The following is a 127,684-nucleotide window of genomic DNA, read 5'->3' as shown; positions in this document are numbered from 1 at the left end:
TATTCCTATTCGATTTTACGTATTTATTCTTGTTGCTAGTTGGTGTAATGTACAATCTCATATATCAATAAAACATCAATATTAGGAGAAGCCTAATAAGAGATTAGAATCAAGAATTGGATTTCATACGCTTGACCGATTTTATGTGCAGCTACATAGTAGTGTTATTTGAATACAAACCAAAGCTGAACATAATTAATATATGATGATTTAATTTATATAAATCGGGCTCACCCATTTTAATTCATTATTTATGTATCAATATATATGTAATTATTATACATAATAAAAAGTACAAATCTAATTTATAGTCTTACAAGCAAATGGGTAGGGGCCCTTGTTCCCAAAACATGAATTAACTGTCGAGGGGTTATTGTCTTGATGAGTCATGAGACCACATCTTTGATGACATTATTATAAAACACATTATTTTTTTAAAAAATTATATACATCGATCATTATTAAATTTGCAAATTGAAAATTTTGCGAGCACAAATTAATTGGTGCTCCGTTTCCCCTTCAAATAAGTTTAACTAATTTTTTTCCGTTTAAAACTTTTTGTGAGCAACACCATGCTCATAAATATAAGTAGCACATTTTTCCGTCATATACAACGAATTTACTAGCACTATGATACTAAGAGGCTTCTTGGTATGATGGAATGAAATGGTGGAATGGAATGTGATTCCTACTTCCATTCTATTCATTTGTTTGGTGTGATGGAATGAACGAGTGAATGGATAAAAATGCAAAGGAAATCCAAGGAAATTGACATTTCATTCCTATCTTCATTCCATTCCACCATCATACCAAGCATGCCAAAAGTTTAAGGAGCACAAACTATACACATATATATTAAGCACCATTTTCTGGATATAAAAAGGTGATCATACGAGTTCCGTTTCTTGGATCCATCGTTGGGATAGATTACTGTGAGCATGGTCGGGGACACGCCAAACAAGCCCCATTCAAGTAATTTTTTTTTCTTTTATATTGGTACTATGTTAATTCGTGGATATGTGCTACTGCGTGCCCTACTTATAATGATGGAACTACAAACGTTATAATTGCACATAAAAGACACATATACATCCAAGATAAATTATTGAACAGTTGATATTTCCTGAGCTCAAAAAGATTTTGAAATCATTGCGCAACACAAAATAATTGTCGACACTAGGAACAAATATACTGCATTTTTTGTAACATCGCATTTCTTAATTTTTGCATACATACAACATTTTTCCAAAATTAGGCATCGAAAAATCTAGGTGACACGATTGATATGATGTGGTAACACATGTAAACATAGAAAAATTACTAGTGGTATATACTTTCTCCATTGGTAGCTCCTATTTTCCTTTTTGTCTTTAATTCCATCACTAAATATTCTATTCTATTTTTATTATTTTTAATAAATAGGTTACAAATGAAAAATAATTTTTTATAATTATTCTATAATTTCAAAAGTAGGAAAAAATACCTTGATACTCAACATTGTTATAAAAAATAATATTCTTCCTAGATTTAGCTTAGAAATTGGTTAGAACTATCCACTATTAGACTATTTCACATGGGGCAATTTCATCGATTACCGATCATACTATTGTTCCAAAAATACATATAAAATCATCGATTCATTATACATAAATAATGCCATGATTTATGCATGCTATTAATTTTTTAAAAGAGTAAAAAATGACTCAAATTTTACTGCATCAATTTTATTATTAAAAAAAATGAAATAAGCTTATATAAAGCCGCGATGCACGGTCCACCACCTGCAATATATGTCGGGGGAAGGTACAGCAGCGCAAGCACCAGTGTACAACCCTTCAATGCATGCTGCGTTTGTCAGATCGTGGGACTTATAAAAGATTTTCAATTTTATTTTTTTATTCTCAAAATATGGGCGACACGGTCACATGCGATTTCAACGCGTTTTCGGGTTTAATAATCATAAATTTTTACGCTTCCTTTGGTTACACGCTTTTGTTTTATTTTATGGTATTTTAATAGTTTTATTGTTTCGGTGTTTTTGCTTTATTGGAATAGTGTTTTTACCTCAATTTTTACCTCACATGAAATAAATAATGCGATGACTTTCAAACATAGCCCCACGCGCAATATTTATTGAGATGACTTCACACTAGTGTCATTATTTATATTTGCAATTTAAGGAATTTTATAATTTCAGAAAATTATAGATCTAAAGCTAAAATAAACTAATACCCCCTCTGCCTCACTTAAAATGAAACATTTGAAAATCGATACGAGATTTTATGTAGGGTTGTTTTGTGAGTTAATGAAGAGAGATGAAAAGACAAAGATATAGTTATTTTCATTTAAGAAAACGTTTCATTATTAATGTGACAATTAAAAACGAAACATTTCATTTTCAATGGAACATAGGGAGTATGTTTGAGTTTTAGATCTATTATTCAGAATGAGTTTATTAATCATGTTAATTAGTATCGTTTTTTAAATAACTTCTTCATATTCATATTCATAAAAAGAGTATGAATATATTATTCAATTATTTCATTGAATAATTATTCAATTTTCGAAAATTAAAGTGATAAATATGAGAGCATAATGATGTGGAAAAAGGCCTGGTTAGTAACGTGTCACATAAATTGTTCATTGTTTTTGGGGTTGACACACATCAATTCCGTCTAGAATGTCAACATGAAAAGTAGTAGTCGTAATTCATTATCATAATTCATAGTCTCTCACACATATATATGGTATACTTTTATTGGGTATTTAATTTTCTATTTTCAATTACTTGTAGACGTAGATTTTAGACACAGGTCTTTGTCTGGAATCCAGATGACGATTGTCGATTCACGGTGTTGGAAGTTTCATGGTAATATCCACCAATAAAATAATAATATATGTAAAATTAAGGATTGCGACATAAATAAGTTTTGATAGCAATAACAAGGATTGTGGCACTGGCAATTGGATGATAAACACAACTCAACTAATCAAATCTTTAGTTTCGATGAATAGATCGATAGTGGATTTAAGTTAAATATGCGTGATAATTTTACTTTAATTAGATAGTAAGTACTGAGTATTTTAGGGAAATATATTCCAATAATATTATGGAAATTGTAAAAAATTGAATTTTTTCCACGAACTTTGATCAATTTGACAAATAATATCACAAACTTTACCCAGTCACAAGTTAATAAATTTTGGCTATATTAATGGATTTAAGATCAATTTTGAAAGGTGTGCTTAAAAAAAGCTATCAAAGATTGAAAAACTTGAAGCTCTCGAAATTATTGTCGAGAAATTATGGAAACAAATCTGCATCATGATATTATTTGCCGAAATTTTTTCGCCAGTGAAAAATAACAAACTCAGATAAAATTCACAATATTTTCTATCAACTTGAAAGTTTGTGATAAAAACTTAACTTTTTGAAAGTTCCATGATATTAGAGGTTATATCCCTGTATTTTATCATCTTCTGTGACTATTTTCATCTTTACAATATGAAAATGGATACTTGATTTCATGTATTGAGTCTATTCGATTTAGAAATTATTATACTATTCTACGCCATTATATATCGGTTTTTCATAGGTCTTATTATTAACTTCGATGAATACTTATCAAAGTAGCATAATTAATACTTACTACTTACACAAATTAGAAATTGAATCGTTATCGTTGAAGTATTTTTCTACCTAACCAACTCAAGTTTGAGCTGACCTAATCCACTTTTATGATATTTTAAGGCATTTTGGATTAATTAAATTGAACTTTATAAATTCAAACAACTTAATGCAGATAATCTCAATTCTCAATGTCAGTCACTTTGACTTATTATGCATGGTCATATTGTACGTACAAACATATACATATAACATATTAAACACATAGCGTTATGTATACCTTATATAATCTCACACGCATATACATAAGTAAATGAGATTCTAGTTTCTTAAAAAATTTATTAAAAAATTGTATAACAAGTTGACTGTGATCTAACTTACGAGTTAAGTTTGTGTTTCTCCTAAACGACAAAATGCATTTAAATTAAATAAAATCCTCTTGTAACAAGAGGGGGCAGTATTCATCTACTATTATTGTCTATATTTTGAACAATAATTAAGATTACAATTTATTTAATACATTCAGTTTTTATTAAGTACTATTTTAAAGCATTCGCAACGTAACCTCGATACATTCATTTTCGTTATCACAGAACATGCAAAACTGTTTATTGGGAAGCCATCATATAAATAGAGCAACAGTTTAATTACTTATGAAAAATAGTCTTATTTTTTAATTCTGCTTTGTCCACTAAAATATGTCCTGTATATCTATTTATGAATATTTTACTATTTTTTTCTCTCTCTTATTTTATCGATTTTTTACCCTCTCAACTATTTATCAGTTGCTTATTAAAATTCACGTCATCTACAAAATTACACTCTTTTTTAGATTGGAGAATATATTTTATTGAAATAAAATTGTGGGTAACTTTATATTTTATTTTTGAATTCTCATTTTATCTACTTCTATGCTTAGGCATGTGAAATTCCATAAACAAATTAATTGCACCGACGTCGAAATATATTAAATAGTTTAATAGAATGAGCAAATTCCAATCTTCTTGTTGTGTATGTGCACACACAATTATTTTTGTATTTAACAAAACATACATCAGCCATAAGAATTTTTAAATGTTATTGGTTTGGTTAAGAGGTTTGAATACAAAAGACCACGATTAACCGAACATACCCAAAACTTATTTTTAAAAGTGTAATTACTAAACTCCTTAAGTAGAGTTGATGAACTTATGTGAATTTGTTTTCACTTAGTTTTAAGATTATACTCATGTTGTTTTAGATAACAAGGAGAATGCCATTTGAGATCATTATTTTTGGAAATTGCAATTTTCCATTATTTTATGTTGGAATGATGTTTGTATTTTTCTAACCGTACTCACTCCTATTAAAAATGAATGGCACAAATTTATTACACAGATTAATTTATTCATATATACACCACAAATTAATGCTGATGATTAAATTAATGTATAGGAAGGATATTTAGGTTTAAAGCTATGAGTAGAGTGGTCCATTTGATCTTCTTTGTATGGCTAATATTTGTGTAAGAAAAAAGACCATACACATGATGTTAATTAATAACTCTCACATGGGTCAATTTATCTCCATCTAAACTTTTATTTTTAATTTTCATCCCAAATTGGGGAATCATCCCTAACTTTTATATGATTTTGATTACTCTCAAGATTAATTGCGTTATTTCATCTGCATGCTAACTAAATAAGTAACATTTCTGTCACAAATGTCATAGCCAACCATTTATGTTGAAAATCGAATTACTTAATAGTATGTTTTTATTAGCTTCTAAAAATTCACCTGATAAAATTATTGCAATGATAATAATATTAATCTTTATCTAGTAAAAAAAAAATATTTAAAATCGTGATCACGCTTGCTAATAATATGTAATATCATTTAATTCAATACACAAAGTCACGACAACTCTAAAACATGACTTACTCTCATGACTTGGGATTCTGTAATAATACAAAGTATTAGTACAAGAAAGAAATAAAAAGTTCCTCTGTCTGGTAAGGAATATTGCAGGTGTATAAATAATTTTTTCTCGAATTTACATTATATACGCTAGAGCCTGACACAATTTTATTGACTTTTGGTGCACCATACAATTTGTTTTCATATATCTATACAACATCAATTTCTAAACATTTTGCAGGTCATTATTTTAATTTTTAAATCCTACTTGACTTGGTCGTGTTTTAAATTTTGTATTATATTATGCAAATTGAAACAAGAATTCATGGATACAAATCATTATATAATTCAACTGACTAAAATTTTGTCAAATACTACTATATCATGCAAATTGAAAAAAGAATTCATGGATAAACGACTAATGTTTTTGTCAAACAAAATATGCACGCTTTAGTTAATATTCTTAGTTTTATCTAATTAAAGAGTTGTATTGCAAATTATTCCTACATCGGATTGTCATATACGTGAATGTCAATCGACAGTAGTAGCGACTAGCGAATTCATTAGCACAATTCGATCAATACACTAAAAGCAATAAATACTATTTATGTCAAAAATCAATTACGAATCTAGATCTATATATTCTTATCTCTAGTTTTCACTTCGTATCATTAGATGATAATAATAACGATCTAACACTACTTGAGATAACCCATGTTCTCATAGAAATATCAAGAATTTTATATGTTTTATTGATATTAAATGTAATATTATTGTAAGATATTGCAAAAAAAAAGTCATATACATAATTTTTAAAATGGGGTGTATCTGATAAAAAGGACTCCATTTCCACTTTATATATGCAGAGTGAATCAGTGAATCTTTTTAAACAAAAAGTTGTCGTCCGAATATAATAAAAGAATATATCAGGGAATCAAGAGAATTATAATAAACTAAAAAATAAATATAAAAAATCAAAGAGGTTGACATTTACTCGTCTAGAAGTTTGAACACTCACCGATGATTGCGGCCATATATTATCCCTCAAAATATTTTTAACTTTTTTTCAATTTTACAGGTTAAGAAAAGAAAATTATTAAATCTGTCAGAACATGATAAAAAGGTCAAAGTCAGCAGCTGTTTCTGTCCTAATTAAATATATATAACTACATAATTCAAAACAATAATAATACTAATAAATAATTCAAAAAATATTTGATCTTGTAAGGGTTTACGCGTCAAAGACATTTGACGACAAATGAAGTCCAGACAAAATCAGCCTTGTTTTGTGTGCTTCTCACTTATATATGCTTATTCTTTGTGTAAAAAATAAAAAATCCAACTAAGCTTTTTTTTTTGTAAAAGAGTATTTCGAGTGACAGCTATTTTCACCCATCACTTTCCTAGCACTAATTAAAAAGATGATTTTTCCTTCTTATTTGCAGGCGATTTAAAATTCACCAAATTTGTGTTTAGATGATTGCATATAATTTGATTAATATTCGAAATTTGACTTCCTTGACCGTGCGAATTAAAACTTATAGTCTTGAAAATACTTCTTTAACATAAATATGCCAATTAGTTTTATTCCATCTACCACAAAATAGTACTCAATGGCCAAAATATAAAGTTCATAAAATAAATTATACTAGTACTTATATAAATTTTAACTTTTAGAGGATTTATTTACAAATTATAAGAATGGGCCAAACAAATTATACTACTACTAGTTTTGAAGAAAATTCAACCAACCCATTGATTTAAAGGCCCAGGACGGATAAGAAGAAGAAGAAAATGCTAATTTGGGCTTTCTGTTGGGCTTCTAATAGTAATCATATGCGATTATAAAGGAATGAACTTTACCTAAAAAAGTAAAAAGGCTTTATAGAAATAATACTGGGCTGTCTTGTAGGCTTTGGGTAGGAATATAAATTACTTTTATGTTTATTAAGATAAGGATGATAATCAGACCAATTAGTTTGGAGTCCAAGCCTATACGGTGTGGTAAATGAGAAACCATTATTAATTTTGTTTAAAATAAATTCAAAAAAATAGCCGATATTACCCGAGCCGCTCAGTGATTCGACCTAAGACTCGTTGGTCAAATTTACATTCGATATATTTGACTTCAAGAATACCAACTTCGTTATGGATATATAGTTATTGTTTTGAGTTATACATATATTTTTCTTGTTCACATAGCCCAAAAATTTGAATGAATGATATAGTTTGCTAGTTAGGATGATGCTAGGACTACGTTAAGAGTAACTTTCAATTCGTCTACATAAAAACAAGCCAAAATGATTAAGTCTAGGCTATATATCACTTCCAAATTATAATGGCGACCATTTCGATTAGATTGTTATGCTAACACATTCAAACAAAATTTTGACCTAATTCACTAGGCGATAAATTGAAGAGAGACATAGAAAAAGGGATCTATACAGGAGTATCAAATTATTAATCATGATCTTTGAACATGCTAATACGATACGATATGGCATATATAGAAACGAGTCAGAAAAATTGAGGTTGTAACAGCATACTTACAAGTTAACTACAAAGTTCTCATTGTTGCTATAAAAAATACTGTATCAAAATAAAAGCAGGCATGTCAATCAGGCTAACCTATTTATTTTGGTTGGTCAGTTCATTTGGTTTCCGACTATTTTCTGTTCAAGTTGTTCGAGTTTGGCCCTAATCCTAACTCATTCAATTCGAGCTAGCCCGTTGAACGATAATGTTTACGAAAACAAATTAAAGGTACATAAGTTTTTCATAATTATTTTCTTGTAACAAGGTTAGTTATTGTTTCTCAAATTCAAACATTTAATTTTTATTAGATAAAAATAAATATGATTTCAACATTAATATTCCAAATAATTAATAAATTAAGTAATATGAAGTATTTCGTTGGTGTCATTCAACATAAATAATAATCAGGCGACAGAGAAAATTATACTAACTTATTTTTCAAGTATGAAAATCTTATTCTCAAACACTCCCTCCGTCCCGCTCTAAGTAGAATATTTCTTATTCGTCACAAAATTTAATGTAATGTTCTATTGTGACTTAAGTGAAGAGAGATCAAAGTGATTGAGAGAAATTTAAAAAGTAGAGAGAGTGATGTTTTGATTTTAAGAAATGTGTCATTTAGAGTGTGATATCTTAAAAAATAAAATGTGTCGCTCAAAATGAGACGAAGGGAGTAAAAAAAATCTCTTAGACGAGCCAAGCCACTCGATTTCAGGCTACTTTTGGCTTGAACAAATCGAGCTTATTTATTTTGAGCTTGAAAATTTTGGCCCTAGTCCACATTTTTCCTTGTGTTATTCGGATCGACCCATTTTGGTTTTTCTTTTGGACATCCTTTAGATTTGATATTAATTAGTTATGGTGTAATTATAAAATTGGAGCTATCCGAATGAGAGCAATATTCGCACATGAATATATCTATATTCGTCGAGTGAAATCTAAGTATTAATTATGATTCAATTAGGTGAACTTAGAGAGATAAGTATTATTTTGTCTTATTAATGTCCATAATAAAAATCAGGATTTATTATTAGTAGTTTAAATGTTAAGTAATGTCATTGACATATGTTTCTTGTCTAAATTTTGTAGCATGGTATGATTGTGTAGCAACTAGCAAGGCGATTCAAAATTTCCAATAAATTTCGAAATAATATATTTGGGGGTCGAGGGAATGACAATGATGAAAAGCTAACCCATGTTTGCATTTATTTGGGACAATATGATAAATGCAGGATACTTTTGCTCACTGTGTAAGTTATCACATGCAATTTGGTGCTACATCAAAGTCTCATGTAGTTAATAATTAAATAAAACACAATAAAATCATGCTTTGCACGAAAACAAACTAAGTACCACTTTTATCATTACCATAATCACTATGAAACTATCTTAAAATTGTACTGTAAGGATTTATTACTAAATATTATCTTGTGCATGAAGTTAGAAAGTCGTTCTCATTTTTATAGTAATTGTCATTTAAATCATAAACTTTGATTAACAAGAACATAATTATAAAATTATAATTTTACAGTTGTTTTTTTAACCATTTTATAATGGTCAAAATTAAAATTAATATACCAAAATAATAATGATATAATAATATAATCAAGTCATTAGAATATATAGCTTATGAAATATGGATATGTACGTAGGGGTGCGTTAAAATGACAATACCTCTTAAAGTAACATCATACCATCATTTCTAGCTAATCATTTGTACACGTGGACGAATAATCAGCTGTCATGTTGCAATCATAAAAAATGCTTAAGGGTAAATTTTCTCGGCCAACAATATCTAATACACTAGACAACAATATTCAATACACTAGACAACAATTTACAGTAAATTTTTCTCGGCCAATAATATCCAATACATCAGACAACAATCTACAGATTACTATCTAACGTTTATACTATTGTTGTTTAGTGTTTATAATATTGCTGGATATGTGATGTCACAATATTACTTTAAGAGATGTTGTCTTTTTAATACCGTATATTATTGCATCACAAAATTATAAGTACTATATTTCAATAGCATCGAGTGTACTACTGACATATTAATTGTGTTATGTTAATGTAGATATGTATAATTGCATCACATTCAATTTTTAAATGGAAATGCCATTGCTTAATGTGGATTTTTTATGCTTTTGTAACATTTAAACACATGGTTGCCACTAAATCTTGATAGTGAGTGGAGCCCATAGTCCTGCCTTTATGATTAATTTTTTCTATTTTTATAGTTTCTGCTCACTGGATTTTAATCACTTTCTTGAAACTGTCAAACTTAATATTTCACCCAATTTTTTATTGATTTTGGGACCCAATTTTGGGCTGACCCATGTGCCTTGGTACCTTCTTGTCGATCTAAAACCTCTATTTAGGGTTTCCATTTAGATACTATTATATGAAATTTAATTCATAAGTCATAATTATGCAGATAATATCATGTCAAGTGGAGGTAAGGACAGGGTTAGTGATTATGTCTATCTTAACTTTTGTGATTAAGAAGTTTTATTTGTTCTATTATTGACAAGCCATAGGGCATGCTACAATTAATATGATATAACTATATAATAATGAAGGATTACTTTAATATTCAGATTTACATATGAATGTTGAATAATCATTGTGTTATACTATGATTATGCATCTCTAGCTAAATAGTTATGTAAAGACAACAAATTCTATTTTTAGTGCAGATATATTTATGGGTATGTGAACACATTATTTTGAGAATATTTCACTATTATGTCCTGTCATGTTTTATGGAAAATTTCCAAAGTTTTTGGGAGGTAAAATAATGTGATTTTTTTGTTGAAGATGATGTGAGTTAATTATGCATAAAACAAGGAATTATATTAAAATATATCTTATGATTCTCGTGATACATGTATTTTTATGCACCTAATTATAAATCCTATAGCTTTATTTTCAACTCTTACAACAATTTTCTTATTGCAGCATGTGCAAGCAATTAAATGTTTAGACAGGTGCAACATGTGTCACAGCAATGCCCTAACCACTACCATTGGGCATTGAGCACAAATAACAATATTGTTAACTACAACAAATAATATTGTTATTCAAAATTATTTTTAATAAGATTAACGACTCTGTTATCTCTTACCCTACTACCTATTCGCGAGCTACTATAGATCAAGAACTTATATTACTAATAGTGTTATTCAAAACTAATTATAAGTAAAATATTTTAAATAATAATTAATCAACATTTGATATTTAAATAATTATAAATCATAATTATGAAATAAATTCCCTCGTAATGAATTTTTAAATAAAACTTTGTCAGTAAAAACAATACCCCATCTACTCATCGAAGTAGAATGAACCCCAAGTTAAAGTAAATTCATATATGTGAAGTAGAATGAACCCCGAAGTTAAAGTAAATTCAAATATGTGTGAGGTTTCGTCGATGAACATCTGAATTCAAATTCGTATAATATTGTCGGTTTTGACCTAGATTTATATGGTTTTATTTTTTGGAACACTTCCCAAAAGATTTTATATTAATGGAGTTGGGGTAACCCTTATCTGTCCTCAACTTTTTATTTATTTTCTGATATGCGATATAATTTACACTTTCAACAAATCTCCCCTCAAACCAAGAGCACATAGATCACAAGTTATCATATCTCTTGATCATGTCACACAGGAACAGTGAAGAACGTGAAAAACAATCGACCGAAGCTCGAGCCACACATGCTCGTTCCAAGCTCTGATACCATTATAATGGTTCGTCGATGCACATCTGAACTTGATATTGTACACTTTAGCTAAATTTTCACAGTTTTATTCTTGAGATATCTTCCAAGATGCCTCATATTAGTGGAGTTAGAGTAACCCTTACATGTATAACAACTATTATTTGTAACTTTTTTTTACTTATTCTTTGATTTGGGATGTGTAATATGAAAAAAAAATAATTGGAGAACACCAAAAGTGAGACAAAATATCTGTACTGAGATGAAGACTCATCGGATTTTGGTTTATTATTTTAGTTTTTCTATTCCTTTCTCTTTGTCACATTATTTTGTCATTGTAATAAGATTTTATGAACTTGTAGTTACTCTCTTCCTTTTGGGCATTTTATATTATATTTTCTCTTTTTCATATATATAAAACAAAAATGAAAAGGTAGAAGATTTAGTGTTGCACATGGGTGGATGGAGGCAACATGTGCTTTTGTGGATGAAGAAGGTAGCAACATGTGCTTTTAAATCCCTTTCTCTCTCTCCACCGCTCATTTGTCACAATATCAAATATATTTCCATTTTATGGTCCTGTTTTCAATCATCACTTTCCAAAGTAAAATATAAAAAAAAAAGTGTACAAATACCTAAATCTAATCTAGTGATCGATGAAATCCACATTAAATGAATCAATCTCCTTTGTAGTCTTTTTCGTACAAAGACGTTTACATTACCCACATTAACGATTCATCATGTCATACAACATAAATATGCCTTTCACAAATTAATGACAAACATGTAAATGTCAATGAAAATCACTAGGTTTGAATTAAACCACCATTGTCAAACACCTTGTTTTATGAAAGCTATCACAAAAATAATTGCAAAAGAAAATTCACGTGTGTCATTTTCAGAACTTCATATGTCAATAATAAAGGGCATGGCACAAAACAGATTTCTTAACTGACTCTACCTCTCTTCATTACCAAAAGGCCCCTACACATTATTACACTATCTCAAAAACACATGCATACCCACATTTTTGTGCCCCATTTCCATCATTATACAATAATATTATCCATGTAAATTCTGAGTTTTAATTTTGTGTTTTTTAGAGTTAATATGAATCATTTAACTTGTGATTAAGAGAGACTTCAGGTTTTGGAGCAAAGATTGTTACAAGGCTTGTGTTGTTGCTCTTGTTGTTTCTTTGGTTCTTTGGATGTTGTACGTTTAGCCTGTCTGCTGGTATTTGATTGAGGTGTCGTTGTACTCTTCTGTTTTTGGTTTTTGCGTTTTGGCATTTGACTGCTTGACTTGAACCTTTGCTTGCTGCTGGCCGGCTCGAGCCTTTCTCGATTTATCCAAAAAAATTTGGGATTAAGAGAGTGTGTGACTAATTAAATTCAATTTTAGAGAGTTCATTAGATGTTTCATGAAATTTTAAAGTAATTGGATATTTTAGGGAGGAAGCTAAAATAAAATAAAGTAACTGGATATTAGAAGGAGATAGCTAAAAGAAAATAAATTTGGAAGATTATATAAAGGCAGTGTAATATTATAAAAAAGGGTAAATTGTTAAACAAATTATGAAATAATGATTTATTTTTTAATGATCACGTCCTTCCATTTTCTGGCAAATTGAACATTGATATGGAAGTTAGTTTAAAATATGTGGACAAAATGATACTAATATGTAATGAGTTCGAACTAATATTTTGTCCATATACTTTAAATTAGCTACCAAATTATTATATACTACATAATTTGCCAAAATATAGAAGAATTTGATAATTGAGAAATTTTCCTTTTAATTACTACTACTATTATTCATATTTTTTTAGACGTCATGTTAAATAAACTGGTAAAGACTCGAAACATAAAAGTTGAGGCCATGTGAATAAAGAAGATTAACGTGATTCCTTCCACCTAATCCACATTAGGCCATCCTACTTATCCCCATTTAAAATAATTCTATTATTAACATTATCATTATCTTACTCTATTATAGACACAATGCTTATCCACGTATTCCAAAGTTTATCCAAACCAAAACAAAATTCAGAGAAATATAATTCACATTAGGAATTCAGGATATTCATAAGATGGAAGAATATCCGACTAGTCAGAAAATCAGAAAATAAAAATTAAAAAAATTAAAAAGAAAAAATAAACATTTTAGCTGAGTTGCGCCGAGCTGCTTGAAGACGAGCCTGAACCGGTTAGGAGCTCGGCTAATGCACTCATGGCTCGCACCTACAAAAATACCAGAGCCACAATTAATTAATTAATTAATTAATTCCACAAATTACTCTTTCAATACAAATCACAATTTATCTGCTAAATTATGCAATAGTATAACGCCATAAATTAGCAAACAACATCACATTTCATAGTTTACTTTGATCACGCATCAAAATATAGCGGGTTTTGATCTAAGCAAAACTAAATTTAAATACAGAAACGCAGAACAATATTATACGTAGGGCGTGTATACCTGCATTTGGAGAGCGGCAATATAATCCGTCGTCTCCTCCAAAACCACCGGAAACGGTTGTTTCCGGCAGCCGGGAATTAACCGGCTCAGCACCCGCGCCTTCCGCTGAAACGCCGGAAAACACTTAGATTTAAGCCTGAAGACGCCGACCTTGGACTTCCTCCGCGGCTGATAGCCGGCGGCGGCGATCACCGTCATCACCTTGCGCTGGCGCTTGGCGATGTTGTTCTTCTTCATGAACTTGAGCTTGAGCCGGCTCGTCAGGATCGCGCGGCTCCACCGGGTGCGCCCCCGCGCCGTGGCGGCCAGGACGCCGTACGCGGCGTCGCGCACGCGGCGCGGAGCCGATGATGAAGGCTCGGAGCCGGATGAGCCGAGCCGGACCTGCTGCAGCGCGTGGAGCAGCTTGGAGGAGTAGATTTGCTGCTGAGCGTCGGATTGCCATTGGATTTTGGGGGTTTCGGGTTGGATTTGGGGATTGTGGTGGATTTTCTTCTTCTTCTTTCTTCTGGTTGATGATCTGTCGGGATTTGCAGCTGGATTTGATGATGACATGATCGATGCCATCATTTTTTACCAACTTTTTACAGTTCGATTTGTGATTCGAGAATTTGAGCTGCAGATTCAATTAGGAATTTATTAGAGTTGGAACAAATTCCAAGTAGATTCAGAAAAGTGTGATGATTGAAGTAAATGATCACTACAAAATCAACAAAATCAATAATCACGAATTAACGAATTACAATACGAAACAGAGCAAACAACAAATCACATAGAAACATCTACTATAAAATTACCAGAACGCAGAAAAACGGAATTAACGCCGAGCAGATTCAAATGCGGAGCGATGAATGAGCGAAACGAAATCAATAAAGGAATATCCACAAATCACGATGTCGAAAAGAGTAACAAATCGCAGAAAATCATCTAAAAACTAGAACGAGAAAACGGAATCAATGCCGAGCAGATTCTAAAACGAAACGATGATTGAACTAAACAATGGTGACACAGAAACAAAATCAATAAACGCGAATTCACAAATTACATATACGAAACAGAGTAACAAATCAACAAAACAAAACAGAATGAAAAAAGGACCTAATTCCGAGAAACATGCCGATTTCTCCTCCAATTAGCGAAAATAATGCAAACATAAAAACATAATCGAATCGATCATCACCTGAAGAAATTGAGAAGCGATTTCTCCGATTACGTTTCCGACTGATTCAGCTGCGGAGATGAATGAAATCTGGAAGATATATGTGAATCTATACAATACAACAAATGAAAATGGAGTTATTGGTAGTGATGTGGGGGAGATATGGTGGGATAGTGGGAGTAAAGGAGGCTTTAACGGGGAAACCGGAAAATGATTCAGCAAAATGCCATGTTCATCTCCTTTATAGACTTTGCACTGCTTTTTCTGGATTATATAATATATAATTTTTATTTTTATTTACGTATTTTCAGTAAAATACTTCTTTTATTGATTATGCGTACTTCTATTAAACACTTGCATTTTGTTTTAGTTTGCATATTTTGAGTGAAATATATCACTAGCTCGTATGGAGCTTTATATACTTATTTGAATCTCAACTATGTGTGTAAAATTAACGTTAAGGTGTTTGCTTAATTTTTTAATTAGATAAAATTGGGTTTTATATATTTGATCTGGTATATAGGGTTCGATACTTAACCTCTGGACGATATCACGTCGGATTTATTATGAATTATGAATTTTCACTTTCTCCTTATAATAAAATTAATACTGAGTGATCTCAATTTTTTTTAAAACAAGTTAATATTGAGCAATCGAACATAAGAAGACTAGATGATCATCCCAACCAAGTCTATTTCCGGGCCTTATGATCATCAAGTTAACCTTACCAATCATTTTATTGAATTTATAATAGCTAAAAATTTGAATATTGAAATATTCTCATAGGATTACAAACCTTATAGCATAGCAAGATATGTATGTTACAACTTGCATATAATATAACCAAAAATTATTTGGCTTTTTAGCCCTAAAATGTTACAAATACTATATTAACCTTATATAAAACCACAATTGTTGGGGATTTAAGGCCAAAAATGTTACAAATATATCAACCTTACAAATAACCAATATGCACTGGGCTTCTTAGCCCAAAGAATAATGTTGCTTATCTTAATAGTGTTTCTTTTTTAAAGAAGGATGATTTTTTTCAATCTCTGCAAATTGAAATCCTACCAACGCTAAATATTCTAAAAAATCACGACTTATAGCCTCGTAGCCTGATCAGCCCGATTAGCTATGTGGGCGGGCTTTTTAGGCCCATTTGTCTATATAGTTTGTGTCTTAGTTTTGGCCCATTTATTAATACTACTATAAGTTTTTGTAGATAATAATTTCCAAGTTCATTAATTTAAAGCCAGTGCTCCACTTAAATGATGTTGTCATATAGTGGCATTACTAGTAACATTGGCTGCCACTATAAATATCACAAAATAGTAACTAAAATTTCGCCTATTTATAACCTCACCTCAATAATATTTTCTATAACACACTAAAAAATATATTCCCTCTCTTACTTTTTTAAGATATTGCTTCTTATCATGAAGAAAAACGTCCCCGTCGTCATGATCCTCGTCTTTTCCTTGATCCTCGCAGCTATGCAAGATCAAGCGAAATCCGATGATACCATTAAGAATCGTCGGTTATTAGGTGACGTGGGTGGGCGTTACTCGACTGATTTTCGTCGAAATATGGTCGAGGCTAACAATGCCACGGGAGACGAGGAAGACTCCGCGCCAGAGAATAACACTCATCGATTGTTTTCAAACCAGAAGCCTCCGAGTAATCGTTAGGGTTCATCTATTAACCCTAGCTAATGTCGAAAATTTAAGGAATATATTTATAATGAAGTTTGTGGTATGTATGAATGTCTAAGTTAGGCATCATGCAGTGTGCTTGCTTGTAACAAATTAATGTGTGGAACCAATTAGAGTTCGGTTTGTTCCAAATGTTTTGGTATTTTGAATAGTTGATCTATGTAATTATAAGCTGTGTGTTTAACACAGTTTAAATGTGTACACTTTTATTAAAATTATTGTTGATCCCAGCTTATTTTATTTATGACCCTTGTCATAATTCCGTTTAATTCAATATATTCATTATAGTTGTGGCTTTATCAATCTATTCCATTACAAATCCTCAGGTGTGGGAAAAACTAAGTACCTATCCAAAAACTAAGTATTCTATTACCCAAAAAGCTTTCATATTTTAATGTTTAATAATCAATTAGACATATCTTTCACTTATAAATTTGTTTTAACATTTTTTTATATCTATATATATATATTATTTAATGACACGAAGATGATAGTTGAAATTATTGTGGTATTAATATATACGATAGACATGATTGATAGCATATAATTTATGGAATCATATTGTATAACAGAATCTCTATGATCTAAAATTGATTTTCAAGTTCATGTGTATTTTATTTTATTTCACATGCTACTAAATTTTATGAGAGATTTAAGAAAAATGATTAAATTCGGTGACTTTTTCAAAATTTGGAATTAAATTTATTGATCTTTCAAATTATGGGATCCAGATATACGAATGTTTCAGAATAAGAATTTTTTGTTTTTTTCTCTTTCTTTTTCTTATTATTTTATTTTTTCTGTACGAGAAGTAAAAGAAATGGATTTGAACTGTACGTGGATAATTTGGTCAATTCATAAATATTGTGAGGAAAATAATAAGTAAAAGAAGAGAGAAAAAGAAAAAGCAAAAATCTCCTATTCTATAAAATTTGCATGGCCCAATCTCATATTCTAAAAAGTCTAAAAAATTTAATTCCAAAATTTCAAAAAATCAGCAAATTTGATCATTATTCTTAAATCTCTCAAATTTGTATGGCTCTAAATGGAGCTGACTTCCGTTAAGTTGACGAAATGCATTTCATTACAGCCATGAAATCGGATACTATTAAAATACTTCTTGTCCCATATGGACAAAATAACGATCCCGATTTCTTTAGATAAGTAAATAATTTTTGCCCATTAGAGCATCTATGATCATTTAATATAAATATAGTATCAAATAATAAATTTACTCTAATTATTAGACTAAATTCAAATTTAAAAGAATGTTCTCTATCTAATTACTACTCTATTTCTTTTATTTATAAAATTTTAAAAAATAATTTGAATTTGTTTTAGCGTAAACCCAAAAGTTGATATATTTTATTCAAAAATGGATTTAAATTTAATGTAAATGCTTGGAGACGTTGTTACAAGGCATTCTAAGTAGGTGAATGACTCAATTCTACTATGATATCAGAGCGACTGTATGTCGATGATGAGTTTCTTTGTTGCAACTTGTAAGCGTGAAAGTTTGATGGCCATTCTGATTCATAAATGTACATGGACTAATTGAAAACTCCCTGTTCCACGTTGACAAAATGGTGATCACGACTCCTTTTATAAATAAATAGATAATCCTCCTCTCTTAAAAGATCTTTTAACTGGATAATCCTCTTCTTCCCAATAATTTTACTGAACTTGAAAAAAATCTGCCATTAATCACTCTAAATTAAGAGCCTTTTATCCCTATACGTCATCCTTTGAGTGCTCCACCACAAAATGTACCATTTCCAGCAGTGCTTTCGATAAGACCAATGTAGCCATTATAGGCACATTAACTTTTGAGTGCTCCAATATCAATATAATTAATTAATAAGAAACTATTTATATTATTACAACAATATGCAGAAAATATAAACTCATTTTGCAATTCTTAGACACCTTTTCGTTGCCTAGGATTTGCTTTGGAAGCTCATCATCAAGATCTCATACTAATTTTGCTATTTTATTGGATTTGAGTTTTTATCACTTTGATGAGGTGGTCTCACACGAGATTAATATTGTCGATATATCTCACGTTGTTATATACTCCTACAACTTGTTTAAACACTCAAAAAAAGTGCTAAAACACTAAAAAAGGTGTTAAAACATATCCAAAATTTGACATGATTAAGAGCAAGAAAGTGAATTACCCTCACTAATTTACTATTTACTCACACATTTAAATGGCGCATTTGTTTTAATTTAGTGCTCCACTTCTCTTCTTCCATACTAGTGGCAACCTACTATAAATATATAACTGTATCCACTTCTCTTATTCTATCAAAAATCACAACTGGTCTGAAATTAAGTAAAATATTCCAAATCAACGAAAATGAAAATCTTGGGTTTTATAATAGTGGGGTTTTTGCTTATGGTAGGAGAATTCCAAGTTGATGCAAGAATACTTAATGGTGAAGGTGTTGAGGGAAGAATCCTGGTTGATGAAGCTTCTGAAGCAGAAGATGGCACCGGATCTGGAACAGAATCGCACCGTCTCTTCCCGGAAGAAGGCCGACCGCGAAATGTTGACTCTCCTCGCCACCGTCGTTAGAGAAAGAGTCTTTCTTCCAAAAATATGTGAATGTCTCTTTAATTTCTCATAATTGTTGTTATGTTTATATATAACATGAGTGTTTGTTCTTTGTTTGATGAAGAGATTAACTGAATCTCTCTTTTGTCATAATTGTTAAGTCTTATATTGTGAAAATATCAAAATTTGTAATATGTCTTTCTTTGTATCTTAATGTTAGTTTCTTAGTACAAGATGGTTGTGTTGTGTTAACCTCTTTAGGTTAAGTATCACTAAAATCGGCTAATTACGGTTTGTCATATAAAGTCTAAATTTAAATGACAAATGTAATAAAACGTTGGAAGAAGCCGAAAGAGAAATAATACTCCCTCTGGATCCTAAAATAGAAACTTTTGAAGCGGTATAAATTTTAAATTCAAAATTAGTAAAGTTGGACAAAGATAGAAAGAAAAATGGAAAATGAGTCTCCGTCTCACTAGAAAAAAAAAGAACTTTTCCAAAATGAAAAGTTTCTACTTTTAAATGAAAATTTAAAATATAATAGTCAAATTAAAATACAGATAAAAATTAATAACACAAAGTCGATCCTGTTGAGTTGCATGTCTTGTTGGAACTAATCATTCAAAATCAAAGCTTGTCCTTTTTCGTCAAAGATGGCGATGGCCTCCGAATGAAACTTGTTCAACCCAATTTCCTTCTGACCAGTCCTTGAAAGAAATCGAAACTGTTACAAAGTAAGAGCATCACCACACATGGATACAAAAAAAAGACATAAATGCATACGACGAAATAAGTAATGTGAGGGGAAGTAGTGGCATTGTTCTTCTTCTCTTTCCATTTGTGTGTAAAGTTTATGAAGAGAGCACAGTGTTTGTTAGGTAGCGAGGCGAAAGGTGCTTGTTCCTGATGGAGATTAGATCCATAGAAACATAAGTTGGCAGTCTAGTTGTGATATCTGATAGTAGTAGTAACGCTGGAATCCCAAAGGAATCAATCTAGTATCTTTCTCAACTTCTTCTTCTATCCTTTCTTAGGTATGTGAAGAATATTTGCCATTTGGCATTAAGACGAATGCAACAGAAATGCTAGCTACAAACGACCAAGCACAGGTACATCTTCTAAATCATTTAAATCAAAAAACAGGACAAGCAGGAAACATCAAATCAATGATCTAACTTGATCAAACTTACAAACAAGTTCAGGGTAATTTTAGAAAAAATAAAAATAAAAAAGAGAATATCACACACTTCTTACCAACCTGAAAGCTGAAATCAACTGCATTATATTTCACTGAAATTGGAAGGCTAACAACGAGCATGGCTTGCTAAGCATAAAAAATAACTACTCCTACTCACTAGTCTATTTAGACCAGTACAGTAATTTCAATTATTCAGAGGTTTTGAACAAAAAAAAAGTACTATTTAAATTCTCTAGCTACATAAAACATATTGATTTCAATTTCAATAATATTCCTATTTTAGGAAACTATATTTGTATAAATAAGCAGACTATTTCATGCTTCTGTAGTCATACTAATAAAGATTAGAAATAGCAGGATCTATGTGTACCTATTTCCATCTGGATGAAGCTCACATATCTGACCATCATCAGTGGCAGCCAATAAATATCCAGAACGTGTCAAGCCCTGAGAAGCACAATTGGACAATAATAACAGTTAGGTCACTGTTATTGTAACTTCACTTATTTTACATCTACTTTACACGTTAATACTAGATAGGCAGATATTTTTTGTAAACAAAAATAATAGGTTTCCCATATCTGTGCAGCTTCAGCAATCAAATGAAAGTAATAGTAAACACAAAAGGTTTAAGAAAAGCAAAGAGCTATTGTTAATGGATGCAAGCTAGGATTTCTTAAAATGTGCATTCTATCTTCCTTCAGAAAAGAGCTCTCAATAATGACAATTCAGAGGGGTGGCACTGTTAGGTTGTTAGTTCACTATATTATCTCTGTGAAATTATTCTCACATTAAAGCTGTTCAAGTGTAAATTCGTTGCCGAATTGTACTGAACAACCAAGTTGATTTTTCAAAGAAACTGACATTTACCTTATATTGTTTCATGTAAAGTTAGAGATCATTAAACAAACTTTTCTCAATGAGATTGTAAGAGGACAAAAGCAAACTAGATGCTCAGGTGAATTGAAGAGTTTTTCAAATAAAATCTAAGGATAAATTGGATAATCTTGTGCTTATGTTTCAATAATATTCACCTGGATTGTGACAACATTTTCAGAAACTTGGTCTTCGCTCTCATTCTTTTCCTGTACAACAACTCGCTGTCCCCTGCATGCAAGTTACATAATAAGAAGCAAGAAAACCACCACATCTATTAAATCATTGTTAATAAATATTCAGGCCATATCTTTACAAGATTGGAACCTTTATACTCGTATATCTCTTCTTACGAATCAAAACCTAGGCATAAACTTAGATGAAAACATCAGATATTTTCCTGGTATTTCCTTTTACGTAGGTCATCAATAAGCATGTTATACAACTTCCATAAAACAATTGGAAAGTATCTATATATGCACATTGATGGCAGTCAATCTCTAGTCACAATTATCAAACCTTGTTCAGGGAATATAAGGAAATTTGAAAAATAACATATAAACATAAAAATACGATGACTTTATATTTTTCAAATTTACTGATAATATTATCAACATAATCGCACAATAGACAAACCCAAACATATTTTCGTAAACTAGATACAAAAGGTTACATGTTATTTCTTTCTCAGCTATAATCGATATGGCTTGCGCCAGGAATCACCACTTTATAGTCTTACCTGTGAAGCCATGTTTTGTAGTAGAGGTTCTCCAGTGCTTGAAAGTCTACATGACAAAAATAACCATATAATGTTCATTATGTGTCTAGATAAGTTGAATTGATAAGCAGGTGTGAAAGTGAAAAATTAACCCAAATGGAATTAAAGAGTGTCATACTACCATACTTGAAAATTAAATTCTAAACATCAAGCATAATGAAATTCACAAGACCTACTCTTGTGAATTTGGTTGTTCAATGGCACAAAATACATTGTCATTGTTGCCTTTAATTCATTTATTGAACTGAAAACCAAAAACCATGCAGAGAGATTTGAACAAAGAGATGATTCTGATACCCAAATATTTTTTATGTCGAAACCAAACTCTAGATATAAAAGAATATGCACCTCAAATGTGTAATTCACATAGCACTTTACAGCCACGCAAGATAAAGAAAAAACCTTAATAAACTAGCAGAGAGTTAGAAGAAAAATCGATCACCTTGGCTGAGGAATATATCATGAAAGACCTCGAATTTATTAAAGAAAGCTGATATGATATCTTCACGTTGTAATTGATTCGCAGCATATCCCAACCTCTGCAGAGCAGCATTCAAGCATGTTGTTGGTTTTTGATTATCAAGCTGATATGTTTTTGTAACTAACATTAAACTAGAGACTTTTGTGCTAGAGCTGAACTGCTGAAGTACTTGCATAGTAACTGCAATAAGAAACTATTATAACAAACTAAGTTTGCAACATAACGCGACATCTTAAATTTGAATTAGAAGAAAGGATAATCCACCTAAACCTAATTTGGATCTTGATTGGAGCATGCATGAAAATAGTATTTTGATCATCCACTTAGCCTGAAATTCTAATGAACGACTAATTTCAGGCTACTCCTCAAAGATATCATCGTTACTGGTTGCCACCAGTTGATATGCAAAATCTTTATAGGCCTCACTTATTCAATTTGCGAAGCATGATATATGATTCGCGTATCTTTATTACCGATGTCAAATTGTCTATATCTATACAGGGTTAAAAGTTGAGCACTGTTTCACATAGCTTGGGAAGCTAAATAGTTTTATCATGTAACTAACAGCACATTTCATAACCATGCAAACGATGATCTATCATACTTGCTTTTGGCAAATGGACACAAGCGAACTTAGAAAAAGCACTTACATTTCTTCGACAGACATCATTAACTGCTTCAGTCATAGCCAAAGAAACCACATACTGCACAAGTGGTACCACTCTCCCATCCTCCATCTGTATTGTGAATGAAAAGAGAAGGCATCCCTTTGGTGATTCCCACACATTCTTCGACCGGCCTTGAAACCCGAGCCAGATGCAATCAACAATTACACATAACATGAACAGATAGATGCATTCCAACGCACAATGTGATCAATACCTCTGCCCTTAAGCTGCACGTCAGTAACACACATAGAGCCAATAGGCAGTTCACCAAAATTACTGCCCAAAAATACGTCAAAACAAAACATCACAATTAGGTCGTCATATCACAATTCACAAACACTGATCGAGAAAGATAATTGAGCTATACTCGTTGATAGGCAGAGATTCCGAGGTTTTGCAGAGAGAAAAACGGGGGAGGTTTTATTAGAGAGAGAAGCGAGAGGAGCTGGTTACAAAGAGCATGGTAGTGAAGGCGGAGAAAACAATTTTCAGCTTTAAACATTCAAAAGGCGGGTCGGGCCTAGTTAAGCTCGGCCCAATTAATAACGGCCCGGCCCGTGGACCCGAGAAAAATAGAAACTCAAAGCATCTCTGGTGACGGACTTCCCACTAGGACTTCCCACAAAAACTTCCAGCCACATTACTAGGACTTCTCCTGCACTAGGACTTCCACTATGACTTCCCGCAATAAAATTAAATTCACAATTATTCAATTTACGGAATTAAAATTTCGACAACAATACGGGAAAATTCGAATACTTCATTAAAAAAAATTACATAATACTTAAAAAACATAATTAAGATAAAAATTACATAATCATAAAAAGTCGAGAAATACAACCCTCGGCTCTCACTCCCCCTCGTCCTCGTCCCCGTCGCCCGTGCCGCTGCCGCCTCCGACGTCCCCGCCCCCAATTTCGACGCAATAATCATCAATGGGTGGCATTCCTAATTCGCGCCGACATACATCGATCACATCCTTGCACATCCTTTTGTACACAGGATCGTGCGTGCTATACCACTCATGCATGCTCTGACTCAGGGTCTTCGTTAGCTGCGCGCGGGCGAGACGGCCGTAATCATCTGGGGATTCAGGGGCCTCCGATTCGACCTCGAAGGACCCACTGCGGCTGCCGCTTCCCCTCGCCATCCGCCGATGGATCGGCCGAGGTACCGCCGCCTGCCGCCGCCTCCTCCTCCTCTGCCGTAGCAATCGATCAATCGCCTCTTCCACAGCGACATCCAATTCATTCTCACTATCACTATCACTATCACTAGCACCTCCGCCACTACCACCCGCACGACTACTAGCCATTCTAGATATACCTGAAAATAGAGTTTAGAGAGAGAAACTTGTCAACACAGTGGTGTGTATGAAATGAAGTTCAACGAACCGTATTTACAGACGTATTTATAGAGTTTAAAAAATAAATAAATAAATAAATTTTAAGTCGGACGTCCGACCCAGGCCACAATGGCGGACGTCCGCCCGCCCGCCCGTTGCGCGGATATCCGAGGATGTCTGACGTCCTCACGGGACGTCCGTATCCGAGGCGATGTGTTCCAATGGCGGACGTCCCGGTCGCCCGTCGCGGAAGTCCGACGTCCGCCGTTGGAGATGCTCTAAATACCCTTTCCCTCTGCAACTTTACACAGTAGCGAAATTCGAGTTTCTGCGTCAGTGGAAGAACCTCAACCAAGCCCAATGACGGACTACATAATATCTTTTGAATTATTTATAATGCGATTTTAGAAATGCTACTTCATAGTATAATTAAAATAGAAAAAAATGATTTTACTTGCTCTTAAATCATGATTAATTACATTAAGATTGATATCTCAATTCGAAAATATAAAGTTCCTTAAATTGCAAATATAAAAACAACCATACTGGAAAACCCATCCCAAAATCGTCATTTTTTTGAGTTTTTGAACACATCTTTGCAGTAGTACTGTAGCACGACGCAAAACTCATCCGAAATTGCAATTGAGCCCTTCCTTTTTGATGGTATTCGAAGAAGACAGAGATGAGAGATGCACAGAAATGGAAAAATGGAAAAGAAGAATTAGATGAAGAAACGACTTACCTGATTATGGAGAGCTGTAGATGGTTGAAGAACTTGTGAAGAAAATTTGGAGATACAGCAGCCACAGAGGGAAAATTACACAGAAAGGGGAAAATTTGGGGATAAAAAAAAGGGGAAGAATGGGCTAATTAATTACATATATGAGATGGGCTAATTAATTATTATGTGTATAATGATATTAGACGGTTTTATCAATATTTAGATCAAAAGGATAATTTATGGAGTATTATTTTATTTTATATAAATTATTAGTATTAATTATTTATTTGTGTTTTAGCTAATTTTTCTGTGTTATCCTATGTTTTATATAATTATATGATGTCTTTGAATGTAGTGTTGAATGTTACTCCTATTATAGTATGTTTGATGTAGTATAATTTCAAGGTGACTTATATTTTATTGAATGCATAATATATTTAATATATATATACATTATAAATAATTGTATCAAATTATTTAATTGTATTTGAAAAATTATTGACAAAGTGTCATGGGGTGAAGCTATAATTTAAATAAATATATAGTTAAAATTGAAAAAGTAAAAAAGTAGAGTGAACTACATAAATAGTATCTGATCTTTCACTTTCGCACGTAAATGGTACCTGATCTTTATTTTATATCGCTTTTGGTACCTATAAATCACATTTTTGGTACCTGATGCAATTTTCTTCCCAAAATGCCCTTGAAACAAATACATTTTCTCATTCATGCCATAAAGGATATTTTAGATATACATAAAATAGTACTAAAAGTGATATTTTAATATCTTCTCTCATTCTCCTCACTCTTTATACTATTATTATTAATCAATATCAATATTATTATTTTGATGTTATAAATTAATAATTAATTTATTTTTAATATCATTCAAATATAATTAATTATAATTATAGTTATAATTATATTTAATTTTTATAAAAATATTATTGTTATAATAGTAAAAATTAGTAGTAATTAATAAATTATAGTATAATTATATAATTATGAATCATAAAATATTATGTAATAATAATTGTGAATTGTATTCATAATGATATAAAGAGTTGAATATTTTTTAGTTAGGTGTTTCAATCTTAAAATGAGTATAAAGTAATTTAATAAAAAATATTCAATTGATTTAATTATTTTAAATAATTAATTTAATTAGACATTTTGTTCTTGATTTATATTATGAATGCAATTGATGTATGTATAAAAAACTAAAAGGAAAGAAGATAAAAGAAAAAAGAAAGAAGAAGAAATATAAACTAAGGAGAAAAAAAGAAAGATAAATTACTATAAAAAGAAGAAAATGAAGAAAAAAGAATGAAGAAGAAACTAAAAAAGAAATAAGAAAGTTAGAAAAAATAATCACATATTTGATACTATTTAATTGAAATTTACAAAAATATCATCCATAACAAAAAAAATCTCATGTTTGGTACCTATGGTTATTTTTGTCACAGGGTACCAAAAACGATATAAAGTATATCAGATACCATTTATGTGCAAAATTGAAAGATCAGGTACCATTTATGTAGTTCACTCAAAAAAGTAAGTGCATATGTGTAAATAGTTGGAGTAGAATTACTTTTTGATGTGATTTGGGTTTGGGTTTGGTTAGGGATGTCAATCGGGCCAGCCCACCGGGTTTCGGGTCAATTCTATTCGGGTTGCGGGTCAATCGATTGCGGGCTAATCGGTCTGTGATTTTTTCGGGTTATAAAATATCAACCCTAACCCTAAAAAGCTCGGGGTTCGGGCTAGCCCAGCGGGCTAATCGGGTTGCTACCGATAAAATTAACATGCGTTCAATCCAATAAATAATGATAAAAATTAGTTATATTTATAAAATGTAAAATATTTAATTATGATAAATTTGACATATATGCTTAAACTCAAACATAAACATGATCAAATACTAATATTTGAGATTTATGCAAAATAAAACATAAACATCAAGAAATTTTAAAGCATGTTTTAGAAATTTAAATACTCCCTCCGTCCCAAGATAAGTGACTTAAGTGACTTGTATTCCTTTTTGGGTGTCTCACTATAAGTGACCTATTTCCATTTTTAGCAAAAAGTCACCTCTCTTACTTTATTCTCCACCTACTTTATTCTCCCTTCTCTCCTCTATTTTTCCCTCTCTCATACTTTACTCTCTCCACTTTAACTTATTTAAATAGCATTCCTTAAATCTCGTGCCCAAAAGAAGTAGGTCACTTATCTTGGGACGGAGAGAGTATATTTTTTAGTGAATTTAAAGTTTCTAATTAATATATCTATTATTATGTTAATAAAAACTTAATATAAATTTAATATATAATTTATATATTTATTATATAAAATTGAAAGTTATTCTTTTAGTAATCTATATTATAAAATAGCCAATGAAGTGTCGAATTAGAGTCAAACAAATAGAACGATAGAAATTTTATCGGATTTTCGGGCTAGTCTATCGGGTTTTTGGGTCTGGCCCTAACGGATTGCGGGCTAATCGGACTATAATTTTATAAGGCTAGAAATTTCAGCCCTAATCCTATAAATTTGGCGGGCTATTCAGGCGGTCCACGTATTGCGGGCTATATTGACATGTGACCAAGATTTTGCCAAATAAAAATATAAAATAGAAAATCTTTTATAAATCCCACTATCTGACAAACGCAGCATGCATTGAAGGGTTGTACACTGATGCAGGCACTAGTGTACCTTCCCCCGACATATATTGCAGGTGGTGGCCCGTCCATCACTAAGATTTATATATTGAAATTTATATTGTTTCAAAAGCTGTTACTTTAATGGACTTAAAACTCATGTTGATTAAAAAAAATTTATATTTAAAGGACGGAGGATGTAAGTTTTTAACGAGGATAAGCTCAAATTATAAGGTGGTGTTGATCATAAGATTCTCTCATAAATCTTTTCTTCACCTGGTTATTCTTAATATTTCCCCATATGATTCTACTAGTAGGGACTATATAAAGTTATTTTAAAACAAAATATGAACTTCGATCCCATTTTTTTAGTTTGAATTTAAAATATTACTACAAAATATAATTTAGCTTTATTTTTTACTCCCTCCGTCCCAACTAAGTTGAGACATAACTTTTGGGCACGGAGATTATGAAATTATATTGAAAAGTAGGAGAGAGGAGTAAAGTAGATGATGGAATAAAGTAAGAGTGATTAGATGTTTTGTTTTTTGTCAAAAGGGGAAATGACTCAATTAAATTGGAATATACCAAAAAGAAATGCAACTCAACTTAGTTGGGACGGCGGAAGTATTTAATATGGTCATCATAAGATTCTAACTCATCATTCTTTTCATAACCTGCTTATACTTTATATTTCCCCAGGTGTTTCTACTATAAAATATACTCCCTATAAAGTTATTTTGTTATAATCTGAACTTCGATCGATCCCATTTTTTAGTTTGAATAAAAAATGGAGTATAATAATATGATATGTATTTATATTTTTTTAATAGCCCCTCATAATTATTAGGTATCTTAAAGAGAGGTTTTTGTTGGTCATTTAAGATTTTAAAATACTTTTAAGAATATTTGTGGACGACAGATAATTAATTAATTTTGGTGCTTGTTTCATAAAACCCATCAACTTAGGTTGATTGAAAATTTTAACTTAAACTACTGGGTGAACAACGGATATAATATAAGCTCTATTTATTTTTAATAAATTCGATCTAAAAAATTACTACCAAGAAATCAAAGTCGTGCTACAATATAGAAACAACCCAAATATATACAGCATGCTCATAAATATAAAAAACAACACATATGAAAGAAGCAAATTACTAAATATTCAGAAATGAAAAAAGTTATAAACACAAAGCATGTATTTCATATCTCCTTTTATAGATTAACATCCAATAAAAAACCGTTCAAACCAAATTAAACAACACTACAAACCTTTTGAATTTGTAAACTCATCACCTACCAATTCACATAAGTTTTTCATTTACCTCACAACCAACAACTCTCAAGCCATGCACACATACTTGCACTCAACTTTTTTACATACATTATGTATAAAGTACTTAAACACACACTCATAGTGAAATATACCATATTACATAATAAAAATTCGACTTCAACGTCCTGATCCATCGTTATTGATATTCACTTTCACTTCAGAGTCCGAGTTTTGTAGAGCTTGATGGGGTTTCCCATCGGCCATGCAATGGTAACAAGGAGTTGGTCCTCCGGGTGTATATCGATCTGCTACGTCGCTCATTAATTTACGGTTCTTGCTTATGACTTTTGCATTGACTTCGTTAGTCAATCCAACAATCAAAAGAGAAGCCACAAACAAAATAGCACAAATTTTCTTCATCATCATTTTTGTAAATAATCACCTGAAAATAATTGCTGCAATTGTTAGGCAACATTAGAAAAAAAATTGTATAGAAATGTTTACTAATTTCATATCAAAATGTAGTAAAATATAAAAAATTCTAGAAGACTATATATGAACTCTACCAACCTCAAGTTTCTTTAGGTTTGCTATATATGTTGCATCCTAGGTGGGCAGTTTATATAGGGGGAAAAGGTGTTAGAAATAATAAATTAACACTCAACTAAATTATTAAGAAATAGACTCGTAAAGACTAAGAACTTAAATTAAGGAATCTTCTTTGTAGTTTCAGCCACAACAATATGTAATGGAAGCCACTCCTTTTTGTTTGATAAATAGTTAATTAATTAGAAATTGAAATATATTCTCCACTAATTCTCTTTGGACGATTTATTAACGTTAATTGCTAGTTGTTACAATTAATTAATGTTGTTTCTTTTTCGGAAAGTAGAGTGGAGAGCGCAGAATGGTTAAAGTTATGTTGTGACAAAGAATTTAAGAAGAGATAATGATTTTTTAGTTGCTAAGTGGACCAATAAAAACTAATGTTTCTCAAAAATGTGACATGATACCTGTCCAATATTAAAGTTTGGTAAAGATACAACACAATCAATTTGAACTCACTTTCTATTTTATGGGATTTAAAAAATCAATTTAATTAGTGGAAAGTATGGGAGATGCTAAAGTATTGGAGTTTGGTTCAAATTTCACTTGTATGTGATGGTAGAAGTGTCAATGTGTCATTCCTATATGGCATGTGATAATTTTCTTGAAATGTAATGAGCATTATAGAGGCCAAATTTGAACGGTCCATTTCATATCACAGCATTATGAAATTACATGTGAAGCTCATGGATTGTAAATAGTAATAAAATTATTGATTTGGATGGTTGTTTGGAAGTGGAATTGGTAATCCAACTATGCATACACAGCACCACTATGTGTGGATCATAAGTCTGGTTGGTTTATTTATGAATTAGTAATGATTTCTCATTTATCTCTATGGAGACTTGAATCTCATCCTATTTAGTAGAAGAGAATCGTTTTACCAGCTAATTTGTAGTATTTCAACGTCTATATATAATATAAAATGAGGTTGTCTGAGCTTGAAATTCAAAAACTCTAATTTTTGCCAAGCAAGTAACACATCTCAGTCGAGTATTGTGTACCAAATGGAATTGCAACGATCGACACCGGTCATGTGGTTTTGTACTGGATTGGAATCAACACCGACATTCGACCGCGTCATTCGCACTAGCCATGTGGTTTAGAATCCACCTGCCGCAATGCGCTTCACATGCAAATTGTGTTAATTGGCCTATTTCTTGCTCAAAACTTAGTCATTTCCTCCATTTTTCTTCAGGCCATTGCTAAATGGTTTACATTAGTAAAGTAACACCAAAATTAGTAAATAAAACACTTAAAAAGTGTATCAAATCGAAGGAAAAATGTACTACAATTTGATTCATATCACAACATCATCTCAAAATTAACTATAGGATCTTATCTGTCTAAATACAAAAACACCCAAGATTAAGTATAGGATCTTATCTGCCTAATAAAAAAAACACATTTATAAGTCTCACTCGTATTTAATTTATAAATTCAAACATTAGACTAGTACAGTAGTACGCAAGTGTGCAAGGCCTTTAAGCTTTAACCATGTTTGCCTAGTAGCTCACTACGTGTCATAATGCATAATATAGTAATTATAAATATGTATCTTTGACAGAATATTCTCTCTCCAATGGATGTACAGCAAAAAGTGTAATATCAGTGCTAATATTATAAAAACGGTAGAGATTAGATAGGAATTGCCCGAAATTTAATATCAACAAACACCATTAAAGAAGAATCTGAGAGATCTCTAAAACAAGTCATATTATTCAAAGTAAATACTACTCCACTTATTATTGTTCTTCTTCTTCCTTTTTAATGGGATTTGTATTTGATTACTGAATTCTACATTAGTTGTCAATGCATGATGGAGAGTCAATGTGACAAAATTATTGGAATTCCAGTATAGAATTATGGCTGCTAGCTAGATATTTGGCTTCAAAAGTGTTATTCTAAATTAAAAGGTGTAAATTTCTCTTAAGATTATAATCACTTCATAATCATTGTCTTAAAATAATTTTTAATTAGTTTGAATTGAATATGTTTTAGTTTAATTTTATGTACTCCTAATTAATTAACATATGATTAATTATTTTTAATTTTGTTCTTGCTCATATGTTTGGACCAACTCAATTTGACCCTCCCAATCCTGGAAGCCCATCTAATTGCCTCTACATGCCGTTGTCGCTCCACGGCACACGGGATCGTGATTCTCATCCGTTGATTATTAGTGAGGCATTTACCAAGGAGTCACTTTTACTTATCATATCTCACTTATTCTGTATATCCATTCACATATGCTCTCACATGTTTTGTCCTATGCTCTCATGATGACTTCGATTTCTTAGCTCGATTCGTAAGTCCTGTGCGAATTTCAAGTTATCCTGGCACGGAACTATTTTAGACCGTTTTCGGCGTCGCCGAAGTTTGCTGTTGGAGCTACATCACCTTTTCTCTAAAATTTTCTCTAGCACTCTCTTTATTCTATATGTGAGATCGGCTTAATCTTAGGGTAGGTTCGGTAGTACACAATTGGTTTTTTGCTAAATAAATTTGACATAATAGATTGTGGTTGGCCTCACCAAGCTGAAATAATTTAACATCATTTGTTGTACCTCAATTGGGCTAACTAAATTGATGTGACGCCTATGATTGACTTCGGTTGCCATTACGGTTAGACAATAATATCCCTGTTTTTTCAGTAAAATTTCCAACATATTGGGGAAATGAAATTTTGGTAATCTCACCAACATATCTTGATGAACTGTAGCGGACCATAAATGCTATATCACGTTGGTCGCAATAATAATAACATGCCAAAGTCAAAGACAATAGTGCCGGTCGGCGGATATATCGAGGGCCATGTAGAATATTATATGGAACACCAAACCGTCAGATTTTCCATGATTTCTCCCCATTTATTGCCATTTAACGAACATCGAACGATATAATCTCCTTTATACTCTAAGTGAGCATTGAACGGATAATCTCCTAGCAAAGTACACTCCTTGAATTTTTCTTGTAAGTGTCAACGGAAATCTTAGGTCTTATTTGTTAGAGTTGGAGGAGATTTCAATGTTCTCATGTGGAATCAAAATTTTCTCATTGTTTTGTGAGAGTTTTCTTTTGTGGTTCTATTCATGAGCTGTGAAATTGATTATTTCACATCTTGTAAATTTAAAGAAGTTTTGATAAAGGGAACCAAGTGCATTTGATTTTACCTGATTTTACCTTACCAACTAGAGCATGTAATCATTTTTATAAATTGATCAAAATGAAAAAAATTTCATAAGAATATATTTTTAAAATAAGTACTCGTATTAAATTAAAAATACTAAATTTAATCATTAGACACGAGAGATGTTCATCAAATCATTAGCACATTTGATTTTCCGATTTTATTAGGGTAATTTATTATTGTCGATTCAATTAAAAATATTTGATGCGCAGAATCACATAAGGGGGATCTTCACCGCGAATCCCTGGTAGGATGGAACTCAATCCAACGGTTGCTGATCATCACAACTTTGGCGCCATTTCTATTCCCTTTCCCCGCTTTTCACCTTTCACTCCAACATAATTTAGAAAAGAAAGTAGAAAAGAATATACAATTTGTTTTGTTGGAGGAAGAGGAGATTTTATTCCATGGATTCAGGTGCAGGAGAAAGCTCTGCTGCCGACGACTACGAGTCGTTGATGTCGACCACCGACGCCGAGCTGCTGAAGAGCGCGTGGCGGAACGAGAAAGCGGCGCCGGAGATTCTCAATTACGCCGCTGATTTGGTGCAGAGGTCGCGCCAGCAGATCCAATTAATGGTGAGCGATAACTCTTCAATAATTCCAGACGCAATTGCCGATTTTGAAAGCTTTTTGTAGCTTAATTTCATTGGTAATAGGTAGAAATACTTTTGTTGTGGTTAATTTTCAATGGATTTGTGATTTTAATTTGGGCGCTAGGGTTGAAGGTTTTGTTAACTGAAATTAGTGGAGTTTTTGTACCTGTATTTTGCTCTTTCGTCTACTAATCGGTTTGCGGTCATGATTTTGTGTGATTCTGACTGTTTCAGTTGAATTCCTTTTCGAAAGATTATATTTTTGGATGAAAATAAACGCTATTTTTATTACGAAAGTATCAATTTAGTTTGCTAATTGATTGTGTTCAGTGTAAATTTGGGGCTTTTTTGCTTGATATATGCTATAAAATGGAATTGTTAAAATCAACACTGTGCACACCTGAAATTCTATTGAATAGAAAAACTGTGTTTGTAGTGCTTGATGAAAACTGTATATGTAGATTGAACTTTTTCTCGCAGACTCGCAGATGACAAGTTGATAACTCAAAATCTTTTCCTTGCTAAACATCTAATGTGTTGGACATTTGTGGGAATGATTTCCAAACTTGATTTCCTGCATGATGTTAACCATTTGTTTGAATGAGCTAATATTGCATTTTGAAATCAATAAATGATAGTACTATGTTTTGTGTGCATCTGAATCCTACTTTGGATATGAGATATGGAATGAATCAATTTCAACTTAATACTAATATCATTAATCAGCTTGCATTTAGTGATAAACTTGCTTTGCCAAAGAATATAACCATTGGTTGAGAGAACATCACTGAATCTTGAAATTTGAAATGCAGTGGTGTGTGGTTGATGTGCAAATCACTCATATTTTGGATATGAGATATGTATTGAATCAATTTCTACTTACCTATCTGCCTGCTTGCAATTGAGTGATAAACTTGAAATTTCTTGCAAATATAACCATCGGTTTGAAAGAACGGTCATTGAATCTTGAAATTTGAAATGCAATTATGTATGATTTTATACAATAATTCATAATTTTGATATGATCGATTTCTGCTTGATACCAAAGCCATTCTGCTAGCATAGAGTGGTAAACCTGCTTTTCTTGCAAATATAACCATTTGTTTGAGAGGACGGTTGTTGAATCTTGAAACACTGATTTATGGTTGCTTTTAAAATCATTCATATTCTGGTTATGAGATGTGGAATGAAACAATTTCTACTTTATATATCATGCTGCTTGCCTTGAGTAATCAGCTTTCTTTTCATGCAAGCATAACCATTGGTTTGAGAGAAAAGTTGTTAAATCTTTGAAATGAAATTGTTTGAGTAAATGATTCATATTTTGGATACGAGATATTGAAGTAATCTGTTTCTACTTAAATTTGTGGGTTGTTGGGGAATATCCACCCATCTTCTGTGGCTGTTGGTTTGCACTGATGAACTTTCGGCCTATACTTCACATTTTTTTCAGGAAGAAATGGTGGACGATTACATCAACGATGGTGTTGATCCACTAACAGTATCTCTTTACCAGATTGACTTGGACAGGACCATGTTCTTGTTGAGATCTTATCTCCGCACTCGTCTTCAAAAGGTGATACTTTGGCCACGCCTTAGTTACTGTTCAGAAGAATGTGGTTCATCTATCACTCGACAAGCAATGACATGCTTCTCGACTAACATTGTTGTTCCCTTGATGCAGATTGAAAAATACGTCTTCCATATACAGAAAACTGCAGAAGAATGGAATAGGCTTTCAAAGCAGGAACAGAAGTTTGCTTCAAGGTGACTTGTTTCCCTCTAGTGATGAGTCTTGCTCGTAGAATTCTCTGTTTCTAACGTTTAAGTGCAGGTTTGCTGGAGACATAAAGAATCATCTGGATCAGTCTGTGCTCTCTAGATTGCCAGATCAATACCAGTCCCATTTGAGGCAATCTGCAGCAAGTGAAGAAGACGACATGGGTGAGCATGGTTTATATGTTACTCTACTCTTCTCTTTTTCAACTCATTTGATTTTTCCTTATCGTGCACTTCTTTTCATTTCTTCATTCTGTCTTCTTATGGACTATAGCCTATAGGGTTATCATTAACTTATGACTTGAACACGTTTACACAAAAATATCATAATGAGAATAAAGGGGTAATTGTGCCTAAGCCTAACTACACAAACTTTCACCAATATTTGATTTTGCACATGAACTAAAAGCCCCTCCTCTGTTTACATGAACTTTGAATTGTTCTTATTTTCTCATACGGTTGTCAAAAGTTCGTGTATCTATGCACCCCCCAAGAAACTGTCATTTCAATAACTTTTCTGAAAAATAACACCGGTTCGGATAAAGACTCTGGCACTGGATTTCTGACTAGGCAGGCCAGAGTTTTTGCAAAATGCTCCAAAAGGTTGGAACTATAAGTTGATTTATCCCTCTTGCAGCACACTTCTTTTCATTTCATTTCATGATCTTCTCTCCTTATAGAATAACTCTACTACCATATGAAGTGATATGAAATTCTGAACACCCCTTTTCCACCTTCATGCTATGTTAGTTCCAGAGCCGCAGCTGGATTCCTATGTCGTCTGCAGAAGCAAGAAATACTTGGGAGCCTATCAGCTCGGCGACAGGTAATATACCAACTACAGTTTTTGTACTCAATTATTCCTTTTTGTAACTATGCTCCTTACATTTCTATGATCCACAAACATGACAGTGGAGAGGAGCTTATTAACATTGAAGCAGACGATTTGTATGCTTTGCCATACAAGTCTATAAAGCCTCTCATCGAGAGTGGCCAAGTCGATCTCGTTTAACCACCCGACCGCAGCTGCTGCCGCCCCCATGTGTGATAGTGAAGGAGGATGTTAAATTGCAAGGACAAGAACAATGCATCCAGCTCTTGTACAATGGCATTTGTTTGTCGTTGCACCTGTGTTTTTGTCTTTGTGATCGGCTGTAAGGTATGCAATACATGAATTATATACGGTTCAAGATTCGGGCACGTGTTATTTAGTTGGATTAAATCTGAAGTAAGTTTGTTTTATTGGATGGTGGCCTCTGAAATCTGAATGGCTCCAATCTAGTTTATATTTATAAATATAGTTTAATGTGAGTCACAAAATCAAAATAAGTGAACTAAAAGAGCCACTCTTAACAGTTTACATTTATTATTACTTATAATAATTCACAATCACGGATATTTTAACTTTTAAGTGAGTCATGAATTTATCTTGTTTTGCCTAATGAGTAATAAATTGATGTTATTTTTTTACAATTCATGACCAAAATTATCCATAAACGTGAATTAATAGTACTCCCTCCGATCCTAAAAATAGAAACTTATGAAATGACATGAGTTTTAATGCAAAATTAGATAAGAGAGATTAAAAGAAAAGTGCGGTAGTGAAAAATGAGTCATATCTCATTAGAGAGAGAAAAAAAATTCTTAAATATAAATTAAAAAGGGTATAGTTCCTATTTTAAGGGACAAGTGGAGTATTATTTTGTATACAATTCACAAATGCGAAGTTTCTTAGAGCATCCACAATAGATGCCCGATCGGCTGAGATTGGGCTCGGGCATGATCGGGCATCCATTGCAAGTCAAGGGCATGCCCGAGGATGACTGAGAGTTCGGGCTCCCATTGCAAGCCGATGACCGAGCCCGAGCCTGATCATTTTCCGTTTTTTATTTTTATTTTTAAATTATTTAAACCCTAATTATACCACTATAAATATTCCAATTTTCTTCACTTTTCACACACCAAACCTTTCACTTTCTCTTTTCTATTCTCTCAATATCTACACTTTTAACAATGGATCCGAGTCAATTCCCAAACCCCCATAATGTCGACGAAGATATGCCCATGTTTTAGTTTTAATGTAGTTTTTTTTTTAACTAAGTATGATGTAGTTTCACTTTTAAATTAAGTAATGTAGTTTTTTTTCATTTGTGGTGTTTAATATAATATATTTTAGTATTTTAGTTTAATTAAAAATAAAATTAAAAAACAATGATTTAAAATTGAAATGAAAAGTGGATAAGAGATAGGGCATCCACTAGAGTCCACCATTATAGAAAGGTAGATTATGCTGATGTGGGTCTTACTAGGTCCACTAGGGCATCCATTGTGAATGTTCTTAGTCCTATATTAATTTTATCAACAATTCACAATAGTGAAACTTTTACACTTTTAGTCATGAACTACGTTAATTAACGTCAAAATTGTCCACTTTAGAATTGATTTAGTCGACTGTGATTTCGAAAGTATCTTTTTTTTGGTTGAGGAATATCGACATATACCACGCACGCAATAATTTGCACAAAATCTTATGTTAAGTTTTGGAGGTTAATGAGCCTTTTATTTAACAGACTTTAAGTTTTGGGTGCATGTATATTGTCTTTGTTTTCTTTATTTATTTAGAGAATTTGTGAATTGATTTTGTCAAAATTTTGTAGGTATAGTTTTTAATGACCTATGAGCCATGCAAAAGGCCATAAAGCAAACATAGGGCAATTGATCTCTTACTCCGAATGTTCCAGAATCTTCCAAACACATATATGTGGCTCCTCCAACGCCTCAAAACAAAACGAGCATCTAGCAACCGCCCGTGACGAACCATCGAGGAATTCGAGGAATTCACAATTGATCAATTATTTTTTTCGTATAATGAATTTGTATCTCTCATCATAACCTTTAATAGTATAATTTTTTAGACAAATCACGTGTATATAACATCGAAAAGGATAGGAATAATAGGAATTCAATAAACTATAGTATATGATGAATTGAAATATTTATTTTCAATTTTTCATCCTAACGCAATTGGATTTTGAACCAAATAACGAATCCATATTCAATTAATATTGTGAAATATTCTTATCATCATTTCACGTACATCGAATTAAACAAAAAATCAACAAAAATAAAATGCTACACAATATTTTCTCATTAAAATCACGTATAATTAAAAATTTCCCTCCACAAACCCAACACACCTTAAATTAATTTAAAAAAAAAAAAAAAGTTACACTTTTCATTTTCAATTTTTCATCACAATCCAAAAAAAAAGGAAATTTTCAAACCGCGAGAATTTTAAGCAAACCCTCAAACGTAACGCCGCCGCTCTCATCTCCGCCGCCCAGCCGAATCATGGCCCGCACATCCTCATCCCGGGCCTCCAGCCCGGCCCATTCCAAATACACCTTCAAATCCTCCATCCCCACCTTCCCGTCCCCATCCTTGTCCATCACCCGAAACGCCTCTTCCATGGCCGAATTGGCTCCGCCTCTCCTCTTCCCGCCGCCCAAAACCCGCCGGAATTCGTCGTATTCGACGAATCCGTCGCGATTGGAGTCCGCGGCGGAGATCATCGACCCGATCACGTCGTCGTCGGAGCCGGAGATCCCGCCGTAGAAGGCGCGGAGGTCGGCGTGGCTGATGCGCCCGTCGCCGTCGGCGTCGAGGACGTCGAACGCCGAACGGAGATTCGATTTCTCGACGCTTCTGGAAAGCTCGCTTCCCGTTGGGCACATTTTGATTTATTGAATTTTATATTTTTTTTAAGAAAAAAACGAGAAGCGAAGGAAGCTTTTGAGAGAAGAAGGTGTAGTTTGTGAGGAAGGAGGGTTTGGCATTGAATCTCTATTTATAGAGGGAAAAGTGTACTTGGTTTGTGGGCTCCATTGATCAAAATTCTACCATACTCTTTTTTGTTTTTTCAATCAAACTACAATATGTTTACTTGGAAATATATGTGAGGTTGTAGTATTAAGGAGAGTATTAATGAAATTTATGATTTGATTGACTTAGTTTCCTAAATAGAGTATGAAAATTGAATGCATGTACATTTCCTTTTATAATAAATTGATACTAGTGTACATCGTAGCATCATTTTTCAATGCGATAAAATATTAGGGGTCTGTTTTGCTTTCATATCGGCCGCACACATCTAAATCATGATAATCTCATGTTATTTCTACATGGTAAGGAATGGAATGTTGATCCTTTTACGGTTATATTTTTAAAAATTACTAATAAATAAATGTTTTGAACTATCATAATTTCGTCGTTTTTATAAAAATTACTAAATTTTAGTAATTTATTTTGTCAAATGTCACACACCTTAATTTCTCCCGTGCATGAAAGGATTTCTGTTATCGGAAATCGGCTTCTGAAGACATGATTTTAAGAATTTAAATAGTTTAGATAATTACTTGTATGATTGTCTCAAATCAAATAATAATACTCCCTCCGTCCACAAACAATAGAACTATTGTTGTTCGCCACGGATTTTAATGTAGAATTGGTAAAAGTAAGAGAGATGAGGAGAAACAGTAGGTAAAGTAAGAGAGATAGGGAGAAAAAGTGAGTAAAGTATGAAAGAAGGAAGAAAAAATGGAATAAGTATGAGAGATAAACTTTTCATTTTTAGAAAGTGATCTATCTTTTTATGACGGTCCTAAAATAGCAAAAATGATCTATTTTTGGACGGAGGGAGTACTATATATACTAACAAAATTTGGAAGGTCCAAATGTTTGGGCAGCAAGTTTCGTCATTTTATAACATAGTCGCATGTGGAAAAGAAATCTTTGGTAGGCGTCGCATGACGTGTGCGCTGACGCCATATTTAACCTCCAAAATATTGATCACCACTTAATTTTATTTGTCTTTATTGGATCATTGGATGTATATGTACACCATTTCAAATGCAAATTTTGATACAATCTTTTTTTTTCTTTTTTTTAGTAATATTCTTAAAAAAAATAGTACTACTCCATTCCTCTACTCTTTTGCTCTTTGTTATCTTCCATGTCCCCCTTGATTTCCCATTGTTATAAAATTAGTCTGTACTCCTTTGAAAGTGAATCATCTATATTTATAAAAATGAGACATGATTAATATCAAGTTCACAAATAAAGAAAACAAAGATTCTAACAATCCTACGCACATATGAGTTGGAATAATCATGAAAATTTCCACATGTAAGCTAAAGAAATGTATCATCAACTCGTGTTTACTTTGCTACTAGTCACTAGATACAGAATTGGTTCAATAATTGATCTTTTCAATAATCATATAAATGGAAAAGATTATTTAAATTTGTATAAAGAAGACATAATCATTACTAAATCAATATAGAATAAGAATCAAAGGTCCCAACTTCCACTAGTTTGCTATATAATATAGGATTCATGATTCATTAATTTTTTCTATCTGTTTTTAGTTAAATGAGAGTATAATTTAAGAAATGAAAATTCTATTAAATGCCCAGAGATTTAAAAAAAAACACATGATAGGACAGTTTCATTAATTGATAAGTAGTATTTGACAAAGTGGAGAAATATCGAAAATTCCACAATTGATTTGACGTCACGCGACTTTGTTTTAATCACCCCGTTGATTAGGAGCATCATTTACTACTTTGCTAAGACTTATCTTTCTATTGTTTTAACTTTTTATAAAACGACATGCCAAAACTCTCAATGAATGGTGGAAAATTCCGAATGTGGACATAAAGGTGTTGGAGAACATTTACTTTCAAAATTCTATTTTATTGGTCTAGAATTTATCCTCGAAATCAAATAAACATCGAAATTACGCAAATACTATACATGCTATCAATTATATTTTGAATTATTTAAAACAAATATGCAAACCATAAACTATAATGAAAAAATGATGTGACTCAACGTCATTTGCACAAGATAAAATTCCCCCTCGGTCCATAGGAAAATGTATATATTTTTTCTATTTTGGGATGTCCGCGATTTAAAGTCTCATTTTTTTATTTTATTATAAAATTAATATCATATAAATGAGGTCCACTTTTTACTAACTCATTTTTATAATTTTTCTTAAAAATATCAAACAATTTCTTAAAATTCATATTGAGAGAAGAGTATTTATGGCGACGAAGGAAGTACCTAAGTTTAGATCCAAAACCGATTGGATAACTAATTAATTTCAATTATGATATTTCTGCATTTTTTATATTGATATCATTGGTAATAAGGAGGGGAGATGGGACTAGACCACAAAATCGGTGCTATCCGGCTGGTGCGTTGCAGGGGTCTCGGTCGGGGTTCAAGCCGCCGCAACATTCCCATAGCGTCCATTTAAGGGTCCATGTGCGTTGTAGCTCGTTGGACTCTACCACAAGGTGAGATGATGTGGTGAATTGAAAGTGATAGTGAGATATCGTACAATTTTTATATCTTAAATCTTATTTATTGGAATAAACTATGCAATTCATTTCCAATTTCATTCAAAAACATATTCTCAACTTTATTCTTCCAATCTCTCAAATGGATTTCAACAGTCTTGATTTCCGTCAGCGAAAATCGAAGTATAATTTAAATTTTGAATCGTTTAGATAAATAATTATAGATTCCTTCTCAAAACAAATAATTGTACAAATCTCAAAATTTGGGAGGTCCAAGACCAAATGTTTGGGCAGCAAATTTTGTCATTTTATAAAAAATAAATCTTTGGTAGGGGATGAATGACGTCTGTGCTGACGCCTCAAGTCAATCAAAATATGCAAAGTTACTCGTGACCATAATTCAATTTGTCCTTTTATTTCACTACTCTTTCGTGACCATAATTCAATTTGTCCTTTTATTTCACTACTCTTTCGTGAATGAACCAATTTTCCATCAAAATGGAAAATTTGGCACAATCTTCTTCTTTATGGAGTACTCCACTAGTCTATTTTCGAAACATCTTTTAATTAAACACTTTCAAATTAAATTAAATTTATTAATAAAATGCTATGGTTTCACCTTTTGTTTTATATGTTTTATTTTTAAAACATTATTTATTCATTAAATACTTGAAACTGATTATTTTAATATCGGAATAAGAAAATAAAGGAATATAAAGAAAAAATACTTATTTTAATAAAACACGTAGTTTTCGATATTGTTAAAAGATGATATTTTGTGCATGAATAAGACCATTAAGGAAAATTTAAAATTTTGCTATTTAAAATTTTAATTTTAAAGTCCATGAAATAGACTAGAATTCGATCAAAATTCATGATTTAATAGATATTAACTCTATTTAATTATGATAAGATTATCTTAAGCTGAACTCACAGCACAGCGTACGATAGTTAGAAGTTTTTTTTTTTTTTTTGAATTCACATCACTCATGTTGAATTGTTTCTTAATTATGCTTTGTAATTTGTAAAAAAAAAAAATTCTGTGATGGTCCTATAATATTTCAATTCGTTGTTCTTCATTGGAAGTTTTTAGATTCGTACCTAAAATGTTGTCCACAAAACATGATTTTTAGCAACACTGTAATTTCCTAACTCTTTCAAATAAAACAAGTCCAAAAAAATATTTCAAATAAAAAAGGGGAAAATAAATAAAGAAAAAGAAGATCTAGATAGCAAAACCGAAACTCCTCTACAAATTAGTCTAATTGAGTTATCCTAGAAATAAAGGGTTGAAAATTACAAGCTGCATAAACAAATCAGGGAACAAATTAAAATAAATAAAATCAGCTACACTTTTACAAATGAATAATTTGAGCTTCTAATTGATATGGTATGTGTAGTAATACATCGTTACGTATAAGTTAATTTTGTTGTTATTAACTCATATAAAATAAATTCAACGTGAAAACCTCTGTTCTTTAAATTTGATTGTATTCCTATCCGTAGTTTTTCGTGTATATTTTACTTTTAAATTATTTTAAAAATCGTACTACTTCTTAAATTTATCTTACCACTGTTTTAATAAGTTCAATCAAGTCGGTTTTAATTTATTTTTTTCTTGAGTCGTTTTTAAGTGTTTCATATTTTTACCTTAATATCCTTGATTTTAGTAGATATATTTCACATAGATTAATTATTATTATTATTACTCCAATTATTTGATTATAGCTAATAAGATGCATTCAAAACTCAAATAAGTTGAATTAATATATTGCGCGCATGCTCATCAATGAGAGGCGGCGGACTTTGGCGGAGAAGCGGTGGTCCAAAGGGTTGGGATGAGTAGTGGGGATGGCGCCGCCCTCCCTCCCAGGGGCGGATTTACGTGGAACAAAAGAGGGGCAATTGCCCCACCTCATGTTTTTCATCCCGAGTATTTATATATCTATTTCTAATTAATTTTAATCTTCTACTAAATGCCCCTTCTTAAAATTTTAAAATTCCTTCTTACGCAAATTTACCCCTTTCCTACAAATATCTATGATACAGTTACGGAGAAGGAAGGTGAGGCGGAGCTAGTGGCAGAAGAGATACCAACGGAGAAGACTCAAGATGAGCAGCAGAATGAACGACGAGCAGCAAGGCGCGGGAGAACGGTGGAAAGGAAGGAAAGGCCGCGGAGGTAGCAGAGAACTCCAGCGCGTTATAGAGACTTCTCTCATTAGTTAGTTAATTAAATATTTGTTACTTTGAATTATTATTTCTTTTCTTTAGTATTATTTTTTGTTTTGAACTTATTATTGGGTCGAGCATATTATAAGCTCCATTGCGGGTTTTCTTTGTTGGTTCTTTCCCGAAATGCACAAGAGAGTCGAACCAACCCTAGGGTCCTTAGCACTATAAATAGGGGTTCTTTATTCATTAATAATATCAAGAAATTTACCCCAAGTTTATCTTTCGTTTATTTTCGTTATTTGCTCTCCAAACCCTTGCTAGGGTTTCTGCCGTAGTTGCTCGACGGAAATCTCTTCCGCGAACGGACCTAAATCCTACCGATACGAGTTATATCGTATCATTTGGTGCTTTCTGTTGAACTCATGACGTCCAGCAGCATCAGTACGAGCGTGGTATCTATGGGGTCGTTTGGCATGTCCTCCGGCGCGACTACCTCCGAGGCGAACTCGAACACGTCGTTGACAACTTTGACATCACAGGTAGAACGCCTGACCACGGTGGTTGGCCTGTTGGAATCGCGGCTGGTCGCGGATCGCGAGCACAAAGTTCAACTAACGTCATCACGACCACCCCCAGCACCACCATTTTTTGGCGTATTCCCATCAGCAACAACAATCCCTCCAATCCAACCGACGGTGCTGCCAACAACGTGTTAGAGTTTGTATACTAGAAATCATGTTTCGAGTGATTGAATGTATAAGTTAACTTAACAAAGTCTAAGTCTTTGTTTTAGTAGACCGATTGTGGGGGTCGTCCACTTTAAGGTAACACGGTCAGTTCTAAACAAAGAAAAAGATGAATTTCACAACCTAGATGGAATTTGACTATCCATCGAGAAAGGTTGCAATGTCAGTCCGCATATTTCTAAGCCTTACTGAAATAAGATGACATTGGTGTGGTATAACACTGAACGGATGTAACAGCAAGACTTGTCCTTGGGCTATCTACTGAAAGGCGAGGTCTTGATAAATATTTGTTTCTTAATCAATGTAGGTTAGCATTGAGCATACGGTATTGATTATGCACTACTTTGACTTATCAAATGGTGCGGGTTTTTCGTAACCCAATTATCCTGATATATTGGGTAGTGGTGATCAATATCTAGCGGTGCTAGGATTGCTATTATATTGAATCGTGCGCGAGCTGAGTCTCGTTTGATAATGTCCTCAAGAGGAGCGCGAAACAAGGTTTTATTATTTGGAACCTAGCTAGTTGGAGTTTGATTACTCTATGAATAATAAATAAGCGTTTCATGCTAAGTTCACTCTTGGAATTAATAAGAAGTTAATTAATTAAGTCAATAGCAGACATTAATTAATTAATGGACATTTTAATCTTAAGCGCGGGAAATGAAAGTTAAACGGAAACCCGGATTACTTGTAATTTCGGATTTGGATGGGGAGAGTTCAATATTACTTCTGTAGTGGCTGCTCGTAATATTCCAATTATAACTTATATTAAATTGTGGGTTCAATTTAATTAGTAAAAAGTAAATTGAATGAGCTCATATCCAAAACCTTCCATAGATCTCTGTCTAGGCCCAAAATGAACTTAATATAAATAGGAGAATAAAGGAGACAGAAAGAGACAATTTCATTATTTTTGTAATTTTCGAAAATTTCAGCCTCCCCAGCTGTAGGAATTTTTGAATTCCACTCCTGTTCCCAAAAGGATTTCTTCTGTCTTCTTTATTTATGTCCTAGTATTTTAGTAAGATCAGCCCACACTGATATTGGAATACAGTTCGGGAACCAGAGAAAAGATTTGTGGTCTAGTATTCAAAGCATCACGAAGATCAGCCCATACTGATATTGGAATACAGTTCGGGAACCAGAGAGAAGATTTGTGGTTTAGTATTCAAAGCATCACGTGGAAAAGGAGCTAGCCATCTTCAATTCTTTGGAGAATTAATTAGGTATTTTTCTGCTCCGTAGAAAAGCATGTTTTAGGTTTCAAAATTCTTAAAGCATGATTAATTCAAGTTATGAGCATGATACATGTGATAATTACGCGAATAGATTTTGTCTAAATAATTTGCTAAATAGATCTAATTATTACTACCTCCGTCCCCCAAAATTTGCTACACTTTGACTCGACACGGGTTTTAAGAAATGTAATGGAAAGTGAGTTGAAAAAGTTGGTGGGATGTGGGTCCTACTTTTAAAGTATTAGTTTTATAATAAAATGTGAGTAGGAATGAGTTAGTGGAATATGAGGTCCACTACCAAAAATGGTAAAAGTGAAGTGTATATGAGTTAGTGGAATATGGGGTCCACTACAAAAAATGGTAAAAGTGAAGTGTATCAAATTTTCAGGGACGGACCGAAATAGTAATATGTATCAAATTTTCAGGGACAGAGGTAGTATGTGATTTTTTGGTGTGATTAATGATTGTAAAATTATGATAATCAAGTTCAACACCGCTTCTACTGCCAGTTCCATCAATTGGTATCAGAGCCAGTCTTTGGCTCTGATTATTTGGATTTAGATTTCGCGAAATTCATGTATGCATGTCTTATTTGATTACGAAGCATGTTCTTGTGTTTTTGTTTTTATCTTATGCATGAAGAACTCAAGAACGTTCGAATCATAGAACTTGAATTATTCGAACGCACGAGATGTGCGATTCATCGGCACTTGCGCCGAGACGAATCGCACTATATGCGATCGGAGTAGGGTAGTTGAATTGAGTGGGAGCCGAGGGTCGTCGGAGATGGGGCGACGCGCCGGCAAGCAAGGGCTCGCACGCGCCGCCGGCCAAACCCGACAAACCCTAGGCGGCGCCAAATTGCATTCGACGATTGCCGACGTCTGAGTGGGAGTCGACGGGCAGCGATCGCGCGACAACGCGCTGACGAGCGTGGGCTCGTGCGCGCCACCGGTTGAGACCGCACACCCAGGTCGGAACCTGCTACGTCACGTGGAGGAGACAGGCGCGGTGGGTCGTCCGAGAGCTGCCGAGGTGCCGGTTCTTCGCCGGAAACCCTAACCCTAGCCCTAGAAACACTAAACCCTAGTCGCTCAGCCCTTGCGGCGCACAACCGAGAGCAGCCACGCCGAGACCGGCGGCTGCTGGTTCGTGCGAGGCCGCCGGGCAGTGGGAGTTCGCCGGAAAGGTGCGGCTCCGGCCGCGTTTCTGGTTGATGTGCGACGGAGGGTGAGTCTTGGCGGTTATACGCCGGGAAGAAGGGAGGAGGAAGCATCGCGCCTTCGGGCGCGGCCTGCCGGCGGCGGTCGGGCGGCGAATTCGCCGCCCCGACGAGCGTCTCCGGGATGAATCTTCAAATCTTCGTTGTGTTGATTCGTGCAAACCTCGAATCGCAAGATAGAGACGAAAGATTATTTTAATGATTATTTAATTTATAAATTAATAGATATCATTAAAAATAATATTATTTAATGAAACAAAATATTTTGGGAAGATTTCCCTAGATTTTAGGAATATTTGGATTATTTTCTATATCTATGAATATTTTATATCCTAGATGATATAGATAAGAATAATTTAATAGTTTCCTAAATATAATATATCTAGAATCTATAATAAGATAGATATATGTAAGATTACATTAAATAATATAATTTAATTTTCTTCCTAATCTTGAACTTGGAAATTATATGAATTTAATTTTTCATGTCTAATTAAGATTATAAATAATGTACTTTATTTTAGATATATCTTATAGTATGACATGAATAAGAATTAGATTCTAGAATAAATAAATTCCTAAACTAAGATACTAAAGATAATAAAATATTTAATTATTCAGTCAATTAAATACCAACAGAATTTAATTAGTCTTAGTCTGCCTTAAGGCTAAAGGATAATTAATGAAAAATCATAACTCAAATATCTAAGCGATAATTATGAACTAAAAGTTTATATATGGTCTCCATCGATTGGACTGCCAAATTTTGTGAAGCTGATTTTCTAATATTATCGCCACCTACAAAGTAGGGACAATAATCCTACGAAAACAGTAAGTTCATAAGGGCGGACTTCTCACATAATAAATAGAATGAACTAGAAAGTGGTTCCCAATATTATTGCCACCTGCAAAGTGGGGACAATAATCCTAAGGAACTGCGAGTTTCAGGGTTCAATCAGAATTTATGAGATAGCTTGGTTTTGTTATCAGCACATGAACATTGTTATGGGAGTGTGTTGTAGAAATAAAATACTGTAATGCTAAATCTGATGGTCGTGCTTAGGCAGCATTAGGCGTGTTGACCTCCAAAGGAGGAAGATATTGATGCGTCGGTGTTGTGACCAGTAAAATTGTCAAAATTTTAATGCGTATTAACCTTCAAAAGAGGATACAATTTATTAATTTTGCTGTTGTAAGATTGTGAAAAGTTTTATGGTTAATCTACTCAATTTCCTTACATAAGTTTATGACAAATAGTAAATTCTTCTGTTTGCAGTGCAATAAAATCCGTCAAAATGTCTTTTAATCCTCTTTATGCCATTCTCAAAGAAAACAAACTCGAGGGCCAAAATTACATCGAATGGAAACATAACTTGGATATCGTTCTCACAGCCGAAGAGTACAAGTTTGTGCTCACTACTCCGCGCCCAGCTGTGCCGGCAGCTAATGCCGCGCAAGCATTGCGAGATGCGCATAGACGGTGGCATAATGCGAATGAGATGGCTAAGTGCTATATGTTGGCTTCTATGTCATCAGTACTCAAGCATCAGCATTCTGCCATGGAAACTGCCGCCGAGATCATGACGAATCTCGCAAATCTTTTTGGTACTCAGAATTGAACGGCTAAGTCTCAAGCCTTTCGAAGTATCATGACGAAGTCTATGAAGGAAGGCTCGTCTGTGAGGCAACACGTCCTCGAGATGATGAGCCACCTCAACCAAATTGAGGTTTTGGGAGGGACGATCGATCCCGAGTCCCAGGTAACAATAATCCTTCAAAGTCTTCCCCCTAGCTTCCAACAGTTCAAGCTCAATTTCGAGATGAACAAGCGGAATTACACCTTGGCAGAGCTGCTGACTGAACTTCAGTCGGCGGAGGACCTTATGGTTCAAGCTAAGGTAGCTATGTTGAGTTTGGCGCCTAATTCCTCTGGCTCTAAGCCTAGAAGAGGAAAGAAAAAGGCACCGAACCCAGTGACAGCTAAGAATGCTAAGGGAAAGAAGAAACAGCGGGGTGACAAGAAGCCTACTGGAAAGTGCTTCAAATGTGGAGAGCAAGGTCATTGGAAGCCAGATTGTCCTAAGAAGGGCAAGGCTACAGGTATGCACCATGCTCTAGTTGTCGAGTCATGTTTGGCCTTGACATCTACTCATACTTGGGTTATTGATACTGGAGCAACTGATCATATATGTTTTGATCTTAACTTAATGCAGGTGACAAGACGGTTACATGATCGTGAGATCGAAGTCCAGCTGGGCGACGCTACTAAAGTGGCGGCCGTTGCAGTGGGAGATGTTTATTTGCATTTTTCTAGTGATAGATTTTTTATTTTGAAGAATGTTTTGTTGATATCTTCGTTTAGAAGAAATTTAATTTCAGTTTCTAAATTGTCTTTTGATGGATATTCGATTTCTTTTAATGACAATTGCGTTATTAAGAAAGATGGTTCTTATATCTGCCGTGGTATCATGGAAAACAATCTGTACACAATCACTTCTACACAATTTAATCAACGTAAATCAGAACTCAATGCTACATCAAAAATTTCTAAGAAAAGAAAAGAACCTTCAAGTTCAATGAATGATACGTACTTATGGCACCTTAGACTTGGTCATGCCAACGAAAGAAGAATTCATGCGATGGTTGATCAAGATCTTCTCAATGGTCTTGAGAAGGAACCATTTTCAAAGTGTGAATCCTATCCCGAAGGCAAGATGACTAAGAGACCTTTTAGGTCAAAGGGGAATAGGGCCAAGGAAGTACTTGAGCTCATTCATACTGATGTGTGTGGACCAATGTCAACCGAGGCAAGGGGCAGCTATCGATACTTCGTCACCTTTATAGATGACTTCTCGAAAGTTGGATACGTCTATTTGATGCGCTACAAGTCTGAAACTTTTGACAAGTTCAAGGAGTTTAAGGCTAAAGTAGAGACGCGTCATGGTAAGACTATCAAATGCCTGCGATCTGATCGCGGAGGCAAATACCTAAGTGCCGAGTTTTTGGACTACTTATCAGTAGCGGGAATTCAATCCCAAACGACTGCGCCGAGCACACCCCAGCAGAATGGCGTAGCTGAAAGAAGGAATAGGACCTTATTAAATATGGTCCGGTCGATGATGAGTTATGCACGGTTACCTATTTCGTTTTGGGGGCATGCATTGCTTTCGGCAACCTATCTCTTAGACCACTTACCTTCTAAATCAGTTCCTACTACCCCATATGAGTTGTGGAATGGGCGGAAGCCCAATCTGGAACATCTCAGAGTGTGGGGGTGTCCGGCCCATGTATTGGAAAATGATCCAACTAAGCTGGAATCTAGGACGGATGTATGTGTGTTTATAGGATACTCTAGAGGAACGAAACCTTATGAATTCTATAGTCTCAGAGATCAGAAAGTGATTGTGAGAACTCATGCCACATTCTTAGAGGAAGACTATGTAATGAATCATAAGCCCAGCAGTGAGATAGCTATTGAAGAGCTAACTCAAGTCACAACTTCCATTAACCAAGAACAATTACCTAGTGTAACAACAAATCCAGAAACTTCAACTAATATACCAGATATTGTAGTGCCGCGCCGCAGTGGGAGGGTCTCTCATGAGCCCGATAGATACATTGGTTTGGGTGAGTGCATAGATCACTCCTCGGACAGCAATGTACTTGATTCATGGAATTTTGCAGAGGCGCAAGTAGATGTCGATCATTGTGAATAGGTGAAAGCAATGGATTCAGAACTACAATCAATGGTAGACAAAGACGTCTATGATTTGTCTGTCCTACCCGAAGGCTATACTGCCATTGGGAGCAAGTGGATATACAAACGTAAACGTGGACCCGATGGACGAGTTAACGTCTTCAAGGCAAGACTAGTGGCTAAGGGGTATACCCAAAAAGAAGGCATCGATTACGATGAGACCTTCTCCCCAGTGGCCATGCTCAAATCGATCCGTATACTTTTGTCTATAGCAGCCTACATGGATTGGGAAGTATGGCAGATGGACGTTAAGACTGCGTTTTTAAACGGGAGTCTTGAGGAGACCATGTACATGGAACAACCCGAAGGCTATGTGGTAAAGGGCAAGGAACACATGGTTTGGAAGTTTAAGAAGGCCATTTATGTTCTCAAGCAAGCATCTAGATCATGGAACCAGTGTTTCGATCAAACAGTTCAAAAGTTTGGATTCAAAAAATGCCCTAACGAAAGCTGTGTGTATAAGAAGGTTGAAAAATGAAATGTTGTGTTCTTAGTTTTATATGTAGATGACATTCTTCTAATTGGAAACAATAAAAAGATGTTGTCAATAGTGCGAACTTGGTTGTCCAGCCAGTTCGAGATGAAAGATATGGGTGATGCGGGACACATTCTCGGTATCAAGGTTCTTAGGAACCGTGCTAAGAGAATGTTGTGCTTATCCCAAGAATCTTACATCGATACAGTACTTAGACGCTTTAGCATGCAAGATGCCAAGAAAGGTTTTCTACCTTTTAGACATGGCATCCATTTATCTTAAGAGATGTGTCCTAAGACAACATCTGAGATAGCAGAGATGAGAAGAATACCATATGCCTCGGCAGTTGGTAGTCTCATGTATGCTATGCTTTGTACTAGACCCGATATCTGCTTTGCTGTTGGCATGGTAGCAAGATATCAATCAAATCCCGGCCAAGGACATTGGACTGCCGTAAAGAACATACTCAAGTACCTTAATCGGACTAAGGACTATGTTTTAGTTTACAATGCAGCCGAGCTCTGTCCTTTAGGATATACAGATTCAGATTTTCAAGCTGATGTAGATTCGAGAAAATCAACTTCCGGAGATGTGTTTACCTTAGGAGGTGAAGCTGTAATTTGGAAGAGTGTAAAACAGAAATGCATTGCAGACTCTACCATGGAAGCCGAGTATGTGGCCGCTTCGGAGGCTGCAAAAGAGGCTGCATGGCTTAAGAACTTCCTTCTGGACTTAGGTGTGGTTGCGAATATGCCCAAGAGCATCACCATTTATTGTGATAATTCTGGTGCTGTGGCAAATTCGAGGGAACCAGGGGCTCATAAGGCGAGCAAGCACATAGAGAGGAAGTATCATATCGTTCGAGATATAGTGCAGAGAGTAGACATAAAAGTGGTCAAGATTGAGTCAGAAAACAACCTGGCAGATCCTTTCACGAAGGCATTACCGGTAAAGCCGTTTGAAAGCCATGTTGAAAGAATGGGAGTTCGACTAATTCAAGACCTCAATCCGCTTTCAGTATAAGTAGGAGAATTTGACGTTAGCACATTTTGTATACTCGAAAGTGTTTTGAGTATAAGTGGGAGATTGTTAGAGTTTGTATACTAGAAATCACGTTTCGAGTGATTGAATACTGTAAAACTCTTATTTTATTTTCCAATGAATAAAACAGATTATTTTTGTCATAATGTTGTTATGTTTTACATTTAATGGATGTTAATACATGTTTAAATGTATAAATTAACTTAACAAAGTCTAAGTCTTTGTTTTAGTAGACCGGTTGTGGGGGTCGTCCACTTTAAGGTAACACGGTCAGTTCTAAACAAAGAAAAAGATGAATTTCACAACCTAGATGGAATTTGACTATCCATCGAGAAAGGTTGCAATGTCAGTCCCCATATTTCTAAGCCTTACTGAAATAAGATGACATTGGTGTGGTATAACACTGAACGGATGTAACAGCAAGACTTTTCCTTGGGCTATCTACTGAAAGGCGAGGTCTTGATAAATATTTGTTTCTTAATCAATGTATGTTAGCATTGAGCATACGGTATTGATTATGCACTACTTTGACTTATCAAATGGTGCGGGTTTTTCGTAACCCAATTATCCTGATATATTGGGTAGTGGTGATCAATATCTAGCGGTGCTAGGATTGCTATTATATTGAATCGTGCGCGAGCTGAGTCTCGTTTGATAATGTCCTCAAGAGGAGCGCGAAACAAGGTTTTATTATTTGGAACCTAGCTAGTTGGAGTTTGATTACTCTATGAATAATAAATAAGCGTTTCATGCTAAGTCCACTCTTGGAATTCATAAGAAGTTAATTAATTAAGTCAATAGCAGACATTAATTAATTAATGGACATTTTAATCTTAAGCGCGGGAAATGAAAGTTAAACGGAAACCCGGATTACTTGTAATTTCGGATTTGGATGGGGAGAGTTCAATATTACTTCTGTAGTGGCTGCTCGTAATATTCCAATTATAACTTATATTAAATTGTGGGTTCAATTTAATTAGTAAAAAGTAAATTGGATGAGCTTATATCCAAAACCTTCCATAGATCTCTGTCTGGGCCCAAAAGGAACTTAATATAAATAGGAGAATAAAGGAGATAGAAAGAGACAATTCATTATTTTTGTAACTTTCGAAAATTTCAGCCTCCCCAGCTGTAGGAATTTTTGAATTCCACTCCTGTTCCCAAAAGGATTTCTTCTGTCTTCTTTATTTAAGTCCTAGTATTTTAGTAAGATCAGTCCACACTGATATTGGAATACAGTTCGGGAACCAGAGAGAAGATTTGTGGTCTAGTATTCAAAGCATCACGTGGAGAAGGAGCTAGCCATCTTCAATTCTTTGGAGAATTAATTAGGCATTTTTCTGCTCCGTAGAAAAGCATGTTTTAGGTTTCAATATTCTTAAAGCATGATACATGTGATAATTACGCGAATAGATTTTGTCTAAATAATCTGCTAAATAGGTCTGATTATTATGTGATTTATTGGTGTGATTAATGATTGTAAAATTATGATAATAAAGTTCAACACCGCTTCCGCTGCCGGTTCCATCACAACGTCGCTCGTCCCGCCATTTGTACCCCCCGCTACATCCCAATATCTCGCAGGGTTTTCCAACACCAACACGCGGATCCCACACTCCATACTCACTACTCCACCGTTGATTCCAGTGACGAGTGTGATCCCCGGACAGTCGGTTCAACAGCAGTATCGGCCTCCAGTCTCTCGGCCGCAGATGGCTACTCCGGGTTCAGTGTGGGGGCCACCGCCGCAACGCACACAACACGCACCTTGCTACAATGATCACCAACATTCACGATCCCGATTGGATCCTCCCCGGTTCGATGGATCAGACGCGAACAACTAGATTCGTAGCATCCAATATTATTTTGACCATGTGGGTACCCCAGATGCTCAACGGCTCCACTATGTGATACCGCTATTTGATTCCCTGGTGGCGGATTGGATTTGGAACTATTGCTCGAGCCACGAGTTTGTGACTTGGTTCGAATTTCTAGATGATGTGCGACGATGATTCGATCCAACTTGTTACCAAAGTCACATCGGCCTTATGTCAAATTTGAAGCAGACCGGAGCCAATGCCGATTATCAGACCGCGTTTGAAACTTTGCAGAACAAGGTCGTCGGCGTGCCCGATCGTATACTACTGGAACTGTACATCGCCGGTCTGCGGCAGCCCTTGCAAGGTGAGGTTCAGTTACACCAGCCTGCTTCCCTGGCTTCGGCATTTGCGCTAGCAAAGCACCTAACGGCTTGTCGCCCGGAGCAGTTTGAACCACCGCCGCCTCAACCGCGCCGTCAATGGATCCATCGCGAGGGTAGGACAGGTGGCACCACAGTCACGACAACAGCACCGACTGCATCATCAGCTCAAGCAGGAGGGCGGACAGGGGAGGCGGCGTCCAGAGCCAATGATGTATCTAAGCTCCCTATTGTTCGGATTTCAGCAGCTGACAAGGCAGACCGGACACGGCGTGGGGTGTGCTGGTATTGTGAAGAGAAATGGAGCCCTACCATGTTTGCAAACGCCGGTTTTTAGCTTACATGGGAGGAGACGATGATGCTGACGAAGAGGTGGGGGTGGTGAACTATTCAGAGAAGACCTTAGACGCCGAGGAAATCATTGGTGATGACTTGTCACATATACGAGCAATGGGAGGACAACCGCGAGCGAAGGCGATGACTCTGGAGGGATCGATTGCCTCATCCCCTGTCATGGTCTTGGTGGATACGGGTAGCACACACGATTTCCTTCACCCGCGAGTGGCGGAACGTTTGCACTTGGCCCTTACCAAAATTAAGCCATTCAGAGTTTATGTTGGGAACGGAGAATCCATTCTGTGCTCACATGTCAGCAAGGCGACGGAGCTGATTTTACAGGGCAAGCAGTTCTTCATTGACCTACACATTTTGCCGGTTCATGGTTTTGATGTCGTTCTTGGTATGGAATGGCTGAAATCTTTGGGTAGAGTCACTCACGACTATGTTCACAAATCAATGGAGTTTATTAAGGACGATCATCGGGTAATCTTGAAGGGCATTCAGCGGCAGCCCAAACAGGTTTCGGCCAACACAATGGCGGCGCTGCTGACCCACAGTACTGATCTGGAATTTTACGAATTGGTAGCTCTAGATAGGTCGGCTGAACAGGCGCAAGTCTCCGAGGAGGTGTTATTTCCGGATAATGTCCCACCGGAGATTAATAAGGTGTTGCAGGATAATTGTGAAGTGTTTCGTCTGCCAGTGGGTTTACCGCCAGAGCGCAAGTTCGACCATAGAATTCACTTGGTCCCTGGTTCAAAACCGGTTAATGTTAGGCCGTACTGTTACCCATATTTCCAGAAAAATGAAATTGAGAAACAGGTACGCGACATGCTTGAACATGGTGTGATTCAGAGGAGCCATAGTCCTTTCTCTTCGCCGGTCCTCTTGGTTCGCAAGAAAGATGGGTCTTTCCGCTTCTTCATCGACTATAGAGCATTAAATAAAGCGACGGTCCCAGACCAATTCGCGATACCTACAGCCGACGAGCTATTTGACGAGCTGGGTTCGGCTAAACTTTTCACTAAGTTGGATCTGCGATCAGGTTATCATCAGATTAGGATGCAGCAGGAAGTTATTTTCAAGACAGCCTTCCGTACCCACAAGGGCCATTACGAGTTCTTGGTGGTGCCGTTTGGGCTAACTAATGCCCCTTCCACCTTCCAAGCAGCAATGAACCATATTTTTCAGCCCCTCTTGCGAAAGGCTGTGATTGTGTTCTTCGACGACATCTTAGTGTATAGCCCGACACTAGAGTCTCATGCAGATCATTTACAGGCAGTGCTGCAGATTTTGGCAGACAACCAATTCTTTGTGAAGATTTCTAAGTGCTCATTTTGTTGTACGATGGTCGAATACTTGGGGCATCTAATTGTGGATGGTCAGTTGAAGGCGGACCCGGCAAAAATCGAGGCGATGGTGGCTTGGCTGATTCCAAAAAATCCTAAACAATTGAGGGGGTTTCTCGGTCTGACAGGATATTACCGCCGATTTATTGCTCATTATGCACAGATTGCAACCCCTTTAACTGACTTGCTTAAAAAGGACTCGTTCAACTGGTCTTTGGAAGCAGAGAGAAGCTTTGTGAATCTAAAGACGACCATGACTAAGGCGCCGGTTTTACGTCTCCCGGATTTTACCCAGACTTTCTATCTCGAGACAGACGCGTCAGATTTTGGGATTGGAGCAGTTTAATTGCAGAATGGACAACCGTTGGCCTTCTTTAGTAAGAAATTAGGCCCCCGACGGAGGAGCGCTTCTACATATCATAAGGAGCTTTACGCCATTGTTGAGGCAGTGCAGAAATGGCGTCAGTATCTGTTAGGGAGGGAGTTTGTGATACGAAGCGATCAAAAAAGCTTAAAGGAGTTGCTACAACAAATTATCCAAACACCGGAGCAGCAACTTTATGTCCGCAAATTAATGGGATATAAGTTCTCCATTGAGTATAAGACCGGGGCATCAAATAAGGCAGCGGATGCATTATCGCGTCGAGACGAGGACGTGACGCCGGAGGCCGAGCTTTTGGTGGCAATGGCGCACCCTATTCCGAATATAATTGCCTTATTGAAGCAGGAGACGGAGTCGGCAGCAGATCTGGTCAATATTCGGCGTCAGATCGGGGCGGGGTCAGCACCGCGTAACTTGTCCTTTATGGATGGACTGGTTTACTATGGCAGACGGATTTATGTCAGCAGCAAATCACAGTTTAAGGAGGCTCTGTTGTTTGAATATCACGATACACCCCAAGCAGGTCACCCGGGCTTCGAGCGCACACTGCGGAGGTTGGCGGCTGCCTTCTTCTGGCCGGCCATGAGCAGCGATGTCAAGAGATATGTGGCTGCTTGTGTTGAATGTCAGACGACAAAATATTCGACGCAGAAACCTGCAGGGTTGTTACAACCATTGCCGATTCGAACTCAGGTGTGGGAAGATGTTTCAATGGACTTTGTTACAAGTTTGCCATTGTCTAAAGGATTTACTACGATTATGGTGGTGGTGGACCGCCTATCGGAATATGCTCACTTCGTGGCTTTGCCGGCCCGCTTTGACGCCTTAAGGGTGGCAAGAGCATTTATTGACAACGTGGTAAAACACCATGGTTTCCCAAAGACTCTCGTTTTGGATCGGGATCCGCTGTTCTTGAGTGATGTGTGGAGCACGTTGCTCACTCTCAGTGGCACGAAGCTGCATTTTTCCACGGCATATCATCCGCAATCCGATGGTCAGACGGAGGTTCGGAATAGGGGACTGAAGCAATACTTGAGAGTCTTTGCTGCCGATAGGCCAACTAAGTGGGCCAATTTTCTACCGTGGGCAGAACTTGCATTGAATTGCTTTCACAACTCGGCACTGGGTACATTGCCGTTTCGGGCTTTATATGGGCGTCACCCCCCAGACCTGGTCGCAGCTCAGCCATCGGCATCAACTCCACCGTCGGTTGCAGAGTTAATTGTGCAGCTGGGAGCTCTGTTAGTTGATCTCCGTAAGCATTTGGAGAAAGGGCAACAGCGGATGACGGAGGTCGCGAATCGTCAACGCAGAGACGTGTCGTTTGAGGTAGGAGACAAGGTTTTGCTGAAACTTCAGCAGTATCGCCAACACTCGGTTGCCAAACCGCTCTCGGCTAAGTTGGCAAGGCGTTATTATGGGCCGTTTGAGATAACGGAGAAGATCGGGCAGGTTGCGTACAGGTTGAAACTACCGGAGGGTACACAGATACACGACATGTTCCACGTCAGCCTCCTCAAACCATTTATTGAGGGATCTCAGGGATCGGGTGTGATTGAACTACCTTCGGAGTTTGTGGGTTCGAGACCGGTGATACAGCCTGTTCGTATTTGGGAACGCAGAGTGGTGATGAGGAATGGAGAACCTGTGGAGCAGGCTTTGGGGCAATGGCCGGTGGAAGGTGAGGAGGTGAGCACATGGGAGCCTCTTGAGATGATTAAACGGCGGTTTCCTTCCCTCCTTGAGGACAAGGAGCTACTTAACCGGAGGGGAGTTGATACAGTTACGGAGAAGGAAGGTGAGGCGGAGCTAGTGGCAGAAGAGATACCAATGGAGAAGGCTCAAGATGAGCAGCAAAATGAACGACGAGCAGCAAGGCGCGGGAGAACGGTGGAAAGGAAGGAAAGGCCGCGGAGGCAGCAGAGAACTCCAGCGCGTTATAGAAACTTCGTCTCTCATTAGTTAGTTAATTAAATATTTGTTACTTTGAATTATTATTTGTTTTCTTTAGTATTATTTTTTGTTTTGAACTTATTATTGGGTCGAGCATATTATAAGCTCTATTGCGGGTTTTCTTTGTTGGTTCTTTCCCGGAATGCATAAGAGAGTCGAACCAACCCTAGGGTCCTTAGCACTATAAATAGGGGTTCTTTATTCATTAATAATATCAAGAAATTTACCCCAAGTTTATCTTTCGTTTATTTTCGTTATTTGCTCTCCAAACCCTTGCTAGGGTTTCTGCCGTGGTTGCTCGACGGAAATCTCTTCCGCGAACGGACCTAAATCCTACTGATACGAGTTACTCCCTCCGTCCAGCAATAGTAGTCCCATTTCTCCAAGGCACGGGTTTTAAGAAAGTTTTGGAGTGTATAATAAATGATGTGTGATAGTGGAATTTGGGACCCAACTCAATTGTGTTAAACATTTTTGCTTCATCTTGCATTCAAGATTGAAAAAGAAGCTGCCAAATTTTTTTTTCTGCATTGCATACCATTTCAATGAACCCAACGCATAATGAAATTTTTAATTTCAAGCTGCCAATATATTCATGGACATAAATTAAAAACTGAATTTAAAAAAACCCTCAAGTTAAACAAAATGTCTTCCATTACTAGCAAAATGAGTGAAAATCTGCTCCAAATCTGAACCAAAATTTCAAATCAACCACCATCCATGGCATAGCTTTCAGATCTGGAATTTTCCATCCGAAATCTGAATCTTAACCATAGAAGGGGGTTAGGGTTTTAGAGTGTACTGGGGAAGAGGAGGAGGCGGCGGCGGCGGCGACGATTGGGAGGAGGAGGAGTAGGCGGCGGCGACGATTGGGAGGAGGAGGAGGAGGAGGCGGTGGCGATGGTGGCGATTGGGATGAGGAGGCGGCGGCGATTGGGAGGAGGAGGAGGGCGGTGATTGGGATAGTGAGACGAGAGTGAGAGAGAATGAGGGAGAGAATGAGGGTGAGAGAGTGAAATTATAGTTGGGTGGGGGGTGTTTTTTTATGGCAATTGTGTAAATTAGTGAGAAGGGGGAGGGTAATTAAATTGTCCAAATATAGTAAGTAGAACCGAGACTCCTATTCTCGGACGTCCCAAAACGGAAAAACGGGACTTCTATTGCTGGACAGAGGGAGTATATCGTATCAATCTAGCTCTGCCTCTAGTCCCTCCCATTATTTCTTGTGCTTCATTTTCTTTTTCTACTCACCTAGCTTAAAAAAATTTGTGATATTTGCTTTGGATTGTAACGTGGAATTTAGATTTCGAATTTATGATTATGTTAAGAAAAAAACCTGAATTAATGTATTGGACGAAATTCAAAGCCCAACTATATTCCAACATCGCGAAGCCCAACTATATTCCTACAGCGAAGCCCAGTTTCAAAACCCTAATTTCCCAAAATCCCTCTATTTAAATCACAAAAAACCTCTTCCTCATCATTATCTCATCTTCCTCGCTACGAATTTCCCCAAATTCAGCTAATTATCCCAGCCCCGATATTCAAATTCTGTGATTTCCTTTCATTTTGTTATACATCAGCTATTTTCTCTCTTCGATTCCAATCCAGCAGTGTTTTATGATTTACTCATTTTTGCCTCTAAGTGGAAATTCGTTTAGTATTTCTCTGTAATGTATAGGTACAGTTTATTGTATCTATACGGGTGATGAGGCAAGGACAACTAGCGCAGTGAGTTGTTGAGTCGCTTCGCCTTTGTTCAACCCCAGGCGCAGTGAATAAAACCCTGCTAAATCTTTTTTCCTATTCGGTTCTTTTTTCTCTCTCGAATTAAAATCGTTAGTTTTGATGGATTCTATTTTGCGGTAATTGATAATTATTGGAGCTAATTATTTTTGAGATCCGATGATGGCATGTATCTTTGAGACCTGATTGTCAATTTGATGACAACCATAAGCATTTTCGCTGAGGATTTCATCCAAATTTCGAATTTTATGTTTCATATTAGAACTTTTTTTTCATCATGTTGTGATTTTTGAGAGTAATTAAGTTTGAAATGATGATCGCACTGGGCTCTGAGCAGTAAAACTGCTATATTGATGGACAATGCAGCCTAGAAAGCTATATCTGATCTTTATCATCTTCAATTGTTAAATCAAATCGATTTTTATTTCTCCCTACATACTGTATTTCATCTCATGAGTGTGTAATTTCGTAAAGGGAAACCCAGTTAGTACTTAGTGTAATACTTCGATTTAACTATTTATACCTAATAAATTGTAATTGACTCCTACCGTTCATCTAATAACCTTAGATTATCAGTCTACAATGTGGCAAGTTTTGTACTTGAAACTGAATTTCACTATACTTCTGTGTTCTCCCACAATGAATATACCTAATCTTGTTACGCAATAAAATCGGGTCACTTGATCCAAAAATTTGATTAGACCTACCTTAAGACAATATAATACTCGTACTTCTCAAAAATTAAATAATTTAGTTGTCAACTGATTATACTCCTATATCAAATAGATAGAAATAAAGAATGAATGGACTATTCTTATTGCAGAATCCTCTCAATTTTTTTTTTTAAAAAGAAAGTGAGTTGCTCATAGAGCATCCACAGTGGTATGGATGTCTGTGGCCTTTTCAATGATGCCTTTTGTCATGTCATAAGGACCTTCCATTCTACTACTATCTCATAATAACATTTCATTGCACAGTGATGGACATCTCCTAAGGATATCTACAATAATAAAAATTCACAAATATGCAATTTATGGGATTCTAAATTCACAAATATGCAATTTATCGTATTAAATTTTGACATGAATATGGTGAAAATGCAAGGTTTTATTTTTTAAAAAAAGCGTACGTATTTAAATTTTAAAAAGTACTTAGTTCACAAAAACAAAACATCTCAAACCAAAAAATAATTCAAACATCTCGCTGTATGATATTTTTTTTGTTTTAGGTCTTCATTTTCGACGATAATACATGCATTAGAGCTTTTATAAAAAATAAAAAAAATTGGGATGTCTGTCGGGACATTGCAATGGCAGACGTTACGACAGACGTCCCCGGAATGCTGCAGAACTCAGGTGTCCGCAACGCTCGTCCGCTTCCGCCCCTCGTTGCCTAATGGTGGACGTCCTGAGTAGACATACGGCATGCCGATCGGACGTTCGTCGAGAAATCGGCCACTGTGGATGCTCTTATAGAAAGTCATAAAAACTTTTTTTAGAAAATTGATAATTGATAGATGCCTGTCTCGCGACCCCCAACGTAATTGAACCTCTTCTGTGCTGCTGGGACATAAACATAAGCAATGTGCTCTTAGACTATATTCGTTTTACACCAAAACTCAAAATGGAGTTGACAATTTACTCTCGTGTATGCCAAACTTAAAATGGAGTGAAATGAGACAAATTATATAGGACAAACTGAAATGGAAAAATGAGATAAATTATCTGGCACAATGGGAGTAACTCTTTAGAGCATTTCCAACCATTTACACTAAACCCAAATCCATATTAGTGTAAACATCACATCAAATATGATTTACTCCAACCATTTACACTAAACTCAAACTTAAAGAAATATTCTCTCTATTATGCTTTTTTTACTCACAAAATTTAAAAAAAAGTTGGATTTGAATTTAGTGTAAACCTAAAGAAAAGTATTTTTTTCTCAAACACCAAAAATAGGATTGATTTTTGAGTACTATTGAAATTAAATACCTATCCCATTTTGAGTTTAAATTTAGTTATAAATAGTTGGAGATATGTTAGTCTAGTTACTTAATTCGATTATTGAGCTTAAATTTAGTTATAAATAGTTGGAGATATGTTAGTCTAGTTACTTAATTCGATTATTGAGCTGATTTAATTATACAAAATTACAAACACTGGTGTTAGTTGTTACACAAAATAGTTCCTGCCGTAACTTTTAATTATGCCCAGCTATATAAACCTAGGTTGAATATTACCGACCAATCTTGATATCAGAGTCCCACATTTTGAGCAATTTCATAGATTAGAGGGAAATAGGCACATCCAGTTGATATCAGACGCCCACGTAAAATTTTCAAATTCTAAACCGTCTAAATTTATACCGATTTTACAAAATCTATGCTTCCCCATTAACATGAAAAACCAAATCAGCGAACTGGGGATGCGAAGAAAATTACTGCAAAATAAACAAAAAAGCCAGCTAAAAGAATTCCTGCATAGATATAGTTTTGGGAGTAATGCGTTGGTAACTTGTATTCGATGCTGCAACACTTCATCTTCTCCCTCTCGCTAGACAATACATGATCCACGTACCTGCAAATTTACACGAATCTCAAGTCAACACAAGATGAAGCGCGTATGTCTCTAAGGTTTTCCTACAAGTGAGCGTTCGGTTATTGCTGGTACTGAACAGAATCACCCTAAGAAACCAAACCAAAATAACTGAAATATTTACACTAAAACAGAGCTTAACATAAAATCGAAAAAAACCAAAATCCAGAAAAATTCGAATAGCTGATTTTTTAAAACCACAAAAACCCGAAATAACATATACTAGTATATAAATATTTAAACCGAACAGAATCTAAAACCAAATTGAACACTTACTGCTGTGTGAACATTGAGCTCTGCAGTATCTCTGAGCTGTTCATGTTTGCATCTTGCAACCGATGATCGTATAGCAAAGAGGAAAGGTCTACAAGCTGCTCCTCTAGGCTCTGAAGATAAGAGAACGTTAGGAAAATGTGTGGTGTTTGTGATGTCGTGGTATTAGTACCGGAAGTGAAGGATGCTTACGTCGAGGTATTTCTCTAGGCGTTCAACTAGCTCATGTGGGAATGGCTCTGGTAGGTTGGTTTTCTTCTTGTAGAACTTCTCCAGCCAAAGATCAGTGCTCGACTTGTTCTTTTTACCCTTCACGGCTTCTCCCAGGGGAGTCTTCAGGTGTTCTGCAGCGAAGGCTTGAACAGCCTGCAAGGGAAATTGAGTACGTGTGTGAATAAAAAGAGGGAAAGGTTCAGAAGTTAGAGGAAGTTAGTTAGTTACCTCTGATGTTTCTCTTATACGGTGAAGGGCAGCATCGACACGAGCATACACCGCGTTCCTCTTGCAGAATTTAAGCAGCAATAGAAGTTTCAGAACTTTGCAGGATGTAAATTTCTAAAATAGTGAGAAAAAAGGTGGGTTACCAGTGCTACATCACGTAGTAACTGACTGAGCTGAGAAGTGTTCGAAAACGGTCCGAATGGATGACAACCAGCTGTCACAAGCCAATTCACGACAGGGCGGCTGTGTATGTGAGAAGCTTTTTCATATGGTGCACTCAATCCACCTACAACGGAGGCCAGTCCGGCCAAAATATGTCGCTGAACTTGTGATGGTACGGCATGCCTTCTCTGTAGCTCAGAAACGTAGCTGCGCAACCAATAAAGGAGAATGGACATTAAAATATGTTAGAATCTTCTGTTCAATGTGTAAGCTTCCATACATTCTTGTTTGTTAAGAACCATTAACCTCAACATGTATAATCATTAGTCAATTTTAAACTGATATTGAACAGCTACGATAAACTATAAACGACAATTGAAGAATACATCAGTAGAACTCCAACATGGCAATGGAACACCTACCTCAGAGGTATCTTATCCGTTTGATGCTCAAGCACAATTACTACGTCGTTGCTTGTCCATACAAGACTTTCGTCTTCCATCATAAGGTTATCATCAACATCAGCCAGTGATAGGACAAAGCTTCAATACCAAATATCACAAGTCATTTTGTGGTACTACGAATGTATTATTGGAAAGGAAACGTTCTTAACAGATAGAAGAATTTTTATTAGTAGCATCAAACTCAGTCCTTCAGAAGCTCCCGCTTCTACCTAGATAACTATCAGCTATTTTTTTTTTTGCAACTTACATTCATGAAATTAGTGAAGGATTGATTTTGCTTACACTGGAACAACTCTAGTTCCGTAGGTTCGGAATAAGTCCCCAGGTTTTCTCTTTTCTGATCTCTTTCTCTTATCCTTTTGACGTTTCGAACCATAAGTGGCCCAGAGAGGTTTGTGCTTTATGATGGAATCATCAGTTCCGTCAGTATCATCCATCCAGGTCTGAAAAGAAACTAACATACAGGATGAGCATTTGGAGAAGTGTATTAAGAACATTACCACAAACAGTATCCAAATGATGTTTTCAAAAATTAATGGCTAATAACTACCTGACGAAGAAAATATTTACTGGAAAGGGATGGGTCAGACACATCAAGTAAACCTGCTGCAAGCACATCTGCAGATCGTTCCATCTCCTGCAATCAGGATGATATTCAGATAGATGAAGGTCAGACATAGTTAAAAGTAATGATAGATTAGTTTATCAATAAATATTCAGGCAAAAAGGAGTAAAAATGTGGCCACTCGTTAGTGGATTAAAATGGGAAGCAGATCCACAGTCAAAATATCCTTTTTGCAATAATATGGAGTAGATCTTAAGCGATCAATGCTTTATTTAATTGATCTTGCCCAAGGAACATACCTCCTTAAGAATAGCTCCATCCAAATATGTCCTCGTATGAACATGAAAGCGACCATCTGTTTTGGTTTCTTGAAGGGAATGACCTCTCATTGCTTTCGAGACAGCAATAGCCAACTTTTCATGACGATGTAGTGCATGTGTGCCCCCAACAATTACAACGTCCTGCCCTTGGTGAACCATCTTCTTAACCTTGAATACAGTGAAATAATGAGGAAGTTAAAAGTTAGGTGGTTGCAATTCTATATATTCCAACTTCTGACACGAAATATTACAAAAATTCAATCATACAGAGTTTTGCTTGACCTACAGAATTTTTATTTATTTAGGGAACCACTAGAGCTACACTGGAACCAAGGAACTCTCACCTCGGCTTCAATTGCTTCAACATCTACACTGTAATTGTGGCCTTTCGCCATGATATTATACCTATTATGATTCTGAAGGACAATAATAGGTACAAGTAACCTCGTGGTCATATCAACAATTTCATACCTGGTCCAAGTAAGATAAAATTAGACAAGATACACAAGTTAAACCATCCAAACCAGAGAAAGAAAAAGCAACATTTACAGTTAATGAAGCTGACTGCAGAATAAACAAGATGTAACAACAAATGTCAGAAAGCGGGAGATTGTGAGAAAACATATGTTTATCCTAATTGAGGCAAATAATAATAGGAAAACAAAAGCATGGAGGAAAATCCGGACTTCTTGTGTAGCATTCAACATGTTGAAGAGTCACAGGATACTAATTTGAAGTGGGAACGAGTAATGAATAATATACAACAGTTTCTTGTCGAGCTGGAGTAACTTAAATATGACAATAAATTAGGTCACTTTATTAGCATGACTCTTCCTCAAAAAGGTCAAATATAACAAATTATATTTCAGTGCAAACGAAATCAATTGAAAGAAACTTTTGCTGATCAATAACATATACATATAACCCTGGACTCTGATGAAGAGGGGACAAATATAACAGACTATATCTTAGTGAAAATGAAATCAATTGAAAGAAACTTTTGCGGATCAATAACATATACATATAACCCTGGACTCTTATAAAGAGGGCATAAGTAGCATACCTAACATCAGGCGCTATAACATGCTCCACTATGGTTGCAATTACAGAAGCTAACTTGCCGACGAAGATATCATGGGAAGACTCACCACTAGCACTAGGACTAGGAAACAACACATTCTGTAGTCGAGGAAGTGTCCTAGAATTGACAGTTCCTTCTTCGGTTTCAATTTTTCCAAATGTACAAGGTCCAGCAGAGAGGTCAACCACAACATATCTGCAATTTTTTTGTGATCCAGGAACATCAGGAATTCCAGAAGGACAAACAAGAAAAAAGAAAAAAGTATAGTCTTGAGAAAACACAAGTCGATACTTGTCAAACAGAACTAACACTGAACATAACCTGAACTCATTCTACAAGATGGACTACACACAGACTAGCTTTAACTACATAGCATTAATATACCTGCCAGATCCAAGCCAAATCTGAGATGCACCTCCTCCATTGTACCGATAGCGATATATGTAACCCCCTTCTTGGTTCTTCAACTCTTCTTCATTCAGAGGTGGGATTTTGCCATACATCAAACTATCAAGATCAAGCTTACTGTTTCTAGGATCTATCCGTACCTGCAAGGACGTGATAGAAAAAATGGTATCCAGTAGATTATACATAGAGTTGTATACTACAAGCATTTACTTTTGTTGTATAGGATTCCCAGAAGTACAAGTAAAGAAGCAGTTGCGATGAGTAAATTCTGGGTTTTGACATTGCAAGATCTATCAAGATTGTGTAATTCACCTTGTCAAAGTTAACCACAAAGATAGCAGTGGGCCTAGGTCTGTCCGTTTCTTCAACAGGGAATCCCCCATTTTCTAAGTCAAACAGGTAGGAATAAAGTTTCTCGAATTCTGGTTCCACAGCTGTTGCTTCAACCTCAAAGAGAGGAACTTCTCTTCCAAAATCTACCTGTTCGCTAAAAGGAAGCAAATTTTCATATAAACCCAGGAAATAAGTAAATAACACAGCCTGGCGAAAGTGAAAGTATGCATATGGTGTCACCTCTCTTGCAGTGCCAGCTGGAGTCATGGCACCTTTAACTGCTTCTTCCAATGCTATCAGTTCTGGCTGTCCAACCTGCAGCAAGAAGTGAGAAAGAATCGCTGCCAAAATTTCCAAAAGGAAGAAGTATAGCACCATGTCAACCCTAAGATAAATATGTCAACATGGATGTGCTATTCATGAAATAAAACAGAACTACAGAAGCTATGCGCATAACAAAAAAAAAAAGTAGACATCTTGATTTACTAGATAAAACCGACATTTTGATTTTCCTGGTCCTCTCTTAGAAATAATAACATAATGGCACCAGTACAGAGAATAAAACATCAGGTAATGTGATATATTTCATCAAGAACGTTAAAGCACTTACAGGGAATGCATTAAACACTACATGGTGCTCAATATCAAGCGGCTGGCCAGTCTCTAAGCACGATGGTCTGTGAGATGGAAAGGCAACCCTCAGAAACTCCTCCAACTTCTGAGAATCTACGGTATATCTGTACCCTCCATTGGCATTGAATCCAATAAGGACGACATTTACTTCAAGAGGTACTTGAAAAGGGACCTGTTATAAAGCACCAAATGCAAGAGAACATAAACCCCACAGTTTACTGTATAATGCCCACAAATGGAAGATTCAATTTATTAGAGGGGCTAGATTCAATAACAAAGCCAATTGATCACAACAAATAAATTTCATATTTTAGGTTCAGCATGAAAAAAACACATCAGTTTTTTCTCAAATTTTTTCCCTAATGAAGCTACAAATTTTGGACTATTCGACAAGCGAACTTCCTCTTTAATAGTGGATCTCGAAAAAAAAACTATTTTAATATCCCCATGACATCTAATGTCAAAACAAACAACATTCACCAGCTTCCAAATAGAATTAACAAATGAAAAAACCATTCTGAACTATAAAGGTAAAGAATCATAATCGACCTTCATGATAGGGGAAGCCTAGACCACTCAAAGAAAACAAAGTTGGTCGAGATTGCCAATTCCATTCACAATTTAAATTTTAAACACTTGCATAACTTGTATTCTTAAACACACAAATGCAAACACAAGACACACACGCATATATCACTTTCCCAACTGAACAATTAGCAATGATTCAGCAACAAACAAGCATAACGCGAAATGAAAAAGTGATTAGAGAAACACTAAGCCAACCAAAGATAAAATTTCAGCTAAGCCAAAACCAAAGAGACACAAATAATTTTAACAAAATCATCAAAGCTGACTGAAATTAGATGAATTAGGAATTTCGCGAAGAAAAGCAATGAAACCGCGCTCAAATTGACACACAACTTCAACAAACACACACTACCAAATGATCACTACAATTATCACTTCAATCACACACACAGTTTAAAATAGCAGAATTAATTCTATCCACACACAAGTGAGGTGCGATTCGTACCTCGGCGCGAGAGTGGAGCATCTGCCGAACATCAGATCGCACGGAATCCTTGACATCCTGAAATGCGCCATGGTGCCACGTCGGATGCCCTGGGTCTCTACGATACGCCTGCGGCGCAGATTCGACGCAAATCAAGCTCAACAAAATCCCCAAAACATAGTAGGAGATTTTCATCCCCTTCATGCTTCAACCGGAAAACTGCAACGAAGGGGATCCCGAAGAAAATCACAGATTTTTCACTTGGACAAGCCGATTCCCATTTTGACTGTGAACTCAGCTGAAATTCCAATTGCGTTTTTTCTTATTTGGGCCTTATTCCACTCATTAGCAGGCCGGGCCCAACTAGTATAGGGCTTCTTGTAAACTATTCGTCTCGCCTAATGGGCCGGGCCCATCTGTAATACATTAATAAAATGGACATTCAAAACTCAAAAGAGTGTCAAATCGCAGTTGTTGGAAAAAAAATGCTACTAATATTATAATTTATATGTATATGGTCAGAATTCAATCTTCTATTTGTGGGCATTCTACAGTAAACTGTGGGGTTTATGTTTTTGATTGCTTCTATAGTCACATATTGTTGAAATGTATATAAATTTGACTTATGATACGCACTTTTTAATTAATATTTCATTTTTAACTTATCTTTAGAATGGTGAGGTTGGTGGTCGGCCAACTCTATATAGAATTAGGGTGTTACATGTGCTGAAGTTTATAAGTGTAAGATTTTTTTATTTATTATTTCTCAAGTTCGTATATTGATGTATATGTATTATAAAAATGTGTAGAAATTATTTTTCAAGGTATAAATGGACCTTTATGTATATAATTACCTTTAAACACTTACTAGTAAGATTGCAAATATGTATCATTAATGACTCTCATTCGAAGTTGTGTTATTAAGTTGATGTCACACCTAAATATGGGTATTTAGTCCCATTTTGTTTCGATGTTGATAAAGTTTGTCATGCTATAGATATTAGTTTCAAGTTTGTTGGCATATTGTGTTATATTTATGGTTATTAGTTTGTCGGCATAGTTTGTAATACAATATATGGTTAATATTCCCTCCGTCCCAGAAAGATTGTCCCAATTTATTTTTTGCACTCATTTTGCAAAAATAATAATAAATAGTTAAAGTAGAGAGAAAATAAAGTAAAAGGGAGAATAATGTAGAGAATAGTCTTACTTACATTATTCTTTCTCTTATTTACTCTCTTTCAACTTTACCTATTTATTATTATTTTTATAAAACGAGTGTAAAAAATGAACTGGGACAATCTTTCTGGGACGGAGGGAGTATATGCAAGTCAAGATATTAATTAGATGTATATATAAATTTATAAATAGATAAAAACTTATTATGTCCCACTGTTATTTAGTCGTAGGACGGTAGGAGTATATCTTTAATATAGTTGAATTAAAAAAATTATTTACTTAATATTTCTTATTTTTCTGTTTCTCATACTTTAGTTATATTATCTCTCCACTTATTTAAAAAACCATATTTATTTTTTCTTAGTTGTACTTTATCTTCTTTAATTTTATATTCTTTCTTCACTTATTTCACTAAATATCATTTTTTTCAAAATTATATATCCAATAAAAAAACGCCACAATCATAATGAATTCTCTAATTTTATAATCTTTCTACTTATTTCAATATCATTTTTTTTTTTCAAAATTATATATCCAGTGAAAAAACGCCTCAATCATAATGAAATGGAAAGAGTATAACATTTACGATAGTGATTGTTAATGACTCAAATATTTTAGTTTGAAATAAATAATATAAGAATTATACGTATATGAACGCGTAGAGTTCTTCCAAAAACATTTAAGAGGGAGCAGGCTTGGCTAGTATCCACGTAAGTGACACATGGAAAATTAATTTTATATACGACATAATGGGTTGTGAGGCCCGATCACAGAAGTTCCTAGAAATCTGTAGATATCACTATTGATCAACTACAAAATTAAAATAAAATAAAACACAACAAAAGTAAAATTGCTTTCTTAACTAACACTTTAATCCAGAATTTGCTTTTGCTCCATGTCTAGAAGTGTAGAAAATGGGACAAAAATATATAAGTTAATAGCAGTAGGTAAGAATTAATTAACAGCAATTGTACCGAATTAATAGATTTATTTTCCAGGATATAAAATAAATTTATTGCACACCAACAAGTCAATTATACCACTTTGACATCTGCTATTCCATTTTTTTTTGGTAAATTTTAATTCTTGTGTGTTAAAATTTTTAAATCTTGTCATACATTGGGTTGGTGATAATCCTACCTACTCTATGTAAGTATGGATAACCCTCTCTCTTATAAGGCTTTTTAAGGGGTGAGTGATCCATTTATAATATGGTATCAGAGCGGGGCCCAAGTCAATGATGGATTTTATCTCTTTATCTCTTCTTTTGCCTACCTACGTGATGGAAGTCCGATGTATCATTCCGGCCCACACGTGAGGGGGCGTATTAAAATTCTTAAATCTTGTCCCGCATCGGCTTGGTGATGATCCTAGCTCCTATATATAAGTATGGATAACCCTCTTCTAATAAGGCCTTTTAAGGGACGAGTGTCTCATTTCTAATATTGTGTTTTAGTTTTATCTTGTTATCGTTAACTAGGGCTACTAATTTGATTATCATGGTTGATTGATTGATAAATCGAGTGTAGTATAATTTTGTTAAAAATCGAAATACTAGTAACAAATCTAGTACTCCCTCCGTCCCATTGAAGATGACCCACTTTCCTTTTTAGTTTGTCCCAACCAAGATGATCCATTACCAAAAATGGAATCCCCTTTATCTCTACTTTATCTCTCTCTCTTACTTTACTCTCTCCACTTAACACACAAAATAAAGTTGCATAAAATCTCGTGCCGCCCAAGAAAGGGGTCATCTTCCTTGGGACGGAGGGAGTAGTATTAAAATAGTACTCCCTCCGTCCCAGAGTATTAGACTCGCTTCTTTTGGGCACATGATTTTAGGAGGTGATGTTTAGTGGTGTAAATGAAGTTGGTAATAAAGTAGATTAGGTGATGTGATGTATTTTTATTTTTAAATTTAAAATAAATGGAACACAACTTTCAGATCTTTTAATTTCAGCTGACCGCTCTTGAACTTCTTTACGGCAGGGGTGGTGGCGTCGGCAACCGGAGCTTTCCTCTTTCCTTGCACCACGATGAGTGATTTTCCTCCGTCACTGCCACTGCCAGCAGACCACGACGGCGAGCGAGTAAGGGGGCGTCGGGGGTTAACCCACCCATCATCGCTTGGATTAGGCTCACATATTTCGTCGTTGGAAGCCATGGATGCGTGAGTTTGACAAAAAATGTTAGATCTAGGGTTTTTTTTGGAAGAGGCGTGGAGAGAGAATGAGGGATTGAATCTGGAAGAGAGAGAAGACAAAAAATGAAATGATGTTGGTGGGTTACTAATTGTAATAAGGGCGTTACTTAAATTCTTTAATTTTTACCATAAATAGAAAGTGGTCAAGTATGTTGGGACACCCCAAAATGGTATATGAGTCTAATATCCTGAGTCTGCAGGAAATTACGTGCATAACTGAATTTGTGGCTAACTGGTCTATTTTCGAATTAAAACATGAAAACTTCAGCTTTTAATATAATAATCCTGGGACCATACTGCATTAAATTAATTTGTAATCATATTATTTAATTATTACATATATCAAATTTTCCCGGAATTCAGACCGACCAAATGCAAATGCACAAAGGGCAAATCAGTCAGTTTAATTTATTTAGTCAAAAGCGATATAACTAACCACAACGGCTACACCGCGTTGCGCTTTTCTACGCCGACCAAACTATCCTCTAGCCCAATCGGTGAGTGCCACGTGTAGATAAAGATGGCCCCACGTAGAATATACCACTGGAATCATAACTGATTTTTGAGGTGTCGAATATTTATTTTGGATACTCAAAATGCTTATGATCTTTAAATCCCAAAAGTGATATCATATGGATCGAATTTAGAGAAAAATCTCTTTCACTTTAATAACTACTGTCCTAGGAATAGGATGACACACATTCTTTTTCTTGTCAAAATTTCATTTGCCAAAATTCGAGTGGCCTTAACGAAATGTTTACAAATTTAAAATATAGATAAATAAATTGCATGATATCTTCTATTTCCTCCGTTTTCTAATAATAGAAATTCTTTTCTTTTGATCCGTTTACTTAGAATATAAACTTTCTATTTGAGACTACTGACTATGAATCACACAATCCATTAATACTAATTCCATTAGGAATATTTTTTTCTTCCTCTCTAATTTATTTATTTTTTCTCTACATCTCTTTTAGTTTAATAATTTGACAATAAATTTATATAGTTTCCAGCGTTCCTCTTTTTTTGGAAATGGATAGAGTATATAAAAGATGTTAGTTATTTGAGGTATTATTGAAAGATCACATATTAGAATGCTTATGTCAGCCCAAAAAATTTGGAATGACAAATCTATGTTTCATGCTTTCATAAGCAAAGATTCGAACACTACTAATCTCTTGAATTGAGTACCGCTTACAACCAGGTTAATAATACTACTCCCTCCGTCCCAAGGAAGATGACCCATTCCTTAGGCGACACGGGATTTTATATACTTTTACTTTGTGTGTTAGGTGGAGAGTATAAAGTAAGAGAAAAAGAATAAAACAGAGATAAATGAGTTTCCATTTTTAGTAATGAGTCATCTTGAATGAGATAAACTAAAAAAGAAAGTGAGTATCTTCGGTGGGAGAGTCCATGGAACGAGGGAGTACTACTTAAAAAAAAAAATCAAACACTCCATTCGTTCTAGAGTTCCTTTTTGTCATTTTAGTTTGTCTCACAACGAGATTCCCCTTTTATTTTTCCTATAAATAAAAGTAGATCATATATTTCAGTCATATTTTATTATAAAACTAATACTACTACTAATTTATTCCACCATTTTGTCACATTTCATAAAATTCTCACTGAGATAATTATGAACTCCTATTTCAAAACATAGTGAACATATTATTAATCTATATTTTGGAGATATGATTGTACATCTTGTTCTCGTGTATATGCGCCATTGCTAATTATAACATGGCTTGCTAGACCATGGGTGAACATCACTTTTCGACACTAAAACCGGCCATTGTCTGTTACAATTCATTCCCATATGAACTGATGCTTTGATGCAGAATGCAGAAATCAATGTTACTCAAAATCAAACATATACTTAATTAGTAGGAGTAGTAATAGATTCCACAATCCATACTAAAACAGTAAAACTTCACCAGCCCAAACAAGTGCCAAGCAACAAAGTATATTCATTTTTATAAAAAACAATCCTACTACGCAGCTTCATGGAAGCATCAAACATAGTTATTTGGATTGATAATAAAGAAACTCATAAAATTAACATCAGCACCTTAATTTCAATATTAATTAAATCCGATAATAGATAGGCCCACGTCACTGTCTTTTATCATCACTAACTTAATCGTAGTTAATCAAACACTCTAGACTCACCCAATTTTGCCTATAAATAACCCAACAAAGCAACCTCTTCTCTCCATCAACTTCAACAACATTTCATCAAATCATTCAACTCTCTACGCACAATCAAAGCTCATTAGCAACTTTCCAATCTTTCTCAACCTTTTTTTTCCAAATTATAGCTCAATCATGTCACCACCTAACATGATTCTTGAAAAAATTTCAAGCTATTTCCGAAAAGGAAAACCTGAACCATGCAGATTCTCCCTGTCTCCAGACAGGGCAATCTCAGTAGATGGAGTTCCACTCCTCTCTGAAGTCCCACAAAACATAACTCTTTCGAGTTTCTCTTCAGTTTATCGCTATCCCAACTTCATTGATTCTCCCCCTCCAGAAAACATCCTTAAATCAGTCGAATCCAACGTTGAAAATGGCGCCTTCATAGGCCTCTCTGTCGAGGAGCCCCTCGACAGAGTCCTCTGCTCCATCGGCAAATTCAAGAACCGGAAATTCCTAAGCATTTTCCGGTTCAAGACATGGTGGTCCACCATGTGGACCGGTTCGAGCTCTTCGGAGCTTCAAATGGAGACGCAGCTCGTTATCTTACAAGTCGAGGAACTCAACTCCTATGTGTTGATCCTCCCTCTTATCGAGGGAGGATTCCGGTCGGCCATCCATCCTGGGACGGATGGCCAGACCGTCCTCTGCGTGGAGAGCGGGTCCACGCAGGTGAAGGCAAAAGCTTTCGCCTCGTGCGCCTACCTCCACGTTGGGGACAACCCGTACGACCTCATGAGGGAGGCGATGACCGCGGTTCGGGTCCACTTAGGTACGTTTAGGTTGTTGGAGGAGAAAGAATTGCCTAAGATCGTAGATTGTTTCGGGTGGTGCACGTGGGACGCGTTCTACCTGACCGTGGAGCCGGTCGGGGTGTGGAACGGGGTCAAGAGCCTCGCAGAGAATGGGGTCCCTGCGAGGTTCTTGATCATCGATGACGGATGGCAGAGCATCAACATGGATCACGAGGATCCCCTGCACGACTCCAAGGACCTAACGGGCCTTGGGTCGCAGATGCTTTGCAGACTTTATCGTTTTAAAGAAAACGATAAGTTTGCAAAGTATTGGACAGGGGCGCTGACAGGTCCCAACGCGCCCCTGTTCAACCAGGAGGAGCATGACCGGATGTTTAAAGAGATGGTCGAGCTGGCCGAGAAGAAAAAGGCCCTTGAGGAGGCAGGGGAGGATGGTTCTGGCCTCCCAGAGGCCAGAATCATCGAGTATCTAGAGGCGCCCGATGGAGTCGAATCGGGTGGTTTGAAGGCTTTGATAGGGGATTTGAGAAGGGAGTTTCCTAATTTGGATGATGTTTATGTGTGGCATGCTCTTTGTGGGGCCTGGGGTGGGGTTAGGCCTGGGACCACTCATTTAAATAGCAAGGTGACATCAGCAAAGGCGGGTCCAGGGCTGGCGAAGACCATGTTTGACCTGGCTGTTGTGATGATCGAGAAGGGCGGGATTGGGCTCGTTGACCCAAACAAGGCGGATGACTTTTACGAAGCGATGCACTCGTACCTGGCCGATGCTGGAGTTACCGGTGTGAAAGTCGACGTGATTCATGTAAGTGCCGATGTTTTTCTTTTATATATGTACAAAATCATGCTTATTTAGGGCCGTAAACGAGTCAAGCTGTGTCTAGCGATAGACTCGTTTATGGCCCTAGCAATTGTGCAAGCTTTATTTTAGAGATTCTACTTAATTTTGCATCACAAAATTGAGATGGTGAAGTATTACTATGATTTACCATAATTTAGATTGCATCACTAGAATATTTCAAATATTTAGGATCATTTAGTATTATCACCACCATCATCATCGATATATATTACTAATAGGGGCATAAAAAGTCTATAAGCCAGCAGTGTGTTACAGTTTAAAGAGATCTCAGCAGCCTACAATTGTGAAGTGCAGAGTAAAACTATCTGGTAAGCGTGATAGCATATATATTTAATTATAATAATTTTGTATCTCTGTATGATCACAAATATTCATTTGATTTTTTGCTATTATTGGCACCAAAACTGAAATTTTCTTTTGTATTTTGGAACAAATTTTTATTGCCTTCCACCATACTTTCAAAGACAGAATCTCATGTTTACTACTCTCTCTATCACACTAATATTGTCAATGGGGAATTTTTCATGTAAGAATCAATTTTAGAAAGAAGTTCTCCTCCAAGAATACATATTTCCCAAGTTAAACTTTATTTCATAGATGTTAGTTGACAATATTTTTCTCACTAAATCCTATATTTTGAATCATATTTCCGTCTCGTATTTCATTTCATTAACACAAGTAACATCCACGTTCATGACATCGGTTTCGATTCTTTTCTAAAATTTTGTGTTTGTTATTAGACGTTGGAGTATGTGAGTGAAGACCATGGTGGAAGAGTGAAGCTAGCCAAGGCATACTATGATGGCCTAACCAAATCTCTAAGAAAAAATTTCAATGGGACAGGCCTAATTGCTAGCATGGAGCAATGCAACGACTTCTTTTTCTTGGCCACAAACCAAATATCCATGGCTCGAGTTGGTAAATATCTTGTTTTTAAACACAGAGTAGATGGTGGTTCAATATTGAGCTAACCGGCTTGACTATACAGGCGATGACTTTTGGTTCGAGGACCCTAATGGCGACCCGATGGGAGTGTATTGGCTTCAAGGTGTCCATATGGTACATTGTAGTTACAACAGCTTGTGGCAAGGTCAGTTTGTTCGACCCGATTGGGATATGTTCCAATCAGATCATATTTGTGCAGAGTTCCATGCGGCCTCCCGTGCAATCTGTGGGGGGCCGGTCTATGTCAGTGATAAAGTCGGCCACCATGACTTGGATCTCCTAAGGAAGTTAGTTTTGCCTGATGGGACCATACTAAGATGCCAGCATTATGCACTTCCAACTAGGGATTGCCTCTTTGAGAACCCTCTCTTTGATGGCAAAACCTTGCTTAAGTTGTGGAACCTAAACAAGGTGTGACCATGCTTTTATACTCTTTTTTTTTCTTTCGGTTTTTAGTAAAATTTCTGTCTCTGTCACTGAACTGTCGTGTTTTATTATGACTAATGTAGTTTGGAGGGGTGATTGGAGTGTTCAACTGCCAGGGAGCTGGATGGTACCCCGAGGAGCATAGGTGCAGGGCTTACCCAGAGTGCTACAAGACAATGTCGGGTTATCTATCCCCGAATGATGTGGAGTGGGAGCAGGAAGAGTGTACTATTGATTACAGAAAGAATGGAATGTTTGTTGTTTATCTACACAAGGCTGGGAGTCTTCATCTAATGAAGGCCAGTGAGAAACTGGAGATCACTCTAGAGCCATCGTCGTTTGAGATTGCGATGATTGCACCTGTTTTAGAGTTGGGCGGGGAGATCAAGTTTGCTGGAGTTGGACTCGAGAACATGTTGAACAGCGGTGGGGCGATTGAGCTTGTGGAGCAGAAAATCGAGGCGAAGAACATAGTTTGTTTGATGAAGATTAAGGGAGCAGGAAGGTTCTTGGCCTATTCAAGTGTGAAGCCTGAGAAAGTTGTGTTGGATGGTGAGATTGTTGAATTTGAATGGAGAAATGATGGGGTTTTGAAGTTTGAAGTGCCATGGAATGGTGGAGAAGTGAAAGATGTTCAGATCTTGATTACCAAATAAGTTGTGATTTACACATTTCTTGTTAATTTATTTGGTTTATCTTGTTTGTTCTTTTGATTTTTTCTGTTGTATTGTATGAACATTTTTTTCTTTTCAAGGATGTTTCTGTTTGCAAACAGGTGACAATTGACTGCTGTATTTTATTATGCAAGTAAATGTATGATGAATCTGGAAAATCATAGCAATTTTGATTCATGAAGTTAATTTGCACAAGATTATTATATAAGCAAAGTGTCATAACCTTACAACAAATACACAATGCATAGTTTTCTTTGAACAAGAACTGAAAAGAAAAAGAAATTACAGTTTTGAAGGAGGTTTATTTGAGCTTCGACTTGCTATGAATTCCTGCATTTTCTTGAACTGCTCCTTAGTCATTCCTGCATAATATGCATGACCCCTTTCCTGCAAGGGATAGAGAGGAACTTTGAATTAACAATCCGAATTCGACTACACCCATATTCGATTTGCAGATTTTGTTATCCCTATCCTAGACTCTTTTCGCCTCACATTCAGGATGAACACGCCCATATTCGCCCCCACATTTTGTTACCCCAATTGTAGGCCATTCAAATATTTTACTTATCAAATAGTAACAGAATATCAGTAGTTAAGTACTAGCAAAGGGGTAAAGGCTTAATTTACCTTCTCCAAAGCAAGTCCATGCTCAAGATCTAGTTTGAATCCATCATTTATGACTGCTTTGTACATCTGCACAAGGTCCCGATCATTCCTGATCATGGCTTCAGCAATCTGTCGAGCTTTCTTCAAAAGCTCACGTCCCTCAACTACATGATTAACCAAACCCCACCTTTCAGCTTGCTCAGCCGTTACAGGCGCTGCAGTGAAGGAGACTTCCCGAGCTCGACTGGGTCCAATTATGCGCGAAAGCTTCTGAGATAGACCCCAAGAAGGAAATATTCCAAACCTGCCAAATCAGGAACACATTGAGGCATGCCTAGAACGAGATTGATCCGGAAGAACTCAAACCAATCAGTCATAAAATATATACATATATAACTATGGCAACAGGTAACAACTGATCCCGAAAAACTAAAATAAGATTAATCCAAAGCATTTGCATTATTTCTTGTGAAAACGATGATTATGAAACTGACGAATCAAATACTTATGCAAGTATACCAATACCTTTGAAGAAATTATCCTTCACTAAAATTTGTCATTAACTCCAAAGCAATAGTGATCTCAGTCAATAGAGCTACAGATGACAATCAACAAACTTAACAAAGCTCAAACTATTGATCATTCACCTTAACACGTCGAGACAAAATTCAAGCACCAGTTTTACATCTATCAGTAAATCAAGCTCAAACCTCTTGACCAGTATTTGATCACAGCATGAAGAGAAAAAATTCCAACCTTGTGTCTAGCTCTCAATCGAGAAGAGCTCATTCTTGAATCATATCTTAAGTCATCCTATCTAAAGTTCGTCTAATCCATCTAAATCGAGATGAACGCATTCTTGAATCATAATTTAAGTCATCCTCATTCCTAAATAAAGCTCATCTAATCCATCTAAATCAATAGTCATCCCATACAACCAAGCTGAAGAAGAAAATCAACAACATTACAAGCCTCAAACATTAGATGATCCATTGATTATCGCATAAAGGAGCTGAAACTCAAGCCTCACAATCGAGATTTACTCTGTTCCAGAATCACACAGAATTCATTAATCCTCACAAAATTTATCACATAATCCAAAGGAAATAATGATTTGATCTCACTCAAGGTCTAATTGCAAATTAACAAAACACTAACAAGCTCGATTGCTAAATCATAGTACAATTAATTATGAGTTCTTCAATCCATGCCTACTGTTTACCTTAAAAACAGCTAATCAAATTCGAACCCCAAATTAATTCAATCACATCCATATAAACATTAGCAATCGAGAATCACGCAATATGCACATCTACAAAACCCAATTAAACCCCCCAAAAAACCTAACAAATCATAAAAAGAGGGAAAAAAAAAATCCAACCTAGCATGAGTATCCATGAACTTCGCTTCCTTAGACGCCACCAGCAAATCACAAGCCAGCGCAATCTCAAAACCCGCCGTGACCGCAAAACCGTTAATCGCTCCGATGATCGGCTTCTTACACAGCTCCATTTGCACAACCGGATCAACATCAACATCCTTCACATCCCCCTTGAACACGTCCTCCGCCGCCGTCAGGTCGACGCCGGAGCAGAAGGCCCGACCCGACCCGGAGAGGATGATGACCCGGACCGAATCGTCCGAGGCCAAGCTCCTGATCGCGCGGGCCATGTCTTCGATCATGGGGCGAGTGAGTGAATTGAGGGCCTTGGGGCGGTTGATGAGCACGAAAGCGACGCCGCTGGGCTCGCGGTGGACGAAAATCAGCTGATCCGGCGGCGGCGAAGGGATCTCCATCGTTGCGGTGAGTTGGATTTGTGCATGATTGAGTTGGATATATATATAATCACGGTATGTATAGTGTTGAAATGCGTGTCAAACATAGCCTTATCGGCGACGTGACGAATATAATATGAATATCAGTATATCACTATCAGAGTTTTGATCCACGTAGGACCGATTCTTAATATTCCCTCCCATAAAAGATAAAAAATGTTATTGAAAAAGTTAAAAAATGTTATTGAAAAAGATAAAAAATGTTATTGAAAAAGTTCTCCCTCATATTAATATAAATATTACTACTATTTTCTCTTTCCATTCAATACACAAAACAAAACCTTATAAAATCTCGTGCCGTCCCACAAGTGTGACATCTTTTGTGGGACTACAAAAATACAGAACCAAGCATATAAAGATCATTTTTAGGTCATCGTAAATTTAATTTTACGTCATTATAATAAGGATGACATAAAATGATCTTAACATGACCTCAAACCCGAATTTTATAATATGAGCTAAAACTTCTTTATAATGACCCACCGTGTTTTTCTTTAATTATTGACCATTAGATTGAAAAATCTAATAGTCAGGATTTGGATAGTGATGAAATGTCAATAAATACTATTCCATCTATCTCTAATAATTTGACACTATTTGACCCAACACAGATTTTAAAAAAATAATAGAAAGTAGGTGGAAAAAGTTAAGGGCATGTGAATCCTACATTTATATAGTTTTATAATAAAATATGAGTGAGAATGAGTTAGTGGAATATAGAGTGCACTACTAAAAATAGTAAAAATGAAAGATAAATTTTTAGAAACGGGATAAAAAATGAAGTAAGTGACAAATTCCATGGACGGCATGGGTAGTACTTCGTTATTCTAACAAATCGTAGAAAGTATTCTTTTTGAAACGCTAGTCATTTTATTTTTTATTAAAATAGTAACTATTCTCTCCGTCATGCTCTAATTAACATATTTTTTTTATAGGATGTTCTACTATAAATGATACTTTCTTCATCCTATAGTAGATGTCACACGTTCCTTTTTAGTTTGTTTCATAAAAGATGTCACATTTCCTCTTTCGGAAAAAGTTCCTTCTCACATCAATTATAAAATTATATTTTTTCTTACCACTTAACACACAAAATAACATTTCTTAAAATCCTGTGTCATCTCTCAAGTGTGACATCTGCTATGGGATAGAGGGAGTACATTTTTAAAAAATAGAAACATCACTCTCTATTTTTTCCACTTCATTACTTTATTCTCTCAACTTAACTTACAAAATAGCAATACATAAAATAAAAACTCACGCCAAAACAGAAATACTCTATTTCATTAAATTAATTTTTTATTTTCACTTTTGAGCCCTCTCACCTATCTCTCGTATATCAATTTTAAGAATTTTGTGCATAAAAGGAATGTCTCATTATTATTTCTATAAAACATTTTAGCCGTCACATCAAATAAAATAATTTCAGAAAAATTGAATTAAGTAATTAAATATATGAATTTAGTAACTATTTTAATATTAGCATATACTCCAGTTAAGTAATTATTTATAAAATTCCATAAATACTTGTCTGACATATTATTTTCAAAATTAATCGCAAACACTTGTTTAATATATTTTTTTAAATATTACTCCCCCCACTCTAGAGTAGATGACCCTTTTCTGCAATGTCACCATATTTATGCACTTGTATTTAAAGAGTTTGAATAGTGAAAAAAAATTTGTTGTGTGTTTTAAAGTAAGAAAGAGACTCTACATAAAATAAGGCAGAAATGATTATTGAGTGTTTCATAGTACCATAACAGAAAATAAAAGTAAAAAAGTGAAAAAGCAGTTGTAGTTTTAATTATTTTCTAAATAGCTAAGAGGTCATTTTATATGGAACGATAAAAAAGAAAAATAGGTACACAACATCTTATGCATCCATTTCATATGTGTTAGGCATAGCTGGTGTATTAGGCGGCTCCCTCAGTTGATGTATACTATGTATATTTTTCCAATATTAAATGTTTATATTAAATACGTTTATGAAAAATAGATGTATATAATTTACATAATCCAAATAAATGTTTTCACATGTGTCCTCACAAGTTTGGTCGAGCCTATCCCTATCCTCTTTCACTTAGGGCATTGGATAGCTATATATGCCAAATCTATAATTAATTATGCATTTCATATTGGTTGGTGATACTAGATAGTAGTACAGCAATAACTTAATCACTAGCTCTCTTAATTTTGGTGACGGATTAATTATACAAATACAATTCATTACATTTCTAGAGGCATGCACAACACGATATAACTGCTAACTTAATCACACTGAAAGGAGTCATGTGGTAAACAATAAGGCTAGTAGTACAACAATAACTTAATCACTAGCTCTCTATATTTTGGTGGCCAATTAATTATACAAATAGAATTCATTACACCTCCGGAGGCATGCATAATACGACACAACTGCTAACTTAATCACACTGAAAAGAGTATGGTAAACAATGAGGCTAGTAGTACAAAAATAACTTAATCACTGCTAGCTCACTTTATTTCGGTGACCAATTAATTATACAAATACTACAATTCATTACACGGTTTACACCTCCGGAGGCATGCATAACACGGCACAACTGCTAACTAAATCACACTGGAAGGAGTGTGGTAAACAATGAGGATCACCTACTCCATCTCCTACTACATACACACAAACATGAGTGATGGACTTCCTACTCCATCTCATATTTGTGTGTATATAGTAGGAGATGGAGTAGGAAATGGTATAAGTGATCCAAGCTGTATGAGCAAAGTTTAGTCTAATACATATCTTTTAAAGTTTAAACGCTTGAATAATTTGAGGAGTTGTTTGGTTTGCAAGATTATATCTCGAGATTAAACATGTAGTGTGTTTGGCTCATAAGCTTGAATCTCACAATCCTAGATGAATAATCATGTGATAATTAGTCATAGTCAACGTCCTACCACTAAAATAATCTCACAATTTAATCATAGATTATATCTTTATATTAATATTTTATTTTGAAATCCAAACACCACTAAATATATTTAGTACTTTAATCGGCTGAAAATAAACTTAATAAATAGTATATGTAATAGAGTGTAGGCAAACGCAATTACTACATAAGACTGCATTATTTAAAAAGAGACAAATCTATCTAGTATGTTTATTCTAGAGTTAATATGATAAATCTTGCTATCAATATTTTTCCAATGACATATATATACAAACTTTCAGTTTTTTTTATTATAATTTGTCTCACGAGTTAACTTGGGCGACACCATAGCTCGCAATCACGTCCATGGTCCATGGAGACGTCGCCTTCTTGTGTCGCTTTATGGAGTAGTACTATATATTGCAAATAGAAAAAAACAAAAAAAAAAACACTACTTTTATAAAACTCAATTTAAATAAGGATCACACTTTTTGTTTATTAGTCAAAGGATCACAGTCACACATCTTTTTTCAATCACACAGTTTCTCAACTAAAAACGTTTTTCCTAATTCACATTTAGGCTTTAGGGTAGAAAGTAGAACCTCGCAGTAGATTCATTTTTCGTCAAAATCTTCACAAATTTGAGATAATCAAATATAAAGAGCTTTTATTCGACGATAAATATATTATTCATTGTGTCCAATCACACGAGTTCAATTTTGGGTCACTACAACTTCGTTCCCAGAGCTATAAAGGGCCGCGTCCAGGGACGGATGTACATAGACTTTAAAGGGGCAAATGCCTCACCTACACTGTTTTTATTTATGCTATTTTCAATAGTTAATTTTAAATTTTTATGAAATATTCTTATTTTTGCCCCTTTCTTAATTCATTCAAATATCTTTATACATATTTTTGCCCCACCTATGTAGAATTTCTGGCTCCTTTGGTCCCGTCGCGCCGCAACACCACACTTCTTTATACGTTGAGTTATGGAGTAAGAAATATAGCAACTAGCGGCACAAATATAACAAATGAAACGCATTTCGTGTTAGTATTTGACTAAGATTGAGCATCTTGATGAAATTTCTGAATGGCCATTGTACCATTTAAATCAAATACTGCCCATCTCTAGTAAATAAGAGTATTATTCTCTATTTGTTTAGAAAATATTAGTGAATGTTGCCCAAAAAAATAAACATATTTTCAATTTTTTAATAACTCACTAATATTAATGGGCCAAATATCAGTAGCTCCGCCGTGCATAAGTCGCATTGCAATAACAGAGTTAGCAGCATCGGTAGGATGGAAGGGATCCCAGAAAACGTATTTTGATCGATCTTCACAAATTTTCGAGGTGGGCCCACATGGAATTAGGCCTCCAAATCTACCCGCACTGTGGCAACATGCCGAATTTGAATTCTCAAATCCTACAAAAATAATACTGTATGTTTAGTATTGAAATTCATAATGTGATAATTTTTCATGTACGAATGAAATAATAACATACAAATTGATAGTATAATTGTTATTTATAATTCTTGATATCCACCATGTTTTAAGTCGTCAATGTGTCAAAATTCGAGCTATTTTTTTCAATTAGTATCAACTTTTCATAAGTAACAATCAACTCTGGTCCAAGAAACATACTACCCACCAATAAGAAAGCGTAACGTGAAGAGATGTACGTACCGTAGGACGTATAATTTCGGATAATATCGTCGACGATGTGGTAGACATCTGCATAAATAAGTTTGGATCCATCAAGATTAATTGCGTTGAGTTGTTGCACAAGACTCCTTAATTGGGCATTGAACAATTGGGCAAGTTGATTGGGGAGAGCAACACATTGATTTTCTGCAGATGGATTGATGTCTCTCTGATACGGGATGCACCCAATTGGCCCCACATTTGCCACAATTATTTTTCTTGCACCCATGCTCTTAAGTCGCTGAAAAAAATAAATTATTGTAACATCAGTTTAAAATCTCATATTTTCGTAAATTTGGGTTTGACCCAAAAATACATTTGTTTCCAAACTTTTTCGTAATGTATACATCAAATTCAATACTACCATACTACTAGTACTATTTATAAGTAAGAACGGGTCGCGTTAGAGTAATAGTACTAATCTACATTAATAACTTTCAAGTCTGTATCAAAATTATCAATACAAACACATAATTATATCAATACAACATGTAAATTTAAATATTAACACAAAAACATAAGGTTGATAAATTAAACCTGTTGACTAAACGGGGGATTTTAATCATCTTCTGATCAACCTTAGCAGTAAGTATTTCTATCATCTAAAAGATTGATAAATTTATGTCTTTGTTTTGATATTTTTAACATATAAATTAAAATTAATTATTAATTAGTACTATTAATTATTATTATTATTATTATTATTATTATAAATTAGTTAGTATTTAATCACATGTATTAACATCTCCCACGTATATATGTGTTTTTTTAATACACAAATACTCCTATTATCAACTTAGCTACTATATAGGCTTTAAATCTATTTTCCCCTACACTCTAAATTGATTTTTAGCATTAATTTGTTGTATGTATATTCATATACTGAAAAAATGTACTGATATCATGATATATTCGTCAAAATAGAAGATGAAACACTTTATGGAATAGAAAATAAATGTCACCATAAGTTGAGTTCTGAATCTTGAAATCATGGCTGCCACAAATGATTCAGGTGAAACGAGATGTTGTTCTACTTTGGAGATAACTGGAGTCAGATAATTGTTGATGAAATCGTTTGATCCAATTGCTATTGAAAATAGTGCATTTTGGAATAGCTTTATTGCTGCATCTTCACCGATTGTTGAGATTATTGCATGCCTTGTATTTGCGAAATTATCAAGCTGAGCATCTAGATTTATTCTCCCACCCTGTCCAAAATTATAGTATAGTAATTTTTCAAATTCTATAAAAATAAGCAACTCCCTCACAAATTTTAGGCCACATATATAGCTTTGAATACTACTAAAAAAACTCATAATTAATTAAAATTAAGACTCTCCGAACTAGCTAGCTAATTAGAGTAGATAATTGCATAATTAAAACTTTATAAATATTTAAGATAGTAAGGGAGTACAAAGTTTCAATCTAATAAAGTTAACCTCATTTTTCTATTAATAATGCTTTAACCACTTTCCCATTTGTAAAATTATAGCTCGGCCCAGGCTGTGCCTTATTAAAACTAAAAAATTACTGTTACATTTTTATTTGTATTTTGTAGTATAGTTGAATTTTTAATATTTTGTCTAAAATGTTGTTCAAACTAAAAGTCTCTATAACAAAACATATGATAGTATATGATTATAATTTCAAAATTCAGAATTACTAGAATTTTAGAATATATAGTCCTACCAAAATAAATTTATGGGTCCGGTCCGGTCCTATACGTATACGACTACAAGGATAGTAGCGCGAACTTACAAAGATTTGGCCGGTGTGATTTAAGATTCCGCCGCCACCGGAAGCATAGTTTACACCTTGTAAACTCGCTGCACCATTTGTAGATGGCGCCAAATATGGAGGAGTGAAGCCATTGAGACCTATTTCCTGTCCTGTTTAATTGCATTCCAAAACTAAGCATTAAAAAAGATTGTACTAATAAAATGAGGAATGTCGAAAACTTGCCTAAAATGTCGACTATGGTTCTGCCATTGGTGAATCTGCCAGTGGGCTTGCCGAAATCAATCCCATTTGGGGCAAAATCTGCTTTAGAGAGAGAAGCAATATAGTTGTTGTTGCCAGCATCCACTAGTGAATCTCCAAAGATGAAATTTGCTGGTATGGATGAAGATGAGCTTAACTTGACAATAAATGATATTACAAGCAAGAAATGGGAAAAGGAATAGATTAGTTTTTGTAATAGATTGTTTCCCATTTCGGAAGTATTGGAATTTGGAGATGGGGACAAGGGAGAATATATAACTAATGAATGACTATAACAAAACAATGAAAAACATTTTGCCTCTTTCTCCCATGTATATATACTGCATGAGCTGGGGAAATTTAGGGGTGGAGGCGGAATATACTACCTCCGCCCCACAATAAGAGTCACATTTAGTGTGGACACGAGTTTTAAGAAATATAAAGAATAATGGGTTGGAAAAGTTAGTAGAATATGCAGCCCATTTTTTTATATTGATTTTATAATAAAATGCGAGTGGAATGAGTTAGTAGAATATGAGTCCTACTTGCCATTTATGGTAAAAGTGAAATGTGACTCTTATTGTGAGACGGACCGAAATGACAAAATTTGACTGTTATTGCGGACGAAGATAATATTTTTTATGAGAGTTAAGGTTCATAAAATTTTGAATTTGTGATTTCAAAAAGAGAATTTTCTTATCATAAAATTACTCACATAAATTATATATGTAATATATGACTTTTAGGGTAGTGATAGAATGCAAACTTATATATTGTACAAACTCAAAACATCTCAACACAGTTTCAATACAATATCAACACAGTGTAAAATTTCAAGATTTTAATGTCAACACAATATCAACACAACATCAATCATTGACTACCGTTGAAATTCTGTTGACATTTCCCGTTGATGTTTTTTTGTGATCTGTTGACATTTTTAAATGGTCCAGATCATAGTTTTGAGTTTGTACAATATTTAGAGTTTTCATTTGATCACATTTCTATATAAAAGTATTTTTTTAATAAGAGACAAGACGGTTGTTTTTTCATATGCTAACTTGCGTTATAGATGGTTCATTAAGTCGAGAGAATAATTTAATAAAGAATTGAATGTAAATTCTGAATATAGCAAATTTTAATAGTAATAGTAAAAAAACTTTTTGTACTATAGTCCTTTGTACAAAAATGGTCCAATTATTATTGAGTTTCACGAAATTATATAAAATACGGAACTACCCTAAAATGGTCCAATGTAAGGGTTTCTTGTTTCAACCACCAATTAGCCTAGCAATAACTCACAATTTTCTGAAAAAGAGAAAATAAGATGGCATGTGAAATCTCTCTAAGGAGAGATGGCATGTGAAAATTCATTGTAGTCATCAGAATTAACCAACCATAAAATAGGGGTATGGGCACATATAAACTAGATACACCGTCATACATATTTTTTAATTTTTTTTCTGGTGAACAATTGTGCGACATTTTGTATTTTTGTTATCAAAATAATACCGCGTACTAAAGCAAAATAGTAAAAAAGAAATAGTACTTAATTCACTCCATACTATACCGTGTTACCTTGGCTTATTTCTTTTTGACACGATTATTTAATTTAAGAGAATAATATGATAGTGCAAAGGTATATCACCCGGCCACATATTACTAAAGTTACTGAAATTAAAAAAAAAAAAAGAACAGAAATCAAGTAAACCGGGATGAGTTAATTTCTTCACCCACATATTAAATACTAAAGTTATTGAAATTAAAAAGAAAAAGAACAGAAATCAAGTAAACAGAGATGAGTTAATTTCTCCACAATCATAACAAGGAATATTGGCCTGTAATTATCGTGGAACTTTAAAAAGTTGGATTTTTATATGAACTTTAAATTGGGCAAATATTATCACGAACTTTTATTTGAGTTTGTTATTTCCCATCAGTGAAAAAATTTCGGCTATATTAATATATTGAAGGACAATTTTAGAGGGTGTGCTTTAAAAAAAAATATCCTCAATGATTGAAAAACTTGAAGCTCTTGAAGTTGTTGTCGAGAAATTACGAAAAAAAAATCCGCATCATGATATTATTTGCTAGAATTTTTTCGCCGACGGAAAATAACAAATTCGGGTAAAAGTTTCATGATATTATTTGCCAAATTGAAAGTTCGTGGATAAAACATAACTTTTTGAAAGTTCAATGATACTAGGAGCGCCAATATCCCTTATATATAACAATGTCTTTTAAATTGAAGAAATATTTACTCTGAAGTCACAAATTATAGTTAAATTATGGTTTTTCTTGATTATTAACTTTAATTGTGGATATGTTAACTTGGATTTTGTGACTTTTGTCCATCGATACCTTTTGAATTACGTGACAAGTAATGATTTTCTAGTACGGGAGTGTTATGCAATCATATTGTTAAAATGAATTAATTTATGGTTTCATAAATTCATCTGCTCCACTAAATATAATTAATACTCCACTACCATTTAATTTATTGGGTGGTCAGTTTATATGGTGTGTGGGCAAAATTTGCTGCCACATGTTATGGTCAAAAACTTGTCACAATCATTAATATCCTTTTTTTATTAAGTACATAACTAGTCAATTTAATTCATTATATAAATATTACTCATCTTCTATTATTACTTTTATCAGTTTATCCCAATATTTTTATTACCACGACAATTGATATAGCTAGACTAATTTTCAGATAAATACCAGATGCTGGAAATAAGACTAACAAATTATTCAGATGTCGAATTATTTATAGTGCTTTTGGTTCACTACTCGATCTTGACTCGAAATATTTTCTGATAACTTCAATTAACTCAATTCCATAAATGAAACCAAGTTGAATTAATGAACATGGAATTTAATATCCTAATTGAAGCCCCAGTCTGTCACCTTCAACCAAATTTGACCCAATTGAAGTCACAGCCTGAAATATTATTTTTAAAACTAACTTACAAGATCAAACAATATAATTAATATTCTACTTAATTGGGTTAAATTCCATCTTGCATCATTAAGATAGGGCCAATCCAAAAGCACTACAGTCACTGATCACTCTTATTAAATCAAGCACAATAAAATAATTTACCATACATACTAACGTTTGGGTCTCCAAGTTATTTTGCAACCAGCCCAATAAATGCATTCATATAATTAATATTGAGCTGTAAATTGCCATACCACAGTAGTATCCACCTATATACAGTAATATTAATATATTTATACCATATATTAAAAATTCACAAAGTTCGATAATAAAATCAGATTCAATTCAGTTATCTCTTATCAATAAAACGAGGTATAATTGGTATTTATATATGTTTCATTAGTTAACATCCTCCCCATGTTGAATCTTGGAGAGATTAAACTTTTTCTAATTAGATTAGATCAACTCTCTATTGAATTTGGCTTAAATTTAAATTTCAAATATACTATCGGATGATTTGGATCAATCATTTTTCAGTTTCGGCCTAAATATAACGTTGGATCAATTAAATTTTGCTTACTATTAAATGAATAATCCATAAAACTTATAATGGATTAGCGCCCAACTTCATATATAGAAAGAAAAATAAAGTAATAGGAAAATTAAGTGTATGTACAATTGACAAGTGATAATTTTCCAATATAACTAAGAACATATTAACCTATTGAAAATTCCTTAACTTCAATCAAATCTATAATCGATTACAACTGCAGCTAATCGTACCTTGATTTCCTATTAGAACATAAGAACCTATTAATCTATTGAAAAATTTCTTCTCAAAATCAATCAACTCGATTACAAATCCTTCTAATCGCACCTTGATTTCCAATTAGAACATTAGAAGAAGAGAGCTTAACAAAAGCCGATGAAAAAGCTCTATAAAATGCATTGCGATCACTAGCAAACTTCTCAACAAATGGCCTAGTTCTTGAATCCAAAGGCAATGCAGCGTCTATGTTCAGCACTCCTCGGCCTCGCATCGTGTTCATAAAGTACTCGTTGTCAAATTGTATAGGCGTCAGATCATTTACAACGAACTTGATTTTCGAAGTTGTGTTGCCATCATAAGGTGGGCACTTCAACTTCAATGTGTTTACAAACCCGGCATTTATTGCATTGCCGGGCTTGTATAAACGGCTCCTGAGGCTGAAACAATGTGTGATTCCAAGGGTATGAGCTCCTGTAGTCATAGTGAAATGTCAGAATTCCCATTATGTTTATATTTTAGTACCTACATTAGAAAATGTGTTTTTTTCATGACTACCATTTTAAATAAAATCTCAATACACTAATGCATGTAGGTAGTCATATAAGTATATTCGTGATGTTAACTAAGGGCATAAATGTCCTTTCGTGTACTCTTATATTCCATCAACGTAGTCCATTTCTATGCTTTATCCTTATAAGAAATTAGTACATTTCATATTCATTAGAAAATAGTATATTTTACATGCACTTATTCTACTTTAAGTATTATCTTCACAAAGATTATAGATAATATTATTTCAAAAATTAAGAAAAGATTTAGGACATTTAAGATTTAGTAGGTAGACTACATTTGCACGGAGATACTGTTATATTGGCAACTATATTCATACTCATTATTATTGCTTACCTAAAATGGCAACCGTTTCTTCAACGGTCATGCCTTTTTTGGAGAAGAGCTTGAGGGCGCCTTCGAGCCCAATATCGTTAGGTGGCAACGAAGAATCAGCCAACCTAACGTTTGGAGGGCCACGAGAATCCCTACGACCCAGAGGGACATTGATTCTCGGTCCTCCAGATAGCGAGACCGCGTCTCTCGCGGCCAAGACTAGGGCGTCAGAACATGAAACCTGTCCCGGGCATACTTGTTCCAATGATGCTTTTATAAGGTCGACGATGTTTCTTTTTCTAATCCCAAAACTTTTTGATGAGGCTACCTCAGACGGCTCGTTCCGTGCATCGAGAAGGATTGAGGCATCACAACCCTGTCATATCATGTCATTTTGCATTTAAAAAAATTAAGAAAAAATGTTCGGAACAATTAGAGAACCATAAAAAGAGAGCAACAACGACAAATAAAAAAGCAAAAAAAGACCTAACAGAACGTATATTTGTCCCGTCCGAGAGAGATCTAGAGAGACCTGGACTTGGCAGTCGTGAAAGAGAAGGCGCAAGAGAGCCGCGGAGGTGGTGGGATCGAAGATCGAGGCAGAATGCACTCCTTCTCGGACAATATTCTCTACTTGTGGGCATGATTCTTTGTAGAAATCATAGGACAATCTTCCTGCACCCTCACACTCTAACCCTAACATAACTATACTTGCACTCAACATTAATAACCTCATCAAATCCATATTTATTTTTCCCCCTTCAAAATTTGTCATATCATCTCTATATGCATGTGGACTATTTAAATACAATTCATCTCTAGGCTGTCAACGTCAATATAGCTAACTCTACTTGTAAAAACAAACATTAAATTTTTATAGTTGTACGTAGCTTCGCAATCTTGTAGAGCTGGAAGAGGTATCAATCTATGAAGCTTAGGGGGCCCAAAATATGTATTATGACAATAATAATAATAGTAGCATATAAAAGTATTAATGGTCCAGATTAATGCCTACTTTATCTTTAGCTAGTTAGTAGTCCATATCCGTCCATGAATAGGAGTCTTGTTTTTTTATTTTGGTCCGTCCACGAATAAAAGTCCCGGCTCATAATTACCATAACTGGTAAAAAGGTCTCACATTCCACCAACTCATTCCACTCACATAACATTTAAAACTAATACTATATGGAGTACAAGTGAGGTCCATATTCCACTAACATTTCTTAAAACTTATGCCGGAAAGAAATGGACTCCTATTCGCAGACGAATGGAATAATAACAATATATAATGGGTACGTAGTGGTTCAAATTTTAGCGCAAATTCATGATTCAAATGTAAATTAAAGTTGAAACTACTAAATGTTTTTTGTCCCAAAGTACAAGTATAATTTGGTATTAACATTAATTCAACCACATTAATTTGTACTTATATAGGCGCACCATAAATACATGAGGAGTGAAATTGGAGAAGTAGAGTGTTGTTTAGATCAGACGGCTGCAGCCATAGATTGTGCTTCATGCTTGCTACTACAATAGTTTCTTGAATTTATAGGATCAATTAAAGAAAATTATGTTATATATGTTGTATAGAGTCATCTTGATACAAATAATCACCACTAAATAGTCATCGTGGTATGCAAGAATGGATTTAGATGACAGTGGAATGAAGTTGTAAGTCGAATAATATAACAATTATAGTAAAATAAAAATAGTAGTATATTTTTTGAGTAATTATAAATTACATTTTTTTTTCATTTTAATTATTGATTAGAGTATTTACTAGTATTACTGTAGCTATTATTTTAATACTATTATTATTTATTGAATTTTTTTTTTATTTACTATTGTTGTTATATGACAAACTGTATTAGTTTTTTTTATCTATTTTAATTTGATTATTACTAGAGAATTATTAATTATAATTATTATTGGTATTTACATAATATTTTTATTAAATATTATTCTTTTTATTATTCAAAAATTTTAAAAAAAAAACAAATAGGAAAATATGAAATTTTGTTTCATGTTTTTAGAGTTTATGAAAAGGGGAGTGTTATATTGTTAACTTAATATTTAATTGCTAACTACAACTAAATAATATCTTCTCCGTTCCATACTAATAGAGTCATTTTGCCATTTTGGTACGTTCCATAGTAATAGAGTCATTTGCCTTTTTAGTAAAAGTCAACACATTTTTCCACACCTACTTTATTCTCTCTTACTTTTTTCTCTCTTCATCTCTCTACCTTTTTCATTTTCCACTTTATTCTTCATTTACTTAACTCATCTAACACAATTTTTCTTAATCTTCGTGCCAAAAAGAAACGCCTCCATTACTATGGAACGGAAGGAGTACTAATCATTAGATATTCAAATTAAGGATTTAGATCATACGATCAACAAAAAACGTCAATATATGTATTAAGGTCAATTTACAACAAATTAGTATAACTAACTTTTGAAAAATATCACATAACTTTAAAACGTATATAACTTTCTCGATTAAATTATTTTTTCGCACAACATATATCAAATTAAAGATAATTTCATAAGGATTCTAACGAGATCTCACTTGCATATGTTTCGAAGTCAAAATTTGAAAAAAAATTCAAATTTTTAAATTTTTTCGTACACACAAATGTCAACATAGTACATGTAAAATGTCAATATAAACAATGTGTTAACATTCTCAAAGCATTGTGTTGACATTTTTAAGCATTGTGTTGATATTTTCGAAACACTATATTGACATTTTCATCCAAAACACTAATTTGGTTGTTTTTTTTATCTTTTTCAATTTAATCAATAAAAACAAAAATTACACGTGGCAAATTATAGACCACGAGATTTTTAAAATCATATGGTCTTAAATTAATTGTAGTTAGCAATTAAATATGAATTAGCAATTGATCACTCCCCCTAATGGAATGTCTCATCCTATATGAGGATATTTGAAAGAAAAAAAACACCTAATGCTTCAATTTTGGATCAAAAAAGTTTGGGCAAAAAATTTACTAACAAAATTGCTCCCAGATGATTTCAAACCTCCTTCTACAGAATCTTCAATGAAATTCCGGTGCAATTTGGCGCCGTTGAAAAACCTTTGCCCTATTTTGTTTCAACAACAACAATATAATTAACTACTCGGTGCGCCATGATCGTCACAATTTAGAAGATCGTCATCCCTAGATTTGCCTCTACTACTAAATTAACTTTGAGCGTGTGAATCTATTGAATTGTCTTTCTCACTACATGTGATTTCTAATCGAAAGTAAACTTTGTGAAAAACTAGAAAAAGTAAAGAAATAATTGTGAATTTGTGACAAATACTTAGTAATAAGATAAGCCATAAACCTTTATAAAATGAAATACTAGTACTATTTTTTCTAATATGCCGAAAAGCTATACCCATGAGCTATTACACTGAGAATAACAAGTAACAACTTCATTAATATGGATCACATGCATTTGGAAAGGCAAAAGTTTAGCTCCACACATTATTTGCGGTAAAAACATGTGCTTCATGTCGATATTTGACTCTATCCTTTCACGGGAGAACATGCAAAATATGATACTCCGTACTTTTGAAATTTTAATTTCATTTTGATATGTTTAGTTTATACCTCGATTTTGAAATTGAATTATAGATATCAAGATAGTGCTTATAATACAGGCATATATCCCAATTCTTATAGTACTATGCAATTCCTTTAGCATCCAAATAACATCCGAATGTTCACAAAGAAAACTTGGTTCAAACACATTGACTAAGAATGAATTTATATTTCTTATCTGACAATATATATAAAATTAAAAGGTTTCTAATTCACTAACCAAGGATTGCACAATCAATGAAAGAGCATTGTTTTTCTTGACCTTCCATTCCTTGGGGTGTATTTGTACAAAATTTAAAGTTGACACATGACGCCCAAAGTAAAAAAGTACTCCTAAATCCTAAATAATATTAGACAAATAAATTATTAAAATTTTATATACGTCTTGCTGAAAACTTGTAACTATTCTACTTGTTCATCATACGTTCAACTAATTTTCAAACATCAACTTAATTAATCTATGTGATGTGATAATTAATTATTGAAAGGCCTAGTAGTACATGCCCGAAATATTAATAGATGTTACGAATTAAAAATATGAAATAACGAAAATATAACATTTAGGTCTCATGGGAAAAAAGGAACAACACTAATTCTTAGGACAATTTTAGATAATATAGGTATAGCCAACATTTATCAATGTATGCATAAATACTGTATTAAGCATATTACTCTACCTCTTCACAATAAAAGCAAAATATACACACACACACACACACATCACACATACGATCATCTCTTGTCCCCCCTCTCATATTCAGTGTGTATCAACAAAATTTGAAGTTGGCAAAAATGACCTGGAAGGTGAAAGCTCGACAATGTGTCTCCTCAAGAGCCCGGCGTGCAAAGTCTCAAGAGGTTGAGCGCGGGATGCCATCGTTCCAAATCAGTCGATACTCATTAAGGCCCTGCTGGACATAGGCAGATCGAGAACGATGAGAAAAAAGGATTTGTCTGATTCTCTGATATATTGAACTTCTCCATTCATAAGCTTCAAGAGTTTCTTGCACATGCTCAATCCTAGGCCTTCCTGAGTTGCCCATCGCCCGTTTTGGAACATGTCTTGGACGAGTTCAGGAGGAAGACCTTCACCAGGGCACGTTATCCTTCACCATATAACAAAATTAAGATTATAAAAACTGTATTGCCAATCTAAGCTCACTCAAAGGTTGTGAAGAAGATTGTCAAATCTATGGCATCAAAATGCTATCCAATGAGGAAGGCAAACGTCGGACTAAGCTCTGTCAAACTAAGAAAACTCAAAAACAATTTCAAAACAAGATGCAGCATACAGTTCACTCATGCTAATCAGAAAACAGGCTAGGTAGAAACTACACAATTTCATATATCAATTACCATGGTAATATTTGAGTACTTGTGTCATGTTGACGTTTATTTACTGGAACTATATCAACCTAACATCCCAAATCCAAAATGTTATAATAACCTAAATCCACATGAACTCATATTTTCTGGAATTTTTATTTAATCAAAAGTTCATCAAATTGAATATATCGGACCAAGTCACACATCTTAAGACATAGAGGTTATACTCGCAAATAATAATTATCTCGAATAATGACTGTCAGGAAACAGCTGGGCTACCTAATGTGTCAATACCAGGGATACTTGAATAAAAGTAAAAAAGTGATTTCATGTGAGCACAATACTGAGGAGATGATAATAAACTAGATTAGCTACAAAATATTGTCATTACCTAAATTCAATGTGCACCGTGGCCATTGATTCAGAAATTTGCTTCAAGTTTGGACTGAGTTGCATTTCTATCCAACCTTTTGAGGTTGGTGCATATCGAACCATGTTCAGTAAGAAATCAGCAAAGATTTGTTGAATTCTAAATTGATCACCGTAGACTCCGAGTGTCTTGACTTCCTCTGGTATATCGTGGATCAACTGCAGACCTCTTTCTCTAAGCAAGAACATTGCTTGGCTAACAACAGCATCGACTACACTCCCAAGTAGAAACTCAGTTTTCTCGAGCTCCATTGAACTAACAAAAGATGAGTCCAGTTCAACGCAACCAAGAAGACAAAAACTATAACAAGCTTCGATAAAAGTAAAGGAAACAAGTCTATCAGCAACAAAAGTAGAAAGAAATACTTCTTCAACAAGCTTTTACCAAAATAACAAAATAATCGTTAATTTTTTTTTCAAAATCTATGAAGCCATTAGTGATAAGAAAAACATTTAGTGAATCAAAAATATATGCTCTCTTATATCTGAGTTTATGACTAAAATCAAAACTCAATACAAACATTCTAAGAAACGTACCCATCCTCAATTTTTTCAAGTTCAACGTCCTTCAGAATCTTTAATAACTGCCTCTCACACGCAGCACTGGTCTCAAGGAACTGTTTCTGTTCTTCTGTCAAATTTGTGCTTTCCAGAACCGAACTAGCAAAACGTATACCACTTAATGGATTTCTAATTTCCTGACAAATGTAAGCGAGCTCTTTCATCTTTGAAACACTGTTCTTTTCCTTTTGCCTCTGGACTCTGATGGCTTGTTGCAGCTCGGGATTTACAATCTGCAAGAAACAAAAGGCTCCGACAATATGGCCCTCCGCATTCACCCTCTTGTTGGCAGTCAACAGAGCATTTACATACTTACCACTTCGGTCAATAAAGGAAAATGGGAACTCGTCCGTATCCTGACCTCCGAGTGCTTTGTGCAAGACAATCATGAATTTTGTCAATGCATCCGGTCCCTTGAGCCGACAACAACTCCCAAATATCTCCCCAACCAACATCTTTCCAATGATGTCCTCCCTACTCCACCCGGTCAGCTTCTGCATAGCGGTGTTCCACTCATAGCAAGATATGTTCTCATCCGAGGCAAATATAGGTGGAATTAGAGTGTTTGGGTTGTGTATAATTGCCTTGTAATCGCCTTGAATATTGATAAACTTATCGAACACCAGTTTCTGGCCAGTGACATCCTGACCAACAAAGCACACACCAACTATCCTGTCTGTATAATCCTTGCTAGAACAAGCATTGACCACCAAAAATATAGCCTTCTTGCTTGTTTCAGTACCAAATGTCCTCAACTTTAATTCTACATTTGTTTCTTCCTTGCCTGCATTACTTATGATATAAGAGCATTTCGGCAAAACCTATACCTATTATATATGAGCCTTATTTACAAAAGTTGATTTGCCGTTTGCCTATTATATCCCTATTATGTATTTAATCTAAAAAGGGCGACTATATCATACACATCTCTTTCTATCATAAATTCTCTACTCTTAATTTTTTTTTCTATTCTAGGGAAATGATATGCTATATACCTTATGTGAGCTTCATCCATGAGCACCATGCTCGTTTAAGGCACGTTTAGCATTGCTTGTTTTGTTTTATACATTTATTTTGATTCTAATGTATTAAAAATTGTTATTGACATTTTTTATTTTACAATATTATAAAAATCAAAGCACTATTAGTTTGTTTTCTCAATAACTTCAAATAAATGAATAAATGGCAAATGAAGCTTTGATTTTTATGAAATATAAACTAGATGTATAACACAAAACAAACAACACTAAACGTGCCTTAAACGAGCATGGTGCTCGCATAAGGTATGCAACATATCATTTCCCATCTATTATAAGCTTGCCTTAATGTTTAAGGACAAATATACTTAAGATTTATGAAATTCACATAAAAAAGGGGGAACATCCAATGGATTAAACCTATAAAAGGATTACTTATAATTACCTCTAAGAGCATGAAACAGAAGTTTTTCAGCCGCTTCTTCGGATTCTTCATGAACAAGATCGTGAACCAAGGACTTCCCCATTGCTTCCTCAACGGATAGTCCGGTTAACTCAGCAACTTTGGCATTCCACCCATTTATGCGGCCTTCACAGTCAACGGCAAATATAGGAGTCGTTGCAGTCTCTATCAACCTAACCATTTCCCTGGCTACAGAACTAAGCTCATCAATCCCTTGTAACTCCAAGTCCCCTCCCTGTCTTGCTACAACCGCCTTAGAATTGCTTCCATCGCCATCTTGAAACGACTCTCTCAAAATTAGTTGGAGAGAGTGAATTGCATCCATCTCCGCATTCTCCCATGGAAGACTCCGGCTCTTAACAACTTCTAGAAACGCATTGAATGAGGAGCGAGGATGCATTCTCAAGCCGTCATCTTTATCCTGTGGATGATGCTTTGCTCCGCCCCATTTCATCTCCTTTGCAGTATGGGAACGAAACCAAAACAAGAAATCTCGTGAAGTGATATACGCAACAGCCATTCCACACACAGCATTGCCTAAAGAAGCAGCCCCAGGATACCCTGCATCAGCTAAACTATCCGTGCTCAAACCAGTCGAACCCTCTTGAGATGCCAGCAACCATTGCAGAATATCCTTAATCTGCACCTCAGTAGGTGTGACTCCCAAAGGGTGATACCTCCCTTGGTAGTAAAGAGCTGCTCCATCACATTTCACGAGATCCATAATGCTAGGGCTCTGTGTAACAATCCCACTAGGCGAATCTCGAAGCAGCATATCACACAACAAAGTCTGCGTCCTTAAAACACGCTTCTCCGAAAACTGTGATGCCAACTGTAGCTCCATATTCAGTTGAAGTCCGAAAGCCTGCATCAGGAACTCACAAGCGTAACGAAGAGGGAATGGGATATAGCGAGCAGAAGAGTGATGACCAACAACCAATCCCCATAGCCTCATTGTGTTTCTCCCTCCAACACCATCTTTGTCGTTTCCATTGATAACAACGGCCAAAGTTAAAGAAGCAACCGACCCCATATTCGCCATGTACTGAGCATGGCAACCATGAGGCGCCCTCAGTGTTGAACCTACCAAACACAAAGGCTGCACCAATGCCTTGTCCTGAATAACTGTGACCGGCTTAGCCGAACAATCTACAATCAACCTAACTCTATTCTGCTTAAAAAGAAACCTCGAAGCCTGAGGAATGTCCGTTGATGGATAATGCAATCCAAGATAAGGATCCAAATCAGCTCTCTTACACTCCGCCACAACCTCACCATGCTCATCCTCATGAAACTTATAAACCATAACCCGATCAAACCCTGTTAGCTCCCTCAAACACTCAACTACTGTGTCACACAAAAGCTTAATGTCCCCACCGGGGAGAGACTGCAAATGTGAAATGGCTCTCACAGCAAGCTTCTGAGACTGTACCGCTCCAGCTATGGAAAGAGCAGGGTCCTCCTTCCTAGCAGGCTCTAAATCTATCACTATCCCTACATCTATCCTATGCAAAATCGCGTAAAAGGGCTTCCCGGAGTTCTTGGAATGAACCCAGACTGGATTCAATAAAGTGATCTCCCGCGCCCCAAACGCCCTCTCGAGCAGAACCGAGCTCGAAGGGTTGAAGAGGCTCCTGACATCAGTGCCAATTGTCAGAATTTCGAGCTTCTCAAGACTTGGAACTGACTGAGGCGTCAAGGACAGCATTTCGCAGGCATTTGCCGAGTAAGCAATGACGCGAAAACTCCGCTCATCGACGGCTATCATACAGCCAAACGGCTGAATGTGACCTCCGCGCTGAATTTTCGAGAAATAAGCTGTGATCTGCTGCTCGGAGACGGATTGAATGCCGGTTCTAAAGCTTTGAGTGTAATCAAAGGATTTCCCAGACTCACCGGATTGCTCGAAAACCGAGTGCAGCCTCGCGTCCACGGTGTACTGCGCCATAGCCTTGCTGACTGAATCGCCGGCCTTACCCTTACTCGTGGTGGAATTGCGGCGCTGCTCTCCTGCAGCTGAGGATTGAGCTGCGGAGGTCTGATTTTGGTTAATCTCCTTGCTTTCTGAGGCAGACATTTCATCAAACAGCTTGTGTGTCAGGAGAAATTGAGCTGAATTGGGCGATCAGTCCAGATCATATACACGTGACTGTGCTTGGTAGCCATTCATTTTGTCGAAATCTGTGGGATCAGCTCCTTTTCGCAGTCGAGAAATTTAGGATTGAGGATTGAAGAATAAAGGGGAAAGGAATCATGGGAGAGATCATTTTCAAGGAATTTTCTTCTCGAGTGGGTTTTGTTTGATGCAGCTTCTTGATTTTCCGTGCCGTTAACAGTCGCAGTTAGAGCATTTAAAGTTTGGGGCTTATTTTCTCTCTTTATTGTAAAGGTGTCTTCGAAAACTGAGTTTTCAACTTAGATAAAATTTCATCTTAGTAGAAACTAGAATGGCAACACACACATAATTAGATATCAACATTGGCAAGCACTATTGACTAGTGAGAGCAGCTTCATACAAGTTTAGCATGTTAGTGTAAGATCAGTCAATTCATACCGTTGTATTAAATGTGTGCGTGACAGTTGCATGCAAGTTTGTATACATGATTTGAATTTATGACTTGCGTCCAAGCACATTCAAAGCTAGAAAACATGTGTTTAGAAACAAAAATAAGTTTTACTTTGAATAAAGGTCGTTTATACATTTTCAAGTCAAATGGTTACTCTTAAAAAGTACTACTATAATATAATTTGACACGTGTTTTAATAAATTGTTTAGAGTGTGTAATGAGGGGAGAGTGACAGTGAAGTATTGGTTGCACCCACCCTTTTCATTGAATCCAAAATCATATAAAAACCAGGTCGAATAATTTTCTTCTGGAGAGGTAGTATTATAAATGACAAATGTATATGGTAGCTAACAAAAAATAGTAGTATATTGTGATTAAGTATATATTGAAATAAAATATTAAATACAACAAGAAGTCTCACTCTAGCTAAAGGTAAATATTTACTTTTGTGATCTTATCCCATTCCTAGTCCTAGGTGAGGTCCAACATTTATGAAATTTAAATCCCATTTTGTCTACAAACTTTTTTGGAAAAATTATTTTGATAATTATTCGTCCAATCTTGATTCTGAAAGCTCGTGAGTATAACAGTACAAGATTGATTTCGACACTACTTTGTTTGTTAACTCGTGCATATGCTTATTAATTATCCAATGAACTAGAGTACAATGGACTCCAATATATACACTACATTCATTCGAGAATAACATTAATTTATTTGAAATAAATTATGAATGTCAGCATTTATAAGATAAATTTATTCGAAAGAAATTATGAATATCTGAATTTATATACTCCTATGTATCTGAAAGTTAAAGTTGGTTGAAAGACATGATTCTGAAAGTTATTTATGTCTATATAATCATAACCTCCTAGAATTTGTAAAATCAATACAAGACAAGATTGAATATATAGGAGAATATCATACCAACAAAGATGTTATTGTATTATTAAAGAGTGACAACAATAGCAATGTGGAGAGAGCAGACACTCCCAAGTTAAGATACATCAAAACTAGTAGCACAACTGAGATTATGATTTTCTATTAGATTTTCTTAATGACTACAGCACAAGAACGTCCCGTTAAAGCGAGTATCCTCCCTACGGCACATTCTGATGTGAAGGAGTTTCTCCATGGCAAATTTTGGCCAGCACGAAAACCGAAAAAACGACACAATGAATTGACAACAGGAAAACTTTGAACAATAATGCCATTGCTAGGCAGGCATTGAAATGTATGTTTACTTGGTGTAGAGCACATCTTCCCATGGGTGACGGTAGAGAGGCTGTTTCAGTCGCTTCTGGTCAAAAGTGTGCCTGAGATTCAGAGAAAAACGGAATGATCAGATGAATATTGTTGTGTTGCAGCTTGAAGAAGATGAAATGCAGTCAAAAACTAAAGCTAAGCTCATAATCAATGGGATTTTTGTAATTTTATGGTGTTTTGTTATATTTGATCTGGAATTCTGGATCATGACATGAAAACAGTCTCATATCAGAACTGGTCTGGCCCGAAAGACCGACCTGATCTTGAGACGGACTAGGCCACATTTTTTAGTATGGCTCAGAATAGGGAAAGTCCAAAACATATCATTTGGTCCGAAAACGCCCGACTTTTAGGTCGGGCTATGCCATGCTTCTGTTAAATCCGGCAGATTTTTATCAGCCCGGTCCAGATTCTACCTTTGGCCCCACGGGCTCAGGCTGGACTGAGCTGGGTTTGATAGCTCTAGACAAGAGTTCCTAAAAATGGAGAAGTAAAACTCACCCAATGAGACCTATGGAACGAGCCAGCACAAAGAGGCCATTGAGGTAGCCAATGCCAACAATCTCATCAATTTCTTGCTTTGTGAACATGCCACTACCAGCAAGAAGGTCCAAGAATAGGGAACCAATGGCACCATCGACGTTGAGGACTAGGTTGTTTGCCTTTGAAAGGGTGTAGGTTTCGACTTCAACTGCATATTCCATGTATTTCACAGATGGAAAGTTGGTGCGTGCAAACAGTTGAAGTAACTCGACTCTCTTATCTCTGTTGTCACCCCTCTTGATTCTGTTGGAATTAAGGAAACGTAATTGATATTCCAGTTCAAAAAAAGTACAGTAAAACTTAGACACGAAAACAGAACTGAGAAATAGAGGATGTTGTTAATGTTACCTGTGCCCAATGCCAGGAACGCGAATACCCTTCTTTTTCATGCTTTCGACAAACTCATAAGGAGTAAGACCCTGAGAGGAGAAACCATGTCAACATGCTTCATATCCAAGAAAGGTCGGGGAAGAGAAGGTAAATAGCTCACTTAAAACACAACACAGGAGAAGCTTATTGTTTTTGTCACTTGTGTGGAAACTCACCTTGTCATAAGCATCCTTGAAGTAACGAGCAGCATCATCAATAGCACCACCAAATCGTGGTCCAATTGTCAATAAACCTGTTTTGCAACGAAAGATTACTCATTGACCATGAGATTAAACCTCAAAAGCCTTTGACAGGACTGTTTTTCTTTTGTTATGTGAGCACTGAGCAATGATAGATCTGCAACCTACCTGAGACAAGACTGGAAACGAGGTCTTTTCCAGCTCTGGCTGTAACAATGGTATTGTGAGCACCAGAGACGCAGGGACCATGGTCAGCACAAAGCATGACACAAATCTGGCATGAAACCGTATATTAGTCGACGTGTAAAGTTCAAACAACAAATGAAAAGGAAAACAACCCCCCTCTTGGGATTGATTGCCATGATTGTCAGGTCAGCACAAAAGATAGTAAAGAATACCTCAATAAAGCGTGTGCAGTAACGTGGGAGGCTTCGTTTGAACCACAACAAAGAGATGACATCACCAACACCTAATCCTTGTTCAACAATGGATGACATAGGGACACCAGCATACATTGGCTCTTCACCTGCCATTTGAAACAGTCGAGTTTAGTCACTCAAATAGATATCAGTAATATAGCATGTACACACTAGAGAACACTCTCGTACCTCTATCATCAGAGATTGTCGAAATAATATGTGTTGGAGCTCGAACTTTTCCACTCTTAATGGCACTGCTAAGATCCTCCGGTATTTGAGGGGGTTTTACCTCCTTTACTTGGGAAATCTTTCCAGCCTCAGCCTAATATAAAGAACCAATCATTTAAGCCACATGCCGAATAGAAAGGAGAGTAAAATCTAGCTCCAGCATTATGAAATTACCAAGTACATACCAATTTCTCGAATGCTTCCTTGATTGCACCTTCAAATGCCTCAAAAGAAGTGGGAACAACAGCTCCAGCTTCTCTGAGTGCTTCATTCTTGGCCTGTGCAGATTCCATCTCTCCACCGCTCTTTGCCCCCTGATTACAAATAATAACAGAATCTGAGATATATAGCCCATGTCGTAGAATGCTCTAAAGCATGGCTCTACAAGCAAGAACTTAAGGTTAATGCTTACCGCATGACCGAATTGTACTTCTGACTTGAAGAGTGTAGCACAAGTTCCACTGACCCACGCAACGACGGGTTTATTGATTTTCCCCTGTTTAAGGGCCTCAACTAGGGAATATTCATCACGTCCACCAAGCTCCCCGAGAACGACTATCATTTTAACCTAGTTTTGTTCAATAAACCAAAAATTAAATCTGAGTATAAAGATGAGACCACTTCAAATAAAGTGACTGCCAATTTAAAACACATATTCTGCATCTTTCAGACCATACCGATTCCCAAAAGAAACTTAGCAAAACTGAGTTTGTTTATGAATTTTACTTCAAGAGTAACTACAAGACAATAAGAAAACAACTGCAGCAGGGTGTGGGTGTTAAATACCTGAGGAATGTTGTTGAATCGCAAGACATGATCAGAAAGTGTTGAGCCAGGAAACACATCTCCTCCAATTGCAATACCTATCGAGTCATTATCCACATGGATTTAGACTATTTTACTCAACAGAGGCAACTAAATGGGATTAGAATATGGTAGAGAAAAATGTCCAACCTTCATATATCCCGTCCGTGACACGAGCAATTGTGTTGTATAATTCATTAGACATACCACCCTGTAGTTCAGATATAAAAGTTAGATGCTGCAGTGAATATCATGAAACATGCTATCATCGCAGATACTTAAATTCAGATGTAACAGGAGAGTATGCCTAAGAGATTCAACATTCAATCAAGTAATTAGTTGATAATAACTTAGGCTTTAAACTAGTTCGCTATATACGCAAGATATATCTTTGTACTTCAGATGGAAAGTATATGAATGATAGCAAAAGGAGGCTAAGCAATGGTCACCCACAGATTTTGATACGAAGCCAACAGACCCCGGTCTGTACAGTTTGCACTGTATAATATTATCAATTGTCCCAGCAGTATCACCGATCTTAAATGCACCAGCTTGAATACCTCCGACTGTTGCTGGACCAATGACAACCTAACCAAGTTCATGTTTGCAATTAATATATATTTCATACTGCTCAAAATAAAGAAATGAAATAGAGTTCAAATGATAAGCTCCGGAAGACATCAAAATAGTTTACCTTGTTGTTTGCTTTGGCATAGGCAATCAACTGCTTGGCGTCAGACTCAGGGACACCTTCAGCTATAATGGCCACAACTTTGATTGTTGGCTGCTTGAGAGCAGCCATAGATGAAGCTGCAGCACTGCAAGATGAAAAGTACAGTTATGAGAAAGATAAAATAAGCAGAAAATCTCACTTTTTTTTTTTTTGACTTAGGCAAGACAAACCTTCTGAATGATGCAAAGTTAATGAAAACATCAGCTGTCGGATGCGCAGCACAAGCGGCTTCGATACTGCAACAGAGGAGAAAATTCAATCTCATGTCTTGCGATTTGATGAGAGGGGGGATAAAAAAAGGGAGAGCAATAATGCAGATGATTATTACTATTTTTAAATTGTTCATATAATAGGAGCTCTCCTCATTTTCATTATTAAGGGAAGGCAGTTTCTGCAGATACATGTAAAAACCTTAAATAGTGCCAAGAGGGCCTTCTCTACAGCATAGATAATCTCCAATTTTATTTTGTTTTCCTTGGGTTGGGGGGTTGAGGGAGCTCAATCTTACAGCAGAACAGAGTTGGAACTGTCACGTGTAAATATTTAGTACTTTTTTATATATTGATATCCAGTTAGTCATTTTCAAGTATATAAAACCAATTTACATCTAAAATGTAATCATGTGGAAGTAGGTAGAAAGAAGGTATCTGATTGGTTTTATCTATCTAACTATCCCATCAAGAGAATGGTGCCATACTAAAATATATACATGCAGTTATTTATATAAAGATGTTTAAATGGCAATCATTAATAAATCAAAAGTAAAGCTCTATGGCTTTTATATCCATACAAACTGAAAACATGAGCATTATATCTCTATGCCTGTTATATTGCATCAGATACAAATCCTAGGTTGGCCGCTTTAACATCTAAAACCAAGGCAGTGATGAATGCAAAAACTGCATAAAATAATGTAAAACTTACGCAGAATGGACTGGAATCGCAATTTCCTCTTGACCAAAAAATAGTTTCTGAAATCCCTCAGAACCAGGATTTATAATTCCTGCAACAGATGGTGTTTCCCTGCCTGAACTCGCAAAAAATGAGAAATTATTTGTTAATTTAAGAACACAATCTTATCTCAAAAGCAGCTGACATAGAATGGTTCAGTTAATTTTTTACCGCAAAGGAAATCAAAATCAAGCATCCGCTGAATCGGCAGTTGCTTGTAATTATAAAACAATGCTTGAGTGGTTTTTGAGAAAAGCTGTCCTGTCGCCATGGTGTTGACAAAACACCTCCTGCATGCAACTACAACATCAGAATACAAGCTACAATTTCCATACCAATCGCTACCAAAGATGCACAGCAATTTCCTCCCAAGTGATGAGAAGCAAAAAATATACAGCTATTCCCTAACCTTTTGTTATATAACCCCTTCTAGTGAATTTTATAAAAGAAGAAACAGCTTCGAGGTTTCAGTTTTTTATCTTATCATATGGTTAAACATGCCAAATTTGCAGCATCAACATGCATTTTTCATACCAGTCCTACTACTAAACAGATCAAGGTATAATAATCTACACACTACTTTCATGATCACAATCATGTATAAAACATGGGACAAAATTCCTATAAACAATTGCAAATCCCCAAGCAAGCAAATCTAGAACACTATTTTGAATACCAACACTACTTTAATACGATGATCATCATTTCCAACAAGAGAAACATCGATTTTCAAGCAGATCACTCCCTAACTACATAAGTCTTCTTTATTGTTCTGATCCTTGTATCCTAGCACATTCTCGAACAAATTCAATGCATTCCTAATTCTCTCCACCCAAACTTTCACAGACACAACTCAGATCATTACTGAATTCACACATTCTCGACCTTCAACGGCATAAACACTACTATGAAATCAATAAACCAATACAATTACACATACGATCCACTGGATTCACCACAAACAGCTTGAGTAAAAGCATCAGCTCAAATCACACTATAAATACAATTCAACACAGATTTCCTCGAAAACATCAACAAAGAATACTTAAAAAATCAAACAGAGATCCGATTATTCAAACCTCATCTATCCACAAAGGACATTAACAGGAATCACAAATCAACATAAAAAATAACGCAATATAATAAAAACAGATCTGTAAGATCCGAAAAACAAACACAAACGGCATAAATCACAAAACTCCACCAAATCCAAATCCAAAAAAATGAAATCGAGAAAATGCAGCTACCTTATCAGTCAAATCAAACTCCAAAGCCTACGACGAAGATTCAGTAGTAAAATCTAATCTGTTACTGCGTAGGAGAGGAGTAGGAGGTGGCTGGATTGTAGTGACTATGCATACATATTTATATATAGATATAGGGAATGAAGAGTGGGTTGTTAGTTTGTTAATAGAAGGTGTGCTATCAACAGTTGAATAAAATAATAATTTTATTTGATTTGGATCTAAAAAATCAATGTTTATTTTCCAAATTAAAATTTTCATTAACTGGCCGCCATGTGAATTTGGAAGTTAGCAAATAGCAAGCCAATTTCTTATTCACACATGGATTTATGAATCGAGTTGGTATATTTATTTTCCAAAAATTATTGAATTAGTATTAATTTGAGCTTAAATGTTCAAATCGATGATTTAACGTTTTTTTATTTTATATTATTGCAAACCTCAAATTGACTTGTATCGTGTAATAAACTTCAATGTACACATGTGCTGGTGGGTAGTTGCTCAAGTGCTTAGTTGTTTAATCTACTATATTAAGAGTATTTATTTATTGTATTCTTATTTTCAAAAATTGAATGCTTGTAAGAGTGGGAAAGTTGGAAAAGTTAGGTGGATTTAGTGGTGGGCTTGACTTGCATGGGGGTTGGAAATAGAATTATAAATTCACGAGTTAAATAAGGATTCCAAATTTAGGTAACTACTAAAATACCCTCGAGCTCATACTATTTTTTTTAATAAATTGGATTTATTATTTTCTTTATTTTTCTTATAAATTTAATCACACTAATTAAGTATAATGATGCAATGTGATGGGATAATGGAAAAGTCTAACTTAGTTGATAAAATATCTCTACTCTAAATTTCTAACTAATTAGTTGAGGATATGAATCATATCGTATGATGAATTGATGAGTATAAAAATTTTAACTAAAAATTATGATATGATTAAACTTTTAAAAAGAAATTCACAAACTCACTCAATTGGATACCCTAGGCTAATTGCAAGCATGTATATTTGCCAATTTTTTATGTCACATTTGATTTGTTTATTATACGTTGTGGACTCTTCTTCACTCGGTTCTAAAAAAAATATAGTCTTATATGATTCTAATTGATGTTTTATTATATTTTGCTTTTTATTTGTTGAGGGTACAAAAGTCATTTTATCTTCTTGATTGGTGCACTCGTGTAAGTGGTTGTACACCAAAGTTGAAGGGCATATTTGTCTTAATTCAATCACTTTGGTTGGAAGGTAAGTTACAAAACCACAATGAATACAGTAAACCACTTAAAATTAATAATCTCACCACTATAATAATTTAATGCTTAATAAATTAAATAAATTAACAAGATCGTAAATTTTCAGAAATCTAATTAATTGTCTCATCAACACCACAAATTAATAATCTCATAAACTTAAATACTCATAAAAATTGCAATTCTATTTTTTCTAACATACTAATGTCTTGCGTGTTTGCTTTGTTAGAATTGTTTTTTCGACACATTTTAGACGGGAAGCCATTTATTTTTTGTATGTTTTTAAAATAATATTTCTATTTATATAAAGCTTCATCATATATAAAATCACATGTATAACCATTAACATATTAATGTACACCCACCAATCACTATCATTAAATGTTATGTTTATAAATATGACATAAAACTAAAATCCAAAAAATAGGTGCGGACTTATAAGTAGGCTGACATAATTGACCTTCAAACAGATATATTTGACATGGCCTCGCAAGGAATTGAATGCAATTGTCAATAGAAAAATATATGAACAAGAAAAAACCGAACGTAAAGTAAAATTTAAGATATAATTAACTTTATTAATTAAAGGATCGATGAAAACAAACTATCCCATGATCTCATCAGAGTAATGTTTTGTAAAGAGTGGCAAATTTCTAAGTAATTATCGAGTACTGAAAAAAAAGGAAAATTCTAATGGAGTTTTTTTTATTAAGAAATGAATGCAATTGTATACACAAATGGACTATATAGATCTCCGAATTTGACTCAAAGATAGAAAATTATTTTTATCTTCCACTTTTTCAGTATCAATAGTTATAAATTTGGTCAAGAATTGTAGTTTGAAACCATACGAGAATCATAGGAAAAAAGTTGCAAGTCGGAAAAGAAAACATACTTAATTCAAAATTAAATACTCCAAATAGTGTTGCTAATACTTATAAATTTGACCAAACCATTTTATTTCATAGTGTACACATTTTACTTCTTGGTCAACTATGTAACAACATTGATTAGGCATATAAAGTCTACTCAGCTTTTACATTTTTCTTTTACATGACCGAGTTAGGAACTATTACTACTATATAAATTCAGCATTTATCAACAATGCCAGCCAAAAAAAAAATTCAATCAAATCTCTATTATTTATGGTTACGTCATTTATCTTTTTTATGCTACATTTTTCATTTATCTCTAATTTTAAATATTTATTTAAATGGTAGTAATATTTATAAAGTTAAAATTAATTGTTGAAAATTTAAAAATTATATAATTAAAATTCAAAATATTATATTATAAAAACAAAAATAGTGCGTGATTAAAATAATATTCTTCTTTTGTGTGATTCATCCGTTGATGCCTAATCAGCTCTTGTGAGCCACTTTTCATTAATATGCCATATACTTTTATCAATACTATAGTACGTTCTTTTTAAAATTTATCTGATTAAAATTCAGTTTTAGTTTTTCTGAAAAGGCATTTTGCATAAAGCTTCATTAGACATATTTAGCCAATTTATTGAGTTACTTTTAAAAAATAGGTCAAATTTGACCCATAGTGACTTCTGACCCGAATTTATGATAAATATACTTATCTTATTTATTTAATTTAACTTAGTAGTATAAATTTCGGTCAAACTCGTGACATTGGTAATTTAAAAATATGAATTAAAATATTTTAATTCTATTTTAAATATTAATCATATCTAAAATTAATCGATATTCAAATAATATTAAATTGTTTTACGGAGTATCTAAATTTTTTAATCTCAAACTAAACATAATTGGTTATTAAATTAAACTAGACAGAAATAATAGGCCCGGACAACATGTTGCATCGCCTATTATAATTGGGCGATATTTATTTAATTTCTACATTTAGCATGTATGATTTGCCTTGTAAATTTGACATGCTCCTTTTTGCCTTGTAATCTCAATGATTTGCTCAGTAATAAAATGCGTTGTACCTACAATAAGGTAGTTACATTTATTTAACATCCTTAGGAAAATAATTACACCTGCAAGGTGTGATCATTAATTGTTTGCTATGCTGAAATTAGGAAAGTACACTTTGAAATTATAGTGCCTACCTCGCTAATAGTCATGAACTCAAGTCATATTAATTACATCAAATTTTATCAAATACACATTGTTTACTTAATCGAGTGCGTGAAAGATCCATTGATTTATGTATATTTGTAAGAAAGTTTATTTGTATAGGGAGTATATAAAATAAAAATGAATAATAGTATAATTTTGGGCACAAATTAAAAAACATGTTTCTAAATGACCCAAAAAAAATCAAATCCTTGGGCAGTTGTCTCATCCTTAGAAGTGTCTACAAATCAGCACGAAAAACAGTCACTTGATCCGCCAGTGAATACACTAAAGTCGATTTCCAAATACACTTTATTTTATCTAATTTTTCACTCACAGACATTTTCAACAGCAGAGATTTAAACTGAGGTGAAGGTTACAATAATATCTGCATATGCCTTAAAACTCCATTATACTAAAGTCGATTATCAAACCTATAAAGTTAAAGTCGATTATCAAACCTATCACAAATTGAGAATAAGAACCTATATTGTCCAATCAAACCACTAAAAAAAATAAGAAATACTATATTTTTTGAACAAGCTTTATTTAACACCCTAAACCGATTAAACTCCTAAAGTATACTACAAATCTAAGTTGCGGTCAAATTAGTGCATCTGTAGATTTATTATTAACTAATAGCAACATGCATAGGATTTTCCGATTGTGTAATTAATGTACCTAAGTCAATGTGCCTCCTTTGTAGAAGCCAACTTATATTAAAATCAGCTCACCTACTTGGATAGGCTATAATACTTTTCTTTATTAATAGTCGATTTATTTATTTATAAATGTGTCGAAGATAGCTCGATTCTGAAGACGTCTCAAAATTATGATTTTTCAGTTACAACTCACAAGATGTCCACTACACAAGGAGTAATTATCTACTGGTCCATATGGATTATAGTTGATATAATTAATTGTAGCTCTTAACTGATTTTAATTACGAGAAAGTCAAATTATGGTCACAAATTAAATTACAAACAAAACGTATTGGAATTTGATCATAATGTGTGTGCTAAAATAATATAATCATAATTATAATATCATTATTCATGTTAAACGTTAGTCAACATATAGATGAGGAGGCATTGTATGCTTTATTTTGATTTTAATCAAATATTAGATGCTAGTATATCTCAGGATTTATCAGTAGCATCAAACTATGTTAAAATTTATACATCTGACTTAGTGAAAGATCATATTTCATCTAATATAACTATGGATATCTATTTCCTTTATGAGGCATTTTAAAGGATTATGTGATTCATTTCTAATACTCATGATATTAGAGCGGATCCAAGTCGGTGATAGATCTCTTTCTTTATTTCACGAGTGGTCCGATGTTCATTCCGGCTCACATCGATGATAAATCTCTTATCTCTTGTCTTGTCTACTTAGTGTGTGGAAGTTCGATGTTCATTTTGGCCCACACATGACACATGCAAGAGCGTGTTAAAGCTTAACTTTGTTACACATCAATTTGATGATGATTCTGACTCATGAATAATTGAAGCCTTTTAAGGGAATACTGACCCATTTCTAATAAACCAAACCAAGATTACATACTCTTGAAATTTCACGTGGCATGTGTCATGGTTTTTAACTTTTAAATAATCGAATTCGAGAATAGGGTGTTAGATTTCGGCATTAGTTGTTGATTGATGTGTGAGCTTAATTTCTCTCCTTTCACAATTTTAACACTATTAAAATATTGCAATAAATAGACTATATTTAGTTGGTTGTAAATTAACACCTTTAAACTATGTCATTAAGAGTTTTTGTATTTAAACGGGATCATAAATGGTTGATACATAGCCAATTTGTTGGTACATAGTCTGAGTATTTACGATCAATAAAGGCAGAGATGTAAGATGCTTCATATGATTGAGCTATGTATATATTAATGTGAAACCGAAAGGTGAAGGCCATATAAATTCCACTATTTTCCACTAAATAATCCCATAAGTTAAATGATCCTTTTAAGTAGTAACCTACTGAGAGGTTGAAAATTTCAGATAACCTAATGACTAGCTTGAAATATTAGCTAGCAGACATTTATTAAAGTGGAAGATTTTCTATTTTTCTTTTTAAAAACAATGCATAACTTTGATCTTTGATAAAGATATCAAACTTCTTAGAATTCTTCTTTGTGTAGAAATCAGTCAATCACCCTTGTTAAGTTCTTGCACTTTAACAAGCAGCAAAATGTGTGTGATATATACTAGCAACAATATATTCAACACAATTGGGCAGACCAGAGAAATAGGAATCTGAATGCACATAGAATTTCATAATTGAAATTAGAGCAAACCACTATATTCTACATCATACTACATATTAATAACATGCTAATCCGACATACTAAAGAAGAATGATCAGCTTCATACCAAGATTACTGGTTTGAGAGAAGGCCATTTGCTAAAGCTTCCTTACAAGCCAACAAAATGAATGTGTAAATCACCCTTGTTAAGTTTGAACTTGAATGTGTAAAACGGATTTATACAGCAGCCCACCATGATTTGGCGAGTTATTTGAATCTCGTGAGAGATTATGCAGAGAGAAAAAATGAGAAGTTCGGTGATTGCAGAGATACAGAAGTGGAACGGTGGCATAGTCTCCATGGAAGGAGGCGAATCGTCACTCTCCATTGCAAATATCTAACTTTACTTGGGAATTCTCCTCTCAATTGTCAGTAAATCACCATTCTTGACCCTTTATTTAAGCAGCAAAATGTGTAGAATATACTAGCAAACAATATCTCCATCAATTATTGTGCATACATTACAATAATATACTACACATACAGAACCAAAAGATATAAAAGAGACTTCACAGAATACTGATGAGAGAATGCCATTTTGCTATATACCGTAGTAAATTACAATCACAACAACACGGAATTATAACGTTCCAGCAATGCAATCGCCTACCACAAACAACATCTACCACCATCATCCCACCGGTGAGACTAAACTTTCAAGATAAGCACCGACTCCAACGAGGTCACCCAACTCCCTAATCTCCGGATACCTAAACGAGCAATCCTCAGCATCAAATATCACAAATTTCAAACCACAAAGCAACAGGACCTGACCATCCTTAAGCACATACGATGCACTCTTATAAGTACTCTTCAAGAAATCATCAATATAGGGAATTGTAGCCACCTTCGTCCAATCCTCCCCTCCCTTGTCCATGATCCACACATCCGCGCTCTCCATATGGCAGCACAGCACGTGCAACGACCCCTCCCACGCTCCTCCCAACCTCGAGTAATAGCCACTCTTCACATAGCTCGGCATTTGCAGTATCCCATGCTCCTCCGTCTCCAAATCAACGGACAAAATATCCCAACCGGATTCCAACTCATGACCTTGATTAGCAATCCAATGGAGCTTCCCATTAGCAAACGTAGCTGTACCATCCATCGACCAACGCCCCTTGAAATTCTCAATCCTCTTCCACTTATCATTCTTCAAGCTATAAACTTGCACCATCACCTCAGATAAATCCCTATTAGTATTGAAAAACCCTACCACTTTATAATCATCACTGGACTTATCATAACCTAAACCATAGGTAAAATAGTCATCAACGTTTATTTCCACGCCCAAATCTGGAAGCTTTTTGCAAATTCCCGTGGATGGGTTCCACAAAATCATTTCTTTTTTATCAATCAACAGGCAAACTAAGCCATTGCAAGAACCCACCACCCAAACTCGATCTCTCTCAGATAGGAGTGAGCAACTCAAATCGAATGCTTCGGGAACAGATTGGTGCAGTATGGAATTAACTGAACATTGCTTCATAGTATTACCTCGATACTTCAAAATGAGTCTGTGGGTGGTGAGATTTCGAGCTGATTTTGTGAATTCGAGGTGGGCTGCGACGAATTGTGTGCTGGAAATTAGGGCTCGCCATGATTTGCAGACGCATTTGAATTTCAAGAGGGGTTTTACTGGTAGCCTCGTGAGAATGTCGATGATCACGTCGTTTGGGAGTTTGGGAATCACAATGGAGGGATCTTCCATGGCAAGATTTCAGTGTGTTTGATAAGATTGATTCTGCTCTGGATTCAATTTCAGAAAATTGAGTGGTAAGTAAATAAAGTGAAAGGATCATCCAGTTTTTGATTGGAGAACACTTTGAATTTTCAGTGACAGACGTGCGTAGACTTGGAACCTTTTGCCAGACGTGCGTAGACTTGGAACCTTTTGCCATATGGAGTAGCACTTTTCTCTCATTTTGTAAAAAGAATAAAGTCTATAGTTTCATTGGTTTTTGTTATAGATAATCTCAGTACTTTAATTTACATTCTATTATATAGTTACTAATTATAGTATAGTATAATATATTTTATTTACATTTTATGGGACATAATCAATTGCTAACAAATTACCAATCCCAAATTGAAACCAATTTTCAACAATTTGATTATAATATATTTTATTTACATTTTATGGGACATAATCAATTGCTAACTAATTACCAATCCCAAATTGAAACCAATTTTCAACAATTTGATTAGAAGATCTTGTGGTTAATATAACGCCAAGTGTAATATATTTTAAATTTAACTAATTATTAATTAAATAAAAAGGGTATTAATGTCAAATCATATATGTAGTAATTATAACTAACTACTTTCTCTCTCCTCAAAATCATCTCAAATCTTTAAATTTACGTAACTCTCTCAATTTAAATTATTTTTTCACAAAAAAATATACCAAATTAAAGATAATTTAAGAAGGATTCCAACGAGATCTCAATTGCATATGTTCCGACGATGTTTGGGTGATGAAATTTGATAAATTATATTTCAATTTTCGTACATGTTGATAAGCAGCTTTTATCAACAAATGCAACAAAAAATCTCAATATATTGTAGGCAAAATCTCAATATTATGCATGTCCAATCTCAATAAAAATGTATTGATATTTTCTTGTCCTATTGATATTCTAATGTCATATTGTTGATATTTGTAATACACAATATTGATATAAAAAAACACCCACGAAAATTATCATATGATAACATAATGACGATATTACCCTTTTGTTGATATTTTGTCTACTATTTATTGAGATTTGTGAGCTTTAATCTCATCCACTCATTTTTAAATCCAATGGTGGAGATTTAATTTTGATTTTGGATTAGGGCGCTATAAGCATTAGAATAGGACCCTATATTTTATTTCAAGCAAATCACAAGTACTTTTCTAAGTTCTCTTCAAATATTCATAATTAATCAAAATACATTAACTAAATATCGTAGGGTGAAGAACTGTGTTAATTTAAATTAAATGAAATTGTTCAACTTCTACAAACACTATGCAGGTGTATATAATATATACACTCGTTTTTGAATCGGAGCTACAATTGTTCTCATTTATTCTCTCTGTTTCTTCATAGGTGAGTCATTTTACCATTTCGAAAAGTTTCTTCAGTTGAGTCGTTTCCTTATATGATAACTTTTCCTTCTTTCTTACTTTATTCTCTCAACTTTATTTACTTTATACTTTATTCTCTCTACCTTTTCCTCTCTCTTACTTTTTTATCTATTTATTTAACACACCCAACATTCATTTCTAAAACTTCGTGTCGAAAAGTTCCGCCTCAACTATAAAGAAACGGAGGGAGTATAAAACTTAAGAATTTACGACCCCCTTCCCTCCTCCTTCAGCTTATGCACCCACTATGTGCACCACGAAGAATGCCCATCATATATTTACCTGAGATTTACGACTCATCCATGAAGACAGCCCCATGTGCATTAGCTTTTAACAACTTCTTCAACAGGAGAGCTATTATAGCTATAGTCCCATAGTCCAAAGACCATTTTTGTAGTTCACTCTTTCATCTATATAAGCGTGGATAATTATTTTCTTCACGAGGCCTTTTAAGGGATTGTGTGACTATTTCTAATAGTCATGATATTAGAGCGGATCCAAGTCAATGATGGATCTCTTTGTTTATTGCACGAGAGAAAGTCCATTCCGGCTCACATCGATGATAAATCTCTTATCTCTTGTCTTGTGTACCTAACGTGTATAAGTTTGATGTTCATTTCGGCCCACACATGACATGATATATGCAAGGGTGTGTTAAAATCTCTTAACTTTGTTACGCATCAATTTGATTCTGACTCAAGCCTTTTAAGGGAATGACCGACTCATTTCTAATAAACCAAACCATGATTGTGTACTCTTGAATTTTCATGTGGCACATGTCATGGTTTTAAACTTTTAAATAATTGAATTCGAGAATAGGGGAGTGTTAGATTTCGGAATTAGTTGTTGATTGATGTGTGTGCTTAATTTCTCTCTCTTCACAATTTTAACACTACTTTTAAAATATTGCAATAAATAGACCATATTTTAGTTGGTTGTAAATTAACACCTTCAAAATATGTCATTAAGGGCTCGTTCGCTTCATCATAATTGTCTAATGCAGAAACAATTGTTGACTTATTTGTATCTGGATGGGCCCACAAACCTCACAAACCTGTAAGCAAAACCGTGTGTTTAGTGATACCTAATTGTCCTACACGAAACATGGGTTCACAGGTCATGAAGACTTATTTGTCCCTATTCTTTATCCTAAATACATGTACTACCCTTCCCACTCAATTACGCGCTACTTTGGAAAAAACGAATTATTTGAATTCCCCTCCCGTTGGTTTGCGGCAAAGAAAGTCTATAAGAAGACATCGTTTCTCCCTCATCATTCATCCTATACACATTATATCTTCCATCTTAGTTGACACCACACACTGTGTTTTGCAGCATTTGGTGCTTGAGTTCTTTGTGAGTTCTTTGGTTGTGTTGTTGAGGATGTCACAGTCCGGGGTTGTTGTGGGGTCCGGAGCCAGTGGAGCCGGCAGTGCTGCAGGTTTGTTTTACACATCTCTTCGGCTTTTATGGGCATTTATTATAGTTTGAAAAACAATGCACAACTTTGAATCTTTGATAAAGATCTCAAACTATAGTTAGCTAAGCAATAATAGGATGAAACATTCTTAGAATTCTTCTTCGTGTAGAAATCAGTAAATCACCCTTGTTAAGTTCTTGAACTTTAACAAGCAGCAAAATGTGTGTGATATAGTAATATACTAGCAACAATATATTCAACACAATTGGGCAGACCATAGAAATAGAAATCTGAATGCACAAAATCAAGAAAGAAGCACATGAATGTGTAAATAATACTATATGGATATATATGTATACCATACTATCATAAAAAAAATTAGAGCAAATTCTACATCATACTGCATGTTAATATCATGCTAATCCGACATACTAAAGAAGAATCATAAACTAATGATCAGCTTCATACCTAGATTACTGGTGAGACTAAACTTTCCAGATAAGCACTGACTCGAAGGAGTTCACCCGAGTCCCTAACCTCCGGATACCTAAACGAGCAATCCTCTGCATCAAATATCACAGAAGTCGAACCACAAAGCAACAGGACCTGACCATCCTTAAGCACATACGATGCACTCTTACAAGTATTCTTCAAGAGATCATTAATATAGGGAATTGTAGCCACCTTCGTCCAATCCCCTCCTCCCACGTCCATGATCCACACATCCGCACTCTCCATATGGCTGCACAGCACGTGCAACGACCCCTCCCACGCTCCTCCCAACCTCGAGTAATAGCCTCTCTTCACATAGCTCGGCATTTGCAGTATCTCATACTCCTCCGTCTCCAAATCAACGGACAAAATATCCAAACAGGGTTTCAACTCATAACCTTGATAAGCAATCCAATATAGCTTCCCATTAGCAAATGTCGCTGTACCATCCAACGACCAACGCCCCTTAAAATTCTCGATCCTCTTCCACTTATCATTCTTCAAACTATAAACTCGCATCATCACCTCAGACAAATCCCTATTGCCATTGAAAAACCCCACCACTTTATAATCATCACTCGATTTATCATAACCTAAGCCATAAGTATAATTGTGACCAACGTTTATTTCCACGCCGAAATCTGGCAGTTTTTTGCAAATTCCCGTGGATGGGTTCCACAGAATCATTTCTTTTTTGTCTATCAACAGGAAAACTAAACCATTGCAAGAACCCACCACCCAAAATTGATGTCTCTCAGATAGGAGTGAGCAGCTCAAATCGAATGCTTCGGGAACAGATTGGTGCAGTATGGAATTAACTGAACATTGCTTCATAGTATTACCTCGATACTTCAAAATGAGTCTGTGGGTAGTGAGATTTCGAGCTGATTTTGTGAATTCGAGGTGGGCTGCGACGAATTGTGTGCTGGAAATTAGGGCTCGCCATGATTTGCAGACGCGTTTGAATTTCAAGAGGGGTTTTACTGGTAGTCTCGTGAGAATTTCGATGATCACATCGTTTGGGAGATGGGGAATCACAATGGAGGGATCTTCCATGGCAAGATATCAGTGTTTGATGAGATTGATTTTGCTCTGGATTCAATTTCAGAAAATGTGGCAAGTAAATACAGTATGAGAGATTTCGGAATAAGGGATCAATTCCGCTGACCTTCGAAATGAAGGATTAATTTCGCTGGTCTTTCGTAATTTGGGATCGTGGCATGCGTATTTTTCAGAATAAGGAATTTCTAATTTTTTCTCTTTTTTCTATTCTATTTTAATATTATTTCCCTCTAATCATTTATAATGACCTAAATCATCCCTCTCAAATATTTTACTCCTAATTTCTACAAAATCACCTACCTTAATCACCCCCCTCTCCGTTCGCTCCATCTCCCTTATCACGTCCTCATCTGGCAGTTGACGGCCCAGATGGTGCAGGTGTAGGTGGCGGCGCCGAGGTGGGTGGTGTTATAAGCAAAAGTAGTATTTTGAGCAACTACTTACTCCAATTGCTGAGCACCGTAATAATCAAAGTTTGAAAGAAAGCTAAAGGAAAGGAATATGCACTTGATTGAAAAGTTTTCTGATGTCCTCTATTAAAGTTACAGAAACTACTTCAAACATAATCCTTCAAGTATGATGGTGTGCGAGTGGAGCGGTTGGAGCGATGAGTGGTAGTCTGGTTTTGGGTGGTTACATCAGTCGTGGGTGGAGTTGTATCAGGTGGCGTCGGCAGGGGAGCCGCGGCGGTCGAGGGCGGAGGGGGAGGGGATGGAGATGGGGAGGGTGAAGAGGATGTGGAAGGTGATCCAGCCAAGGATTCGTTTCCAGCTGAAGCATTTATTTTGCTGGCCGTGTTTGTACATGGCAGGAAACTGTGTCGGTGATTTTGTAGAAATTAGGAGTAAAATATTTGAGAGGGGTGATTTAGGCAATTGATAAATGATTGGAGGGAAATAATATTAAAATAGAATAGAAAAAATTGAAAAAATTAGAAATCCCTTATTCTGAAAAATACGCATGCCACGATCCCAAATTACAAAAGGCCAGCGAAATTAATCCCTCATTTCGAAAGGTCAGCGGAATTGATCCCTTATTCCGAATTCTCTCAACGGGAAGAAGGGTGTTTTAGTTGATTTAAGTCGACATTTCAGTAATAGACGTGTGTAGACTTGGAACCTTTTTCCAAATACTTTTCTGAGTTTCTCTCGTTTTGAAAAAAAGATTAAAGTCTAGAGTTTCATTTGATTTTTGTTATAGATATTCACATTAGCTTAATTTACATTTTATTATATATAATTATAGTATTACATTTACATTTTATTTCAAGCAAATCACAAGTACTTTTCTAAGTTGTCTTCAAATAGTCATAATTAATCAAAATACGTAACTAATTATTGTAGGGTGAAGATCTGTGTTAAGCAATCAGAACAAGACGCAACACTAGGCATATGGAGAAAACCCACTTTAAATCAAATGAGATTGTTCAACTTCTACAAATAGTTTATAAACTATACAAATGCACACTAAATTAAGATTGAAGCACTCGTAGTTGAATCAGAGCTACAAATGTTCTCATCTATAAAACTAAGAATTTACGATCCCTTCCCTCCTCTTTCAGCTTATGCACCAAGCCACCAACTATGTGCACCACGAAGAATGTCCATCATATATTTACCTGGAATTTACGACTCATCCATGAAGACGGCCCCATGTCCATTAGCTTTCAAGAACTTCTTCAACAGGAGAGCTATTATAGCTATAGTAAGCCCGAAAGCAGCCAGTGTGAACAGACGGTCGTCTGCTGGTTTATGAACCCTATTTTCCGGCTTATGCAACACTTGCTCACTAGTTGTGGGCACGGTAGGAACTGGCCTTGAAGACTGGGCAACATTTTCCTCAGAAGGAGTTTCATTGGGTTCAACGATTCCATTCTCTTCAGATGGGTGGGAAGGGGCTTCTGTAGTTTCCTCAACAATGTCTTGGGGAATCTGCTGAATTTCTTTGCTGTCTATTTGTTGTGCTTCAGAATTCACGTTGCTCTGTGGCAGCGATTGGGCTTTGCTCAGCATATATTCATGAATCTGAGGTACGTAGCATTGAGTTAGAGATGTATGATGGAACAAATATAACAACATGGATTAGGGCAAGTATACCTCATCAATCAGCTTTTGTCGTTCTGGAGACCCGAATCTAGGAGCTGACTCGCGAGATTTAGTTGCAAGAGCTCGCCTCTCTTCCTTTGGGTAATCTAAGGATCCCAAGGCCCCATTTGGGCTGGTAGGCATAAACGCAATAAGTGCTACCAATGCAGTACGAACTGCAAGAGATTCAAACAGAAGTTCCATATATATAATCAATAGTCAATATAGACGGTGAATATCTGCAAATTGATAAATTTACCATCATGAAAGATAGTACTATGTCTTTATGCGTCAAATATATGAAGTTGTAACTCACAACAAAAGTCCCCAAAAAATATCACATATTTCACAAATAGATAAATGCTCCATGAACTAAATAATTTGAATTTGACTAGTTTACACAATTGTGCATTCAAATATCCTGGTTCAAATCTGATAGCACAACATAAACTTGCTAAGCTACAGTCAGAAGATGCTTTCAAATTTCAATAACTGGGCTTCACTACCTGGCTACATAAATTCATGCACAAGCTGAAGTTCTAAACTACCACCAAAAATCTTAATCATGACATACCACTCCAGGATGGTTGCCAGTGCTCAGGGTGATGATTTGAAATGCTCAAGCATATCTTGGTCTGAGTTTCGAATCGACCATTTGGCTGGAAAAGAAATTAAAAGATGTCAGACAATATACATAAAGAAGTTGTTCCCTGCAGCAGAAGATTATTAGCTTCAAGTGTGCTGCTTGAGCATATGATCGATCCAATACCGTCAACAACATAAACGAAGGTGGCTTAAAAGGGTACTCGGAAGGCAACTGAATTCTTCCGTGATATATTCCTCCCTCAAACTCCGAGTCTCTTGGCCCCCTAATAGCAAATTGCCATTCAAATATATTCTCCTGGCAAAAAAAAAAAAAAAAACATGGGGGATTACTTCAAAAGTTGGAACAACAAAATAGCCAAGCAACCAAGTTTTGAACACAGCATCATGAACTATTGATTAGAAGAAGTATTCATAACGCCATCAAAAGAGACTTATAATTTACCAAATCACTTGTTCCTGACCTAAAACAATGTATACTTCATTTATCAAATTAAGTTATATTCGCAGCGAGGAATCATCAATAGGTAAAAGGAAATTGATGAATGAATTCACATCGAAGTCTAATAAATATCTCTAAGCCGTAAAAACGTATTGGAAAATTCACCGATAAATTTTACTCCATAAATTATCCATTGGATAATTCTTATACAGAATTCATCAATGCGACACATTCAGAATCGCAATACATTGTAATTCTCAGAGAGAAATTAGCTGGAGATGACATCGGAAATTCACGGGGGATCATTGAATCGAATAGTATTATTTTTTCGATGGATATTTTCCTAACAAAAATTAAAAGCGAAGTAAATAAAACAAAATAGTCATCTCCACGAAAAGAATCTAGCTGGATACATGATGTAAATTTTCAACGAATCAAATATGAAATTAACACAATAAATCCTCAATAGGGGGAATTCAATACCTCGAGTGGAAGGCTGACGAAATCTTCAGAAGGATTTGATTGCATTTCCTTCACCTCCTGCAAAATCCTCTTCACCGCGGGATTCTTCCGGTTATACTTATCTTCCGCCATCTATCTCCAACGGCAGATCGCACCTATCACGAATGAAGAGACGACGAATTTCTGCAAATATGTTCGGGAGTGTGTGTGTTTGGTGTGATGAGATAAAAAACTGGAACACCTTACAACAGATGACGCGTGACGTCGATTCAGCATTTCGTACGTGTTGGATATTTATTGGGTGTTTACTGCATTTTCTACGGTGCGGTTCATTGCGGTTTGAACTGAAGTCGCTCATTTATTTATCCATGTTGACTTCAACGACTCAATGGCACTACATGAAGATTGTAGTTGAGTGACGCTCAGTTAATTAAGATCATCTCCTTGGTTAATTAAGATCATCTCCTTGGTTAACTAAAAAAGGTTATAAAAATAATTACTTAATATTTATCTTTTTTTGTGAATTAAGGGTAAATTACTTAATTTTATTGATAAAAATAAAATACTTTTTCAAATTCCTTTTTATTGAGTAGTGCATGACCTTAGATCATTGGTAATCATCGGCGGATCTAGGTGGGATCGGGCGGGATCGGCCGACCTCACCGCAAGCCGTGGAGAATCGCCGCGAGACGCCCTCCATCGACTGCCGACCCCATAGTCTCCACACCTTCAACCCCATCCTCAACACCCATCCGATAACGGCATGCTTCTTGCAGAGAACTGGAGTTTAATTTCCTATTAATTTTCTATTAGTTGGGCTTTATAAACTGGACCGTCTTATTTTATTACTGATCAAGTTATAGCTAACTCGTTTTTCACCTTGTATTTAAAAGAAATTCCAACATTAATTCAAGGGGATCCTCTTCTAATGCTTTCAGCATAATAATCCCAAAATGAGACTGAATCTAAACCCTTAGATCTTGAGATGAAAGACTGAGATTCAATATAAAAATTATCAACAACCATAAACAAAGATTTCAACAAAAGGGTACAATGGTCAATTCACGTTAAACTGCTAGGGATTTAATTTTTGTTCTCACCGTATTCAAACTTCTTCACCCACCACAGCAAATTCCTCTCTTGCCGATCAAAACAAACAATTCATTTCTGTCCATCTCCTACTTTGAAAAGGCTGCAAATTTCTCCATCTTCTCCAACGAAAAAGCTCCAAATCACTCCATGTTCTCCGGTGAAAAGTTCGACGCAGGGCAGATTTAGAGATTTGGAAAAATCGACGGTATTGATTGTATGTTTTAAATTTAATCTTCGAAATTTGTTTTGAACTTGATAAAATCTCAACAAAAACGAAAGTAATACATTAATTATGCAGAAAATGACTTCGATATGAGTTCAAGGAATTCAATCGGAAGTGATTCTGCAGAGGATGCATCGAAAGGTATTTTTCAGTTTTAGTTTATGATTTCTAATCTCAACAAAGAATTCGGGTTTAGTTTTTGATAATATATGTTTAAAAGGCTTCAATACGTGTTTTGTTGTTAAGTTTGTAAAACTACGTAAATGGAATCTTTAATTATTAACAAGCTTATAAGGAAGATGAATCTTAAATTTCTATGTTGACTTTTGTTGGATTGATTTCTAATTCAACTATTACGAGGAAGATGAATCTTCAATTTCAGAAAGCTTGAACTTCTGTTGATATTAGTTTGTCAAATTATAAGTTGATAACTAATTAAACACAATGCACCTTTATCATATTATTTATAAGTTTGCTATATCTACAAAATGTTGTGTTAGCCATATATTGAGAATGTCTTACATATATATGGATAATGTGTTAGTTATATGTTGATAACTAATTACATACTGCAGTTTTTGTTTGCTACACTTTATCATATCTAGATCAAATGTTAATATTGTGTTACATAAATGTTGATAATGTGTTAGCTATAGGTTGATATTTGTGAATTCAACAGTCGGTTAGAATCATTGTGGTACTTGATATAAGTTTCTTGAGAAACTAATTATCATGGTTTGCGTTTACCAAACTTAGTTACCAATTACACACGCTGCAACTTTTGTTTCCTATATCTAATACAACATTGATATTGAGTTAGCTAAATGTTGATGATGTGTTAACTATATGTTGATGATGTCTTATATATATGTTGATATTTGTGAATTCAACAGCCTGTTAGAATGATTGTAGTACTTTACATAAGTTTGTTTCTAAATTAATTATCATGGTTTATGTTTACCAAAAATACAGCTACATGAAAAAGATCTAGACCACAGGAAGATGAAGATAACTTAGACAGCAATGAGAACATAAGGTCTTCTGCTGAAAAAATTAAAAAAGCAAAAGCAATAAAATAGAAATATGAAGATAAAAAAAAAGGAAAATGAAGCTGAAGGAGATTCTTTGGAAAAGGGAACAGAAACAGAAAATGAAGAAACACACAAGGAAAATATAGTTGTTGATGATTCTTCACAAGAAACCGAAAATCCAAAAGGCGGAGAGAAGACAGTAAAAAAGAGGAGAAGGCAGGAAAACAAAAGTCGAAGAAAGAAAAGCCGAAGAAGGATAAAGACGATGAGGAGACAAAAATATTGCAAATAAAGAGGACAACAAAATACTTTGTCAATATGTTGGAACGTTTAATTGATAAGCAGAAGACTGCTGCAAAATTGAAGTGAAAGCAGTTATTGTAACTAGGGAAAAACAGTAGGAGATTTGGAGGATTATATGTTAGCTTAACTTCTTTTGTAACTATGCCGCCATTGAATATTTTGTATGTAGAAATACTAATGGCATTACCTATATCATTTTGGACATGTTACGCGTGTGTACCTTTTGTTAGTATTAAGAAGTATCGGAACTCATCTATAAAATATTAAGAAGTGCATGATTTGATATTGTTTCAATGTTGTGTTGATATTATTTTGTTAGTCACAACTATATTGAAAATGTGTGAAAATGTGTATAGGCCAATTATTGAGAATTCCAAATAGTTATGTTGAGAAATTATAGACGATTTATTGAGAATTCCAAATAGTTATGTTGAGAAATTATACATGGTTTATTGAGAATTCCAAATATGTATGTTTGAGAATTTATACACCATTTATTGAGAATTCCAAATAGTTATGTTGAGAATTTATACACCATTTATTGAGAATTCCAGTTTGTGCAGTTGAGAATTTATAAAGTTGTATTGATGTTCATTCGTTTACAGATAATTGAAAATGTAAGGAACACGAAATGTTTTGAACAAACTTTATAGTATTGAGAATTCCAAATTGTTATGTTGAGAAATTATAGACGATTTATTGAGAATTATAAATAGTTATGTTGAGAAATTATACACGATTTATTGAGAATTCCAAATATGTATGTTGAGAATTTATACACCATTTATTGAGAATTCCAAATAGTTCTGTTGAGAATTTATAAAGTTGTATTGATGTTCATTCGTTTACAGATAATTGAAAACGTAAGCAACATGAAATGTTTTGAACAAACTCAATAGTATATGGAAAATAAAATGAGTTAACATTCAAAACATAAGTTTGAG

At 34.9% G+C, this 127,684-nt stretch overlaps 14 protein-coding genes, 2 long non-coding RNA genes and 2 other non-coding genes across 25 annotated transcripts; 5 read left to right on the top strand and 13 right to left on the bottom strand.

The window, feature by feature from the left end:
* Window positions 1–13,835: 13,835 nt before the first annotated feature.
* LOC125192407 (transcription factor bHLH148-like) lies at window positions 13,836–15,675 on the bottom strand. The gene is made up of 3 exons (XM_048089946.2): window positions 15,453–15,675; window positions 14,273–14,888; window positions 13,836–14,031 (listed from the first exon to the last, which is right to left on the bottom strand). The coding sequence occupies exons 2-3, from the start codon at window positions 14,840–14,842 to the stop codon at window positions 13,954–13,956; spliced, it is 648 nt and encodes a 215-aa protein (XP_047945903.1). The 5' UTR covers window positions 14,843–14,888; window positions 15,453–15,675; the 3' UTR covers window positions 13,836–13,953.
* Window positions 15,676–20,179: 4,504 nt separating this feature from the next.
* On the bottom strand, window positions 20,180–25,930 carry LOC125197468 (biotin--protein ligase 2-like). Of its 7 annotated transcripts, none has more exons than XM_089057575.1 (9): window positions 25,792–25,921; window positions 25,169–25,350; window positions 23,919–25,030; window positions 23,687–23,835; window positions 22,998–23,094; window positions 22,517–22,562; window positions 21,936–22,008; window positions 21,272–21,348; window positions 20,180–20,427 (listed from the first exon to the last, which is right to left on the bottom strand). In XM_089057575.1, the coding sequence occupies exons 3-9, from the start codon at window positions 24,007–24,009 to the stop codon at window positions 20,385–20,387; spliced, it is 576 nt and encodes a 191-aa protein (XP_088913701.1). In that variant the 5' UTR covers window positions 24,010–25,030; window positions 25,169–25,350; window positions 25,792–25,921; the 3' UTR covers window positions 20,180–20,384. The 7 variants fall into 7 exon arrangements, with proteins under 7 accessions (XP_088913701.1, XP_088913703.1, XP_088913702.1 ...); XM_089057577.1 differs by having other exon boundaries at window positions 25,169–25,344; window positions 25,792–25,909; XM_089057576.1 differs by having other exon boundaries at window positions 25,169–25,377; window positions 25,792–25,893.
* Window positions 25,931–29,629: 3,699 nt separating this feature from the next.
* Window positions 29,630–30,401, bottom strand: LOC125197153 (uncharacterized). Its single transcript, XR_007172002.2, has 2 exons — window positions 30,277–30,401; window positions 29,630–30,148 (listed from the first exon to the last, which is right to left on the bottom strand). It is a non-coding gene; the product is annotated as an uncharacterized LOC125197153 (long non-coding RNA).
* A 3,342-nt stretch (window positions 30,402–33,743) lies between these two features.
* On the top strand, window positions 33,744–37,118 carry SLD5 (DNA replication protein-like protein). Its single transcript, XM_048097472.2, has 6 exons — window positions 33,744–34,080; window positions 35,551–35,673; window positions 35,782–35,864; window positions 35,932–36,041; window positions 36,627–36,702; window positions 36,789–37,118. The coding sequence occupies exons 1-6, from the start codon at window positions 33,910–33,912 to the stop codon at window positions 36,886–36,888; spliced, it is 663 nt and encodes a 220-aa protein (XP_047953429.2). The 5' UTR covers window positions 33,744–33,909; the 3' UTR covers window positions 36,889–37,118.
* Window positions 37,119–39,006: 1,888 nt separating this feature from the next.
* On the bottom strand, window positions 39,007–39,832 carry CP1 (Ca2+-binding protein 1). The gene is made up of 2 exons (XM_089070247.1): window positions 39,148–39,832; window positions 39,007–39,101 (listed from the first exon to the last, which is right to left on the bottom strand). Exon 1 carries the CDS (start codon window positions 39,608–39,610, stop codon window positions 39,155–39,157), a length of 456 nt encoding a protein of 151 aa, XP_088926373.1. The 5' UTR covers window positions 39,611–39,832; the 3' UTR covers window positions 39,007–39,101; window positions 39,148–39,154.
* Window positions 39,833–61,022: 21,190 nt separating this feature from the next.
* LOC125197605 (small nucleolar RNA R66) lies at window positions 61,023–61,094 on the top strand. Its single transcript, XR_007172141.1, has one exon. It is a non-coding gene; the product is annotated as a small nucleolar RNA R66 (small nucleolar RNA).
* Window positions 61,095–61,173: 79 nt separating this feature from the next.
* Window positions 61,174–61,255, top strand: LOC125197673 (small nucleolar RNA snoR118). The gene has a single exon (XR_007172205.1). It is a non-coding gene; the product is annotated as a small nucleolar RNA snoR118 (small nucleolar RNA).
* A 1,925-nt stretch (window positions 61,256–63,180) lies between these two features.
* LOC125196453 (uncharacterized) lies at window positions 63,181–69,442 on the bottom strand. The gene is made up of 16 exons (XM_048094975.2): window positions 69,178–69,442; window positions 68,122–68,316; window positions 67,752–67,826; window positions 67,491–67,658; window positions 67,155–67,318; window positions 66,753–66,965; window positions 66,034–66,160; window positions 65,669–65,857; window positions 65,355–65,441; window positions 65,087–65,247; window positions 64,763–64,882; window positions 64,322–64,547; window positions 64,179–64,238; window positions 63,930–64,103; window positions 63,741–63,850; window positions 63,181–63,446 (listed from the first exon to the last, which is right to left on the bottom strand). Exons 1-16 carry the CDS (start codon window positions 69,358–69,360, stop codon window positions 63,281–63,283), a joined length of 2,418 nt encoding a protein of 805 aa, XP_047950932.1. The 5' UTR covers window positions 69,361–69,442; the 3' UTR covers window positions 63,181–63,280.
* Window positions 69,443–74,746: 5,304 nt separating this feature from the next.
* LOC125194355 (stachyose synthase-like) lies at window positions 74,747–78,496 on the top strand. The gene is made up of 4 exons (XM_048092530.2): window positions 74,747–76,294; window positions 77,092–77,269; window positions 77,340–77,707; window positions 77,806–78,496. The coding sequence occupies exons 1-4, from the start codon at window positions 74,867–74,869 to the stop codon at window positions 78,376–78,378; spliced, it is 2,547 nt and encodes an 848-aa protein (XP_047948487.2). The 5' UTR covers window positions 74,747–74,866; the 3' UTR covers window positions 78,379–78,496.
* A 77-nt stretch (window positions 78,497–78,573) lies between these two features.
* ECHIA (enoyl-CoA hydratase/isomerase A) lies at window positions 78,574–80,848 on the bottom strand. The gene is made up of 3 exons (XM_048092531.2): window positions 80,384–80,848; window positions 79,024–79,306; window positions 78,574–78,783 (listed from the first exon to the last, which is right to left on the bottom strand). Exons 1-3 carry the CDS (start codon window positions 80,797–80,799, stop codon window positions 78,679–78,681), a joined length of 804 nt encoding a protein of 267 aa, XP_047948488.2. The 5' UTR covers window positions 80,800–80,848; the 3' UTR covers window positions 78,574–78,678.
* A 4,040-nt stretch (window positions 80,849–84,888) lies between these two features.
* LOC125194535 (GDSL esterase/lipase At4g16230-like) lies at window positions 84,889–87,706 on the bottom strand. The gene is made up of 5 exons (XM_048092799.2): window positions 87,417–87,706; window positions 87,213–87,343; window positions 86,417–86,662; window positions 85,437–85,695; window positions 84,889–85,174 (listed from the first exon to the last, which is right to left on the bottom strand). Exons 1-5 carry the CDS (start codon window positions 87,664–87,666, stop codon window positions 84,951–84,953), a joined length of 1,110 nt encoding a protein of 369 aa, XP_047948756.2. The 5' UTR covers window positions 87,667–87,706; the 3' UTR covers window positions 84,889–84,950.
* A 3,388-nt stretch (window positions 87,707–91,094) lies between these two features.
* LOC125193828 (Peroxidase family protein) lies at window positions 91,095–92,901 on the bottom strand. Its single transcript, XM_048091738.2, has 3 exons — window positions 92,565–92,901; window positions 92,054–92,408; window positions 91,095–91,618 (listed from the first exon to the last, which is right to left on the bottom strand). Exons 1-3 carry the CDS (start codon window positions 92,805–92,807, stop codon window positions 91,221–91,223), a joined length of 996 nt encoding a protein of 331 aa, XP_047947695.2. The 5' UTR covers window positions 92,808–92,901; the 3' UTR covers window positions 91,095–91,220.
* A 3,338-nt stretch (window positions 92,902–96,239) lies between these two features.
* PHYD (phytochrome D) lies at window positions 96,240–101,855 on the bottom strand. Its single transcript, XM_048094266.2, has 4 exons — window positions 99,385–101,855; window positions 97,939–98,746; window positions 97,364–97,657; window positions 96,240–96,752 (listed from the first exon to the last, which is right to left on the bottom strand). Exons 1-4 carry the CDS (start codon window positions 101,477–101,479, stop codon window positions 96,533–96,535), a joined length of 3,417 nt encoding a protein of 1,138 aa, XP_047950223.2. The 5' UTR covers window positions 101,480–101,855; the 3' UTR covers window positions 96,240–96,532.
* Window positions 101,856–102,893: 1,038 nt separating this feature from the next.
* On the bottom strand, window positions 102,894–108,876 carry LOC125196308 (ATP-citrate synthase beta chain protein 2-like). The gene is made up of 17 exons (XM_048094765.2): window positions 108,730–108,876; window positions 107,654–107,772; window positions 107,456–107,558; window positions 106,702–106,767; window positions 106,493–106,616; window positions 106,252–106,386; window positions 105,949–106,009; window positions 105,781–105,857; window positions 105,407–105,562; window positions 105,180–105,308; window positions 104,956–105,088; window positions 104,746–104,873; window positions 104,516–104,621; window positions 104,324–104,400; window positions 104,127–104,197; window positions 103,737–104,021; window positions 102,894–103,285 (listed from the first exon to the last, which is right to left on the bottom strand). Exons 2-17 carry the CDS (start codon window positions 107,751–107,753, stop codon window positions 103,210–103,212), a joined length of 1,827 nt encoding a protein of 608 aa, XP_047950722.1. The 5' UTR covers window positions 107,754–107,772; window positions 108,730–108,876; the 3' UTR covers window positions 102,894–103,209.
* Window positions 108,877–114,818: 5,942 nt separating this feature from the next.
* On the bottom strand, window positions 114,819–116,280 carry LOC125193115 (F-box/kelch-repeat protein At3g23880-like). Its single transcript, XM_089070153.1, has one exon. The coding sequence runs from the start codon at window positions 116,105–116,107 to the stop codon at window positions 115,028–115,030; it is 1,080 nt and encodes a 359-aa protein (XP_088926279.1). The 5' UTR covers window positions 116,108–116,280; the 3' UTR covers window positions 114,819–115,027.
* Window positions 116,281–119,272: 2,992 nt separating this feature from the next.
* Window positions 119,273–120,541, bottom strand: LOC148927132 (F-box protein CPR1-like). Its single transcript, XM_089057351.1, has 2 exons — window positions 120,281–120,541; window positions 119,273–119,976 (listed from the first exon to the last, which is right to left on the bottom strand). The coding sequence occupies exons 1-2, from the start codon at window positions 120,382–120,384 to the stop codon at window positions 119,415–119,417; spliced, it is 666 nt and encodes a 221-aa protein (XP_088913477.1). The 5' UTR covers window positions 120,385–120,541; the 3' UTR covers window positions 119,273–119,414.
* Window positions 120,542–121,892: 1,351 nt separating this feature from the next.
* Window positions 121,893–124,364, bottom strand: UBC32 (ubiquitin-conjugating enzyme 32). The gene is made up of 5 exons (XM_048090151.2): window positions 124,113–124,364; window positions 123,354–123,485; window positions 123,159–123,243; window positions 122,597–122,760; window positions 121,893–122,524 (listed from the first exon to the last, which is right to left on the bottom strand). The coding sequence occupies exons 1-5, from the start codon at window positions 124,221–124,223 to the stop codon at window positions 122,126–122,128; spliced, it is 891 nt and encodes a 296-aa protein (XP_047946108.2). The 5' UTR covers window positions 124,224–124,364; the 3' UTR covers window positions 121,893–122,125.
* A 433-nt stretch (window positions 124,365–124,797) lies between these two features.
* LOC125191962 (uncharacterized) lies at window positions 124,798–126,995 on the top strand. Of its 2 annotated transcripts, none has more exons than XR_007171282.2 (3): window positions 124,798–125,388; window positions 125,482–125,547; window positions 126,379–126,995. It is a non-coding gene; the product is annotated as an uncharacterized LOC125191962 (long non-coding RNA). The 2 variants fall into 2 exon arrangements; XR_007171281.2 differs by having other exon boundaries at window positions 124,798–125,397.
* The last annotated feature ends 689 nt before the right edge of the window (window positions 126,996–127,684 follow it).

Source organism: Salvia hispanica, chromosome 4 (assembly GCF_029641045.1).
Source record: "Salvia hispanica isolate PSC_SH4W2 chromosome 4, Shi_PSC_v1, whole genome shotgun sequence".
Lineage (NCBI taxonomy): Eukaryota > Viridiplantae > Streptophyta > Magnoliopsida > Lamiales > Lamiaceae > Salvia > Salvia hispanica.
Note: the sequence above shows the minus strand (reverse complement) of the source record. Positions and strands in the feature narration are given on the sequence as shown.

Bases quoted from the DNA above. Each gene is read 5' to 3' on its own strand.
- UBC32 (XM_048090151.2), bottom strand. From the start codon at position 124,223: ATGGCGGAAGATAAGTATAACCGGAAGAATCCCGCGGTGAAGAGGATT. The intron at 123,486-124,112 runs GTATTGAATTCC...TTTTTTTGCCAG, and splicing joins TCGTCAGCCTTCCACTCGAG to GAGAATATATTTGAATGGCA. The intron at 122,761-123,158 runs GTATGTCATGAT...AATCTCTTGCAG, and splicing joins CTGGCAACCATCCTGGAGTG to TTCGTACTGCATTGGTAGCA.
- CP1 (XM_089070247.1), bottom strand. From the start codon at position 39,610: ATGTGCCCAACGGGAAGCGAGCTTTCCAGAAGCGTCGAGAAATCGAAT.
- LOC125194355 (XM_048092530.2), top strand. From the start codon at position 74,867: ATGTCACCACCTAACATGATTCTTGAAAAAATTTCAAGCTATTTCCGA. The intron at 76,295-77,091 runs GTAAGTGCCGAT...GTTTGTTATTAG, and splicing joins TGAAAGTCGACGTGATTCAT to ACGTTGGAGTATGTGAGTGA. The intron at 77,708-77,805 runs GTGTGACCATGC...TGACTAATGTAG, and splicing joins AGTTGTGGAACCTAAACAAG to TTTGGAGGGGTGATTGGAGT.
- SLD5 (XM_048097472.2), top strand. From the start codon at position 33,910: ATGGATTCAGGTGCAGGAGAAAGCTCTGCTGCCGACGACTACGAGTCG. The intron at 34,081-35,550 runs GTGAGCGATAAC...CATTTTTTTCAG, and splicing joins GCCAGCAGATCCAATTAATG to GAAGAAATGGTGGACGATTA. The intron at 35,674-35,781 runs GTGATACTTTGG...CCCTTGATGCAG, and splicing joins TCCGCACTCGTCTTCAAAAG to ATTGAAAAATACGTCTTCCA.
- LOC125194535 (XM_048092799.2), bottom strand. From the start codon at position 87,666: ATGGGAAACAATCTATTACAAAAACTAATCTATTCCTTTTCCCATTTC. The intron at 86,663-87,212 runs GTAAGTTCGCGC...AATTTTGGACAG, and splicing joins ATCACACCGGCCAAATCTTT to GGTGGGAGAATAAATCTAGA. The intron at 85,175-85,436 runs GTACGTACATCT...TTATTTTTGTAG, and splicing joins CCGAAATTATACGTCCTACG to GATTTGAGAATTCAAATTCG.
- LOC125193828 (XM_048091738.2), bottom strand. From the start codon at position 92,807: ATGACAAATTTTGAAGGGGGAAAAATAAATATGGATTTGATGAGGTTA. The intron at 92,409-92,564 runs GTCTCTCTAGAT...ATGATATGACAG, and splicing joins TTCACGACTGCCAAGTCCAG to GGTTGTGATGCCTCAATCCT. The intron at 91,619-92,053 runs GTAAGCAATAAT...CTATGACTACAG, and splicing joins AGAAACGGTTGCCATTTTAG to GAGCTCATACCCTTGGAATC.
- LOC125196453 (XM_048094975.2), bottom strand. From the start codon at position 69,360: ATGAAGGGGATGAAAATCTCCTACTATGTTTTGGGGATTTTGTTGAGC. The intron at 64,548-64,762 runs GTAGGTGTTCCA...TTGGTTGCGCAG, and splicing joins ACGGATAAGATACCTCTGAG to CTACGTTTCTGAGCTACAGA. The intron at 63,851-63,929 runs GTAAGCATCCTT...TCTTATCTTCAG, and splicing joins GCCTAGAGAAATACCTCGAC to AGCCTAGAGGAGCAGCTTGT.
- LOC125193115 (XM_089070153.1), bottom strand. From the start codon at position 116,107: ATGGAAGATCCCTCCATTGTGATTCCCAAACTCCCAAACGACGTGATC.
- PHYD (XM_048094266.2), bottom strand. From the start codon at position 101,479: ATGTCTGCCTCAGAAAGCAAGGAGATTAACCAAAATCAGACCTCCGCA. The intron at 97,658-97,938 runs GTACGTTTCTTA...ATCTTTTGTTAG, and splicing joins CTTGAAAAAATTGAGGATGG to TTCAATGGAGCTCGAGAAAA. The intron at 96,753-97,363 runs GTAATGACAATA...TATATGGTGAAG, and splicing joins ACGGTGCACATTGAATTTAG to GATAACGTGCCCTGGTGAAG.
- ECHIA (XM_048092531.2), bottom strand. From the start codon at position 80,799: ATGGAGATCCCTTCGCCGCCGCCGGATCAGCTGATTTTCGTCCACCGC. The intron at 79,307-80,383 runs GTTGGATTTTTT...CTGATTTGGCAG, and splicing joins TTCATGGATACTCATGCTAG to GTTTGGAATATTTCCTTCTT. The intron at 78,784-79,023 runs GTAAATTAAGCC...TATCCCTTGCAG, and splicing joins ATGGACTTGCTTTGGAGAAG to GAAAGGGGTCATGCATATTA.
- LOC125197468 (XM_089057578.1), bottom strand. From the start codon at position 24,009: ATGTTTTGTTTTGACGTATTTTTGGGCAGTAATTTTGGTGAACTGCCT. The intron at 22,563-22,997 runs GTGATCGATTTT...TTTGTCATGTAG, and splicing joins TGATATATTCCTCAGCCAAG to ACTTTCAAGCACTGGAGAAC. The intron at 20,428-21,271 runs GTACACATAGAT...ACTTTGTAACAG, and splicing joins CTTCATCCAGATGGAAATAG to TTTCGATTTCTTTCAAGGAC.
- LOC125192407 (XM_048089946.2), bottom strand. From the start codon at position 14,842: ATGATGGCATCGATCATGTCATCATCAAATCCAGCTGCAAATCCCGAC. The intron at 14,032-14,272 runs GTATACACGCCC...GTATTTTTGTAG, and splicing joins TTGCCGCTCTCCAAATGCAG to GTGCGAGCCATGAGTGCATT.
- LOC148927132 (XM_089057351.1), bottom strand. From the start codon at position 120,384: ATGGCGAGCCCTAATTTCCAGCACACAATTCGTCGCAGCCCACCTCGA. The intron at 119,977-120,280 runs GTAATACTATGA...CAATGGCAATAG, and splicing joins ACTCATTTTGAAGTATCGAG to GGATTTGTCTGAGGTGATGA.
- LOC125196308 (XM_048094765.2), bottom strand. From the start codon at position 107,753: ATGGCGACAGGACAGCTTTTCTCAAAAACCACTCAAGCATTGTTTTAT. The intron at 106,617-106,701 runs GTTTGTCTTGCC...TTCATCTTGCAG, and splicing joins AACTTTGCATCATTCAGAAG to TGCTGCAGCTTCATCTATGG. The intron at 104,198-104,323 runs GTGAGTTTCCAC...TTCTCCTCTCAG, and splicing joins TCAAGGATGCTTATGACAAG to GGTCTTACTCCTTATGAGTT.